The following is a 141866-nucleotide window of genomic DNA, read 5'->3' on the forward strand; positions in this document are numbered from 1 at the left end:
CCAACACCAGCAGCCCGGCAGCCCACGGGCTCTGTCCCACAGCCCACTCAGGGAGCTTGGGGCTCCCCAAAGCAGCGAGAGGCCGATCCCCGCTGGTCCCTCCGAGGCCTCTCCGCCGTGCCAGGCTGAGGGACACGCCCGGTGCCCGAGGGCCCTGACCGGGCTCTGCGCCCGCCCTGCCCTCGGCGCAGCATCTCACCTGTCCCAAGCAGCACAGGCTGTGCCGAGCTGGAACGGACCCACAGGGATCATCGAGTCCCACTCCTGGGCCTGCACAGGACAGTCCCGAGACACACCGTGTGCCTGAAAGCGCTGTCCTAAAGCTTTTGGAACTCTATGAGGCTCGTGCTGTGCCCACCTCCCCGGGGAGCCCGTTCCAGTGCCCAAGCACCTCTGGGTGACCTCCTGGCAGCCAACCTAAACTGCCCTAACGGAGCTCCGGGCCATTCTCTCGGGTCCTGCCACTGGTCACCACAGACAATAGGTCAGTCCTGTCTCTTACTGACTGTGAGGTCCCACATCGCTTCAGCCCCGGGCCCAGGGCGCGCTCCCGCCCGGCCCCCACCCACGCCGGGCCGTGACGGAGCCGCGGCCACAGCGGCGCTGGCGCCACAGCAGCGCCCGCCCGCCCGCACCGCCCGGCGCTTCCTGCGGGGCGGGGGCGGGCAGGAGGAGGAGGAGGAGGAGGCGGAGGAGGAGGGGAGAAGCGGGGAGGGAGCGAGGCGGAGTTGGTGCCGCCGCCGGATGCTGCGAGGAGGCGCCGCGGCCCCCCTGCGCTGCCGGTCGCTCACCTGAGCGGGCAGGAGGGCGGGGGAGGAGGAGGAGCCGGCGGCCGAGCTGCGCGGAGCCCGGCGGCGGCGAGGCGGGCGGAGGGACAGCCAGGCGGTCGGGCGAGGCGATGGCGTCGGGCGCGTAGCGGGCAGGAGGCCCCGCGTCCCGCCGTGTGCGCCCGGCTGCCGGCGGGGGCGGCGGGCGGGCTCCGCCGAGGCCTAGGAGCGGCCTCTCCCCTCGGAGCGCCGGGCGCGGCGCCGCCGCGGCCCGCACCATGTCCACCCGCACGCCGCTGCCCACCGTCAATGAGCGGGACACGGAGAACGTGAGTGCCGCGCCGGGACCCCCCTCCTGCCTCCCTCCGCCTCTCCCCGGTGCCCCAGGGGCGGGCGGGCCGCGGCCGTGCCGAGCGCCGGGCCGGCTCCGCCGTCTGCCCCCGCTCCGGGCTCCTCCATGCGGCGCTGCCGGGGCGGGTCCGGCCCGCCGCGCTCCACGTCGCCCCAGCCCGCCCGCGGCCCCGGGCCTCCCGCGGGGAGCTCTCCCGCAGCCCCTTCCCGCGCTCTTGGGCCGGGCCGGGCTGGGCTGGGCCGGGCCGGGCTGCCCTTATATGTCCTCGGCTGCCGGCGCACACGGGCTGCTGGCTGCGGCCCCCGGCGGCGAGAGGCCTGCGGCCCCTGCGGGCGGCAGCCGGGGTGCCCCGCCTTAGGGCGGCCCCCGCACGGCACCTCCGCGCCTGCCTCGGGAGATCCACTTGTGGGCTGTCGGAGCGGCTGGCGCTTGGCCTTGCCTCACCTTTGGGGGTTCGGCGGTACTTGCTCTTTGTTCGGTTTGCACTTCCAAGACGGTCCCTGGTGTTGTTGTATTCCTCCCTCTGCTTTGCTTTGTGTTGCCTCTGAGAGAGGCTGTGGTCGTGTCCTTGGTTTTTCCCGAGTTCATTGTATCTTCCTTTGTGTTCTGTTTAAATATCTTTGCGGTCTCCTCTGCTCTGCCCCGACTCGGTAGAGTGGGGGGTGGTGGTCTTCCATAGAAAATAGCCAGTCTTGGCTATGATAGACGGTGTACCTGAGGAATGTTGGACCATGTCTGGTCCTGTCCATCAGTGGTGATTATTTACATAGGTGGTAGTGTGGGAGGTGTGAAATTTTCCTCTTAGGTGAGAGGATCAGTGTTAAAAGCAGTATTGTTTGCAATGTGTATCCTTAATTACCTTTGGGAAGGTGGCAGATGGAGGGGGAAAAGGAGTCATAGGAAACGTAATATATGCAGTCATACCCACCTTCTATTTGTGTGGAAAGTGATTGGTAAGAAAGGAAGGAAGATGGCCTAGTGGGCTGAAATGCCTTGAAGAAGGTGTTTGCTTGTAGTACATCAGTCTATTCCATACTCGTTCTGGCTAGTAGCAGGAGCTCCTAAGGTTTGTTACTGTACATGCCCAAGCAGTAGTGCCTTCTGAATAGGTTACTGACTGACATGAAATGAAAAGTGAGTGTAAGAACATGATTTGGAAGACAAAGGTAACAGAAATAGGTGATGCAGCTAGAGAAGTGAAACCCTAGTGTGGTGAATTATTTTGAGCTTTTAGTATCATTCACTCAGTAGTTTAATTGATACAGTGATATCAGACTTATTACTAGTTAAAGGAAATAAATGTGTTTGGTCTGTCCTTACACTTCATGGACTGATGAGTTCTGTGTTACTGTAAGAACAAAAGCAAATCCTTAGGATGAAAATTTAGATTTAATTAAATGATAAAGTCCAAGTTTACATGATGCATGTTACTTATGAGTCTCTATTTCAAATGTATATAGGAATGTAGATGAGAGATAAATGACAGGAAAGGATAAGAAATATTTATGTATATATCCAGTACTACAGCCCATAAGACTTGCACAATTTACACAAGGCAAATGGAAGCATTTTCAAATATTGTTATCTTTATGGAGTGAAAACTTCAGTGTTGGTAATTAATTTAGAAAATATTCTGCTACTTGTGAGTGCTCAATTTTGACACCTAAGGAATAGTAAGTGTTATTTTTTTATTATTGTAATTTCAGAGAGTGCATTGGGTATCTGAAACACCCAGGTTTGTACAGGGTATCAGAATACTCTGAATTCTACATTTGCTTCTGAAAACCTTGGTGTAAGTCTGGAACCTTAACTAATGAATATAATCTTGTAGCCAGAGAAGCACCAAAGATCTGTGCAGTTGCCTGATCTGCACAGAGTTACTCCTTTGGTGTCATTAGTGGGAGTCCACAGGATTTTGGAGCAGAGACTTTGAGCTCTGCCTGTTGGGCAGCCTCAGGAGCCGTCCTTGCTACCCGTGGTGTCTCTTACATCAGACCTTGGGCTAAAGTGGCAGATGTAGGATGGAGGAGGAGTAGGTGGTCTGTTGCTGACTTCCTGATCAGCAGCATTCCATGATTTAAAATGGATTCTGTGAGGGTGAGGTGAGACTCTTAAATTACTTTTAATGTGATTCCTTCTGCTAATAAACACTAATGGACTGGGGGAACTGTTAATGCTTGTGGCTCATGATAGACAAACTCAAGCTAGTAAGATCTGTGTAACCAAGGTGGTGAGAAGTTTTAACTAAAGGGAGAAGTAATTGGAAAGAATGAGAAATTAAGGAGCAGGTTTTGGCCTGGTAAAAAAGTTCCTCTTTGTAGTGCATATTTCCAGTTCTCCAGTATGTATATTAGCAAAGCTCTCCTGAGCAGCTAATGGTGATCTTCAGGAAAGGCTCTTTTCTTCCATCTGGTGCATGTGGCCATCTCCCATCTCGCAGTATGCTCCATTGTGTGACTCCCAAGGGACAAACTGGAGCTCTGTATCCCAGAGAGAGCTGACTGATGCTTTTGATAAAACCCTGCATGTCTGTCCAGCTGTGCTCTGCACGTGGGCTGAGGTTGTTGTATGAAATTGTGGGGAGCTACCCTGCCACCACCACCCCCTGTCTCTTGGCAGCTGATTTCAGTACTTTGAAATAGAAAACAAATAAAATTTTAATGTCTGCTTTTCTCAGTGATTGTGCAAGCATTTGTGTTATCATTTGACAAAAAATTATAATACTGGATATAGCACCTATCATTAGAATATACATTCCTTGAGGAATTACAGGAGTTCCTGATGGGTGAAAAACTTGCTTGTTTCTGTAATGCCTTGTGCCTTTTGTCCCACAGTGCCCTTTGAAAATATTTTAGAAGGGATAAGATCAGGCAGCATATTACTTGATAAAGTCTTATCAGAAAGCTGGAGTGAAAAGAACAGGAACTGGCAGCAAGGGACAGACAACAGGTGGAGGGAGCCAGGGCCTGGGAAGCATCAGTGTGTATGTAACTGATAGGTCTGTCCTGTGGAGCTTCACACTCTTTTTCTTTTCTTTGCCTTTTTGCTATTCCTGACATCTCCCAGGCTATGTTTAGCTTCCCTAGCATATGTCCATAAATACTTTTCACTGGAAATGTTATTTCTTGTTCACGAAAGCTATGTTTGAAGAAGCAAAGTAGATTATGGCTAACACTTATTCTTACTAACAGTTTATTGGGAATCTTGGGGAAATTAATGGGAGGCAGTACTGTATTTTCATATGTATTACTGGATTTATTTTTTCAAGTGAGGAGCAAGAGCAGCATTCAAAATAATAATTTCCCAGTGTTTTGATTTTGTACATGTAACTGTTTGCAGCCTCCTCTTGATACATTTTTCGTTGGCTGTGACAGGTAGTGTATCAGTACATTCAAACAATTGCACTTGGGGTTAGTTTGGGTGAACTGAGCTTTCCATCTGCTGTTGCTGGAAGAAGAGAAGGACAGGAATCAAAAGCTTTGAGCTAGAGTATCTCTTCTGTTTTCATTGAGTTGGTATTAATTGAGGAAAGAGGGGCTTTTATGTTTTTCCCTTCATAATGTGTTGCCTTGTATTGTGTCATTAAATTGAGGCGTAGTTTTCCTGAATTAAGGCAAAAGAGAACAAATACATAGGTAATATATCCTCTTAGATGTTTTTGGGGAGCTCTGTAAGAAAAGGCTGAGATTCAACAGTTGGCTCTATACTGCTTGCTGTATAGTACTTTTAGTAAAGTTAATAAGAATGAGAATGCTGAAAGTAGTCTGCTTTTTCTGACATAAGGACCTCTTAGTCTGGCACAAGAATACATGATTTTTTTCTTCTATAGTTAGTGTAATTTAAACTTTGGAAGGTATTACTATTATCTATGAAGGTTTTGCTGTTTACTTGTGCTATGGTCTCACCTATCTAGCTAAGTTTTAAGGTATTTTTGTGTTTTGTACTTTTCAAATACCTCAGAGTTGTTTAATTCTGCTGGAGCCATCTGACATGTTTACTATGGAAGAAGGAGCAAACAAGGCAGGAGTGCTGGATGGTAACTGGCCAGAGTAGAGGAGGAGTGTGGGAATTGTGGCTTGTCTTACCTAGGCAGTGCTATGTGAGAATGCTTGAGATGTCGTGACCGGGGAAGATTTAAGAAGGATGAACCAGTGACCTGTGGTCATGTGATTTGCTTCATTATCATACAAATAACTGAAACTTTGATACTTGCACACCCATTTGTGGGTTGGCTATGGGATGGTGACATCTGGGCTGCACCTCAAGTGGGTGTGGTTATGGATGCCTTTCTGACAGGGGACCCTATGAGACAGCTGCATTTTAAAGAGGCATGAACTTGAACAGGGTAAGAGATAAGAGGATAGGATGAAGTGGTCAAGTTGGGATGATAATGATTATACCATGTTTAATTTCTTTCTGGGTTGTTTTTTTTTTTTTTAATTTCTTTTTTCCTTCTGGATTTGCTTTTGCACAATAAGAACACATGGTTTTGATTTGGACAGAGGGGGCGTGGGAGAAAGTATCTGACAAGAATTCCTTCCTTCAGTGCCTTAAGCAGAAGAATGGCCTGATTTCCAAACCTTATGGGTTCAAGAGTACAGCTGTATCTTTCTTATCCACAGGAGATGGACTTGAGCAAAGTGAAGAATGCCTGTTTTTTCCTTGCAAGTTTATTTTCCTTGGTCATAAATACACCATTAGGTTCTATGTTTGTTTGAATGGTACAAAGAGGGTATGTGCTCCTAATCTTATTTTGAAGGTTTGTGTTTCCTCTATGCAGACTTTTTATTGTTGTTGTTTTACTTCACATCTGGAGTGAGCTCCTATGTTGTGGAGGGAAAATGTGCTGAGCTAGAGCACTATGCATGGAGAGAGCAAGGTTCATTTTGAAGTTAACCTTCCATGTGGATCAGAGAGAATAATGGGACAGGTGATATGCATATTTAGTTTCATTTTCTTTATGCAGAGAGGAATATTTTAGTACAAAGCACTGAAAATGTTCGTGGTTCAGTGTTCTTTCTGGGCACCACAAATGAGTGTGCAGTGTTAAAGTTCAGAAAGAGTTAATGCAGTTTGCTTGTAGTACTTGTTTCACTTCATACTTCAGGGGTTTTGAGGTTCATAGGTAAACATAAAGTTAGATTGTTTGTGGTTGATGTTCTGAAAACTATACTTACATGGTCAGTGGACTTAAACAGTGAACTAGAACAAGGAGAATATGTTCTAGGAAAACTGACCAGTGGAGTCTTTACTATTGTATATTTCTGATCCTATAAGTTTACTATTTATATTGAGATTTTTCAGCATTTTTTTATCTCTGCTCTTTAAATGTTTCAGTCATCAGTGAAGGCAGGATTTTTCCCCCATGACACCTGATTACACTTACAATCTAATATTTCTACTATAAACGTGTTCGGTTTCTACCATCACAATTGCTGTTGCTCAGCAGAGCAATCTCCTCCCAGCTTCTAATTAATATCAATAGTTTAAACACAGAAAAAATAGTCACTTAATTTTTAAGTGCAGATACTGTGATTTCTCTAAAATTATATTCTCAATCAGTGATTTGTATTTGCTCTTGTGGAGTTTTTCTTCTTGTTCTCAGAATTCAGATAGACCTGACCTTAATATCTTCCTGATGCTTGAGAGAACTTTAAACAGTGTTCCAGTAGAGCAGAATCATTAAGAAGCTATCTTGTAAGGAGATGATTTTACAATTAATGTGGAGCTAGAAAACTATAGTGGCAACTGAAGCCTGAAGACAGGTTTCTTACAGATTGGCTTACTCACAACTTGAGAGCTTATGCAAACTTTTCCTGTGTTGCAATATCGGAGAGAAAGCATTTTATCACTTCTTTTTGGATTTCATCTTTTAGTAACTTTAGCCTGTCCATTATTTTAAAATGCATGTTTACAGTCTGTGCTGCCCTCCAGGTTAAACATACTACTTGTAAGCTGCTGCAGACAGTGACAAGTTTCAAATTTAGCTTATTTATGTTGTGGTCATGACACCATCTATTTTGTTGTTTTTGTTGGAAACACAATGCATGCTTTTTCTGGTTGGATTTGTTGTTGTGTTTTTTTAATCTTTCTGGAATTTCAGAATAGGCAAAAATTTTGTTAGGATTTCACAATTTTTTGGGGTCTTGATTCTTGAATGTTTACTCTACTCTAGATAGTGGTAAATTAGGAAGAAATGTTTTCAACAGTTGACTGTTTATGAAAACAACCATGAAAACAGGAAAGTTTCATCGAAACATTCACATTGTTCAGTATAATGAATATAATGCAACTCAATCTGAGTTTTAATAAGTAGCTTTTTCTCCACATCAGCTACCAAGCCTGATTAATTGTTAGCATTTCTCTTCTTTCATATTGACAATTAGCTTTTCTTTGGTGCTTTCTCTGTGCTCAGTGCTAAACCGAGCTTTAAATTGGACCACTTGTATTTCATGTAAGAATGAATCATCTTTGTTTTTCTGTGAATAACTTAGTAAAATAGCAAAATCAAACGCTTGTTGAGATCTCAAGGTCAGTTTGAGACTTCATAGCTGTATGTGATGATTCAGCTTGGATTGTTTTGGTGAGCATCCTAGTGAATCTAAGGTTTAAAAATTCCAAGATGCTAAAATGGCCCTTGTTTTTAAAGTACATTTCCCTATGAGTGTTTCAACTTTTATTTCTAAAGTGGTGACCAAACATACTGTGCAGCTATTGTGGGAAAATAGTTGAAGGCAAGAGCATTTGAAATCACACTCCATGCTTGTTGTAATCCTGCTTCTTTTTGATCTGAGATGGCAGTTTGAAAAAAAAAAAAAGGTTAGTTGGTTTGTTGGGGTGTTTTGTTTTGTTTTTTTTTTTTTTTTTAAACATAAGCATTTTTTTTTCAGGGATTTCTTTTTGTGTGCTTTCAAAGAAAACAGCAACTTCTGCTGAGAGACATATGCTCACAGTTGTAGTAGGGTGCTTGCACAGTAAAATTCAGCTGGGCTACAATTAACCTTAAAAGCAATGAACCAGACATGCTCACAGAACACTTCCACAGCTTAGTGTCTAATGATTGATCAATAGTTGTATTTATGTGAAACCCCAAAGCACAGGTTTCTTTGGCGTCTCTGTAGAGTGAAAGATCATTATGTTATTCTAAAATTCTCCATCTTATCAGGACAGCTGATGAACTATCACTTCACATTGCTTAAATCCTTGTGGAAAGCAGGCTGTCTTGCTGGAATGAATGTGTGTTTTCAAGCTCTCCTATTCTTCTGTTTGTTGGTGTATGGTTTCAGGAAAAAGTATTTTTCCTTTTTTTAGCTTGCTGTTCCTATGCTTGTGGGACACCTTAGGTATGGGCTGTGATGTCAAAATGAGAAGTGGCCTGCATTCCACTTGTTTGGTTGGCATTAATGTACCTTACAATTAAGATGACTTTTGTATAGAAGCCTTCATGGCTGTTCAAGATTTAAGTGCTCAATGAATTCTGTCCCTTGGTGTGCAAACTATTTCAGTTAGCACTGTTTTATAAAAGTGTATGCTTCTTATAGAGACCTAAATATAAAATACAGCAACACAATGTGTATTGAAGAAAAGGTTTCTTTTTCTTCACACTTGGCTTCTTCAAAAGCCAGACAGTATCTCAGAAGGAGGACTCTTGGTTACAATAAGCTTTAGACGGAGTAATTGTTTTATATTTCCAAGATGTATACCCAATCTAAAAGAGCATTGAATGGCAGCACACTGATATGTGTATTCACAGCACGAGGTTAAGGGTTGTTACATGTAATGGAGTTTTACTGAGGTCACAGTGAATCAGGTTTGTGACTTCGGACCAGCCTCTGCCTTGTTCACTGGGATCCTACTGATGTGCTGGGAAGAAGCAGAATAATTGTCCTGGTTTTTATTTAAACACCTGTAGAATTCACAAAAGTAGAAGAATGTTAATCAAAGCAGAGAATTATGTCCAAACTTATTATGTATTTCAAGTGATCAAACATAAGGAGTTTTGTCCACCTGAGTTGCAGAACCATGTTTTAAATATGCACAGTTGTGTTATGTTGAATAATAAGACAGAACTTTATTTCACCTCTGATGAAAGCACTTGTGTGGTACATTGGTGTATGTAGCTGAACATATAGAGTTGCTGGATAGCCCATGGCAGTCTTTTGCAAGAGCAGATAATGATAATATTACTGGTGACAAAGTCTAATTGCTTCTGTATTATAAAGTAAAGTAGTGCATGATAACTTTTAAAATCTCAAGCAGACATAGAATTAGGCAAGGTTGTTAGAGAGAAATGATATCTTTCATTAGACAGATGTGGTTGAAGAAAATAGATGAGATTTGGATAGTAGCAGGGCTTGCTGAAAAGACTCTTGCCTAAGGTGAGACTCGTGGTAAATCCTGTAGTGCCTCTGCTGTGCTTCTGTAGGAGGGCCCACACCTAACACAGTGCAGTAAAACACACACCTCCTTGTAAGCAGAGGCTCAGCCTTAGTCACTGGGGTAGACTACTATTTTAAGTTCTGGAAGATTTCCTCTTGGATTCCTCCCTTCCTCACTGTTGGTTTTATCTTTTTCATCTTAACCCAATGCTCAAGAAGAAAGTAATAGAAAAATGAAGCTTCTTTTACTGGTCTTCAAGCAGCCCTTTTTTTTCAGAAGGGAAAAGGCCATTTATATATAATCTTAGGGTTGTTGCATAGATAATTTCTCTTATTTAGTCCCTCAAAAATTTGACCAATTTAATTTTAAACCTGGTGCTAGTCTATAACCTGCCATCACATCAGCTTTATCCTTACATACCCAATATCCATCTTTCTGAGATTCCAGTTAACTCTGCTGATTAATTTGCTGGCCATTAAACCCCTGCAATTTGCTATAATCTCCCATTCTGACTCCCCCCACCCCCTTTGTTTTCCTCCCCATTTTGCTTACTAACGTGCTTTTGTGCTGGAGCTTGGCATACTCATTGCCAGCTTCCTTATGTTTCTCACTCTTTCTGGGATCTTTTCCAGTTTTGCTCATTTAATGACATAAGCAAACCCAATACAAAGCTTTATAAAAGCCATGTAGTTGTAGCTCCTGTTTATCCTTCAAGTAATACCCTTCAGTATGAATCCCAAGGAGCATTTTAATGTGGGAATAATCTGAATTGTAAAGCTAAAGGGAGTGAAAAAATTCTTTGCTGTGGGTGGGTTGTAAGACCTGTTTCTGTGTTGGGGGCTCTTTCAAATATTAGCAAAAATTATTATAAATATTTGAAATATTCATCAGTTAGACCATATTTTCCTCATTCTACCTTTCCTTCCTTCCACTCTGCTAAAGTTACTGGGCTTCTTTCTCTCAGATAAGAGCAGAGAGTAACCAAAGCTTCACAGTGATTACTTATAGGTACATACAATTTTATCATGTTCTCTTAGAGATTTTCTCCATATGCTCAGATACGTGAGGAATTTAATGGATGAGAGTTGCAGAGCTGGAGAAGGGGAGGGTAGAGTGTACTGCAGGCTGTGTAGCAGCAGTGTAAATGACTTGTGCTTAAACAGTAAATATCTGAAATTCCTTTTGAGAGTGCATGCTTGGCTTCAGTCATATGTAAGTAACTTTCTACTTCTTAGATGTTTGTCTTCACTTAAAATAAGGAGAGGCATAGCTCAGAAATTCAGAGAATCTTATGTGTTAAGAGGAGTCTTGTTTTTGCCATGGAAATAACCTTAGTCTGTGAAATGCTACATTGAGCTCTTACAGAGGGTATGGTTGTTTTCCACAAATGGATTACATGTGTAATGTATTTACTCATATCTTGTTCCAGATAATATTATTGATTTGAGGTAATATAATTCTTTAAAGCATTTGGGGTTTTATTTAGTAATTTTTTCCAACAGTAATCTGATTTTCTTCCCCCTGCCATTATAATAAGGACAGTCTACTGATGGTTTTAAAAAAAAAAAAATCAAAGAATATATCTTTACTTTTTGGAGGACTAAAATAGTACTTTTTCCTCAAGATCAGCCTTTTTTCTTAAGATCAGACTCACAAAGTAATAGCATTTTTAATCATTCAATACAATGAAATGGATACAGAAAATACTAATAATATTGTTCTGAGTAGTCTTTAGCAGATATACCTCTGTATAATATCTTCTCAAATTTGTTTTTCTTAATTTGATATTGAATGAAAAAGACTGGCTGCTTTTTAGACTTCTTTCTTCCAGTGATAGACATAAGATGCACATGAACAAAGAAAATTTATTAAAGCCCTTCACAGTGTAACTCTTGCTCCATCTACTGCAGACTCCAGTGAAATCTTATCCTCAAACCTGGTATGAGCAATGAGGGTTGAACTAATATAGATGCTGGAATTAGTCAGTGAAAGACATAATTATTATCAGAGAATGTATGCCTCCAGCAATGTTTGTAGTTGGGCTATGGGAAATCTAATCCCACAGCCTGTGCAAAGTAGATTGATAAAATTGCATTTAAAGGTCCTTTTTAAGAAAGCTATTCTTGCTCATCCACTGTTTGCAGAAGTATAGCACTCATATAAAAGTCAAGTTTGATGTTTCCTAAATACTGCAAGATAACATATTATTACTGCTGCTGCTGTTATTATTAGATTTTTATGTGACCTTTTGTAAAACTTTGTGTTTTTGTATTGTGTACAAGCTTTTCCCCCTTTAGTCATTAAATTAATTTTCTAGTGGTGTCTAACATTACATTTCAATAGAATTATTTTCAAGTGAGATGTGTCAAGCCTTCTGGAATGGTGTAGAAGAGACAAAGTAGACTCCTCTAACAATCTGTTTGTTTTCATTACCTTCACAAAATAATTACTAACCTGAAGAAGCTGAATTTAATACAGTACTTGGATATTAGATTGGAGTTATGATCAAGTGAAGTGTTATTGGTGAATCAGCCATTTTCCTAATATTGTCTTGATTTAATTAAAGATGAAATTCTGTGAGTGGCAGACAGAGAAAAAGAAGAAAGACTGGGGGACTGTTAAGTTTATTGCCTGGTAGAACAGTTTGTATATTGGAGTTAGGGTAGGAAGACATCTGGAAATATACTTTAAAACTATACCTGATTTCAGGTCACCTGTTAGATCATGGGAAGGCAGGAGAAAATGAATAGAATCTTTAACTCTTTGATGAAAAGAGAAGGATATTTAACACGATAGTTGTCATCCCCAGAGGTTGGGAGCATTCTAGTTAGTTTGGTAAATTAAGGAAAAGAACAGATTCCCCAGCAAGCCTGTGATAATTCAGGGATTGCAATGCTGCATAAAGGGATATGTGATCATCTCTTCTACCATGCTGTGGCTTTCCTTATCTTTTAGGAGACAAGGAGCATTTTAGCACTGTGGGTGGGAGAAGGACCCTTGGCTCATTGGTGGTGGAAGAGAGAACAAAACATTGCTGGCAGCTCATCCTAAGCCTTGGGAAAATCCAGTTGTGCCGATTTGAAATCTGCTTAGGGATGACTTTCCTTTAAGGTTTGGGGACAAATTCCCAGTTTCCAGTAGGGAGGTTAGTATAATCCCTGTCACCTATGACATTGCCCTCAGGTCCCCGTGTCTTCCTCTGCTTTTATGACTTTCCTTTCCTTTAGACTGAATCAAATTAATTTCTGTTTTAATATGAGAGAGCATCTGATTCATTAAGGCACTTCAGCTGGGGATCTCCAGGCATGCTTCTCTTATATTATCCGAACTGTTTTAATGTCCAGCTCGGGACAGAATCAAGAGTTGCCTCTACTAATGGTGGGCTGGAGGCTCCTGTTGCTGCTAGTGGTTATTTGATGTGTCTCACCATCTAGATAAAGAAGTCTGAAATGCCCGGTTTTTACAGCCTGAAGCTGGGCTGTTGTGTAAAGCCCATACCTGGGGATCTGGGATCCCTCACCCACAGATTGTCAAGGACTCTAGAGAAGGTCATACATCTTCTTTCTTACTGTTGGATTGGCTGCTTATTTTAATGCCTGTATTCATTTTGAATACATACTAGATTTGTTCAAACCTCTAATCACAGATTATCTGGCTTGTCTTATTAAGATTTACCTATATATATGTGAACATTATTTGTTCCACATTTTCCTAGCTTGTTATTTTAATGGTCTGGGTAAATGCAGTATCTGCATTTATTTTTTATATTTATTTTTAATATTTTATTTGCATCCTGGGATTTTTTTTTCTTTTACTTCTTAGCCAAATTACGTTATGTGATCTGTTAAATTAGTTTTGTTCATTCTTCTTCTTGTGCTTGATTTTTACACCTGTTACACTCGTGTGTAATTTCTGTCCATAGTTTGAATTCAGCACATTGACATCTATCTGCTGTATATGTGTGGTTGTCAGTATTCATTATCTACTGTATCACTGTATCTTCCAGTTTAAAACAGCTAAATAAATTTATTCTTTTTTTTTTTTTCCAACTATATTACATACCTCGAAAAATCTTTGAGGAATATTGCTGCAGTTTGCTTTTTTCTATGTATCAATTTAGCTTCCTAGTTGCATGTATTTCTGGAGCACTACATTGCAGTAGTTTGTGATCATGAATAATTGAAGCCCAAAGGTTAAAACAGGGTGGTTGTGTGAGTTTAGGAACAAGGGGCTCTGTGAAAAACTCACTCTTTGATCATAAGATAGGAGCTGGTCCAAGAGCCAGATGCTGTTTGGACAGCTTAAAGTTAAGCATAAATCTGTGCAAGGCTGGGAATATATTTGCTAAGTTGAAATGTGGTCTAGCATTATCCAGATAAAGATAAATAATTACTACCGCCTGACTGAGGACATTTTATTTCATGTGTTAATTAACACTTATGTGAAAAACTAGGTAGAGAGCACTCAGCAGAAGCTCTCTTCATTTTGCTGTTTGAGTTCACCCTGTCCCAGCCAATTGACTTGGATACATTGTCATAATCTTTCTCTACTGTAAAGCCTAGTTGATCTTCTGAAAGCATAAAATAAGTTTAGTGGTGTCCTTATAACTAACTTTGTGTCCCCCACCATCAGGTCACGCTCTGCTAGCCTGTTCTCAGTAGACAAAACTCTTGTAGCTGAATGCTGCTGGAGTGCAGACTTCTTAGTGGAAATGTCCATGCCATCTAAAGTGCTTACTCTAGGAAGGTGTTCTGGTTTTCCTGTGTGAAAATGTTATTCCTCAGAGTCAACCTTATGTTTATGAATGAACCTTATGCTTATGAAAAAAAAAAAAAAAAAAAAAAAAAACAACCAAAAACCTGCAGAATGCTGGGTCTGATAAGATTCTGGCTTAAATATGAAAACAACATGTCCTGGACAGATGATGTCTATTAACGCCCTCTGCAGCTCAGTCTATGGGGCAAGACTTGCTACTGATGCCAGAAGTCCTTGGCTGCAGAGCAGTGGACCAGCACATATTATCAAGCCTTGAACATGGAGAAACTAAACTGATGTGCTGTAGTGCAAGAGGCCATGGAAGAGCTCTTCAGGTCAGAAAGGATTCTCTGCCCTCCCTTGAAGGCCCTGTGGAAGGGCTTGAGGTAGGCCTTGTTAATCTGCTGTAGATCCATGCTTTCTATTCCCCTCTTCTGTCCAGGCAAAAAGTTAATTTTGAGAATTACTTCTAGTTCCATTTATTTTGTATGTACTGTAGTGTACAAAGAGAATTGTTAAGGTGAGTCTCTATACTCTTCAGATTAGACTTCCAAGATCCCTAAAAGGAGAACATCAAAAGACTATGGGAAAATCATTCTGAACATTGGGTAATGGCATTTGAAACAGTGCTTGATGTAATCCTCAGACATTGCAGAGTCCTGCATTGCCCAAGACAATTTCTTTTCTAGGACATGTGTATATCAATTAGTATGTACTGCTATCAGGTTGGATATTTTAATTGGTCATCTCATCACTTTTTAGAAACTGGCTTTACTTCAGAAAGTTAGTAAGACCTTGAGGTAAAATAGTCTTCAGAATGAGATGGTGATCTGTCTTGGTGAATTCATCATTGGATCCACTGGATGAATCTAGTAATGAGGATATAAAGACTTTAGAAATACTGTCCAGCTTGCTGGAGGAGGAACTTTCTCTTTTGTGTAGCAAAGTGTTGAAGTGCTTTGCTCACTCGTGTCATCCCTAAAGGGGAGCTTCTTAAGCTCACTTTGTGTGCTCTTCTGAGGTTAAGCAACACAAGTAAGCAAGCCTGTTGACTTGTTTGTGGGATTGTTTTTGTTGGTTTGGGGATTTTTCTTGTGTTGGTTTTGGTTCTTTTCTGAGTCCTTGTGTGTTTTTACCTTGTTGTGGAATAGGAATAAGTATCTCCTAGCTAAAGTTTCACTACTGGTGTCAATTTGCCTTTGGATTATCAAGAAAAGTAGCGGGATCAGTTTTCTTTTCCATGTTGTTCCCATCCTGATAGCGCAGTTCCACGGGAGTTTAACATAGAGCTGATGTGATCCTGTCTTTCCAGTGCTGGGTGTTGCCTTTTGTCCTTGTGGCTGTGCTGCTACAGGGGAGATATCAGGGGGTGGATGTGCTCAGGGAGCTGAAGGTGACTCTGGCAGCAGAGTTGCAAGGGTCTGTCTGGCTGGCTCGGCTGCCTGTGCTGTCTGTCTGTCCTGTTAGCCCAGCAGTAGTGGGGCTGTAGGTGTGTGTGTGGGTGTGGGAGCAGTGTTGGATCAGCTTCAGCAGTCATCGTGCCACACAGGGACTCATCCAGAGTTGTCATAGGTATGCAGTGGATAAGGAAAAAAGTCCATTTCATAAACTTTAAGAGGAAGAATAAGTTGCAATTCAGAGCCTGGTCCCTATTAGCTGCTGTGTCCTTTCCTTCTGTAGGAAAACCTCAGCTGGCCCAGAAGAGTGGTTGTTTGATCCTGAGTGTCAGACATGCTTCACACTCTAATCTGGTCGCTCTTTTGTGAGTAAACCTTGCCTCCTGCTGCTGTTTTCTTGTCTGGAGGCAAGCCTCAGGTTTCAGGATTGCAGTCTCTAGAATGTAGAAGTAGCCCTTTCCCCTCAGTTTTGAATTTTGACATTAAAACATTTTCTGCTTCTTAAGCCCTGCAGATGCTTGAGAAGGTCCATATGCTTGACATGATCCTGAACTGTAAGTTGTTTCATGTCTCCCTTCTTCTGCCTTTCATGAGGCCGATTAAGAAATGACCTGGCTGCCTCATTTATAAGTGCAATAAAAACTCCTGCCAGTTTCCTTTGCCAGAAGTTTTGTTTCTGGGTGTGTTCCTGTTCTTGTTGGGTTGGTTCAATTAACAACCAGCATTTGCATTTAGTTTTCTTTTTGTTTCACAGGGGATTTTTGAGCAAATTTTGGTCGCTGTGGCATTCAGAATCAGTAGTGCCCTACAGCTGCCTGTTGCCTCCAAGTGCTGGCAGGATGTCCTGGGAGAGATTGGAATGCTCACTGGGAGCTCTGTGCTGGCAGGTTTGAAGATTTCATGAAATAAGGCAAAAAAGACTGGTGAGGTTAAACTGTTTACCTCCTAAGGAAAGAGCAGTGGCTGGCAAGAAATGTTGGAAGAACTCTTGTCTGTGAAAGGCTCTGTTTAGATGTGTACAGGAGGCTACAGAAATAGTCTGATTCCTTCCTTCACTCTCCATAAATACTTTCCTTCAAAAAAGTATTTTGTGTTAGGGTTCATGGATGAGGGACATTTGACTTTTTTTTTTTTGACAAAATAGGAAATGTTTTACCCTTTAGCTTAATAGGGCTGATGGTAGTTTCTAGTACTGTACCAAATGACAAAAGTGAGTAAACAAGAGGATTTTACAAAAACTTTCCTTTTTCTCCCCCCTCATGTTGATTCCACCTGTGGTTTCCTGCAGCAGCTTTTAGCTGGCTTGTCTCAGTTTTACATGGGGCTACAGTTTTGTCCTAGCAATTAATGGAGATGATATGCGCTGACTGTCCTGAATTAGCCTTGGAAAATCTTGTTTGTGTGTTTGGGATGAGTCAGGAAGGAAAGTGCCAGGTTGAAATAACTGTGCCAATTCTGAGTGAAATAGAACAAAGGCAGGAAGGTCCTGTTCTGCTGCACCTGCACGCCTGGCCAGGCTGAGGCCTTCAGGCCCAGGGAGAGGAGGAAACATGTTAGCTGAGTTCAGGTTACAAGACCTGATTTCATGCTATGGTGGTATTTGTTTTTCTGAAATGCTTTGGCTGTCATCTTGGGGGTGGACCAGCACATTTTTAAGGTTTTTTATCCATCAGATGAAAGGATCTGTAATTCCATGTGATAATGAACTCCACCCTTCCATATGACATTACTACAGTGTTTTTTAAAAAAGGGAGTGAACATGCTCTATCATGCACAGGATTAATACAGGTTGGTGTAACCATATGAAAATTAGAATTATTCTAAACATCCTTTAGTATGAATTTCTGAAACTCTTATTAGCTGTATCTAGTTCTGAACTGGCAGATCATGGGATGTTTTCTTTCCTAGATTGCTTCAAGTATGGAGCTGTAAACATTGCATCCTGTGTAGCTTGAGATCAGAGAAACAATCCTTTCTCAAAGCTGGCAAACTTATTTCTGTGTGTCTCACATAGATCTGCATATGTTTAACACTTGAACAACAAAACCCCAAACAAAACAAAACATCCAGCAAAATTTCGATGGGGCTTAGATCCAATAGTAAAGAGCACAGATTAAGATTTACTCAATGCTCAGCATAAGTTTACCTGTCACTTGTGTACATGTCTGCTTTTAGAGAGGGAGCACTATTTGTCTGTTGGCATTGGGAGATTTTATTTCACCCTTAGTAGAAATGTTTTTCTGTTACCATTGAAGTTGTCTTTGTGAGATATATAATAATACAACTGGGAAGAAAAGGGAAGAGATGAGGAAATTATTTTGTTTAGTATCTCTCTTGCTGTATAGTTTGGAGTTTTTAAAGAAGTTTTATAAAGTGCTTTTCAGAGTTGCAGCATCAGTTAATTAAATGCTTGTGTATGCTTGACTCAGGCCAGCTTTATTCAAATTGTTGTGACTTACAGCTGATAGATTCAAGCTATTCTAAAAGAGCATGTCTGGCATTTTTACATATTATATACATGATCTAAAGAGAAGGATGCACGTGTTCAATTATTTTCTTGCACTTCTAGAAAGTGTATATGGGCAGGCACAGGAGATGGGTACATTCTACATTTTATCACAGTTTTGTCTGATTCTTTTCTTTGTCAGCAATTCCCTGATCTCGGTATTTGATTTAAAAACTGTAACTACTTCTTCCTCACTCCATCGTTGTTGCTTTGGTTTTTCTGAGCTTAGTCCTGCGTATTAGCCCCTTTTTCAGTGGGGAAGGTTGGTTGCTTTGCATTTTGGTGTTTTTTTTAATAGCAGAGTTTCTAATCACGTTCACAAACTAGTGTGCATTTAATTGCTGTTAAGAAATTATGAAAAAAATAATGTGTACATGCATTCAGTGTTTTAAATTGCCCCCTCCAAAGCACTTCTTCATATATCTGAGAGGAAAAATTAGGTAGTGCTCTACTAGAGCAGTGGTGCTTTAGAAATTGTAGTATGTGATGTGTGTGGCGGGAGTGAGGTGTGGTTTTGTGAAGATGTGAGGCTTACCTAGAAGAAGAGAGAATCCCCTTCTTCTGCCCCTTAACTGGGGGATCAGGTACTACAATCATGTTTGCATCTTCCCTGTACCACCTGGATGCTCTTGACATGTGATGCAGAACAAGCTCATCTGAACATCTCTGATAGTTTCTATTTCGAGGTTTACCAAGAGCCTTTGAAAAAATCAGATTCTTTCAGTCTGGTTTGATTGTTGCTTTAGCAAAAATCTTGCTTGAGGTGGCTTGCTAGAAGCTCCTAGGTCCTAAGGAATAGTGACTGATAGCAGCTGGATGTCCATGACAGTATTTCCTATCTCTGTCCCCTTTCCTTTCCCAGCATTGTATTTTAAGAAACATGTAATTTTATGTGTTTATTTCTAGAGACTTTATTTTATACTGATACAAACAGTATATCAGGAGTCATGTTTATGGTGTACTAGTAAAGGAATGTTTCCCACTACATTATACATGTATTAAGAGCAAAGCTGTTGCAGATTAGAACTATTTAGAAGACAGTCTTCTCAACCCTTCAGATTCCCTCTGTCTGGGCTCAGTATTTTGAAAAATATTTGCATATTTGCAAAATATGACAGCTGTTACAAATGCTCATGTGTATGGCACGTGCTTGGAAATGGTAGGAGTTATGAATGTAAAAATTGGCTTCAAGATACTTATGTCCAGGGCAGGATAGAAAATACTGAGAGAGAAAAGCCTTTTCTAGAACTGCATTTGCAGACTTTGCTTCCATGGGCTGACTCTACCAAGGCATTTGCCTTGTTATAAATCAAGATGGGGAAAATTCAGGACTAAGAGGTTTATTTAATCAAGTGAGGGGTGTTTGTAGGCAGTTTGATGTGTGGAAATTACCCTCTTACTGTGAAGGACTGTAGAGGCCTTCAGTGTTGTTTGAGAAGGGCATGTGGATTGGTGACTGGATGGGTTTGGGGGAATTTTTAAGACCAAGCTGTAGCAGCAGTTAATATAGGTGATGTAAGTTTGATTACAGTGTGTAATCCCTGAGAGTACCACTCCAGTGGCTAGTAAGTGTCTAAAGGATGCTGAATATGTAAAGCAGTGAAACCCACACGTTGTACCTACTTGTTGGGGTTAGTTCTTCTGCACTTTCTTAAAGATGATGTGTCTGGCCATCGGGTCATCTTGCTTTGGCAAAGTTACCTTGGGTAAACAAAGAAAATGATAGCTTTGAGAAGCAATGGGTCAGATTAACTCTTGTGGTCTTACTGCCCTTGGCTTTCTGTAACAGCCGGTGGAACATGTCAGAAACAGACCTGGTATGGAGCAATGAGTGTTAATCGAGTTCTTCTGTTGCAATTTAAAATTGAATGCTGGAATAACTTTTTTTGAGATTCCTGAAAAGGTGGATTTTGTTTTGCACAAGTTACTTTCTTTTTACTATCTTAAAATACTTGACTAATGTTCAAAATACCTAAATGCTTTAATAAACTGTTTCAGCTCAAACTTGTTACTGCTTCACCCTATTTTTGTTTTAAATTTCATTTTATTTTAAGAAACATTAATTTTATGTGTTTATTTCTAGAGACTTCATTTTGCACTGACATAAATTGAATATATTGTTTCCCACTACATTACATATATATTTATGTGTGTGTGTGTATATATATATAAAAAAATCAAGGTATCTAGTTAAATAACAGAATCTCTAATTAAAATCCTGTTGGGAAATGCAGCTTGTTGGCTGGAGTTTTTAGATGACAGTGAACTTCAAGAAGAGTGTTGGTTTTTATAGCCCCCCTGTTTCCAGCCCCCTGAAAAATTTCTCAGAATTTAGAGATTGTTCTACTGAAATGGCATTTTAGATAGCCACATAGTAGCTGATGCATAATGAATGAAGGTATTGTAATGGACCAGAAGGATCTGAAAACTATGTAGCCTGGCCTTCTAGGCAGTGTGGATGTTGCATACTTCTGTGAAATTCAGCTTTAGTATTCTTTGGAAATAATCTCTGAGATACAGTTGTTTGACCTTAATTTTATTTTTTTTGGTCAGCTTCTTAATCTTTTGTTTCAATTTCACTGAATGTTGATTTCTAGAACTTGATAAGTTTCTACTTTAAATTCCTCTTTACCTTCCAAGAATAGCAAGCTGTTTGTGTGCAGAAAAGAGGCCTATTGCAAGAATATTTTGAATTTCATTCAGTGCTGTTCAAATTCAGAAATTGTATATATTTGTTTATGTGTGGCTCACAAATTAGGAAATTTGACCTTCTTTATTCATGATTTCTGTCATCCTTGGGCATAGCTGGAGAGAATGGTTGGTTGACTCTGAAGAGAATCTGTTTGAGAAGGAATAATTAGGAACCATCCAGAGTGGCTTAGTTTTGCTGTCACAAAAAGATTAAAATCCCGAATCATCATGGCCATGAACCTTGTTACTTTTTTTTCCTCTTCATGTTTGGTGTTGTTATATTGTAATTTTGATTAAATAATGTTTTCCCTGTTCAGTCTTCATTAAAATGATCTATCCTGTGAAGGCATCTTCCTCTTTGCCCATGGCATTGGTTGAGTCTATCCAACTGTTTCTTGAAGAGATCCCTTCAGGTATCTGCTGGGAGCAGGCTAATCCTGTGAAGCATATGAAATTGGCATCTGATTTTAGGATTGTTAATGCTTCTGGTGGGCATTGTATTTCCTGTAATGAAGATCTAATTCAGTGAGTAAAGAGGCTCAAAGACTTCTAAAACTTGTTTGTGTAGCACGGTGCTGTAGCCCTGGAAGGAGTTCGAAGTACAGCTGAAGTATTCATTGTTAGCACCATACAGATACTGATTTTGCAGGGTGTACTTTTAGGGAAGACTTATTTGGGCTGTGATTTATCACATGTAGGACTGGTGTCCAATTCTGAAGGAATGTTTCAAAGACTTTTTTGCCTGGAGTTGCCCTTCTGATCTTCTCTTTCAAAGTCCACAGAAAAGATTTTAATGATGTGCTTCTAAAGAATAAATACTATTACTAGCGTGTTATTTCACAGCTGAATAAATTTGTCTGATATACAGAATCTAAACATGCCTGGCTTGCTTGGTTCTCCAGTAATTTGGAAAACAGTTTAGCAGTGGGAGTACAGTAGTATTTTGTAGGACTCATGCAATGAAAAGACAAACAAAATTATATTTAGGGCTGTTCTCTTGGCTATAGTGAATAATTAATAATGCTGGAGGTGATGTAAGCAGGGTTGTGCTACATTTGGGAAGAACATTCTGGTTGTGGTATACTCGTTGTTTTTTCTGATTGTGTTGCAGCTGTTTGCTACTTTACCCAGTTCCACTACTGCTTATGTCCTGAAATAATCTTGCCTGGTTCAGTGAGACTGCCTGTAAGCCTGAGTGTTCACAGAAGGGGGTTGACTTCAGTCTCTAGCAAATGCACACTGAAGCTGGAAGTACTGCTTTAAATTCTGGTTGTGTGTGAAAACAATTCCATCAAGAATGATGGATGAGATCAGCACAGCCCAGCATTAGGTTGGGTATTGGGAGAAGCAGTAAAACTTCAGCTGCCCTCAAAATCTGCTTTCAGCTTAAGGCCAAGGATCTAGGACCAGACTCGTTAGTGCTCTGTACAAAGATACCCACTTTTTAATTGAGGCAATCAGTAATGGGAAAATATTCAGGTGTCTGTTGGTGCTTTATGCTCAGCTGGGAGTAAGCATGCCTTTCTGCTACAAATCTAAAAGCTGCTTTGGGAAGACACTCTTTCTACCTCCAGTATTTGCCAGCCTTCAAAGTCTGTAACCTAAAAGATTAGAAGCTAAATTTTACCTGTTAAACATTTGTACCCATCTGCCACTCTTAGAAAGTATTTGAAATACTGAAACACTTAGCACTCCTTTGACATTTTTCTGTACTTTGGTTTCTCCTTGGAGCAGTTCCAAGCCCCATCTGTAACTTGCCCCTTCTATACTTGGAAGTTAGAGTACAGAAGCACTGCAGATTTCAGTGACTAACATTTAATGTGGGATGATGTGTTGGCATGCATTAAAAATAACTTCCTTTTAGTTCTTCAGACTTTTGAGATTTAAAATATTTTATGCAATCTCACGGAGTTTTAAAGAATAGTTATTTTAAAATAAAGATGTAGACCATTTGCTGCTTGAATAAAAACTTTAAAAGATGCAAACATGTTTGAGAAACAAAGCTTACTCAAAAAAAAAGGTAATGTCATTTGACTGAAGAAAGTTAACAAAAAAATAGAGTGCAACCTTGTTTCCAAATACGTCAAGGTATATTTTGTACAGTGTATTTTTAAAAGACTGACTTTGATTATGATTAGACAAATTTATCTGCAACATAGTGCCATACTGTGTGTTTTGCCATGTTTAAAAAAGCCTGTAATGGTTTGCAGATTACTGCCTCGGTATCTAGTTTTGCTTTTGGAGCTGGTAAAATCTTTCTGCAGACTTTTTCATGAGACATGTATCAAACTCTGCCCAAAGGCAGCATTTTCTCCTTAGGCTGCCATCCAGAGTTACCAGTTATATTGTGAAAGTTAAATAAATCACTCCCTTTTACATCTTTTTATGCTTGTGGTCTATTCTGTTGCAGTTGTCTAAAATCCAAGTAGCTCAATTCCCAACTATTTTGTCTTGCAGCACACCTCTGTGGATGGATACACGGAACCACACATCCAGCCCATCAAGTCAAGTAGCAGACAAAACATCCCCCGATGCAGGAACTCCATCACATCCACAAATGAAGAGCATCCTCACATTGGAAATTATCGCTTGCTGAAAACAATAGGAAAGGGAAATTTTGCCAAAGTGAAGCTGGCAAGGCATGTGCTTACTGGAAGAGAGGTAAGCCTTGAAAAAAAAAAAAAGAAAAAAAGGCTGACAGTCTGATTTGTTTTCTTTGGTTATCATTGTAATAAGTATTTCTCCTAGAGGCTGTTTCAGGATATACAAGTTATCTACCATGCCTGAGTTTCCACCTAATCACCCACCTTGCCCCCTTTTTAAAATGTAGTTTCTTGGTGAAAGGATCAAAATGTTGTGCATTTGGGGGCTGGGAAGGTGTCTGTTCATTACCAAGCATTTCTAAAACTGATGAGAAATGTATTGATAGGTGGATTTCATTGATATTGGTGACCTGTTAATAGACAAATCTTGTGTTTGGAGGGCCTAAACAAGATAATGTTCAGTCCAAGCACAGACAGGAGTATAAAACTGATTCCTTGGTGGCAAAGTTCCAAGCTCTTGCTGGTAAATCTTTATAGGTTAGAGAATTGTACTTGATGAAATGTATAGAAGTAGACACATATGCCTGTTTTAGAGGTGCATTTATGCTCTTCTCACAGAGCTGCAATATATTTTTGTTCAAACCTTCTTCTGAGTTTAGTAATTCAAAGTTGTTTTTTTCCCAAGGTTGCTGTGAAAATAATAGATAAAACCCAGCTAAATCCTACTAGCCTGCAAAAGGTAAGAATAAACCATAATATCTGAAATTCTGTAAACAGTTGAACTGTGATCCTTTATTTACTTGACAAAAACACTTGATCCCCTTATCTTGCTAAACAACATTTTTGTATGTGACCTTGGGAGAGTGGTCTCTCTGCTATAACATGCACATACATTTGTCTGAGGGCAGTGACTCCATGTGGTTCCTATCTTAGCTTTGTTCTTTTGCTCTTCCTTCCTTCTCTAGCTTTCCTCTTTGCCAGCAGTAACATTTCTTTCCAATTAGGTGTACAAACAGTTTGTCTACATGCTAAACCAAGATATAACACTGTAAAGGATGGTATTTTTCTTGGATTTTTTCTTTAATGTAGTAATTGTTTTTTTGTAGACTTATAATACCAACTTCTCTTGCTTTAATGGGTTTTTCTATATTTGTCTCTATACTCTTTCAACTTTCATAAAATATTTGCTGAGCTCAGGGGACCTGTGGCAATTACTTTTGGTGCACAGACTTGACAAAATGAGTGAATATAATCAAAACAGTGTTGTTTATGCCTGTAGGTAGAAATTCAGAAGTCTTTCATAGTCATTGTGATAAGGGTTTTATCAAGACCCTGGGGATTTTTGTTTGGTTTGGATTTTTACTATTTACTCTGCATATGTTTTATGGTGGCTGAAGCACAGAAATGTTGTATTGTCATACTGGAGGATGCCCATTATAAAAATTTGGGGTATTTTTTTGTTTACAAATACTAGACTGCTGCTTCTGTAGATGTAGAAATGAGAGAAAGAGACCAGGGCTTATTCTGTTCTTTTATTTCTGGCTGCTGTTACAATTTATTTTATTGTGCAGCTTTGGTTATGGGGATATTTGGTTTGGTTATTGCTTTAATTTCCTTTTTTCTTTTATTTCTTTTTTACTTTATTTGCTTTAATGTCTGCTATGTAGTACTTGAGTGTGAGTTCTACTGGATTTTTTTTAATTCAACCTGCTGTGCAGCCCTTGTAGAAGCTTTGCTGTTAAGTCCTATATCCTATATTAAGCAAATCTCCTTGCTAATATTTGAGCTAGAGAAGGGGGACCCACAGAGGCAGTGTGTGACAGAGCATATTGTGGAAATCCTGTGCTGCTCATGTAGCTTACTTCCTACCTAGCTTGGTGTTCACACTTGGAAGAGCTGCATTTGTCTCATTATTGAGCAATGTTAAAACTTACTGGAAAACTAAGCAAGAAAAACTCAGCTTTGGGACAATAGTTTTAATATTAAGTTGTATTTCATACAAAAGTACTCGATAATAATTCAATAATGCATTTCATAAATAAGTTTCATAGCATACAAAAGATGCTGTCACACTGCACAACTAGTACATAAAATACTCATGCAATAGGACATTGCTGCTGTTATTTGGGTTTCTTTGAGTGGGAAGCTGGCAACAAGAGAATCAGTGTTAGGTACTGTTAGAAGCAGCTGATAGTAGAACTAAGGCTAGACGTTTGAATTTAGTGATTTAACTGCAATTTCATTCTTCACTAACTTCTAAATCTGTTGATCCCATGCATCTTCTGCTCACACTAAAAAATGGAGTCATTGTTGGTATCACGTTTTCATTTGTAAAATACTGATTATGGTTTTTAGAAAAAATAATCTTTGTTTTGAAGTTCTGTAAGTCTTCAGCTGTGAGTGAGTGAATGAATATTGATTGCCTGAAAACACTTAAGTAAACATAAGCACAATTTTTGCACAGTCACTGAAGCAACTGTAAATGCAAAGCAAATAATGGTGAGAGGGTGGTTCATTAGCATGCTTAAGATAATTTCTGTTAGTATTTTAATAAGTCATTTGTGAATTGTTAGTAAAATAATAAAAATTTTTGTTCTTTTCTATGAAATCAGTCACTCTTTTTTTCTTTTTGCACTGAACTATTACATTTAGTTTGTGATTTCTCCTTGTACTATTTAGTATCACTGTAATGTGAAGTTTTATAATTTTGTCATCAGGCTTACACTGTACAAAGGGCTGTTAAGTGGTTGGGTTTTTTTCTTCAGGAGGCAGCGTTGGGAATGGGAAGCAGTGATGATAGTATTGGATTGGTAGTTACAAACACTTATCTAATGAAGGTTTATAGAGGACACTGGAATAAGTTACTGGCACAAAAATACCACTCCTGAGTCTGAAACTATCTAAATTCTCATGGTTCAGAGATCTGTCTCTAGAACTTCAAAGCTGAAATTGTATGCACTTCAGCAAAACTTTTAGACTTTTAATCACTGCTGATTATTATTAATCAAACAAGACAAATATCTGGTTATCTTGGGTGTGGGGTCATTCACAAAACCATCCCTTTTCTGTTCACCAAAGTGTGAAGGATACTGAGTGCAAGCCAGTTTTGCTACAGTACTTGCTACTGACCTAATTAAGTGAAATGAGTCATCATGGCTTCACATGCACCATTCTGTTTTGTAAACAGAAATATTTGAGCACATACTTCACTTGCTGAAAGTGTTATACAAGCTGGGTCTGTAGTTAGTCACAGGCATAAAAGTAAAGAGTGTTTCGTTTCTTCCTAGCTGCTCACCAGTGGTTTTCGTGCCCTGTTGTATGCACAGGGTACTTCAGACAGAGTTATTTTAGCTTGTGTCATGGCCTAACATTTGATGGCTTAAGTAAACTGACCTTGTGAGTTTTAATTTTACTTTCTTGTCCATGCAATGTGACATTATTAACTTACATTATATTTCTCACTCCAGGACCTCTACCCCTTTAAATAGAAAACCAATGTTGAATTAAGGGTCCTGCCTTTCTATTTTGTTTTCAGTTGGTTCGGTATATGGTTACCACTGTAGTCAGTGAGCATCTGTTTAGAACAGAGCTGGCTTTATTGTTGACTTGCAGTCTTGATAGTAACATACTGTACTGACTTAGCTTTTCCCACTGTCACTATTGTAATTTGTTCCCAAATGTGAGTATTTGGGTTTTGTCATAACACAAATTTGTGTCAAAATAGGTGGTCTATTTTTTGCATATCTGTTACATTGAAAATTGTCTTCTACTGGCTTCATCAGGGATGTTTCTGAAACAGCATTCTGTTGCTCTTCTGCAAGCTGCTAAAGGAGCAGAAGGTGCTTTTTTTCATTAATAGGTTTAATTAGGAAATGGTATTTCAGATATACCCCTTTTACAGGTCAGCAAGCTTTTTATTCTTTAAATATGTTTGGAGCCTCTAACTTAAGTTCTTTCTGTTGTTGAGAAAAGCAGAACGAAAGTAAAGTAGTGTGGAAAATTTGGAACAATTTCAATATGTTACCTGTTGAAAGCTATGCTTCTTTGCCACATCCCTTCTCAGTAACAATTTAGAAAGTAGAGCAGCTTTCAAGAGCATTTTTCAAAGCAATACAAAGCCTTGGTTAATTGGATATTTTCAGTTTGATTATAGTAACTTAAAATAGTAAATCTTAAACATAGGTGTCAACCTGACAGCAAGTAGAAATGCTATTAATGGTGTGGCAGATCTTTGCTTTCTGCAATTTGTGCCTTGGAAAATTAAGCTGGAAGCACAGGAAACAAATATTCAGGTCTTCTCGCTTTTTCCTAACTACAAATTTTAGGAACCAAGTAAAGTACTGGCTGTCTCTTTACATAAGTGAAGCTTTTGAGGCTATAGCACCTTTCCAACAAGGAGATGTTTGTTCAAGAGCTTTTTTTGAATGGTAGCACTTTCTAAGAATGAGGAGTGGTCCTGTAAATATATGGTGGGGTGAGGGGAGGTAAGTCAAGGAGCACTTACACCGTCTGAGACAAATGACACTGCTCAGGAAAATACAGGTGTGTGTGAGTTCTGAAAATGCTATTTTTTTGTCAGTCAAATAGATCATAATCCTGCAGCAGGTTGCCTTGTCATCAGAGAAGAACAAATATTGCTGTTCTGTCCAGATTTTTATAAATTTAACAGACTTGGCTTTGTAGGAAATAACTGTGGTCTTTTTGCTTAAATACCTCTGTATGCAAAGAGGTGTGCCCTGAATGTTATTGAGGGGTTATTGTGGCCACCATTTTATGGTGTTTGTATTTGTAAATACATGGTTATTGACATTGCAGGTGTTAATGACCAGTGTGCTTCTGCATGGGGAAAGCATGGAGGAGAAGAATTTTCTTGAAGTAGTGCTTCATGGAATGCAGAGTTGCAATGTAAAATAATGTCCTTGAATGCTGTTAAAGCTTTTATTCAGAAATACTAGTGGAACAAAATTTCCTATCACTGTAAAATCAATTTGAATCTTAAACCAATTAAAGTCTTAAGCCAATTAGTAAACTTCTAAATCTTGTGAGAATATTGAGTAATGCACATTTTGTTGTTTTTTTTTCATCCCATGTAGTTTACATTAAATACAAAAATGTGAGGGTTGAAATTTGTTTTCTACAGAAATCTCATATTTTAATCCTGATTATGAAGGTATGAAGATTCACTGCTGTGTATACCTTTTACACCAGTATTAATAGTCTTAATTATGAAATTTTTCCAATCTTTTGGGAAGAACTGATTTTTCACATACCTGCTTAGAAGCTCTTCTGATGCTGTACCATCCATTGGATTAGATTTGTTAGCTTCTGATTAGTTTATATTGATTTAGTTGAGAAATTTATTCTTGTGCAGCAAATTTCACTACTTAGAAAAACAACAAATTAAAAAGAATGTCCTGGTGTGATGTTTTTCCTTCACAATGACTGAGTTCATGAGGAAAAGATATTTGCTGAAGTTAATTCTAGGGCATAATGTTACATACCCTTGTTTTGTGCTTTAGATGTAAGCAAACTGCATCTGTTCATATTTGCTCAGAAAATTGCATTTGTAATTCGCTTCCCTCTGAAATTGTTTTAATGGCAGTTTTAAGGCAAGTGCTTAATAACTAGTGTGAAATACTTAAATAATGCAGGTATAAATCTGTAATATTATTACTTGAGCTTACTTTCATTAAAAGCTGAGTTTCAGTAAGGTGTTGCTCTGTAGTCTTAACTTGTAGAATAAATGCAGGATTTTAGAAACATAAAATGCACTAAAGTGCTACTCTTTGAGGAGCTGTCTGGCCTCTGGCTTGCATCACTTTACCCATTTGCAAGGGTTGCATCTGAACAAATGGGACTAATTTTGAAAATGGAGGGTGAGATGTCTCTGAGACATCAGAGAAACAAAACAGCAACAACACAATGTGTTGAGCCCAGTTTCTTTCTGAGGAGGATTGTACTGTTAAGATGTTTCCAAAATGTCTTAAGCATTACACTGAAGAATGAGCATTTCTTCATTTATTTCAGCATCCTGCATTAGCCCAATAAAGGACCAAAGAGTGTGCAGCACAGTAAACAGGGGCTATGCTGTTCAGTTAAACAGTGCAAGCCTATCAGTATTGCCAGCCTGAAGTACACACCACCAAACTACATAGGCATTTTTGATTTCTTTCATTTGCCTTCTTTTCTTTGAGCCCCTAGGTTAGTCTTGATGCACCTCTAATTAATAAAGTCAAGAATGGTAGAAATTTAATAGCGATAACCTCTTGTTTCTGGTTTAAATAAAAAAAATAATCTGTGTGAAGTATATATACTAAGGGCTTTAAGTTTGTCCAGTTGTTGATAACTGTGATTCAATGTCATACAGCAGACTTTCAGCAATGATAAATCTTCAGGACTTGCAGAGGGAGGGAGGGGGCATTCCTGCTGCTTGTGACCAGTGTAAAATTTGGTAGTTGCAGGAAAAGCAAAGTTGCCTGCTTCACCTCTGTGGAGCAGCAGGACTTGGAGGATGTCAGAATTCCTGGTATCTGATTGCATTTGAACATCTGTGTGTGGCTTTTCTCTAGTGCTTCACCTTGTATTTGCACCTGCAGTTTGAATGTGTTCAGGGTAGTTGCTGACCTTGCCAATCACTAAAGAAATCAGAGAGAGAGTGAGTGAATACCTGTGTGAATAATCTGTGGGGGTTGGTCAGTGTGAAACTCTGGAAAGGGCTGTGCAACTTACTGTGTCTGCATAAAGCTTAAAAATTAGTCTGGTTTTGGTAGGTAATTATTTGTAGTGGTTATATTTATTTAATGCATATGATGTAGATTATGTTTTCTGGAGTTCACTGCACTGTATTCATCTATATTTTATGGTAATGCTGCTCTCTGTGGCCTTTTCTGTCTTCTTTTTGACATTTAAAATTGCATATCTTGTGTAATTTTTCCCTAATAAACACATTCTAAGGAAATTGTCCTGCTTCCTTGACAGTTGTTTCGAGAAGTACGAATAATGAAGATTCTGAATCATCCCAATATTGGTAGGAGCCCTGCATTTCTGCAGACTTTATTTCTGTTATACTGTTTACATTTTACTCTATTTGGCTGTATTTGAATGTACTGCTGTTAAACTTTTTTTGGAGCCAATAGGAGAGTAAGCATCCAGTAAATGCTTCATTGTCTCGCCTCCTTTATTGACTCTGCTTGCATCAACAATTTTGCCTAGAGGAGGTAAACTGCTCAGTCCAGGAAAGCCTTACACAGAGTGGGAGATGTGAGCTCTCTAGTCTGTCAAGTACCCCAACTCCCCTCTTCTATTGAAATTATTCTTGAGACCCAAAAGCATGAGTTTCGTAGGTGAGAGTAGCAGAACTCCATTAGTTCAGTCTAGGAAAGACTCCTGCTGACTGATATTTCCAGAAAATTAGAATTACCAAGTATGTAATTTTCCCTTTCTGCTTTAGTTCTTTCACCTACCCCACAGCTTCAGGGCCCTACTTTGTGATGACAATTCTTCTGGCTGAGGAGGGCTGGACAGTCTTGTTCCAGAGACAGTTAATGGTCCTGAATCGGCCAGAGGGCTTGTTGCATACAAGGTATGGACGAGGTGTACAAGTTATTACATGCTAGGCACTCCCTTCTCATCCCTTAAATTGTTTGTTGCTTTTTCAGCATTCATAGCTTCTGCTGTTTTTTGTTCTCTTGGGGGTGGTGGTGAGGGTGTGTTTGTTTTAAATGAATGGTTATATTGCAATCTGAGGAAAGTCAGACTTAACATTTCTGGTATCCACTTGGTTTTTAGTTGGTCAGAATCTTGGATTTCTGACTGTGAGCAGTTTGCTAGCAGAACAGGGGAGGTTTGTATGATCTTAAATTAAGTCTGTGTCGAATTAAACACTAATTTCAGCATGAACTCGTTTGTACAGTGTGCATAAACTTCTGAGAAAATTGTGAATTAATCTGCTTTATTATCAACTGTGATCTAGAAATTAATTTTTGGTCTTTTTCCCCCTGAAAAGAACGCTAACCTAAAGGATATAAAGTTTCTGTATGATTTAGCATTATCACTGGCCGTAAATTATACTCACTCCATGAGTATAATTGTTTGTTTGTGCTGTGCTTTTACTCCTGGCTGCAATCTCTCTCTCATTCATTTTTCTTGCAGTAAAATTATTTGAAGTTATTGAGACTGAAAAGACGTTGTATTTGGTAATGGAATATGCCAGTGGGGGTAAGTGGATTCTGAAATGTGCGTTAAGGATAAACTGAAATGCCAGTTACATGCCTAGAAACGCTTTAAGGATTTAATTGGTTATTCCAATCTGGCCTTCAGAGCAGTCCCAGCAGACCTCCCAGGGCAGGATTTCTCGATTCTGTTAAGCAGCCTCTTAGGTTTGTGCTCCAGGGTAGTTCCTGTTCTGAGGTTCCTGCTGCAGTATCAGGAGATAATCTGGCACAGATTCTGGCAAAAAGTCTCCACTCTGTATTTATCCACTATATTTAGGCGAGTACTGGTGCCTCATTTTATCTTGGGAATGTGTGCCAAAGCACTTGAAGAGGCAGATCCGGGGATGGGAATCAGTAACACAGGAAAGGGAACCAGCAGGCTCATAGTGAGAGGGATAGTGAGTGCCTGCTTGAGAAGCTGCTTAGCATCTGAATGGGAAATGTTTGAATGTGGGAAGAGAATCCAGCACAGTGGCAGTGACCAGCTAGGAAAGGCTGCTGTCAGACAGTGCAAAGATGAGGATCTGAAAGGCATTTGAGCAGCTTTATTAGGAAAAGAGCAGGAGGGAATAAACAGAAATAATATAAATAATGTTAAGTGAAGCCACTAGAGATGTGCAAAACAAATCTGGTGCATAAGTTGCCTGATTCCCAATGTGTCTTACACACAATATGAATATTTTTCATGGTTGATTATGTTTGTTTCACAGTGGTTAAGTAAATTTATTTTAAAAATTGAGAAGTTCTAGTATGAAGGGTTCCATTTTACTTAGTTATTATTTGTCTGAATGCAATCCTATGCAGAAAGTCAAAAGGAATTTTTCTTGGCTGCTTCTATTTCCTCTCCCTTATAGAAGGGGAACACCATGGGGTGTGTGTTGTTTTCAAGCATGTTTTGATAGTGTGTGATTAGTAAAAAAAATTAATAATGATGTTTTGTCCTTGTCATGATCAGGAGAAGTGTTTGACTACCTAGTTGCACATGGAAGAATGAAAGAGAAGGAGGCTCGTTCAAAATTCAGGCAGGTATGAAATTAGTGTGTTCATTCTTTTTTGATAATGTTTATTAAAGCTGCAGTGGAAAAAAAATCCCACAAGTGAAAAATATCTGCTTCCTACATGCTGTCTAAAAATAGTAAAATTGTTTTACATTTTCTTTTAGTCAGTGTTCCTAAGAGTCACTTTTTTTATTGTGACTCACTTGAGGTTTAAATCTCTTTCTGAATATTTTAGGATTTTGCAGCTCTTCTATCTAGAGATGTTGATATGATGACAGGTTCTGAATATTTTAGAATTTTGCAGCTGTTCTGTCTAGAGATGTTGATATGATGGCAGGTACTGCTGTGTCATGTCACACACATGTTTTGTATGAAGGCTATTCTGTAATAGGCTTTTATATTCTTATTACAGACTCTCAAATTAATCCTTTACTTACTCTGGTTTTAGTGATTGTTTTGGAAAAGCTTTAATCAGATAAATATATCAAGTTTGGTGTTTTTCAGAATTAAGTTATATAATTAGCATTTAAAGAAACTTCTCTTAACTTCATGTTTCAGACTTGGTTTTTGTTGTATATGTGAAAGACATGAAAATGTTGAATGAATTGTTCTGCTAGGGATGCATTGCAAAGATTTGCAGTAGATATTTTAGAAGATAAAATCTGAGATGATGTATCAGGCTATTGGCTTGAAGGGTGGATTAATTTCCTTTCAGTAGTTATTGCTATTGGGTTATTTGCATTTAAAAATATGTTTCTCCATTTATCTTGAGTGGTGTGTATTAAACTTCTTTTTAGTAGGAAAATGAGCTGATTATAGGGACTTTTTAGTTTTATTATTTAAGCTGTAATGAAAGAAACTTAGATGAGTATTTTTAAGATAAACACTTTATTTATTCATTTCTTGCATTCTTGTGAATCAGGAAACAAAATTGCTGCATTATATGCAAAAATCTTACAGTGGAGTTGAAATAAAATATTTCATTTTGGTGTTTCAGATTGTATCTGCTGTACAGTATTGTCATCAAAAATGCATAGTTCATCGTGATCTTAAGGTATGTCTTTACATTTTACTTTTTGCTGCCTATCATACAGACTTAATTTTATTCTATATATTAGTCCTTGCCACTGTCTGTGAATGCCTCAAACATGTGAATGAAGGAACTATCACTTATATTTTGCTCTCAATTTCCTGAAGCACAAAAGTAATGCAGCTTGCCTTTTGGAAGAGGGGAGAGACAAGAATAGAACATGTGTTACTTTCATTCCGGTTTTGGCTTTAAGAAAAAGACATGCTCTCCAAAGAATTTTACCTGCTGTCATGCTGGTATCTACACAGTGAAGCTGCAAAAGATCAGTTGATACCAGTCATCATTACTTAATTAAAATATTTTCGGTTAAAGTATATTGCAAAGATACATAAAACAGTCTTCTTTCCTTGGTTTTTAATCCTCTTGAGTCTCTGGTTTATATTCTAGTGTTTAATTTGGGCAGGAAAAATCAATTAAGAGAAAACAAATCAGTTTAATTTATTTTTTTTATTGTTATTTTTGATCCTTTTTAGTAATCTATCTGTGTAATCCACCAGACTATATTAAGAGTTCAGCAAATGCAGGTACAACCTAAGCTTTGCCTGACATTGTCTTCATGCCAAGTTTAGGCATCATGGGACTTGGACATCATCCTCACTTAAAAGCTGTCTTGTGCTGTTGCTTTGACCATTTACAACGAAAACACTTTCAGGTTCAGGTTCATTCTTACTAGTGTATCTGAATACTTGTGAAAAGCCGAGGTTGAATAATTCCTAAGGGGTTTATTTCCACCAGTATCTTTTGTCTTATCTTATAATGCACTGCAGCATTCTTTCAGCCTCATTCTTACAAGTCTGTTCCCTGATACCTGCCAGTCTGCCAGCTCCTGCTTGTGCACTTGAGGATGGATGATAAATACATCCTTCTCTGCTGAGCTGTCCCTGCCCCAGTAGTGTTGTTATCTGATGGTGGAGGTGCCTGCCCAGCACTCTGAAGTCAGAATGCAAGGGAGGAAAAGGGTTGGATCTCTCTGAAATCTTGATTAAAAAAAATGCCTCCACATCTTGCCTGATGATTTGGAGCCTATGAATGTTTTGTCAAGCTCCCTGGAGCTTACTTCAGCCACTGCTGTTGAGCTTTGCAGAAGGCTGCACCTAGGGACCTCTTGGCCAGCCAGGACGAGCCCTTCACTGGTTCTCTGGGTCCCACACTGGGCTGGGAGTAGGGAGCCAGCCACCTCCTCATGCTTATCTAGCTCTGACTCCTTCAGCCCAGCTATGTGACTGAATCTTGCTGCATTAACCCCTGCAGTTACTCAGCATCCTGCATTTTGCTCTTTCTCCCAGAGCCCCTTAAAGCCTCTACCTTTCTTCCATTTCTTAGTTCCATGGCACACGCACAGCTCACAGGCCATGCTCTCAAGCCTATGCAAAACAGCTTTTCAGCATTTGCACAGGGAACTACCTGCCACGAGGAGTCTGCTGCTGATCTCCTTCCTATTTGCAATACAGCCAGGCAGGCTACAAAATAACTTCTATTTGATTTTTTTTCTCTCTGTCTTCTCTTGGCTGGAGTTATGCTAGACTCATTTGAAAAGTTCAGAGTAAAGTGTGATTGAGAGCCAGTCAGCCTAGCTGATGAAAAATACATTTTCCAAAGGAAAAAAAGCTAAATGTGTGGCTTTGAGGAGGTGTTTTTGCTTCATCTCTTCTTCCTAAGTGATATGACATCTCTGTCTCGTTTAAAACTGTTCTCATGGAGCTGCAGAGAAGGAAAAAGCAACTTTAAAGTGGTGTCTGCATTGTCACCTGCTTTGGTTGACTCTCCGTGGTATCAGCACATTGAGCAATTGATATTGCAGCACAACAAGGCAGAGGTCTAGCACCACTTCGGGTATTTTTGATACGAGGTTTTGGCTTTAATAACAGGGTAAATGCTATTATTTGCAAGTTATTTCAGACTGAACTGGAGAGATCCAGTTCAAGAAAATATGCAAGTTTGTCCAGACTATTCTGGTAGAAGAATTGTCTCCTTTTTGCTTTGTAATTATGAACAACTTGTTTGAAAGGGCTGTAACCAGTTCCAGTTTTGCTCATCCTGTGATGTACAGAGCTTATCTTTTCAGTTCATATTTCTTGCTCTGAACATGTAATCAACAAGAGCATCATTTTTTATTTGGCATATTAGAAAGGTCTTTTGGTGTTTTTGTTTGAAGTAAGGAACCTGAAAGCATGGGGCACTTGGGTAGCAGAGTACTGTTGAACTAGTAGGACTATTGTAATCACAGAGCAGCTGCACTGACAGTACTGTTTTCATGACAAGGAAAATGAAGTCTTTGTGAAGTAGTGTACAAGGCTGTCAGATCTGGAAAACAGCTCTGTGAGTCTGTCTGCAGGCACATCAGCTGGAACCAGCTGGGATTACAGGTCATGAATTGGAAAAATAAAATATTTTCCAGGATAGAGTTTGTAAAAATGGGCTGTATTTTACTCCTGATAAAGGCTACATTCTGTTGTTCAGCTATTGGCTTGATGTACTGGTAGTTCACTGTGTCTAAGTGAAATTATTAAAAATAAACTCAAACCCAGACAAATCATGTTTACCCTTTTAAACAAATCAGCTGACAATTAGATGGCTGCTTCTCTGATTGTGAGCTGAAGCATTTTTACATTTTCTGGGCTCAATTCTGAGCACAGCATCTGATGAGAGATCTCTGCTATAAAACTTGTTTGGCAGTAAGGTGAACCCTCTACTCTGGTTAATGTCTGGCCTCTTGTTGAAAAAGTAGGATTCCTGCACTGCTTGGTGCTGTCTTTTGTTGCTGGCATGCAGATCAGGAGCTGAGACACAGTTAGATAAATAAACATTGCCCAGTTCTGTTGCACTCGGTGCACAGCATCCTTGCATTTTAAGAAATCACTTTATTTCCCCAATAATTAGTATTTCTGTAATTTCCCCTTTTAATCTTCTTACCTATCCATGATACTAAATATGAGATACTGTTTACTGACTCTCCAGGTACCTGTACACTTGCATTTATGTATATATGATTTATTGCATTTACATTATTGCTGCACAGAAGTTCATCTTAGATGTATAGAATACATTCTCTGTGAAAAGAATTAAATACTTGAGTGTTGACATCTTGGTGTTGCTGTTGCTGAAGCAAACACTAATAATAAAAGGAGGAGGGTTTTTTGGTACAGAATGCTAAGGTACAGTGTAAGTCTTCCTTCTAACATTTACTCTGCTATAATGATAGATGATGTCTAGGATTAGATTTACTCTCTTTGGCATCAGAAATTGGCATGAACCTGTCAAAAGCTTCAACTGCTATTCTGAGATGTCTGCATACTTCACTCTAAAGCTGATCTAAGTTATATCTTCCAGAAAATTTTCATAATTGATTCACTAGCTGTTCATAGTTGATTCACTAGCTGACTTTGAAATTTGTTTAGCTCCTTTTCGTAGTTATATTTTCTTCAATGCTGCTGATTTTCAGTCCTTGTAACATACTTGGAGGATTAGTTTATTCTGCAAGAAAGAGGCAGAAAAGACGTATTTATATTTATTGATAAAGGATACCTTGTACTATATATATATATGCTTATTCTGATACAATAATTGTCCTCTTCCTCTTTTATTTTCCTCTTAGGCAGAAAACCTTCTACTTGATTCAGATATGAACATTAAAATTGCAGACTTTGGGTTTAGTAACGAGTTCACGGTTGGTAACAAACTGGACACGTTTTGCGGCAGCCCGCCTTACGCCGCTCCTGAACTTTTCCAAGGGAAGAAATACGATGGCCCTGAAGTGGATGTGTGGAGCCTTGGGGTGATTTTGTACACACTAGTGAGCGGATCTCTGCCATTTGATGGTCAGAATCTAAAGGTACAGTTACAACATGAAAGCTTGGCTTCTGCTGGCTTTCAGTCTTCTGTGTCATCAGAAGCTCATCTTTTTAACTCTTATTTTGCAGGAGCTGAGGGAGCGAGTACTGAGGGGGAAGTACCGCATTCCATTCTATATGTCCACAGACTGTGAAAATCTACTGAAGAAGCTACTAGTACTGAATCCAATCAAACGAGGCAGCTTGGAAGTAAGTCATTTTGTCTTGGAAAAATCGGGGTTCAAATTAAGAAAGAATAAAATACAACCGTTGTTTGAGATTTCTTAATTTTTCAGGATAGATACTTTCTTCCTGTTTTAAGGGCCCAAAAGTCTTGCTAAAAAAAAATAGGAAATGTCCCAGAAACAGTGCAGCTTGAAAATGGAAAGTGTTAATCAATGAAAATCTAACCTTAATTGCAGCTGACTAACAACTAAATTAAGAGCATTTCAAAGTGCAAACTGTTCCCACTTGTCTCAGTTAGATAATGGAGCTAGTTCAAAATCTGTGGAAAGAGGGACAAGATTGTAAATATCTTCCTGGAGTTTTTCAGAAAAACAAGACTAACAGCAGGCAGTACCATAAGCTTTTTTAACTGGCCATTTTCATGACTTCTTAAAAAGGATAGGTGCAAGAAGAGTAGCTAGCTGATGGAAAAATGTGGAGTTTTTTATTTCTTTTAGTGCCATAATATGTGTAAGCACTAAGAACTCTGTGAATGATAAGCTACTAATGGCTAGTTATTTCTGTTCAAGCCTTTCTTCTCCCTCTTCTGGTGCCTTTGTTTCTGCATAGTTGGGAAATCTATGTATAATAATTCCTGCCATGTCTCTCTGGTAAAATCTGTTTTAGGGATTTGTGATGAGTTGTGATTGTTGTTGTTAATAAATTAGATTCTCTTTTCATGGGATGCAGAGAATATCTGTGTACAACTTGTAAGGTGTCTAAAAGTTTCAGTATTTTTTTAGGGGCTGTTTTGTTCAGTCTTGTTTTATTGGATAGTACTTGCTGCACAGCTGATATTTAACAAATAATTGGTGTAGAGTTCACTCTAAAAGCTGCCTGGTTCTATTGTGTGAATTCTTTAAAAGGGAGGGATTTTTTTAAATAACATCTACTTACCATAGAGATAAAAGTAGAGCAGAAGATAAATAGAATACTTTTAAAATAGTATTTGCATGAGTTAATCACTAGGGACTTTTGTTTCATCTTTCTACACATACTTGTGCAGCAGTGGATGTGTTCCAGAGAATAAATCCCATTTAAGCAGCTTTTTGTTTGCAGTGGCATGACTTATGCTTCCTGGCATTGAGGCTACCTGTGCAAGGAAGCATGCACTCACTGAGCTCTGTCTGCATGCAACTCAATCCAAGCTGATCCTGGTTTATGGCTTTTTATAAATAGTTTTAAGTTGAATAAAGTCTGTGCTGAAGAGAATAGTGAATGATGGCTTCTGCTTTACTGACATGTGCTCATTATATTCTGTGATTACTGTCTAAAGGACATAATGATAAGCATGTAGTCACTTCAAAGATCACTGTTTACCTGTGTCATGTATAGGTTTTAGGGAAATAATTTTTTCTTTTACTGAATTTTCCTCTGGAATTTCAGCAGTTTGTCTTCAAATTTAATTTCACTTTCATTCTAGGTATTGTAGTGTTATCCAGTTCTTGTAAAGTTCCTTCCTGTCCCTGGAGAGAGGTGTTGGATAGCAGCCTCGCCGAAAGGACAAGGCAGTCAGATTGTGTGGAAGAGAGTGAGGAGTTCTATGTATGACCAAGGGTCTTGAGCCAGTTCCAAAATACTGATTACAGACATTGTTCAGTGTGCTAACCTGAGGGGGAGAAAGAGAGGCATCACAACATTTTTGTTTAAAGGAATATTCCTGAAATCACATTCGCTGAATTAAAAAGTGTGGTATGTGGTTTGGAAAGAAATTTCTGTCTGAACACTTCTAAAAGTATATGTTTAGAATGAAAGTATAAATTTGTTGGAAGCTTCTAAAAGTGGAAAGATGATATCATCTTAGGTGGGAGGGATTTTTTTGTGCTTTGTCTTTTGATTATTTGCTCAGTCCCAGCCATACACCACCTCAGTTCCCATGCATGTTTTTGGCAGACCATCCAAAAGGATGTTTGTCAGTGACATCAGCATCAAAGCTGAGATCCACACAGGACCAGTACCATATGGGTTAGGTTTAGCACTTGTCCTCTGCTAAGGACCAGGCAAATCTTTATTAGAATGGTTCCTCTAGATTTTTTCTTGTTCCAGCCAAGAAGAAACATTTTAGAAACAAGAAAATTTTGATACAAACCAGTAAATCTTCCCAGGAAGTGATGGGGAAAATGTACTGTTAGAAAATATCTCTTAACTGTCAGGATTTCAACAAATTAATCTTTCCCTCTCTACTAGTCTTTAATTCTTTTGCATAGTGTTGCTCTGGAATTTCTCCAGGGCAGATTCATGCTTACAGAGTATAATAAGGCAAAATAATTTTGACACAGATGAGACTTGAGCCAGACCAGATTTTTATTAGATAGTTTTCCTCAAAATTGAGGAAAAACTCATCAATAATATCTAGTTGATTGAAATTTAGTTTGAGTTGATGTTTAAGAAGTGCAGTTTGGGTCAGATGTCTAAATATTCTGACCAAGGCTGCTGGTTTTTAATCAGCTGACTGAAAGCCCAGCAGAACTTACACAAATGTAGTATTGATCCTGGAATTGGATTGTTTGTGTCGCTTCAAAATGCTTAATTGTAAGAGCCTGTTTAAGAGTTGTACAATAACTCAGTGTGCCTCTGAGATCATGTATTTAAAAGACAGAAGCCAGCAGAAATGTAGATGGGAACAGAGTGGATTACATTGACCTCTAGATCCACCTACTGAAGAGACATGAGCAACTATAAGTGGGAATTTTCAGGCTTGCTGGTTAATTCAAGAAGGGTAAAGAAAGGAAGGTGGAATTTGAGCAGTGATTTGTCATCTATTTCATCGTGCTTGAACTTCAGATTTATTTAACAGTATGTTTAAAAAATTATGATTGCAGAGACTGCATATTACTCTTCAGGGAGACTCTCCTGTTCCTGCAATGCTACAAATACCTAATCCAAGTCTGTTGCCAAGTAGACTCATGCTCTGTGTCAAAATGCAGTATAGCAGTATGTGTTCACAATAAAGAATCCCCTCAGAAGCCAAAAAATCAATTCCATGATAGAACAAATCTTTAAGTGTTATTGTCAGCAAAATGTTAATTGGCACAAAATTCTGTATTGTTCTTGTAAGGGTACAGCTATTGGGGTCTGTAATTTGGCAGCAGCTACTACATACAAGAATTTGGTTATATCAATGGAAAATTGAGTCTTTGGCTCTTTGTGAGAAATATCTTAATTCATTGTTTGCAAGGCATATTTGGAGCCTGTGGGAAACTTGATTTGCTGGCACTTGTTTCATTCTTGCGTCCATGAGTGAGCAGTATTAGCATCTGTCCCTGAAGAGACATGTGTGCCTGTTGCTGTAGGAGGGAAAATTATTTTAGCTGTTTAAAGATGAATATGCCCTTAAGGAAAAATTGTGATGGTTAGGGATTCCAGACAATCAATCTTGAAGGCCTACAAAAAGATCCAGGCCACAACAGACTGAAATTTTCCAAAGAGAGCAGGAGAAATTTTTGAAGTAAACAGTTGCATGGCACAGAGGGAGTTAAGAAGCATTTCTCCCTCCGGCCAAACTTGGAAACATATTTAGGTCAAGTGCAGTGAGAAGATCCATAGGAAAAAATGACCAGTTGGCATGATGATCTTGAAACTAATGACTGTAGGAAGCATCAGCACATTCCTGAATTATTCCTTAGTTTGTAAACACTTCTTTTGCTATTATTTAAAGGCGCTCTTTATCATGATAGAGGTGGTATTGTATTAACATCTTAGGATGTTAACCAGGAGGAGCACCTGAGTGTCAGTCATGGGGCAAAATGAGATAAGGAGCCAGTGGAAGTGAAGGGTACAAAATGAAACATTTTCAGTGGTTTTTCTGATATTTTAGGCAGGATGATTGTATAGGGAATGGTGAATAGGAGGAATGAACTTAAAGGACCATAAGGATGTGAAAGATAAAAGAAAAATAAGATGTGAGGAGAAAAGGTGTAAGGGAAAGAGCAGCATTCAGATTATTATGAACCTTAAATTGCTTTTCAGCAGACAAGCTAGCACAAGTGTAATGGGGTGTGGTAAAGGGCATGTTGGCCTAAAGCTCTTTTCTTTTCTTAGCAAATCATGAAGGATCGGTGGATGAATGTTGGCCATGAAGAAGAAGAACTAAAGCCATATACTGAGCCTGAACCAGATTTCAATGACACCAAAAGAATAGGTGAGACTTTGAGAAAGATATTGCATCTGGTGGGCACAGGCAGGTTGATCTTGGAAGGCAAATGAAAGCTCTTAATGCATTTTACCTACAATCTCATTATACAAGTAAAATGCATTATTTTTATTCAGATGAGAAATTCCATTACAATGGCCTCCTTGTAACTGCTGTTGTGACTCCACTGAGCTGACATCAATCTACAAGCACAGCAAAAGACAAATAAGACAGAATTTAACAGACTGAAGAAGACAGATTTTGTTATGAGGGCAATACTTCTTGCCTGCTGGGGTTAGAGAAAGTTACTGTTTTGGCCCAGTAACTATTCATGGTTTCTATTTGCCAGTGCTTTATTTGTTGTTGAATAACACTGAATGTTGTATAAATTAGTTAAGAGTTGTATAATATAGTTGGGAGTATTCAAGATGAATATAACAATGAAAGAGAGGAGTTTGTAGCATTTTCTATTTTTGCACAGCAAAAAATCCTCCGTGGGTTGAGTTGAATCTTAGTTACTTGTAAATTATAAGGCTGCTTTTTTATTTTCCGTGTTCTTAAGTTGTCAGTAAACCCAAACACTTATTTTGCTGATATATCTGTCTCTTTTTACTTCTAGACATTATGGTCACAATGGGCTTTTCAAGAGAAGAAATCCATGAATCTTTAGTAAACCAAAAGTACGATGAAGTCATGGCTACTTACCTGCTTCTAGGTAGAAAACCACCTGAAGTAAGTGCTGTTTACATTTTCTGGTTTGGCCTTCATATGTTGCTGGGATGAATGATGTTTTTATTAATTTATTTTGTAACTTTTCTTTTTAAATTGTGATTGCTAACTTATAAATGTCTTTCCCTTTTCATATCTTCTTGGGTATCTTGCTAGGTCCCATAAGAAGGAATAAATTAAATCTCCAGTATGTTCAGGTTTTCTTGTAAATGTGTTGAATTGCATCTTTAAAAAGCTGGCTGTTAATCTGAAATGCCATGGCTTCTAAGTGCTGAGTTTTCTTTTTGTTGTGTGTGTTTTCAGTTAAAATCTGAAATAGTTAATAGTAATTCTTTTTCTGGCTACTCAGATGTGACATCCTTTATTTCTCAGAAATGTGCTCATCCTTTTTTACTCATGTACTTTTTTATAGTATATTGAATTATTCAATAAGTTATTGTATTGTAGTAATTCATGAATTTGTGGCAGAAAATCTTGTGATTGTTTTGGAACTAGAAGGATCTGTACATCTTTTGGGACCACGTGGATTTTTCAAGAAAAAATCACTGCATTCCTTTTTGAAGGAATTTTTTCCCTGCTGCTTCGTTGGCCTTCCTTCAATTCCAAGGAAGTGTAGATCTGATATGTGCATCCTTGAGTGCATTTTCTCACATCTGAGCCAGAATTCCCTTGTGATGGCAGAGTATGGAGGGAATCTGTCTAAAATCATTTTGGCTCAAATTGCTTGGAAGAGGATATTTGTCTTTTCCTCTGCTCTTACATAGAACTTAGGCTTCTTAAATACCAACAAATCAGGGGCTGAGTTACAGACCTTATAAAGATGTTTTGAAAGCCATAAAGAATCCTTTAGTCAGTACTTGCTTTTTTAGTTCTTCTGACTCAGTCCAATGCTTTTTAAAATTGTTCTGGAGCTATGAATGCTCTTAGGCTTTAAAATAAAAAAGGCAGGGAAAGCCATTCTGTGGCTTTGGTTTTGTAATAGTACCAGTTTTGTTTCTGTCAAGATTCTTCTAATTTTGTTTTTGCATTCATTAACTATGTAGCTTTAGCTATGTGTTTTTAAAGCACAGATGAAGTGATAAAATGAATCTTGAAGAATATTCAACTCTGGATACAACGTAAAATTTAAAAAAATGCCTTTGATTGGAACTTTCTGCTTTGTAATGCTATAAAAGTATCAGTAGTGTTGAATTTATGTTCTTTATGCTTTGAAAACCCATTTTCCTTGTAGTTTGAAGCAGGTGATTCCCTGTCCAGCAGCAACTTGGGTCAGAGGTCTCGTCCCAGCAGCGACCTCAACAACAGCTCGGTGCAGTCGCCCGCTCACCTGAAGGTGCAGCGGAGCATCTCCACCAACCAGAAACAGCGGCGCTTCAGCGACCACGGTGGGCATGGCACTCCAACAAGGGAACTTCAGGCCTCTTAGGGGGAATGGGCAGGGTTCTGTGAGCCTGGCAGGGCCCCCACTCTGTGCTTTTGCTGTGTAGCCCATGGTGATTTGTCTCTGTGTGAAGGTTTCCATGGTAAATCTGGATCCATGCACCTCGCGGATTTAATTCTTTGGGCTTGTTACTTGGTTGATTCACTGAATGAGACACTGAGGGTGTTTTCTGTTTAGGAACTAATGGCAGCTATTGCTCTGGGTAACCCCAAAGGCAGCAAACCAGTTATTTTATTATTCCATTTGGCTGTGGGGCCAAATTGTTTGCTTCCAAGAGACAACAATTTTACCAAGTATTCAAGAAACATTTTCAGGTGAAAGTGCTTCTATCAAAAAGGAATACATATTTAAAATATTAAATGAAAGATTTTTTTTTTTCCTCACCTGTTAAATTGCAATAAATATTTCTAAGATGTTTGGCCATTTTCTCTGCCTAATTTACATTTTTGTTTTCTGCATTTTTCTTATGATGTGGTTTTATTTCAAAGGGATGTAAAAATCTACTGATAGGAGTTTTCCCAAAACATTTTAAAAAATGATGAGGGGAAAAGAACTATGATATTTTCCAAGTATAAACATGCTTGTAAACAAAGTAGGCCTAGGATTTTCAGGAGGAAATAATCTTTCATTGTAGAGGAAAAGGTATGCAGCAAAAAGTACTTTAAAGAATTTGTTAAATACAATTTAACCTTTTTTTCATAATATTGTACAAATTCCATGGATTTAAAATGAGAATTAAAATGCTCTTCTAGGTTTTACATATTGATGGGGAATGGGAAGTAATTCTGAACTGCAACTTGGAAGTGAAGAGGGAGTGGGCAAAAAGAACACAGGCTGTCACAGCTCGATTTAGTAGGTTGGTCTGTGTACTGAGTTTGCTGTCATAGCTGTTCAAATGCTTTTTTTGGACTTGGGAATTATATTTAGACTACTTTGGCCAAGAAAAATGCAGTGATTATTTTTAGATCTTTATTAATTCTATTTTTATTTGGCAGTTGGCCCCTCAATTCCTCCTGCTGTGTCGTACACAAAAAGGTCTCAGGCAAACAGTGTGGAAAGTGAACAGAAAGAAGACTGGGACAAGGATGTCTCACGTAAACTCGGCAGCACTACAGTGGGATCCAAAGGAGAGATGGCTGCAAGTCCACTTGTGGGTCCAGAAAGAAAGAAGTCAAGTGCAGTTACCAGTGTGAGTTGGGTGTGCTTTTGACTTGTTATTTTTCCCTATTTAAACACAGTGTGCAGCACAAGATTACTATAGACATAATGGGTACTGAATAAGCCACTAAGTCTATTTCTGGTAACTTACTGGCAGACAGAAATAGGCTACGGTAGATGCTTTTTAAAATAAACCTTTCATTTTCCCCCCAGCTGTACTTTTCTAACAGTAACATAACAGTAAACATGAGAATGTCTGCACTTGGGCAAACTTCAGTTTCTGTCAAGAAAAGTACTGGATATTTAAGGCAAGAACATAAGAATGGAGCCAATATAGAGTTCTCTTTTTCTGGTTTCTAATTCTTGTCTATCTACAGGGAAGTCAAGGGACCTCTGATTCAGAGATTTCATCTGATTAATCTTACATAATATCTCTCACGAACTTTCTCTGTAAATTTGACGATTTGGTTCTCTGAAACCACTTCATACAGAAATGGAGTGAGATGAGGGGAAACAGCCCACTCGTTCCCTTGTGTGCGTGCCTGGTGATATGATTTATAACCAGGCTGTTGTATTAAGGAACTGAACTAGCAAATTAATAATTTCTTAATGCTTCTGTTATGATATTCACAGTTCTGTAAGCTGTCATATTACTGCCTCAAACACCTTTTATGTTTCTTCTAATGTGAAAGCATCTGTTTTGCCTTTTGGTAGTTCCTATGCAGTAAAATTGGGGTTTAGGATTCACAGTGAAAAAATACTTCATGGTGTTTCAACAGCTACTTAGGAGCAAGAGGTCATGTGGGGAGAAAAAAAAATGCATGAATCATGATCTAAGATTCAAGTATACTTTGTGCTTTTTAGGAGACATGGTCTATTTAACACAAAGACTCTTGCCATCTTTTAGTACAGTAGACTGGCAGCAGGAATTCTCATTGTCCTTTGGGATTCTGTGTGCTCCCATCTTGGATATTCTGGAAAGATGATGTGCATTTCTGTTAGAATTTTCTGACAGCAGAATAAAAGCTGAAGTTCATCTATCTCCTAATGTTTTGCAGTCTGTCCACAATACATCTGTGCATGCTCTAATTTATTTTTTTTAAATTTTAAGTAGAGTTGTTGTCTCTCCACCCCTGCAGATGTCTTTGAAATTATAGCTGTGTGGATTGCATGTAGGAACTTTGAGTTTCTAAGGTTAGATTTCATATCTGAGCTTTCCCAAAACTACATTGCCCCAAAGCTGGTTTGAATCGTGTGTGGTACAAGCTGATATGTCACAAAGCATCTCTCTGCTTTGTAAGGACTGATTAAATGGAGTATCTTTACTATGAAGAATGAGAAATTGATTTACTTGCTAATGGCTTCAATACTTGTGCATTTTTAGCTCTGTTACTATTTTGGGGACTTAGGCTTTGTGATGGGCATGATTAGGGAATATTAGTGTCTGATATTACAATAGTAGTTGAAGGTTGAACAGCTTACACAGTGAATATTTTTGTTTAAAACAGAAACATTTAAAGTGAAAAATGCTAATTTATTGTGGATAATTTTAAAATATTCTTGTGTAACTTTGGAAGTAACATGATGTCCAGAATGGCAGACTTACTTGAAAAAATATTTATCACCTTCAGTCATATTTTTGTAACTCAGGAGAGTTTTAATTTCAGAAACAATTATTGCAGTTTTTAATCTTCCTTACAGTTAGGCCTTAAAACAGTTTATTGAGTGGTCTCTTTGGGGTCATATTAATGCTGAAAAACTGTAGATGAGGGAGACCTAAACATAGTAAATCTTACAGAGTTCATGATGTCCTACAGTACCTAAGTCTAGGGTATTTGAAATCTTTTGCCACCAGGCATCAGAATGTAATGTTAGCACAGTGCAACCTCTACCACCCCAAACACAGTATGTAGTGTATTCAAAAGTGAGAATTGTATGTCATGTACTAAAGCTAAGCCTTCAGCAGCTAACCTGTACTTGGTAGGGAAGGAGAGTATGTTTGTGCTTATTTTATTGAAGTCTATCCAAACTGAAATTAGTAACAAAGAAATACCATCAGTATTTTTGCAACAAGATGTATTTGCCATGTTATCTGCATCGTAATTACTGGGTTGACTGACATAGATTTATAGTATTTCCATTTTCCTCTTGAAAGCTCTTTTGACAGGGCAGCAAACTGGAGCCCTCGTTGGAATATTATACTGTGCAGGAAAGCCTTTCAGCCAATCATAGGTGTGTTCTCTGGGATCCCAGTTTGATCCCAGGGACAAATAATACAGGAATTGTATAATAATACTTAGTAAAGTGTGTCAGCAAAATTAAACTTCCTTGTGCTCTCTCAGTGTATTCTCAATGGTGCAGTAATGAGATAGTGAATGAGCTACTGGAAAAAACAGCTGATGATATAAATGATTTGTGTTGACAGGCTGACTTAGTACATTTGAAAGCATTAACAATGTACATAAGTGGCTGAAGCACTGTTCTGATTTTGCTTCTTCCAATGCTTAGATTTTTGTACAACATGATATACAGGAAGAAAGCATTTCATTTAACTTTAGTCTTAATTCTCTTCTAGAATAATGTGTTTTCTGGTAGTGGAATGACAAGGAGGAACACTTACGTTTGTGAACGCTCTTCAGATCGCTATTCTGCAATACAGAATGGGAAGGACAACAGGTATTGTTCAACTTTCCTTGTTTATTAGTTTGGGTACAAGAACTGAAGCACAGAAGAAGCAGGTTATGCAGACTACCATTATGAATCACACTTTGAAATGCATAAAGTCCAGGTGTATGTTTTCATCTTCCACTGCTGCTTCTTTGTGACGGTATTTTAAGCTAAATGTGTCAGTCAGCCTTTGCTTTTTTTCATGGGATCACATTGATTGCTGACGGTTGTCTTCCAACACAGGATGAAGTAACTGTGCTAACATCTAATTGCTTAGTGGGCATTTGTGCTGTGGAGACCTTCAGATGGATTACTCTGACAGTGTAGCCTGATCCTTTTTCATTTCCCCCCAGCCACTCAAAAAGCTGAAATGGTTAAAATTTATCGATTGTTTTCAATATAAGATTTTGGCTGAAGCAGTATTTTCATAGTGATGGTAACCAGCTTGTGTCTGTTTGTGGGATGACAATGAAGTTCAGTTTAGTATGTTTTGTTAAGTAGTATTGTGTTTAACACTGACAATCTTTCTAAAAATCTTTTCTTCATCCCTGGTATTATTTAACCCCTGTACTTGACTGAAAAATAAATACTGGCTTTAATGGAGAGTAATAAAAACTGGATTTTATTTTTTTTTTCCCAAGAATCAAGTAACAGTTCTTACTCTGATGCTTTTCAAGCTATTCAAATACAGCAGTTACTGTAAAATGAACAAAAAATTAGTGGCACAAAATAGCATAGTCTAGTAAACTAGTTTTCTTTTGTTTTCTGTTATAATGTTTGAATTTTTAAATTATGCATAAAACTTATACATCATTAAAATGAGAAATAAGAGAATACGGGGTTGTTCATTTACAGTAAAATGATGAGCTGTGGAACATGTAAAAGACAACTGTTTAATTAAACATTTTAAATTAGTTTTCTGCTTTTTAATGTACTTCCTTAATTTCATTTTAATTTCAAATTATTGGATGGGTGCTTTCAAAAGTGTTCTCCCAAATTTTTGTGTGTACTTTCAAATATTTGAACAAAGGTAGTAACAATCCTTTTTTGAAAAAAAAAAGCAGATAACAACATGTTTTTTAGATAGAGGTTTATTATATATATTACCATGTTTTTTTGGGTCTGACAAAGATACTTTTCTTTCAAGAGATTTAATACATAAAACACTGTAAAGAAAAGGGATTCTTTTCAATGTTTTCTGTTTTACAGCTGATTTTCTCTTCATATTGAAAGTTCTTAGTTCCTGTTTCTTTCATGAGTGCAGTGAAAACTGTGCTCATTTCTTTGAGCATATTCTGAAAAATCAGAAATAATTTTCTTTTGCGCTGTAGTATTTGCCTTTCCTGCAAGATATTGTGTTGCAGTTGAATTTGGATTTGGTACAGCTGAATGTCTTGTGTCATCAAATTATTCATCTGAAGTCTTTACCTCTTTGCTACAGATATTATTTAGCTGTGGGACTCCAGTTGCTAATACATTATTAATGCAATTTCACTTATGCTTGTAGAGGCAAAGCTGTATTTTGCCTTAATTTGGCTTTTGTTTTAAAAATTAATGGCACAATAGTTTTGCCACAACTTCCATCTTTCTTGCCACTTAAAGAAGGAGAAATAAAAGTACTGATAGAAGGAACTGTACTTTGAAATGGTTGACTCAGCCCAGCAGTGTCTGGAGGACAAATTGGTCCTCTAAAAACCAGTCACTTCCAAGTGATAATGTGACAGCGGTTCCAAATGTTTCATGTTTTAGATCTTTGTTTTAGCTGCAAATAAGGGTATTCATGAAAGGAGAGTCTATTTAATCAGTCTATTTAACTATTTGTGAATTTCTGTTTCAGTATTTTTTATGTCCTTGTATTCGTTGTAGTCTTTCTTCATTACTTTGAATAATGTGTGTGTAAGCTTTAATCTTGGGAGGAATGAAAAGGCCTAACTTAACATATTTGGAGAATTCATTTATGGATGAACATAATTTTCTTAGAATTCTGTATTCTGTACTTTAGCTGTCTAAGGTGGCCTGGTCATTCAGTCTTCTGTTTATTTAAGCAGCATTGCTGAGTTCTAAAAGAATAAATTAGTTAATTTTCTCTCTTTTTTTTTATAAGGGGTTTTACACTAACCTTTCTTTTCCCTTGTCATTTGTCCATCCCTGCTGCCTTGCTCCCATGGAAAAGCCTGACAGAAATGTCTGCGAGCAGCACATCCTCTGCAGGCTCTGCAGTGGCCTCTGTCTCCACACGCCCTCGGCATCAAAAGTCTATGTCTGCCTCTGGTCACCCTATCAAAGTCACACTGCCAACCATCAAAGATGGTACTGAAGCTTACAGACCAAGGTAACAGATTGATGGGCACGTCTTTATTGCTGTGCACTTCAGTTTGTGACAGACCTCAAAGTGCCACGTTGTGTTCTGGTTTCACACAGGAGCTTGCTCAAGTATTGTGGGTATTACAGATGATTTAAAGCTGATTTTGTTCATAGCACACGTTTGCATAAAGAAATTCCTTGACTGCCTCCCTCTGGAAACTTCTAGAAAACTTAAGTAGTTAAAAGTTTGACTGCGTTAAATGGGACTGTACAACGTGGGCCGCCGTAAATTGAAATGAAATACCGGAATGTTAACCCTTCTGATTTGTAGGATGCTAAGCTCGCTGGTGTCTAAAAGCACCATGGTATAGTTATTCTTACTATCAACTGCCTGAATAGCTTTATACACTTCTTTCTGTCAGGTTATGACTTAAGAAATATCCATAGAGTTTTTTGGGAGTGCTTGTGTTAAGGATATTAATGAACACATTTCTCCAGAAGAAGAGAGCTGGGGACGCTTTCAGATCGTGCTACAGACTTTTCTACCTTTTTCCTTTTGTCCTTTTATCTATGTATACTTTTTTTTAACAGCTCTAATACATGAGATAGAAATAATCTAGAGATATTTTCATTGTAAAATCAAACTGAGTATGAATCCTAAAAGCAAACCAGTAGCACATTCAGATTTTCAAAAGAATAAAGAGCGGTGTTTCTCTCCCATCTTCAAGAAACAGTTGTCATGTAGGAGGGCTTTTAGCCTGGTGTTTCTCGTTATTTACGCTTGTGTTTTCCCAGCAGTGCAACTCCAAGAGTGCCTGCTGCCTCCCCATCTGCTCACAGCATTAGCACCAGCACTCCAGACCGGACCCGCTTTCCCCGGGGCAGCTCCAGCCGCAGCACGTTCCACGGGGAGCAGCTGCGGGAGCGGCGCAACGCCACCTACAACGGCCCGCCCGCCTCGCCCTCCCACGAGAGCGGCGCCTTCGCGCACGCCAGGAGGGGCACCTCCACCGGCATCATCAGCAAGATCACCTCCAAGTTCGTTCGCAGGTTGGTACCTCCAGGGTCAAGGGAAAAAGGGACTGCAAAAGCCCAGCCTTCATTGAATTTTCCAGCTTAGAGGAAATATAAATTTAGTTAGAACGCTGCTTGGTTGGTGTGTTCCTTCCAGAATCTGCCTTGTTTCACTTTTGTGGATATATTGTAACCATTGTTTGATCAGGTATTCTGCTTCTTTATCTTAAAGGAGCAAGAGAGCGCTGCTCAAAAGGGGCTTTTGCTCCTCTTTCACAGCTGTGATACAATTAAATTAGAATAAATTCATTTAAATACTGAAAAGAGTGTCTTCAAAATGAGTCATTTAGTGTTAACAATATTCTACTCTTTAAATTGGATGCAGTTTGTTGCAAGGGCTATATTTGTAATAATTTTATTGCTGTGCTTGAAAGGAGTAGGTATTCACAAGTTATTTCAGGTAATTCTAAAATCTGAATAAATGAGAAGTCAGAAGCAGGCAGAAGTCTGGAAGTGTGGAAATAATAGTATTTCAGTATGATACAGCCTGTTTTATTATGTCACCAGCTTCTTCAAATATAAGTTCAGATTTCTGAAAGAAGAAAACCCACACATCCTGGATCTGCATTCATTCCTGGGATGATGCTATCAGCAATAATGTGAAGACAGGTGCTGAGAGAGATTTTTCAAATACACATCTCAAGATTAAGTGACTGTTGGCATAGCAGTCACAAGAGCTTTCCCAAAAGGGGACTTAATTTTTCAGTTTGCCTCTTTCTACCAGTGATTTGTCTATTAATTCTCAAGCCTGTTTATGGATGTGTCCATAATGCATTATTCCTAGTTTTACAACACAATTACATCCTGGAAATCTCTTTCCCTTGCTGAATCAGGCTGTTGCACACTGAATTCTATCATTTGTGTGCAGGGGGAAAAAAGATAAATCAAAAGTTTGGTTACGCTCGTAGTTGCAAATTTGTGAGTAAAATATCATGAATTGCCTAAGGTGATACAACAAGGGAAGAGAAGAGAGAAAGATGGAAATGTAGTGATATTCCTCACAAAATTGATTATACCTGGTGAGCTGGTAGTGCATCTGTATGTGTCTAAGTAATAGCTCCTCCTATAAAGACTTAAAAAGAAAAAAGTGTATTAATTATTTTCTTTTTCCAGAAATTTGAACATACAGGACAGTGATCCTCCATTACTGGTATCTCCAGCAATTATATAGTTGCAAGGAGAGAATTGTTCTCTGATTTTAAAAAGAAAAAAATATTACAGCAGAGCTAGTCAACTGTTGTCAGTGTAGATTTCTAAATGGGAAGAAAGGTATTTTCTGTTGAGTAATTAATCAATTTCAAGAGTACAGGCTGGTTTTTTGTGTAATCATCTCCATGTTTTTTTGGAAGGAATGGTATCTTGACTTTGTTTTTAAGAGTTAGATCAAAGAGATAATATTTTCATTTTCTTAAAATATTAAAATAATATTTAAACTGTTTAGAATTAAGATATCCTAAATTGATATATTTTAAATATATCTTTATTATAGAAGATTTTATGCAATTTCCTAGTATGTTTTATAGTGTTAAAAGTATATTTTGTCACAGCCCTGTAAGGTGTGTGTTTGTTCTGTTACTGGTGATGGTGTGGTGTTTTATTGTATTTTTAGTTCTTTTTTTTTTTAATTTGGGTTGTTTAAGACTTAATGGCTGTAATTACATGTGTGGAGGTCCAGGAGGTTATTTTTTGCTGTTCTTTGAATTGGATCACATAAGTTTTAACTTCTGTACTGTTCAGGAAATAATGGTTTAAGGCATATTTTGACTAGAAGGTGTCATGAAAGACTTTTTATACTAACTTTTGACAAGGGTAAATGCCTTTTCTGGTAAGTATATAAAATAAATGCATAATGAGAATGCTTAGTGAATAGGATATTGAAATATTTTGAATCGATAGTTTATGTCAAGTGATACTTCCTTGGTGTTAGTAACTAAAATATTAGTGTTTTGAAGGTGTTACATTAATCAGGTAATTGAAATTGGGTGCTAAATATTGGTACAGCAGCACTAGGAACATACCTAGGTGGCTTACACAATCTGGGGATATATTCCAAGTTGCTTCAGACTAAAGAGACATAATATAAAACAATTCCTTGCAAAGCACAGCTCTAATGCAACAAGTTAAAGATACATTTAATCTCCAGTTCTCTGGTAATCTCACTGAAGTCAGTGTAACACCTGATTTGTTTAAACTTAAGATGTTGAAGCAACCTTCCTGAACTGGGCTTCAAACATTTGGTCTCACGAACTCTTAGGCACATCTTCTTGTTAATTGCTTGAGTGTGCTTAAGCATGGGCTTGTCTCAAAGTGCTTTCAGGGATACACAAAGGCCTGAACCACAAGGATGCAGAGTGGAGCCCCCCTGGACAACTGTGACCAGCTGCTCCTCTGTGCTTGCTGGAATACATGTGGCCATTGCTCTTTCTGCAGTAGGCTCAGAACAACATGGTAATTCTGCCATCAATTGGGGAAAAAATTAAACAGTTACATGTCAGAGCTGGAAAAAACTAAGGTGTCATAAAGAGAAACTAAAATTACAGCTGTGAAGAAATTCTATTAAACAGTATCAGGCTTGACATTATTATACTGATTTTTTTTTTTTGTCAGTAGCTATTTAACGTTGTTGTAGGTGTAGGTTTTCTTAACTTTTATTTTTCACCTTTATCATTGAATCTCAACCTTAACTTTGTTTTGAGGGATCCAAGTGAAGGCGAAGCCAGTGGCAGAACTGACACCTCAAGGTGAGGAGTCACTATTAATACTTCGCTCCTAGGTCTTTCGAATCAAGTCATTTCTTAAAACCTTTTAAATCAGAATGTAAAAGAGAATAGTGCTTAAGTATTCTGTATTTCAAAAATGTTTTCTATTTGGGGGGAGGGGGTCTTGGTGAGGTCTTTCATATCCCTCATTTCTGCTTTCTTGCGAAGTATTTAATACAAAACTTGACGTAAGCGTATTCCTTTCGGTAATAAAGCCCCTGTAGGAGTTAACCAATACTTTAGGCACTTAAAATCATGTTTTGACTTACAAATATCTAAGGGTGTTTACTTTTGGTTTCAGTGGACATTGTAAATGCTTCATGTGTCTGTGTGTATATATGTATCTATTAAATTTTTACTTTAGTTACATACTGTGCTCATTACTAAAGCTGCTGCTTGCCATAAGTAAACACCTTATAGTCCCTGAGAAATGAATGCCACTTCCTCTGAGAAATAAAGCAAGTGACATTCAGACAGAAGGGGTGGTGACTGCCAAATATTGAATTTCTGTGGCAACCACTGTACACAAATCTATAGATGCTTTGTTAGCAATGAAACATTCCTTCATATGCTCATTTTCCAGTATATCTGCTCTTTTGCCATGTTTCAGCTTTTGGTGTGCTTAAGCACAGTGCATACCTCTGTATTTTTCTGCTCTCTAATGAACAGGCATTATAGTTCTCATTCATTCTAAACTGGTCACTTACAGAAAGTATTGATTTAGTTTTCAAAACAGAAAGCCTCTATTTAAAAAAAACAAAACAAAAACAAAAACAGCAGCACATTCTTACCCAGATACACTGTATCTAATACACAATGCATTTATCTACGTTAGCCCTTTTCAATTCAGAGTCTCTTAGCTGTCAAATTCTTGGATGTGGAAAGGGAAAAGAGACTAAGTGTTCAAATGAAGTGTAAAGTTGCTTTCAGCTCTTGCTTTCATTCTTTAGCTTTCTTTGCTTTTTGTCATCCTACAGTGTCTGTTTTGGGCTAAAAAATTCATTTGAGATCTTACCCCTGCTCTATCCCTTAATATCGATGTGGTTCTCTGGGGGTCACAAAAAGTTGAATTAAAAGTGTGTGTTTTGACTCCTCTCTGAATAATAATGGCAGTTTATGGACTTGAAATGAGAGCAGCACCTTTCCCAGTGATGGATGGGGAGGCGTCAGCATCAGGAGTACCTTGGGCAAGAACAGATACAGCTGACTGTGGAATTACTTTAAAATAATTAGTGCTGGTTCTCAAAATGTTTTCTGCAATGGAACAAGTAATCTATTTGATAAGGAAGCATCAGACTAAGAACATCAATTGGAAATTACTCCCTTGTAATTTTGTCCTTTATCAAATAAAATAGTTTGTGTCTGTATCTGTATTTGTAAAGCACACATTGCTGTTTCTTACTTGTAAAAGCTGCTGGCCATGTACTCAAATGGTGACCAACAGGCTGTTCAGAACCAAATTACTATCCAAAATTCTGCCTCATCAGTTAAAATAAAACACATTATTATAAGGTCTTTTGACACAGAGAGAGGTCAAAAATCTACACAAATACAAAAAGGGGGGGAAGGTGGAAAAGAGGGGAGGGAATTCACTGAAGAGTTGTGAATTGCAGGGTGGGATTTCTTCCTCTGCTGCTTTTACAGTATGATTTTTGCTTCAGGACTGTGTCCCTCAACTTCAGTTTTGTTGCTATATGGCATGCTCCAGATCATGAAATCAGCAGAACTTCAGTCATGCTTTTACATAGATTCCACTTTCTTTGGAGCAGTATGGAGTAACGTGTGTCTGCTGCAGTTCCCATTGCACATGTTGTCATCAGAACATTGTAGAGCAGGGGTTTCCAAACTTGCTTTGCTGTGTGCCACTACTGTGGCACGGTGCTGTGCTGAGCACACGTGTGCAGCACGTGGGGCAGGGCTGTTCCAGCAGTGTCTGTCCCACTCCTGAATTAGCTTACCTGTGACTGGTGCTGTCTCAATGGCAGTTTAGAAACCCCTGTTCAAGAACTGTATTTCTCTTCTCTCTCTTTGTTACACTGCTCTGGTTTGACTTTGCTGTGTGTCACTTGTTCCAGGAGTGTTTCTGGGGAGCCTAAAGACAGAGAGAAGGAGGATAGCAAAGATTCGAAGCCACGCTCCCTGCGGTTCACGTGGAGCATGAAGACCACGAGTTCTATGGACCCAAACGATATGATGAGAGAGATTCGGAAAGTGTTAGATGCCAATAACTGTGATTACGAACAAAAAGAGAGGTTTTTGCTCTTCTGTGTCCACGGTGATGCACGACAGGACAGCCTTGTTCAGTGGGAGATGGAAGTCTGCAAACTGCCACGATTGTCGCTCAACGGCGTTCGCTTCAAGAGAATATCTGGGACTTCTATTGCATTTAAGAACATTGCATCCAAGATAGCAAACGAGCTTAAGCTGTAAAGAGAACCTAAATTCTTTGGGATCAGGGAAGATTCATACATGATCTACACTTTGAATGTACTGGTTTCGCCTAATGTGATTGGCCTGTGAAATTCCCCATGTAGAAATTGCCCTTATTGCAATAAGGTTATACATAGTTATTCAGAATTGTAAAGTTAAATCCAGTATGACCTATATTAAATAACTGTAGCTAAAGAAGTTATGTTCACATGTACAGGTAAGTATATAGAGCATTCTGTTCATTTTATGTTCATAGAGTTGTATAATAAAAAGATGACTGCTTAAATTCAGATCTTGTATAGTTGTCTAGATTTCTGCACAGAAATGTATGTTTGATGCTTTGAGTTGGAAAAGTTCTTCCCTATCATTTACATTTTTGGTGGGTTTTATAAGTCTTACCTCTACCATGTGTTTTTTAAAAAACTTGTGTCCTGAGTCAAATGCACAAACCAGTTTTCACAACTGTAGCATGACCATTTTTAATTATTTAAAAATTGTTCATGAGTTGAACCAAAAGTCAATGAGTAATTGGCTTTTGTTCTACATGAGACTGTTCCTGCTTATCTTTGGCTCTTATCCTTGTTATTGGACAGTGTTTAGTTGAAAAAAAGAGACAAATATGTTTACAGTGTTGGCACTTACAGTTTAGAAACTTTGTTCTGCCTTTGGCCAGCTCAGAGCTGTGGGGGAACAGAAACCAGGCATAAGTGATTTCTGTCTGCAAATTCCAGTGCTTATTCCCGTGGCTCATTAACAAATGTAGCACCAAAACGGAGAACCAGAATTATTTCATTTGAATATCTTGGTGTAAAATATCACTTATTTGCTGCCTTCAGAATACTACAAATTCCATTTTATGGAAACTATTAACATTGGGACTGTTTAATAGCACAAGATAATCTGAAGTGTTGACCAATTGTGTAAGTTAATAATACCACCTCAGGAATTAGCTTGGCTTTAGGAACATGTGCCCCCAAAGAGTACATGCAATTCCACGTAATATTTTACAGCTAAACATACATTGTTTATAATGATAAATTGTTGATTTATGCTTTTGTGGTTGTACAGTTTGTTCCCATGTAACCTGTTTGTGTTTAATATTTTACCAGATTTCTTGTATTTATTCCACATCATTATGCCTGTAATGTGCAGCTTTGTAATTAGGCACTTGCCTACAGAAAAGAAAAAAAAAACAGCCCCACTTTTTTTTTCCTTCATAATTAATGACTATAAACTATGTAAAACCACTAGTACTGGTACATTTTAATACTTGTTCTTTTGTACTGAATTAACCATAGAGGTTGGTTGTGCAATGTTATTTAATGTCGTAATTACTGTAATATCAACATATGGGCCCCATCTGCACACTCTTGTGAAGAATAGAAAGTTCATTAAGAAATTGTCACTTTAAAAAATAAAAATTAAAAAAAAAAGCTGTGGTAAACTCTGTAACCCTAAGTTAGAAAGCTGTAAGTGTAGTAAATGTGCCATTCTCTAATGGCTTCTTGACCGAGATGGACTTTACATACTGTACTGTGATGTAGCTTTCCTATGTAACAGTTATGTTCGGAAATGGACGTGTATTGTTGCCTTAGAAAAAGGGTGGTGTTTGGAAAGAAAGAACTGTAGCCCCTTTTCTTTTTTTTATTTTATCTGATGTTCATTGAACCAAATCTGATGCAAGTCATCTTGATTCACTGGTGCACTCTATTAAAACTTACTTGAACAGTTCTCATACTAAAATACTTGTTGTTTGCCCTTTATAAAAGCACAGTCATTACTGCAGGTAGCAAAACAGATTAAAGGTGCACAGGCTCCATCTTCAGCATGGTCTGAATTCAGGATTAGCACTGCATGGGTTCAGTGGTCCTGCTCTGTTCAGAAACTATCAGTGGTTTAGCATTCCTTAGAAATGGATGTCCAGGAACTTTTACAGGAATTCACCAGAAATCAGTCTGGGGAGGAGGGGATTGTGTGTCTGCTCAATTTACCCATAAATGTCCATAAGTGCTCAATTAGTCTTAAAAATAAACAACTGGAATGCAACAGTGATGCTAATCTAAGGTCATGTATGAACTTGGTCATGAAACAAAATCCTTTGCCTTTTCAGAAGGTTCAGTGGAAAAAATATAGGTCATGCTGTGAGACAGTAGATTAAGTACTTAGGAGAGCTTCCCGCTTTACAGGCTGTTTTTCCATGGCTAACTTTGCCCTAGATTGCTGCTGGTTTTCACCACTCTGTAACCAGAGATGTAGCACTGTTCCATAAAACACACATAGCTTCTCCAGAGGACAGAGCTGATGAATTTTAGTTCAACTTTCCTATGAAACATGGCACTGCCAGTTTAATGTTTATATATCAGGGCAGCTTGCAAATGGTGTTTTGTCCAGTGGCTGCCAGCAGTGTGAAACTGCTCTGATTCCTAAACCCTGTGCCCTCCTCCTTTTGCCTTGCTGGTGTGACATTTTATCAGCACAGCTTTAACTTTGGAAATACAAAAGTGTTTTAAATGCCACATCATATTTCCCAGCTCCAGGTAGGAATAGGGATGCCTTGAATCTTCAGAGGCCACATGAATTCAACTATAATTTGTTGGCAGCATTGCTGGGGGCTCTTTGGGATGGGTGCAGGGTGGGCAGTGCGGTGACTGCATGGTTCAGCTGGTCTGGGTTGGGGGCGTTTTTTGTATTATTTCTTTCTTTGAGGTATACCAACATTTCCAAAACTAGTGCATCCCTTTTCACACAGTCCAGTTTAAAAACATTAAAGTGTATATGAGTCAGTGAAAATACAATAAACAGTCATTCCTGGTTAACTGGATGAATGACACTGCTGGGGAACCAAGTGGGGTTATTATGCCATATGCTAATGGATGATGCTAAAACTCCATGAGCTGTTTAGACATGAGGTTTTGGTATCTGGTGTTAAGGGTATCTTGGACCTATTTGTTTCAGGACATGTGATTCCCCAGCCACCATGCAAGTGGAAGCACTAAATCTCAGCTGAGAGATGTATTCTGTGAGGGTTTTGATAGTTGAATTCTGAAAAAGGAAGCAAACTTGTGAGGTACAAACCAAGTCTGTGGGGAAAGGCCTGCCTGTCTTGGGAAGATGGGGAACAATTACCTACCTCAGAGCTTCTCATTTATGGGATAGAGCACTTCTGCTGTAGTGATAGTCCTGAGACTTAGCTCACACCTTTCACCCTTCAGGGACATGGCCCCCTGTTCTTTACACAGCTTTCTGGAGCTGTGAAGGTGGTGAATCACCATCCTTGGGCAGATAAGAATGTGACGTGCAGGATTTACTTTCCAAATGTTACACACACATCTTGGCGTGCAGGTTCAAGGCTTTGTTCATTTGTACCTTTTTCAGGGGAATTAGTCTGTCCCCGTGTTGTATCTGCAAAGCGTTCACACGCATATCAAACGATAAATACACCAACTGGTTTAATATATTGTACCTATCCTCCCTGTACAATTTTACCTTTCTGCATGCACCCCAGCTGAGGAACACCGCTTAGGAGAGGCAGCTGTTAGACTGCAGCACCCCAGCCGCGGAGGTGGTGCTATCACAGCATCTGGGCAAAAACCGCTGAGAAACTTCTTCGCCACGTCCCACTTGGCCCAGGACGCAGAAGAGGCTGTTCACCCGTGGCTTTAGTAGAACACCGATGACTGAGGGACGTCCCAGGAGCTTGGCCTTTTTCGCTGGCGGGGAAAGAGCGTGACGTCCCGGAGCGGTGCTACGGCAGGATCTCCCAAGGCTGCGGCGGTGCCGAGGCCGGAGCGGCGCGGGGCTGGGCAGCGCTCACCTGTCCCCGCTGAGCTGCCGGGCTCCAATCCCGGCTTCCCGCACCAGAGCGGGGTCCGGAGCCGGGGCGCCTCTTCCCGCAGCCGTCCCGCCCCGGGGAGGGGGCAGCGGCCGCCTCCGGCCACACCTGTGGCGCAGCGGCGGAGGCAGCGCCCGCGGCCGGCGCGGACGGGTCGGCACCATGACGGTGGGTGCGCGGCTGGGCGCCAAGGTGAGGGGCAGGTTCTCCCGCCGCGGGCACGGCGACGACCAGGTGTCCATCCTGCCCGGCGAGGAGGAGGAGGCGGCGGCGGGAGCCGGGGGCAGCGCGGGGGCCCCGCGGGCGGCGGTGCTGCAGGAGCAGGAGGAGGAGGAGGGAGCCGGGGGCAGGAAGGTGCGCTTCGCCGTGCTGCCCGGCCCCTACGAGCCGCTGCGGCCGCCGCGGGCCCCCGGCAAGCGGCCCTATGGGAAGCGCCTCAAGAAGTACGGAAAGGTGAGCGCACAGCGCGGCCGGCGCGGGGACCCGCGGTATGGGGACCCGGGCATGGAGACCCTCGGTATGGGGACCTGGGCATGGGGACCCGGGCATGGGAACCCTCGGTATGGGGACCCTCGGTATGGGGACACCCAGCACGGGGTCTGCGGAGCCGAGAGGGCAGCGGGGTCTCGGCTCCGACAGCTCCGAGGGGCTCTCGGAACGTCCCTTATCCCGCAGGCATTTCCGAGGTGGGATCGGGGCTTGCTCCGCTCCTGCCCGGGAAGGAGCCGGTGCTGCTGGACACCAACCCTCGGCTGGATCAAAGAGCACAAAATCTGTCTATTCCGAGTGAAAATGACACTAAGCTGATCCATGTGACGGGTGCTTTGCCTCGCTTGGTTCTGTGTTTTCCTCGGCGTCCTAATTTTAAAACTGTTCCTTAAAACTTCCAGTTAATTGGCCTGCATTTTTTCCCCTTCCACTGAAATGCCTGAAAGAAACGATAAACAGCCCTGCAGGACATTCCTTGGCCAAGGTGACCCTTAGAAATCACTGCTGTGAGTTACAGGAAAAAAAATGCAGCTTGTTCTTCATCTGTAACAACAATTTTGGATCAAAATTGTTCTTTTGCTTTCCTGTGTGGGAAGTCACAAGTCCTACAGCCTGGTGGTTTGGTTTTCCTCCCACCGGAAGATGAGTGCCTGTGGTTGCAGAGTTGCCAGGTGGAAGAATTCTGTTGTTTTTCTCTTGTTCATGTCACTTAAGTAGGTAGTCAGGTATGTCTTGGGTGTTTGTAGCAAAAAGTAGTTTTTGTGTTAGTAGGACAAACCTGTCTGTTGTCAGGAATCCTTTCCTGCTGCTGAGATTACAAATGTCAGCATGAGACATGACTTTCTACTGCATTCTATTAAAAAAAAGTGATTTTGGTAAAGATATGCTTGCTATGTCTGACATGCAGAAAATGCCATTAGCTTGGCAAAGTTACTTTTGAAATTGAGTTTACAGATGTCAGCACTATCAGGAGCTGCCTCTCAAATCCTACTGTTTCATAAAGAAATGACAAGAATATTTCATTCTTTCATGATGGATTTGATTCTTTGAGTTTCCAGCACTGTTTTCCAGGTCCCATGCTGTAGGGAGCTGTCTCAAGCCTGTAGGCCTGATCTGTAAGGTTCAGTTTTGTGAGAATGGTTGCAGGAGGTCACCACTTTGCTGGTGGTGCTGCTGGTCTAAGGATGCTTTTAATGGTTTTTGGAGCACAGGCCAGTTCTTGGGCACTGTGTATTCCCTTTTGTGTTGGTCAGATGACATTCCCACGGGGAAGGATTGCCAGTTTGGCTCTGGCATAAAGAACAGCTCATGAAAGAACAGGTGAGGTGTGGGTAGGTAAGTGAAGGGCAGGAAGGGGAAAAGAAGACTCCAGTGTGGCATAGTGGGAAGGGAGATGTGGGAAGGGAGGGCCCTGCATCTCCTCTTCCAGCCTCAGGATCTGCCCCCAGGCTCGAGCTGCCTTTTTATTTTGGCATCTTAACTCCTTTTGAGCAAGTTTCCATAGGAGTAAAACCATCAAAGTTCAGCTGTTTAGTAGCATCATGACAGCTGAAGGTTTTTATGTGCCAGAACCTCTTGAAGTAAAGTAATCCAGCTTTAAGATATCATAAGAATATAATAGATATTGACTGGATTTCACTGGTTTAAAAGCATTTACTCAGATTCAATGTTTTCCATATTACAAGAGGTCATTTTAATCTAGTCCCACAGAACCATAGAGTTACTGACAATTAATTCTGATACTCCTCTAAATCTGACCACATTGTATTAATTCCCCAGTCGTGAGCAGCCACATGAGCAAAAACTATCAAAAATGAAATTAAAATTAAATTAAGATTTTCAGTTAAATAATTCATGGCAAGTTTATCTCTAGTGCAGTAAATAGATGAGTTCCTGACTATGTACTGATGTGGATCAAAACTTTTTTATTTTGACCAAAAAAAGGTCATATTTTGACAAAAAGCAATGAAATTTCTATAAAAATATTCTCAGTGATTACTGCCTTCTTGTTCAGCTCCCAGTTTTAGCACCTTACAAACTTCTAGGAATTACTAACATAGAACATGTAATGTGGGAATGATGTACTTCCACAAACTGGGGTGAATTTAAACTAATTTTATTCTTGAATAGAATCACGTGTAAAAGCCTGGCTTCCTGTGGAGGCTGCATCCGTTCAGTTTAACTATACCCTGTGGGTGTGTATGCCTATGTAAAAATAGATGGCAAAATGTTTTTCCACTCTCCAGCCCTTGTTAGCTGTGGGAGAATTTCATTTTCTGGGGCCGTGACATTGGCTGTCGGAATGATTTTATGTGAAGGTATTTTTTATCACCTTGTCTTTTTTTGAATCCCTTTTTCTCATCTCTCTCCCCAGAATGTCGGGAAGGTTCTGCAGAAGGGTTGTCACTACTTGGTGGTCGGCCTGCAAGGATTAGCAGCAGCCTATTCTGCTCCCTTTGGAGTGTCAGCACATGTGGCGTCCTTCGTCCGCTAGCGCAGCTCCCTGTGCCCCACGGGAAAGGACACCGCTGCTTTCTCAGGATTAAATTGGAGACCTGGATCTGAAAAACCTCCTGGACCAACAGCCCTGAGCCCCTGTGCCAGGCCCTTTCCAAGACTGAGTGCTCCTCTTTGAAAAATTTCCAGTGCTTTGCAAAATCAGATCGGGTCAAAGAAGCACAAGAATGAGAAAATAATCTTTGATTAATTGAAGTTTGGTTTTGGGCATGAGTTGGTTTTCCAGAGCTTTGGGCTGTGTGGAAGGGAGCCAAGGATGGATGAAAAAGCAAGTAGATGAGGGAGAGAGAAATGAAGGAAGACAGAGGATGGGAGAGCAGCTGGGGAGGTGGAGATGAGTTTGGGTAGTGAGAGGAATTGTCAAAGCAGTGGAGGAAACAGATAACAGAGGATTAGGAAAAGATAGTCTTTGGTTTTCTGAGATTCTGAGTTTGGTGGTGTTTTTTTACTGAGAGGGTTAAGATTTTGAGTGTACGTAAAAATATACTTGGACATAAATGGAATGTGGCCTGAGACATGGAGAGCTTTGCTGCATCATGGTTGTTCATTTCAAACTCTGGACATAATGAGCCTTTAAATAATCATGAGAAAGACGTAAAAATCCAGAAAGAAAATGAGGTGTGTATTTGTGATTTTGGGGCATTGAAGGCTCACTGTTATTAACATTTTAAACTTTTTCTCTGCTACTATGAAATGTGTATACATTTTTGTACTTAGATATCCCTGATTCTGGAAGCTGGGGCTTTTTATGAACACCTGGTGGTGTTCACCAGGGGAAAAACGATTGCCAGCTGCATCTGAGAAAAAAATATACATGCAGCTTTTGGTATAAGAATGTACAGGTGTGGTGTGTGAAAACAGGGCCAAATAACCTGCCAGCTCCATCTTCATTTCTGCACCTGGAAGCTGTAAGCAGAGGATGTCAATATGAAATGGCTCAGCTCAGAGGTGCAGGTGTAGCAGCTCCCATGTCACACCTCCAGGGACATAAATCATATATTGATGACACAGGAACAAGGTGGGCCTTAAAAGTTTTGTGGGGTTTGTTTGTTTGTTTGTTTGTTTCTGTCAGTCTTTCATAGTAGTTGTAAATGAATTCCCTTTCTCTGTATTATATATCCTTCTAGTTTTGATGGTGTTTTTGTAATCAAGGAGTTGACTTAACTGGAAAAAAATGTTGTTCACTTGCTTTCTTTGCCTTTTCTGAACAAAGGAGTTTGTATGTCTTGGCAAACCACACTGTATTTTCTTTTAAATGTAGCAAATGAATCGGATGGGGGCGTGGGGCGGGTGTTACGCTCTTTTCTAACTGGACTGTAAATAAAAGCCACAAGACCCATGTCTGTTTTTACCTACACACGTAAGTAAGTGCACAAAGGAGGAGTTTCTCAGCAGCCCCCAGGCAGCTAGGGGAAGCTGCAGTGTAAACTTCCCTACGTTGTTTTGCCTGTGGCCTCAGTGCCCTGGTAGGACATGACTGTAGTCTAGGCTACAGTGTGTGGAAATGCTCAGGAACAGCAAGGTGTGGACACGAGGCTGCAGAGGACTAAGGTTGCAAAAGCTGGGGTAGGAATAGCCACAAAGGGATTTTGCTCATTGATACAATGCCTTCAGTTGTCTCTCTTCAGCTTTTTGGTGGGGACAGACCTGTCCCTCTTATCTGCCCCACCAGCATGCTGTAGGGCTGTTGATAATGCAGCAAGGACAGGGCTGTCCTAACACCCACAAGCCACACCAGCCTGTAGAGTTTGGGATTAACTTCAGATTTTGTTACACCACTCCATATTTCACAGAGCTCTTACAGCATAAATCATTAGACCTTTTCTTTCACATTTCAAATTGCTAAAGCCAGATGGAGAGGTGTCTCCATCTTTCTGTGTGGAGTGAGTGTCCCATCTATTTGTCTGTGTGTCCTCTGATTAGTCAGGCTGTTCCCTCATTGCAACACACAAGGTCCAGCCCATTCTGACCTTCCACAAAGGTAAACATGAACCTTAGCTCCTGAACTCCTGAACTTCTCAGCACAGTGGACTTTTGCCTGCTGACATCCAGCCTCTGCTCACCTGTGCAACTTTAAGGGAATAACCTGGTTGCTATCTATACAAAACCTGAATGACGTGTACATGGTGCTTCTGTGTGAGCCTGAGAAAAGAAAAGCCTCAGGCATATTGGTGAGTCAGTTTTGGCTGGCCAATGTTTCTAAAATAGACCAAAAACAAAGAAAGAGGAGAGAGAAAGAAAAATAACCTGAGCTGTTGCAATAAACCAGCTAATGATTCATTTTCCTCCCTCAAAATGAACTAATGGTTCTCATTGAGGTTACCAATTAGTGCTGCTTATCAGTTCTCCTGGAGCAGTGATTCACTCCTCAGCTCCTGAAGAGAACTTATGAGGCCAAGCCTTGGACTGAGGGTTTGCTACACTCTTCATCAGCCTAGCTCAGGAAGCAGTGTCTAGAAAATCTGAATCCAGAGGGTGAGGTTCATTTTTCAGCTGGGTGGATGGCAGAGGGCTGTACTTCCTGCCAGTCATGGCAGGATCTCTGTTGGGCCAGCTCTGGCTTAACTATGATGCAAACAGGTAGAATGGGGCAGGTCCTGCAGCTCTGCTGAAATGTTGTCTCGCTGACATAAGAGATGAGGAAATGTTCCTTGAGCACCTCAGCATGGCTGGCAGGCCATCTGCTCAGCCAACAAAACAGGCAGCCTCCATCTGAAGCAGAACTGGAAGTCTGTACATGAGATGAGGGAGAGCAAGACTGTGGTGGTGGGGATGAGGCTGGGATTGGTGAGGAGCTTGTGTTCCCATCCCTGGCAGGTGCCAAGCCATGAGGGCAGTCTGGCACTGGATCTTGGCTTGTATTCTTGGCAAGGTTGTCCTTGGAGGAGCCACCCCAGCAGGGACAGCTCTCAACCCACAGGTGCACACAGGCTCTTTTTGTCTGCAGCTGAACTCCCAGTGCCTCTGAGGAACAAAACAGATGTTTGACTCGCTCATAAACAACGTGGGATGCAGTGGATACCATGGTGGGTACATGGGGACAATTTGATTTGAGATGTTTGAGTTGGACAAAATACAGTCCTCCCCTCAGTCCCTTGCATGAAACCTCTACCCATTGCTTCACCTGCCAGGTTTTGTCTTCAGTGGTGTGCTACTGTCCTATCTGGTTCCCTTCAGATTTCTATGCACCTTGCACTGGCCTTTATATTAAATGGCAGGGTAGGTTTGGGAAGCTGAGTACATGGAGGAGTGTCAAGAAGTAGACAGTCAGCTTGTCCATGCTTCTCCCAGCAATAAACTGCTAACAAGACAGCCTGGCAAGTCACTTTTACTTTAAATTCTTGGCTATTCCTGGTGACTGCTCAATGAGTCACAGAGCAGATTAAAGCATATTTCTCCTGGTTTTGCCAGAGTATTTAATTACTCCTCTGGCTTACGGTAGGCTCTGGGGAAATGGCAGAGGACTCAGCCATTGTCCTTTGTCCTGCAACAGTAGCAGCAAGGAACCACTCTTGCACAGCTTGCTCTGGAAGTGCAGTGACTGAGGAGAGCTGTACCACACCACAGCACTTTGGCACTTCCAGATCTTTGCCACTCCCAGGTCACGGATCACTTCAGGGATGAATGTCCTTTCTGAACTCTGCCTTTCTGTAAGACAGGGATAGGGGCCGGTTTTGTGGTGGGGTGCAGTAAAACCAGCTGTCTCTTTTTCTGTACCCCTTGTTAGCTGAACACTGGCCTCTTCTGAGAAAAAACTGATCCTAAAATATGCACAGTTGCTGCAGATACCTGTACAGAGTGTGCTTTGGAAATCCTTTTTTCTTCAAGGAAGAGTAGAGAGCCTAAAGAACTTGTAGATTAATGGAGATAATTTAATTAAGACAAAGTAAAGGAATAAAATCCTTCCCTTCCATCTCATTTCAGGAAGTAGTATTAGGCTGCCAGGCCTGTTTTGGGTTGAAGTCTAGACTGGGCTCAGAGAGGGTGGTGCACTTTCCTGAATCCTGCAATGTGCATGAGGAGAGATGCAGGGCTCTGGACTTGTTCAGCTGGAGGAGGAAAGACTTAGGAGAAACTTGACAACAGCTTTTCAATACATAAGAAAGGGTTTCCAACAAGATGGAGCCAGGCTCTTTACTGAAGTCTGCAGCCAGACAGCAAGAGGTGACGGTCCTAAGTCCAAACTGGGGAGTTTTCAGCCAGAAACAAGTGAGGGAAAGCAGTAATATGATCATTAAGCACGAGAAGAGGATACTTCAGGAGGCTGAAGCCTGTCTGTGGAGTGTCTCAAGGCACGACTGTGGGAATGCAACAACGTGGGAAGCAACTCAGTCTGAATGCAGCGTTTACCCTGCTGTGAGCAGGAGGCTGGAGGAGACACCTCCTGGGCTTCTTCCAGTCTGGATGAGGCTGTGAGTGGGATCCTGCCACGGTAAGCAGAAAGCTTTTAATTTACCTGCTGTATGGAAATGTAGAAGACTGAGCTCCTCACCCTTGCTAGAAGCACTGACGCGAAGAATAAAGCTTTGCTCCTGGTGACAAGGAGCGACGGCGAGGGTGGCAGCGCTGCCTGAGGAGCAGCTCGGCTCCCACCGCTGCTTCCACTTCCCTGCGCTCCGCTGGCTGAAAGGCGACTGTCCTTTACTGCCATCTCCTGGGAAAAAAACTCACGGTTTCCAGCCTCGTCAGCCTGTCCCGTTGTTCTGCCTCATCTCCTGCAGGGATTTCCTGCCTTCCCCTAGGCTGGCCTCCCTGTTTTTCCAGATCCATCCTCAGGATGTGGGGTCTCAGCAGTGCAATGTGCATCTCTGTAAACTCGTGTTTCCCACCCAGTGGAATCCTGAACCCCCTCTGTCCAAGTGTTTCAAATGTAAAACCATAGGAACATTGTTTTTGTGTTGGGGTTTTTTTTCCTTCCACACCTAAAAATGCATTGCACTTTGCCCTGAAGTTCTTGCCGTGCCTCAAAAGCACTCCTTAAGGAAGATTTACTGGAGGTGAGGGGATAAACCACGGGCACTTCTTGTTTCTAAAGCTCACCTTTTGCTGGAGAGATGACAGCTGCCTATGAGAGGATGAATAATTTTGAGCTGGAGATTGGTAGACTGGAATCACAGCCCCCCACTTCCAGGAATGCCTTGGACCCCAGCTCCAGAAACCACACATACTTGCCTCCTCCTGCTTTCTGTATTCCCGTTTCTGCTGCCCGTAAAGGAATCCTTGCTCCTTCCTTTCCTGGGACACTGAACTAGCATCAGATTGTTTTTTCAGCTGTGCCTGAATTCGGGTGGGGATTTTCCTGTCCTTGGTGAATCCCATCCTGCCTGACAGACCGGAGCTGCAGTATGTTAATGTTTGTGCTGCAGGGCAAATGCCCTGCTGCCCTACAAAGCCTCTCCTTTGGTCCTCACCTGCTCTCCCAGGTGACACACAGCTCTGCCCTGACCCTTTAGAGTCCTGAAACTGCCGATGGATGTTATATTCACCTGGAAAATAGCATTTGCAGAACACTGGGAGAACTAATAATGTCAACAGACTCTGTTAGATAATACTGGGCCAAAAGTTTGCCTGGAACAACAATTTCTGTGCTGTCCTGGTGCATTTAGAGAGACTGAAGTTTAGCTTTTGACTGGAAGAAAAAGATAACTTTCAATTCATCTTCCTACATGTCTGGAATCACAGCTGATAGCTACCAAAGTAGCTGACCAACGTGCCCGGGTTTAATGGTATAAATAATTCTCTTCATAGGAAAAACCTCACCAAAAAAGAGACATCCTTTAATTTCTTTGCTCTGGCTCCATGAAAAGGTATCTGTCATTAATAACTCTATTTGTAACTCTATCATCACCAATTTTGCACTCATAAAATTTCACTGAGCTCACTTCTAGTGCATGACTCACTGAACTCTGATTTCCTTCAAGATTTTAAAAGGAAACAGCAATGCTTTTATCCTCCCCTCCTCTGTGTGAAGGAATTATTTGAATTTATTGTTTGTTTTAACTTTGGAAAAAGGACATAATTTGTGTATGTGTAAGTATAATATGATTTATAATATCTCATTGAAATCTGCATACCTGGCCACATTTTTCTCTCATCCTTGCCTTTTGCTGCATTATCAGATAGTCACTGAAAAAATAATTGCCATATCCCTGCTGTGTGCATTTAATTCCTTCACTGAGACAAGCTCAGTCTACATTTAGCTCCATCCCAACACACTGACACCTAACTGATGTCAGCATTTTGCTTTCTTTATCACTGTTTTTTTCATAATGTCCATCCAAACCTCTCCCCTTAATGTGGTAATTTATACCTTTCCAAAGTACAGCACTGTGTACATATGTGGTAATTTATACCTTTCCAAAGTACAGCACTGTGTACATATTGAATACTTAGAAGATCCCCAGCTGCTTGTCTTTTTTTTAGTAGAAACAAGTAAAATTGTTCAACTATTTCCTCTTCATTTATCTTAGGCTTCTGATCGAGCTGCTGCTACAAGAGAGCCTAGGTTTGCCTCTAGAATTATCTCAAATTCTCCACTACATCTGAAGGCAGATATGCCTTTTACATTCTCCATATTTTTTTTTCTACCTGAAAATGTGTCTTGTGCTACTGAGTTTATGCCATGCTTTTCAAAGATATGTCAGCATCATCCACTTTCATGACTGAGGGAGCTCAGCCCCAGTTTGCTGCAAGATTGACACAAGTGATCAGATACATTTTAAGGATATCTGAAACAAGACCATGGTGCAGAGAATTTCAGCACAACTGTCCTAAGCTTTGATGAAGTTATCAGCAATTGAAAATATGGTCATTTGCTTTTAAGTGCAGGAATACTGTGCCTGCTCTGGCTACAACAAACACGGTTCTGTCACACAAGAGGCTGTGTTTGGATTGCAAGAAAACCAATTTTTTCTGAGTGGCTCTATTCACATTGCTTAATAGTACAAGGAGCTGGTGGCCCTTAGGTAAGCACCAGTGTGCCTGGGATGGAGGATTAAACAAACTTGCTGGTCAGGCTGTTTACTGGAGGCTGTTTGAGAGATACCTGGTGCATGGGTGAAGAGGGCTTTCCTCAAAGCCTGCACACTCAGACCTGAAACATTTAGCCACAACTGTGCTCTCTGCAGCTATTTCTGATTTTATGTTCCTTGTTTCATAGCAGGACAGGAAAGATTATACAGATGCTGCTGCCTTCTGTTATTTCTTTAAGGTTCTTCTCACCATATTCTTCAAGAAGAGTTAGGGCTGAATGTAACAGAAGGGCTGGTCTGAATAAAATCTCCTTAGGCTCCTTAGGTTAGTAGATCTAGAGAATGAAAGCTTAAGGTCCTTCTTAGATTTTAAAGTATTTTTTTCTCTAAATTCATAACCAGTTGTTAGCCAGAGATATTTCTGAATTCAGTTAACAAATCCTTTAAACTAAAAGAATCTGGTTCTGTACATAATGTGCAGCTAGGAAGGAGCTGTAGCTTCTCACAACCATCTAGGTCTCTACTCCTCCAAATTCTCAGGCTGGTAAAGTATATATGTGCTCCAGACCTATTTTCTCTGGCACCCAGAAGAAGCAAGCAAGCTGTAAATCTCCCAATTTTTTTTCATCTTATCTCAAATTCTGTTATTTTGATGCCTCATAGACAGAAGTCAGGAGAGCAAAATCATTGTGCACATTGCAGTTTGCACAGTGGAGAACACTGTGCTCAAGAAACCACAGGAGTTGGTTACTCATTTTTCCCTTAAGCTTGTGAAAATAAGCATTAATATTTGTCAGGAATGGCCAGCATAAATAGTAGTTTGGTTTTTTAAATTTATTTCATGTGATGCATCGCTTTCCTTGTTAGATTTTCAAACCAGATTGTTGTTTTGTTTGTATCTCTTTAGTACTTGTGTTAATATATTTTGATTCCTGCTTGAAAGCACTGCTTATCAGATATTAGACAGTTGCTGCAGTTTTGTTGAACATTTGTTAACACATAAGATGCCTGCTTCCCCTTACAGCATTTTTCTACTGCCATGGGTGCAGATGCAGGTGCAGATTAAAAACCTTTGTGTGAATTCAATTAAATTCAACAAAATATAGACTCCATGTTAAATTAGAAGATTAATGGTTACCAAAGAGTGTGCAAGGGCTCTCAGTCTGCTCAGCAAGGTTGGCTCCCCTCTTGTGTCTGTGGAGGAGTCATAAAAGCAATCACAAGTAATTATTTTTGACTCAGTGGGTCAATGATTTGAAGGTGGGGGGGCAGGTCTGGTCAAACCAGACCAAGAAGTTTAGCACCTATGATTTACCTGGAGCAATGTGGAGATCCCAGGGATATGGAGGACAGGGTGCCCCAGTAAAGTGACATAAGAAGGGGTTTTAAGTGGTATGGAAGGTGAGCAGGCAGCAGGCTCACAATTCTGCTGAGCAATAGTTAATCTCCAAAACTGTTCTGGGCTTTCTCAGGGGGCAAATTCAAAATAAACACAAGTTCTGGTTGTCTTTCAAGTTGTGGTGTACTTGTAGAAGGAGAAAGGTCCCAGAACTTGTCATGGAACAGGAATCAGGGTATGGTTTAAACAGCAAAGTGGTGAACAAGAGGGCAAAGGCACTGCCCTCTCTATTGCCTTTTCACAAAGCTAATGTTACCAGGGACCTTTATCTCAATATCAGTTAGTAAAACGTGAATAACAAGGAGCAACTACCCGAAGTGGCTGGGAGACCACAACAGTAATACAGAGCATCCTGATGAGGAATGTACACATTACATACTCCCTTCTGTACCACACCTGCTCAGGTGCACTGTTGGTGTCCCAGCACTGCTGCCTGCCCAACACCTTCATCTGAAAGAAGACATCTGCAACAAAACCAGGTTTAATTCCCTTCTCTGTGCTCGGGCAGCTGTCTGTCTCTTTGGCACTGTTTGTGCCATGCTTTCATGCTCACAGCCATATCCTGGTCTTCTTAATTACGGATTCCTCTGTGGACTCCATTCTTGCCCAGGAGGAAGATCAGGGGTTTGGGGGTCATGCCACTAGGGATAGATCTGCTGTCACTGCCTTTGCTTTTGACATCCATCTCGTTGTCTTCATCCACCAGCAGGTTTTCACAAATCCCACCACACTTTTTACAATTTATGGCGATTCCCACTAACAGGAATATTTTCTGATCCTGGTCTGAGATCAAATGATTCTTGAGGTGAATGTGAGGAACTCTCCTCTCTTGATTGCCCACACACATCCATTATCAAAAAGACCCACAACAGCCTCATTTTCAATGTCCCTCTCCACCAGCATGCTGATGATGGACTATATCCAGAAATCCATGGTGGCTGGGCTGTCTGAATCTCCCAGAAATGCCCAACACTGAACTACCCCATTTTCTACCTTCTGAGACTTTGCTCTCAGCACACTGATCATGAAAATTTCAGCTTGTGAGTTCGGCCATCAGATCCCAAAGCTCTTGCTTTGCCTGTGAGGACGGACCTGTGGCATCAGCGTTATTTGCCACTCCGGCTTATATTTGACTTCGTATTTGCCTTGCAGCTGCGTACCCACAAAGTGACTTCCCTGAGACCCTGCCAACAAACAGGGAACTCTCGGAAGGGATCCCAGGAGTTCAGCTGTCCCGAGGCGGCCGAACAGCACTGGGCACCCCGTTTGCTGCCTGCCCTCCACGCCTCCATCCACCAAACCCAACGCATGGATTTGACGCGCTCGCGTATTCCCACCCAGCCCACACTTCCTCTAGCGCTGCTTTCACTAAACCCCGGATATCGGACGGAACACATCATCCGCGGGAGCTTTGCCAAGCCGGACGCTCGGCCGTGCATTTACCCCGCTGCACCGCCCTCTTTCTCGGGGCAGCTGCGGAGGGCCGGGCGGTGTGAGGGGCCGGGCGGAGTGAGGGGCGGTGTGAGGCGAGGGGCGGTGTGAGGGGCCGGACGGAGTGAGGGGCGGTGTGAGGGGCCGGACGGTGTGAGGGCCGGTGTGAGGCGAGGGGCGGTGTGAGGGGCGGTGTGAGGCGAGGGGCGGTGTGAGGGGCCGCTCCGCCCCTGCCCAGGCCGCACCGTCCCCGCCCAGGCCGCTCCGCTCTGCCCCCGCCCAGGCCGCACCGTCCCCGCCCAGGCCGCTCCGCTCTGCCCCCGCCCAGGCCGCACCGTCCCCGCCTAGGCCGCTCCGCCCCCGCCCAGGCCGCTCGGCTCCGTCCCCGTCCAGGCCGCTCCGGGCGCAGCGGGAGCAGTCGCCATGAGCGGCCCGTGGGGCGCGGCGGGCCCGGCGCGGCAGGCCTGGCTGTGGGGGGCGGCGGCGCTGCTGGCGCTGGGCGCCCTGCTCGGGGCCTGGCGCTGGGCCGGCCCGCGCCGCCGCCGCCGCCTGCAGCGGGTCGGGACGGTGCTCAGGCTCTTCGTGTACCCGGTGAAGTCGTGCCGGGGGGTGTCGGTGCGGCGGGCGCAGGTGACGCCGATGGGGCTGCGCAGCGGGGAGCTGCGGGACAGGTAGGCGGGCCGGGCCCCGCGCGGCTCCGCGGCTCTCGGGTGTTGGTTTTCCTGAGGGGAAGGAGCCCGGCATTAACGCGCTTTGGGCCCCGTCCCGCCGCAGGTTCTGGCTCGTGGTCAGGGAGGACGGGCACATGGTGACAGCTCGCCAGGAGCCGCGGCTCGTCCTTATTTCTACCAGCTGTGATGACGGGCACCTGGTCTTGGAGGCCGGGGACATGGAGAGGATAAGCGTGCCTGTACAGCTCCCCAAGAAAAACCCCGTCCGCAACTGCAGGTACTGAAGTAGGCTTTTTCTTTTCCCCTTCCCTCTCTCTCAATACTGTATTTCTCATGTGCTTTTCTTTTCAAGATTGTGCGAGGCTTTTAATTTTCTTATGCAGAAATTGGAGTGTAAAAGTTCAATACCTCTGTCTCTTTTCTCTGCGGGTATTTCTCACCATCTGCTTGAGGGAGATAGACTTTGAACCAGAGCCTGTACTGGCAAGACAAGGCATAGTGGTGTAAGTAGGTTTAGATTGGCCATTAGGAGGAAATTCTTCACTGTGCAGGTGGTGAGGCACTGGCACAGGTTGTCCAGAGGAGATGTGCATGCCCCATCCCTAGAAGTGTTCAAGGTCAGGCTGGATGTGGTTCTGAGCACCTTGGTCTAGTGGAGGGTATGCAGCTTGTGCTAGGGGAGTTGTCCTAGGTGTTCTTTAAGGTTGTTTCTAATCCAGACTGTTCTGTAATTCTGTGAGATCCTCTGCCATGTGTTACACAGGGGGCCAGGAATGGTTGTCATAACAGAAGCTCTGCTTTTTAGATGACACAAGTATCAAAGACCATCTGCCAAATGAGCTGTGATCTTCTGTCTTCACAGAATGTCATGTTTGCTTATTTCTTTTTACTTCTAGTTTTTGTTCTTGCTTCGGTGAGCAGCTCAGAGCCTCGGTCATGCACTTTGATATTTCTTGATCACAACTACTGTGTGCATCAGCATTTTTGCATGCATGCTGGCCGTTCACAGCTGGTGAGATGCTGGAGTTTAGAGTCCCTGAGCCCTGTCTTTAGCCATTTAACTGAGGTGCCTCAGTTAAAAACTTGATAGTCCAAGGCTCACTCTTAGGTCACAAGGGTAAGAGTGGCATTCCCTGAAGGTGCTACCCTGAAGGAGTTTCAGATGAATGGGTTACAAACAGTGATTTAGCTGTGTGCTTAGAATTTTGCTGTATGACTGCAGGCCTAGTTATTTTATGTATGTATAGAAATCCATGCTGGAAAACTGCCAGCAGGAAGAGGAAAACATTTTCTCTGCTAAAATGTCAATTAATACGTGTTTAGAAACTGTAAGTGGTGTAAGGCCCTACAAAGATACTGTAAGTGTTTGTTCTTTGGATAGCAGAGATGGTTAATGCACCAGCTGCTGTAATTGTAACTAAAAGAATGCTGGCAAGGAACTGCCTTTGCTTGCTTGTAGCATAAGTGTTGCTGTGGAAACCCTTGATCAGCATAGCTCAGTATCTCAGTTTATACAGGGCAGGTGCAAGTTCCCAATGGTAGCATTTCTCCAGGGGAAGTGGAGCAGACTTTTACAAACCTGTGCATAATGCCTGTGTGTTAGCCAATGGCACACACAGTTTGTGAGGTATCATTTTCCTAAAATTTGTTGTATCACTGGAAGAATGTTTAAATAGCCTAATATGTTGTAGTAAGGAAAAATTAGTTTGGATTTCTTAGATTTTCCAGTTTTGGAGCTCAGTGATGTGTTCTTCTGGTTTGTGTTTTTTTTTTTTCTTTCTTTGCCCTTAATAAATTTGCCTTCAGATGGGTGCTCATGGGAGCTAATGCCCTGTAAGCAGGAGCTAAAGCAGTGCCTTAGTGACTTTGGCTGCATTTGGGTGTGCATGTGCTGATCTTGAAAACTGCTAAGTCCACTTGCAGATTTTCTGTAGGTATTTAAAAATCCTGTTCTTGGGAGAGTCAAATATAGGACCAAGGCTATTTTTTAGGTGCATTTTCAGCTTCTGCAAATGGTAGAGTGTTTCCCTCTTGCTTAGAAACCTCGTGCTTTTCATCTGTGCCCTTTGTCAATGTGTGTTGTAATGCTTAAATTGTGTGATTTATTCCCATGGGTCCCTACAGCATGGAGTGCTTAGGATAAATCTGCTTCCTGAGTGGGAAGATGTAAGAGCCTTGCCTCTGTTGTCCTGCCAGTCAAAATACATGCAGGAACTGTGGGATGGAGGGAGGAGAAAGGTAGGCAAATGCTGGAGCAATGACATTTTAAGTCCAGCCTGTGTCAAAGGGTAGACATGGGAATCCCAGCAGAAGGAGCAGGGATATTGATGCCAGCACCCTAATGATCACTCCCCCAGATGAGTAAAGAAGGCTTCTAGGAGCTGGGCTCACTCTAGATGAGCTGCATGGGCATCTCGATGCTTCAAGCTTCCCAGGATTTGATTGCAGATACGAAACTGCAGTGCATTAGGGTCAAAATGGCTACTTTGAAAAGTGTAGCAAAACTGCTCATGACTGGTGTTGAAGTCTGTTGAAAGGTTGAGTCAAGTTAGCTTTTCTTGGCAGGAAAATGTTCCTTGCATAAACTTGTTTGTATTCTACTGGCAGTGGCTTTTGGTGCCCCATGGACTTTGTTTCCAGTACAAAACTTTAACCTCTCTTAAGATACTGAGCTATTTTGTATGTGAAGTCTGAGCTGAAGAGTCTCACTCATTTCCGGCTAAAGTTTGACACCACTAAAATCTGAAGAAAGTTTCCTTAACAGTTAGGGACACTTTTAATTAATAACATTTGTACATATCAGTTGTGGTAACTAACCACATCATTTCAAACTCTCATTCATTTCCTGAGATTAGTTACCTTCCAGTTGATTTCTCAGTAGAAATCATTTGTTGTAGCAGTCCTGCAAATGCAAGAACTGGCCCTTTTTTTCCCTCTAAGTAGGGCAAGCAGGTTGGTTTGTTACTGTCGCTGATGGGGCAGTTAGCTCTGGGCACATTAACACCATTTCAGAGCTCATTCTTTCACCAGCTGGTATTGTCTGGTCATGTCTGTGTTCCTTAGCTTTAAAAACACAGTGGCCACAAGGACGTTGCCCTTTGGGAATGATTAGCTTTCTGTGTATTGCTGCCACTGTTAAAACATGTTTTTTACCTTTGAATAAGGAGCTTCCTTGAACCTTCATGTTCCCAGCTAACTCACTGATGTGTTGTGATCCTCCAGGGTGTTTGGACAGGATATCCAAGGCAGGGACTGTGGTGATGAAGTGGCTCAGTGGATCACCACCTTCCTGAACTCAGAGCCCTGTCGACTGGTGCACTTTGAGCCCTCCATGGTGCCGAGAAAGTCAAAGGACACAATAGCCCTTTTCCGAAACACAGATGAGGTAAATGATTCCTCTTTTTCTCAGAAGTGTGTCCTTTAACCATTCCCACCCACCCACCAGAACCTGCCCCTTCCATCTTTGGTGAATGAGCCCAGTTTAGCAAGGTGTGTAGTTATGTACTGAAGCCATGTGAGTATTCTTTTCTGTAAAGAGGTGACTTGCTTAATTTTTACTTCAAATTGGTTTTAAGCTATTGACCATTCACAGCTAAAGAGTCTGAAACTGATACTTGAGGGGGAACTGTTTCATTGCAGAATACAATACCATTTTGTGTCTCAGTGAATAGAAAAAAGTTATACCTTTAATGATGTTTTGATGGTGTAATCTGTGTTGCACAGAAAGATTTCACTCCCTATCCCTTGTTAGGTCTGGGAGTGTACTGATACAAGTTGTGTTATTTTGTATTTTGTTTAAAGGAATGATGTTTAAACAAGTTGTAGTTATGAGCCTAGGAATTAAAATTCAAAGGGAGTTTCTGAGGTTTTATTTCTTTCTGTGGAAGTGGCTAGAAGATATGACATTAGAGAAATATCATGGAAAGGCACGGGAAGGAGATGCTGTGCTCAGATATCCTCATATCATTTTAGCTTCTGCTGCCCTTCTCTTTTTTCTGGAAAATTCTCTCAGGTGAAGATGCTGTGATGAATTGTATCAAATGTAAGGTTTTTAAACAAATTAAAATTGAGTTCCTTGCTTTAGTGATGTTATTATCTATAGAGCATCAGTGTCTTACTTCTTGTTGTGCAAAGAGAAGAAGGCATGTTAACTTATAGACTTTTATAGATACATATTTGTTATGTAGGGGCACTGAGACCAATACAAACACAATGTTTCAGCAAAAAGGACATCAGATTAGGAGGGGTGATGTTCTGGAATCATAGCAAGAAAGAAAAGGCAGAATTTTTTTGATAGTTATTTCAATGCTCACAATCTTGTGGTTGAAAGGTATGTACAAGGATGGATTAAGAACAATGTAAGAGAAAGGCAGCAAGGTTATACACTAAAAATTCTTACCAAAATGTCTCTCCCCCCCGCCCCACCTCTGTGGAATTCCACTTCTTGGAGGTCTAGAGGTTTTTGAACATGCTTCATTGGCCTCCTTTGCTAATATGGCCCTCCCACTGCCCAGGCATCCCAAACTGACAAATTGAGTAATTGAGTATGGGCTGTTCTGGATGTGGAACTCCCTCTGGTGTTGTGATGAGGCAATTTGAGCACACAGAAACTGCCATGGTGACTGAAATAGAGAAGATCGTGTTGTTTTCATTGTCAACCTACTTTCAGGAAAATCAAAACTTGAATGGAGTAGCCTAAAGGCCACTGGTTCCAAGGCCTGTCTTTTGCCATGCAGTGACTTTCCTCCCATGCTCTTGCAGCAACCTTAGGATTTGGTGGTGTTTGTTTCTGTAGGTTGCCTATCCTGACTGCAGCCCAGTCTTGATGATCTCTGAAGCTTCAATGGACGATTTAAATACCAGGCTGGAAAAGAAAGCTAAGATACAGAACTTCAGGCCAAATATTTATGTAACAGACTGCAGTGCTTTTGAGGAGGTAAAATAACTGTCTTAAATGTCTTTTTGAAGGCTTGGTTGTGTTTCTTTATAACTTGGTTGTCTTATGTGATGGTGCCAACACGGGTGAGGAAAGCTGCTATTGTGTGGTTTTACAACTCAGTTCCAGAGAGATAAAGCTTCAGCTTACATCAATGCATGTGGAACACTGATGAAGGACACAGGTCTATGAATTATTATTTCTCAAATTGCGGAAGTTCCTAAAGCAGGAATAGATTTTTATCTCCCAGGAGGGTTTGCAATAGAAAGCTTGCGTAGATGACAAGCAAAAACTTACTTGCCCTAAAAATTTGCTTTCTGCAAAATTGTAGATTTACCAGAGGTGACAGATCAGATCACCTATACACTGAGAATAAATTGCTTTAGGTTCAGTGCTTCGGACAAAAATGTGTTGCAGAACAGAACTCATTACTTGTGTGTCTCTCTTTTCAGATAGAATTATTAGTGTGTCCTGGATTGGATAAGTGCAGTGACAGTAGGGTTTTCATTATGGTACTGTAGTGTAACTATGCATATTTTGAAGGTGCTAGTAAAAGTGATCATCTGGAATGGTGTACCTTTTTGTGAATGACTGTGCAACTTCTGGAAAACTAATTGCATGTGCTTGTGTTTAATATGTGCCTAATGTTTACTTTCCTCAGGACACCTGGGAGGATGTTCTTATTGGTGATGTGGAGATGAAAGGGACCGTGTGTTGTGGCAGGTAAACATTGGAGACCTTTATTTTACATAGGAACAAAGAGGTTTATGATAAGAAGCCCTGACTGATTTGGCACTTCTGTCATTGCAGGTGTATTTTAACCACCGTTAATCCAGACACTGGGATCATCGACAGGAAGGAGCCCTTGGAAACATTGAAAAGGTTATAAAAATACCACTGTTTCTTAGACTGTGGGAGAGGATTTAGCCTAGACCCCAACAGATGTTAGACTAGTGTTTTAAAAGTGGCTTGAAGTGTATGTGGACATAATAATGCAGTGTGAAGGTCTGTGTATGTTGACTTCAAGTCTACTTCTTGCAATTCTGTGTGGTAAGAAAATTCAGGAAGTTCTCTTCTTTCTTGCAAACTTCACATTCCCTGTCTCTTTCATATCTGCTGCAGTGAAAGCTTGGGGTAACAGGTATTTAAGGTGTCTAAAGGTCTAACTTTGCTTCTTTGACTTTTCTTTGTATAAAGATTTTTGTATATATTAAACATGAATGAGTGAATACAGTCAGGCTTTTTTCCCTCCTTTTGAACTACTTGGTTCTCTTAACTACAGTATTTATTTAGTTTTTAGCCTAGTATGATGACCAAAGCCAGGCATCATTATTTGCATATTATCTCTTTCATCACTGATATTTTGATGTGTTGGTTTTGCTATCACTTATTCTAAAGAAGGCCTTTCTCTCTGCAGCTACCGCTTATGTGACCCGTCCGAGAGACACATTTACAAAACCAGCCCTCTCTTTGGGAAATACTTTGCTGTTAACAAAACTGGAACGATTCAAGTTGGAGACCCTGTGTACAAGATGGTCTGGGAATGAAGGAGACTTTGATCAGAAGATGTTTTTTTACTTTGATATGCAGATTGTTTTTCCGTGTGCACAGTCACCAGCATAACTTTTTCTTCTTCCTTGCAATATTTTTTGTGCTTTTTAAGGTGCAGGAGGTTCTTTGAGCCTGTGAAGTGCCAGTCATTTCAGATCATGTAATCTGCTGGCTCACCTGTATTAACCACATCTTTAGTTTTCCTGGAGGCTATTGTAGAAGAAACTGATCCAAGACGGACTTTACAGCGCTACTGTGAGCATAACTCCTCCTAAAATTTCCTGTCAACTCCAATATCAGAATCCAAAATCATGTACAAGGATTTACATAATGTCTTAGATACATTTAGTGCCTATAAGGAACCACAAAAACATTCATGCCAAGCACAAAGTATGTTTGTCACAGAGCTGCCTTCAGAAGTCAGGGCTCTGCTTCCTGCCTTTGGTCCCAATCCTTAGGGTTGGATTCTACCCTCCTCTGGTCCTAATTATCTTGCCCTGTCTATGTCCGGAGGTAGTTTTTAGAAGTTGTTTCCTGAAGATTTCTACTGTCTCTTTAGATTGGAGCAATATTAGAAGGAGGATTGTGAGCTGACTAAATGATAGTCAGGTCTGGATGTAGGGGTGCCAGGTAATCATGTATAAGGCTGGGGGCTTGTTTATTTTGTGACCTCTGCTTGACAGTTAGAACTGTCAATTTTTTATCCTGTGAACAATAGCATAACACTGAGGCTGTAGACTAGTGATGCATTTGCTTACATAGCAGTAGAATTTCCAGTTTGACTAAAAGAACTGGATGTTCACTGTGTTAGAGACTTCATGCACATTGAAGGGGAAGAAAAGCCGTAGGGAGTGATCTGATATTGAGCCTGCCCTGTTCAAGCTGCTGTCCAGGCCAGTATTGTAGAGGTCATGCATAGCTCCTCTCTGGCTCAGTGAATCCCTTTGTGTAGAAAGTTAGGCTGCTAAGCAGATGTTTGGGAAGCTGCAGTTAGAGCATGTTAGCATCCTTACTGTTTCTGCATTTACATCTCTGATTGTCCCCCATCCTGCTCAAATCTAACCAAAATGTCAGCTGTTTGTAGGAAGCTGATCATTATATTTCCTACTGCATAAAACAAGTAAGGGAAAAAACTAGTTGAATTAGAGCAGTGTTATCTTTTCTTTAAATGTTACATGATGTTTTAAAGTGGCCTCCAGGACAAAAGCTTGCCATCTCTTGAATGCTTGTCTGCTTGTTTCTTTTATGGATACTAAATTTGAAAAGAGTGTTGCCCTAGCCTAAAAGAGGAATCAAATTAAATGTGAAGAATGACAAATATGATCCAATCTAATGTTTAGATTCTTGATTTTCTATTTTAAGTATGAAAAGGGAATTTTGATGTATGTTCACAACTCAGACATGAAAAATGAAGGGTCACTGAGCTTTGAGTAAGTGCAGGTGGATGTATGTGCCAAGCCTGAAGCAATCATGTTGGAGAGGTACTTTTATATTATTTGTGAACTCAGAGTTGCTCTGAATGCTATTTTGTCAGCAGGGTGCTTTGTAAGTATTAAGTTTTCCTGGGACAGACAAGTGCCCAATTTGAAGTGCATGTTGCATGTTTGTGTATTATGCCTGAAGCAGCAACTAGTGGGAAGAAGTGAGGGAAAAAGCATCTTTTGGAAAGAAAAAGAATTGAGGTTCACTCTTAAAAAAGCGCATGTTGGAAGTTCTTAGTGTTAGAAGCTGGAAGCTTGTGGAATTCCTTAAGCACAAGCAGCCTGCTGGCCTGCCAAAGCAATTAGTTAAGAGTGTGTCTCTTCATTAAGTCGAAGAAGTGGAAGGAAAAAGCTGATTTTTTGGCTTCTGGCCAAACTTATTTTTTCCATTGTTCTAGCAGCACATCAGCATTTACGTAACACAAATTGTGCGGTATAGATCTCATTAGGCTGCTGTCGATGGGGCTGATTTGGAAATGGGGCTGTCTTTGCAAGGAGAAACTGCCATTTGCATCCCTGCTTGGGAGAGGCCATACATCTAAACCCCTGATTTACTCCTGTAAAGCCTCTTAGCAGAATGTGGCTGGAATCCTAGAACAGGTGTGCATCTGAGTGCAACATGGTTCACAGATGACACTTAAATCAATTATGTGGCCATTTTGTTGAGACCATGAGTTAGAACATTGCACTGTAAATATCTTCTGATGACTGTTGATTTGCTGTAACTGTAGGAATTGTTTGATTTTGTTTAAGTAATTTAGAAAATTGACTGAAAAGTGTCAATCATAAGCCACTGTTTTTAAAATTGTGTACTTAAACAGTTGTTAATTATTTTTAACTCTAGAGGAAGAAAACAAAAGTATAAACTTCTAATGAATCCAACTTTCTTAAGGTGTAACGTTTGTGAATTTTTTTTGTTTCCTGTTTCAGCATTGAATTTTGACTACTGTTTCCAGGATGTCGTATATAGTTAATACTGATGATTGTATTTTTCAATCCTACCTCTGAGCTCAGAAATACATGCAGTTAACCAGAAGATATGTGTGAGAGAGCTGAAATATCAGATATAAGTGGTCATCAGACTCAGTTTTGCAACCCTTATGATTTAGATAATGAAAAAGGCGTTTACAGACTTAACTTTTTTTTCCCAGAGATGTATGAGAATAGGGGAAAATGGGTTTAAAAATATGAGAGTTTACTCAAGTCAATCCACATCATGTCTCAGAGTATAATACCAAAGGTTTTTTTAACAGCACTTATTATACCAATAGTTCTTGCAGAAGACTGTGTACAGGAATGACAGTTGTTAAAAGCAGAAATTTTTGGGTTGCTTAAGATTAGTGATGAGTACATTTTCACCCAAGCCTGCTCTCCCTTCAAAAAACCCAAGAAAGAACTGCTTCTGCATCCTAAGGAGAAAAACAGCCTTCCAAAGGCATCACTCTGCTGCTCTGTAAGAAGACATAATTCACAGATCTTGCCTCTACAAATGGCAAGTTTCAAAAAGGGCTGCCACCGGGTGTTCTTTTTTGGTCTGTCCTAGCACCTTATATTTCCTTTTTGTCATTCAAGATCCACAAGAAATTCCTTGTGCTAGATAGCTTCAGGGCTGAGGAGTACACTTGCAAAGTCTGTTTCACTTGGACAGAAGATTCTGAAAAGTGATGTGGGCATAAAGCCCATGTGTGTATCAGCTGGAAGAGAGGCAGTATTCATACCTCATAAATATTTATATTTTACATAATTTTCATTGTGTTAATATTAACAATCTCAACTTAGAATGTCACTGTTACTAGTAATTCTTTGCATTTTGTCTGAAGAAATTGGTGGACTCAGGGTTTCACACACTGGGCCTTTTTGGTAACAAATTTACTTACTGATCATGACCAGGGAGCAGGAATGGTTGGATGGGGAAAGGAGATGAGCAAGGGTTGGGTGTGTAGAGGCTGTGTGTGCTGAGGGCTGGAGCTGCACGAGATGGGACTGTCAATGAAGGCAAGGTACTGGGTGGTTCCATATTCTCCAGTTGTTTCTGTGCAGATGGACTGAGAATGAGCCCTGTTTGTGGAATAGCATCAATTCCCAGTATTCAACAATAACCTGGATTGAGGAATGCCACTCTCCCTAGTGGACCAGAGCTCATCACATCGACTTCAGGAAATCACAGAGTGGGTCAGGTTGGAAGGGACCTCACTGGGCCACTGGTCCGACCTCCTGCTCAAGCAGAGTCATTCCAGAGCACATGGCACAGGATTGTGTCCAGATGGTTCTTGAATGTCCTCAGTGAGGGAGACTTCACACCCTCTCTGGGCAGTCTGTTCCAGTGCATGGTCCCCTGCACAGTAAAGAAGTTCTTCATATTCAGGTGGAACTTATGTGCACCATTTGTTGCCCACTGCCTCTGTGCTATTCCTTGGCACCACTGAGAAGAGCCTGGATCCTTCCTCTTGATACCCACTTACAGGTACTTAGAGACACTGATAAAAGCAAACCACAAGTAACTGTAGCCTGAGCTAAACATCAGGCAGAGACTACCTTCCAGCTGTGCAGAGCAAGGACATGGAGCAGTCTGTGGTACATTACAGTGAAGAGTTTGGGTGGGAACTTCTCATTTTTCTGACACTACATAAAGTTAAAGCACCTCCCCTTTGTCCTTGGACAGTTATGCATGTGACACCTAGGCTGGCTGAAATTCCCCTTTCCTCCAAGAGCGGTATTGTAGAGAACTGTATCTTCTCTAGTGCATAAAATTGCTCTGACAGCTTATCACTGCTTGTTTAACAGCTGACTGTTCTTTCTTTCTTTAGGCACTAGATAATAAGCATAGTGAAACAATTACTTCACTGATGTGCTAACCCTCATAGCTTCTTTATTGTTGAGTTCCAAAAAGAGCTTCATTCACTGTTAATTGAGGTTTGTCTTCAAAAGATTATGTAGGATGTCAATTCCTCAGTCAGGAGCCACAATTACTTTTAGTAAGTCATGGACAGTTATTTTTAGCAGACCTATCAACATCCCTTTGGCATAAGTTAAAAGTGGCAGCTAAATCTCTTCATTTTTTTGGAGATTTCACACATAGACATGTAGGATTAAAATAGATGGGTAAGAGTGCAGTCTTCTCTGGCTGCAGAAAATAAAGCAATAGACGTTTAGTTCAGACTTGGAAAATACTTGCTTCATCTCTTCACACAGCATGGGCCACAGGGCCAACTTCCTGCATCCTTTGAAAACTTCAGATTTTTGAAAAAAGATCAAAAGCCACAGTGATAGTTGGGCTGCAAGAATATTCATGGTAGAGATCAAGAGTACCAACAATGTCCTAGATTCTTTCAAATGTAAAGACTTCACTCATTAAAAAATTATGTTCCACTGTATTTACAGTTGTGCAGTTTGGGGGGTCCATATTCACTCTCCATTCCTTGGATTTATTCAAGGTAAAGCAGAATATTGTCCTTGCAGTTACCTCAAGGAACAGCTAACATTCAGTTGTCGTTTATTTCTGTTTAATAAACCTAAAGCTGTCCAATGGTAGTTTTCCACATCCTGGGCTGCATGACTTTTAGCAGAACTAAATATCTTCCAGTTCATATTCATGTGCTCAGAAATGTGAGTCACAAACATCGTAATTAGGGGTGCAGGTTACTGTGTTGTTAATCTTGAAGAGAACCAGCAAGCCAAATAGAACCATCATTCTGAACTTAGTTGCAAAAAGTCTGGAAAAATAGATCATTTTTTTCCATGAAATTCTGAAAGCATCTTCTCAGCCCTGGAAGTGATTTTAATAAGCTCAACCTTACTTGACATGCAAAGGCACAGACTGGAGTCCTTCAAAAGCTGATTCAAATAAGAGCAGCTCTTGGGCACTGGGTCTGATGGAGCAGAAGTCTGTGCTGCATCTTGCTTGCAGACAACCCTGTGTGCTGCTACTCTCTGGTTGGAGAAACTGTACTGAGCTATGCTACCCAAACATCTGTCCAAGTGGTCAGCTGGGATCTCCATCAGAGCAAGACTCTTCTTTTTTAAGCTGAGTGGCAGTGTTGGCTGTGTGCTCTCAGAGGGCCTATTCTGGGAGCAGCTGTGCTCCAGGAAGCTACTGAGCCTTTTCAGCCCCTGGGAGGATGCTGAGAGCAGATAAAATTTAAACAGCTTGCTGGGAGTTCTGTGGCACTGCTGATAACCTGGCACAGTTTATCACCTGGGCTCAGGATGGCCTTGTGGAATCTCTCGGAAAGTGGTGGCAGCAGTGCTGGTGTCAGTGGTGTGCTGCCATGAGGGGGTAAGTGACATACATACCTATTTTAAGATTGCCAAGAGCAGAATCTATCTGATTTCTTTAGTTTGAATGTGCAGCTGGAGCTGAGGGAAGTCAGGCAGTGAAGCAGATAACGGAAAGCTGCTAAAATTAAAAAAAAAATAATTGTGTGCTTTCCCCATTTTTTATTCTTTATGGAACACAGAATAAATTAGGTTGGAAGAGGTGATCTTGTTCCAACCCCCTGCCATGGACAGCGACACCTTCCTTTCACTAGACCAGTTTACTCAGAGCCATTCAACCTGGCCTTGAATACTTCCAGGATTGTGACTTCCACAGCTTCTCTGGGCAGCCTGTGTCAGTGCTTCACCACCCTCACAGTAAATATTGCACTTACCAGCTGTAGAGAAAGTGGAGCTATGGATGGCTTGGCTGGATAGTCTCCTTGTGTGGGAAGCAGAAGAGATTAGCTCCTGCACCTATGGAATTTAGAGTGTGTCTGCAGCCTTAGTTACTTTGCTTGACTACAAAAGCTCTTTTTTGGTCTGCTTCTCAAAAGAAAACTATATCCTTATTTTCCCAGATAGGTTATAATATTATGTCATTTAATTTAAAACAAACCCAAAAATACTCGCCCCCTAAAAAGAATCTCCAAACCCTAAAACTAAAAATCCCTTTTTTCTGTTAGTTGTTATGAAAAAAATCCCAATAGCACAGCTCCAAGCATTAGAAAAGACACATTACTGACCAAAAAATGAGTCCTTCACTTAATGCATTTAATCATTATAAAGTCCTCTGCCAGAATCTCTTTAGTACAAATACATTTTCCTAAAAAGCCGTGTCAAGTTTAGCATCCTTACAAGAGCCTTGAAACACCAGTGTTTGTCTTGTGTTCTGCTGACCTTCCTTCAACCCTAAAATAGCTCTTCCTACCCCACTGAACTTTCTGTGTACAGAAAGACATTTGATGCCAGCTACATTTGAAGAAAATAAACTGTATTTAAACTATTGGTCAGATAGTTCTTGCCCTCTTCCCTTTCCCTGGGATTGTTTGCCCATTTTAAATGGAGTGGGTTTGGATAGCATATGTGTGTCTTGCATGCCTGTTCTGAAATGTCCTCCCACAGATGCTATTTAACATACCCTTTCTTAATTAAAGGAGAGGTCAGTGTACTTTATCTGTCCATCAAGGTGGAGCTGTCAAAGTCGATTTGGAGCTGGATTTGAAGACCATTTCAAATTTGTCAGTTTGGTGGATGCATGCCTGCAGGTGAGTCTGAAAGCAACTACACTTAAACTAACCTCATTTATCCTTTAAAAAATAAAATTTCATTGCCCATTATTTAAAATAGACTTCATATAATGCTTTTGGTTTTATTTAGGGTTTATTTGTGGAGATTCAGTGTTTAGTCTGCATGTTCTCCCAAAAATTGAAAAACCTTGAAATTCACCACAAAAAGTCATACAACACAAAGGTGGTTTTGAAAAGCAATCCAATTAAATTCCTTCTGTCCTCTCATTTTTTTTATTGTGTATTGCAATATGGATATTTTTCTTTCCATCTTAAACCCAAAAAGTAGTCAGCTGTTTGTGTATGTGTCTAAGTATATATATATGCAGGTTGTCCCAAATGTCTGAAGGCATCTCAGAGGTAGCAACGTAATCAGTTCTAATCAGTTTGTTTCCATTCCTGATTGCTTACTTTTTCCCATGAGAAAAATCTTTTTGGGATAGCGTGTTTAACTTGTGGAAGGGAATGGAAGTTCCATTCCTGCAAAATCTGAAGGTTCCCTGACTTGCTATTCTTGTTTCATGCTCACCACAACCTATTATAGATGCATGCATGGATTTTTCTGTTTTCTTTCCTGGCAGGTTTCCACTACAAAAATGGAGGCATTGCTTTTGGTACATCCTCTGAACTAAAAGTCTCCTGGCCTCAGTGAAATAAAGCAGGAAGGTACACAGTGTCCCAGCCCTAGATGAAGTTGTGATAATTAGCTTTTGAAGCTGTACAAGTTGATTGATTTTTTGTTGGTTTTTTTTTTTTGTTTTGTTTTTTTGCTTTTTTTTTTCTTTCCATTATTTTTCTTGGCTTAGTTTTCTTTCTCCTTTCCTCATCTGTGTTTAATGACTGGAAAATGACCTGGATGTTGCTTCTAAATGTCCAGCCTCAGTGCTTCCTGTTTCACTTTAAGTCCCTGTCGTACAGATGGTGCATCCCATAGTGCGTTTGAGTGCTCAGTCTCCTTTTCTGAGGCTGAATATCTTTCCCAGAGCTACAGTGGCTCTTAGTCCATTTGCCCATGTAGCCATTCAGAGTGTAGTGCAGCCAGGTGGGAAGGGGGTGTTGGGATTGGATTGGGACTTTTGGCTCACCTTAATGTGCGGTGAGGTCAGGGAGAGGAAAGGGAGAAGAACAGCTATCATAGTTCATTAAAATGGAAAATAGTTTGGATTTTTTGTTTGCCAAAAACACCTGTGACCAGTGAAAAATGGGTTTCCTCTGGATAAGGCCAAGTTCTATTGAGAGCGTAGAACCCTCACTGTTCCTCCTGGGGTTCTGTTTTACCCCAGTATGTCAGGCAGGTTTCTGGAGAGTGCATGGTCATAAATGGGGTCCCCTCTTGAAAATGCCAGCCCCTCGTGTCTGGTGGGCTGTACTGCATCAAAGGGTTATGCCCCAGTGAGGTGTCCCAGTGGGACTTGTGGGGATACTGTGCACAGAGGTGACCAGCTGGCCCAGCAGCCTGCCCCTGCTCCAATGTGTGCACATCTCTGCAGCCTGGTAAAAGAGGCCTCCACATGCTGGGTGGTGCCAGGTGGCATCCCCAGAGGAACCCAGTGGAACTGGAGATCAGCCTTGTGTGTGCCATTGACCAACTGCAGCCTGCTTTAGCTTTTGCTGTGACCCTTCTGCTGAGAGCTGGCTGCTGGCCTTCTCTGGAAAATAATGTTGCTTATTTTGGTTTTGAAACTCCAGTAAATCTTTTGCTGTCTTTTGCACTGTACTGGGACATGGGGGTTTTGCAGTGTGATGGGCTTTCCTACAATGTTGTTTGTGCCTGTACTGTCATAGAAGCTTTTGATAAATGCATCACTTGCATGCCAAATATCTACCTCTTGAAGATGATATACTGAGAAAGAAAGGAAGAAAGATGCAAAATCAATTTGGGATATAGTATGTTCCAGGCTGATTTAGTTAGAGTGAATTTATTTATGTCTAATCTCATTGGTGTCAGAAGTTCTTCTAGCAATCTTCATCCCATAAGGAAAATAAGGAAATAAATAACTGACCAAGATTCTCTCTTCAGACCTGTCCCAAGTGAAGTTTTATGCATCTTTTTTGTTTGTTTGTTTCATTTGCGTATGTGACTTTAACCAGTCCCTGCCAGTGGTGTTGGTGAATAGCAGGGAGCCTTCCATAAATTGCATGGAACAAGTTCAAACCAGGCAGGGACACAAGGGTGACATGAAGGTTTGACATAGATCAGCTTCTTGAAAATGGTGTGTGTGCTATCAGTCAGAGAGAAGGAATAACTGTGCTGAACAAAACCTGTCAAGCTGCTCTTCCCTGCTTTAAGATGCCCTGGCAAATTCTACAACAGGGACTAAACGAGTGGGAAAATGATCACCTGGAAAGGAAATCTCTGAGAAGCTTTTGAGGTGATGTTGTGGTTTAGGAATGGTACTCCTTAGTTCAGTGCCCCCATTCCAAAACCAGACACTGCTCTCTCTCACTCCCCCGTTTTCCCTTTCGTTTTGGCCAAAATTGGGTATTTTTAACAATATTCTTTTAATATCCTTTTGATGGATCAGAACAAATGGAAGAAAACACTCTTTGTGTATTACAAGAAAACCAGGGGCATTTCCAGTACATTTTGGAAGAACACTGGGGAAATCCCTCCTCAGAGCACTGGGCTGCTATGGTTCAGGCCCAGGTACCAGCCTGCTTCAGGTTGCTGCTCAAAAAGTGCTGCACCAGCTCTGTGCAAAGGAAGTGGCACCCATGAGTGGTGGAGGGCACCAAGAATCTCCAAAACTTCTTTCACAAGTTTGTGAAAACATGGTTGAATATTGCTTCTGCAGCCAACAGGAGGAGCAGGAATCCACTTCTGAATTAGAGCCAGGAGTTGCTTGTAAAATACTCCTTTGGTCACCTCCTGAAGGGATTGCAGCACTTCAGGTGTGTTAATTCACCTGGTTCCTTACAAACCCCAAGGGGAATAGATAATCATCCTTTCCTTCTCAGAGAAGAGCAGAGTGAAACATGAGAGGTAAAATGGTTTGATAATGACAGTCAGGCCCTGCCAGCATTTTGCAGTCAGAAAGTGGTGGCTCCTGGAGGGCTGCCAGGCATTTCTCAGAGGCAGGCAGGAGCCTGTGTGTGCTGTGCAGGGCATGGGCAGTGAGCTGGCAGCATCCAGGAGCCTTTGGCATGCCAGCAGGCAGACTGCACGTTAGCTGGGTCTGGAAGCCCATGGTGCTGCAGGCCAAGGAACTTTGGCCAGATTGAATCCAGAATGGAGGTAACACATGAATTCTGTTGAGGGCTATCTCTGCTTGATCCTCCACTGTGCTGTGAGGAGCAAGCAACCACTGGTGCTTGCAGGGGTGATTGTTTGTCCTTGGCTTTTTGGGTACAGACCCTTTAGCTCCTCTTCCCTTGCAGTAGAGGTTGCTCCTGGAGCAAACCTGGTGATAATCACCTGCTACCACCACAGGTAGTCAGTGCTGATCCACAGCTGCAGTGGTGGCAAAACTGCATTTCATTCCTATGAGGGGGAGGGCAAAAGGCTCATTCAGGATTTAATGTTGCCTGCTGGAACAGAAACCATGGCTTCTCTGCAGGGCATCCTATCTCCCTAACTTTACTGCAGCCCAAACAGTCTGCCCTCATAAACATAGGATTTGAAACATGAATGTATGGTAGCCCTTCATTTGAGTATAGCTGAGCAGCAGGCTCGTCCAGGTTAGGCATTAGGAAAACCTTTCTGAGTTTTATTCAAGGGGGAATGATAAAATCTTCTATGTTAGAAAAAATCTCTGAGATTGAGTCCAACCTGTGACCAGGCATCACCTTGTCAAGTAGACCATGGTATCAAGTGCTATGTCCAGGTGTTTCATGAACATCTCCAGGGATAGTGACTCCACTACTTCCCTGGATGATCCATTCCAGTGTTTACCAACCCTTTCTGTGAAGAAATCCTTCCTAATGTCCACCCTGAACCTCCCCTGGCACAGCTTGAGGTCATTTCCTCACCTCTTGTCACTTGTTACCTGGGAGAAGAGACCAGCCCCACTTGGCTAGAACCTTCTTTCAGGGAGTTGTAGAGAGCAATGAGGTCACCCCTGAGCCTCCTTTTCCAGAGAAAGAGAAGGTGAACAAGGCTGTGCAGGTATCTGGAGAGGTTTTACTGGTGGAGATTTTTAAGGACAAGTTGGACAAACCTTGTATAATACAGTAGTGGATTCTGCCTTAGAGCAGGGATTAAAGTTGAATGATTAGTCAGTCTTTTCCACCCCCTTGTTGTGTTGTTTTGGTATTTTTGTTGGTTCATGGGGGGTGGGGGTTTTTTTTGTTTTTGTTTTTTGTATTGCTACTTTACTCTAAATTTTTTCTAGAAATATAAGTGCAGAGAGGTGTTCAAAACATTTTAGCCCATGGGTTCAGGCACTTGCATAATAGATCTGGCATTTTAAATCATTAACAACAAATGCTGACTTCTGCCTGTTGTGCAATAGATAACTTGGGATAGAAAAAGTAGGCAGGCTAAAAGAGATTTAGATTGCTCTTGAAGCCTCCCTGCACCTTCTGGGAAAAACAAAACAAACAAAGTAAACAAAATCTAGATTGTATGCAATCTATGGGCACATTGACAAGCTGAATTTGCCTCACATATCCAGTGAGCACAATAAACCTGTGTGGCTTCTTTTCAGTTATTATTTATTTACTTAAAGTATTATTTATACTTGTCAAAGCTCACAGTGTAATATGGTGTCTTTTCGCCCTCAGTTTCTGCTGGAAATTGCTTTTAGGGTGACTTATTTGTTCCTTTTTTTGATTACTGACATCTTCTATATTTCAGTAGCTCTTGTTTGAATACACATAGCCTTAATCACTGGCCTTTTTCTACTTAACTTTAACTTAACTGTAAAAGTTAAGGGTTTGTAAGCCCTAAAAAATCCATATTTTCAGCATTTCCAAGACCTAGAGCTGAAACTGAAAAATCATTTCACCTCAGTAAGATGAGTAGGATTTGACTTGAGTGTGCTACAGATGATCTTTGTCTTTCCTTTTCTTCAAGATGTTTTTGTGGAACTGCAGGGGTATGTCTTGCATCCTTCAGACCTTTGCTTTTTTTCTTTTTGTCTGAGCCTGACAAATTTGCCACACAGGAGCATCCCTGTTTGTGTTACCATGTTGTTTACATACAAAAATGCAGCAGTGGAAACAGCACTTCTGCTGTGAAATCTGTAGATCTGTTCCAGCTGAAGTCCACATCCAAGGAGCCCTGATGTGGTCTGCTGCCATGTACCTGCTCACTGGGATGTCTGTAAGGCTAAATGACAACTCTGTCTATTACAGGCTTCAAAGCAAATAAACCAAACTCTCTGGTTTTGGTCATCTTACAAAACTCATAAACTTCTTCCAAATAAAAGAATTCAGCATGACCTCTCTAGCCTGTCCTAGGACTGTGCATGATCTTAAGGCTCCCATAGTTACAACAAACTGTAGGTTTCCAGGAAAGGGAATCGTTAATTTGCGAGACTGACATCCTTTGTATCCCGAAGGATAGATCCAGCTGAGGATCCTTCACTCATGCCTGAAGGAGCTTTGCATTTGGCAACACAGTATCCTAAATCTGTGCTAGCTCTACAGTTGTCAGCAAACTCTTCTACTCCTATCCTTTTCCAGATGTTCAAGAAGTAAAGCTGTATTTTACTCTTACTGTCAGCTGTTTGACAGTGCTGCTGCTTTTTAAATAAATACAAAACTTCGGATCTTAAATCATAGATAAAGTATAAATACACTTTAAACCCACATTTGAATAGAGTTGCTGTTGCTCACCTGTCAGGGCTCTGTTGCTGGAGCTCAGATCACCCCTGGCTGAATGTTTCAGGGAACTTTGCACCCCTTGCTGTTTAGGTGGTTTGGTAATACTAGAAAAAGCAACTCTTTTGTCTGGGATCTTGAGAAAGATTCTCTCTGAGAGATCCCTTCTGAGTTGTGTTTTGCATCATATTGACCTCTGGAAGAATATTACTCATGCACAGATCCTGGGACAGCCAAACGTTATTTATTCTTTCCTCTTTTGCCACCAAATGATATAGTGATGTTTGGTCTTCAGGTTTTCTTTACAACATATGTTTACTCTTTCTAATAGAACAAAAGTCCTGAAATTAATATGACTTATATTTTAGACCATATATTTTATCTGGTTGGCAGAGTAAGGAAACACAAGGAATATGACAGGGAAGGCTGTTCTTGTTTACTGTACTTTCTCTTGCTGACCAATGTAACTGGAACTCAGGTTAGATGAGAGGGATGGGATGATTTTGCTTTCTTCTCTGTGCAATTATAGCTTGGACAGTGACCTGGAAAACTTTTATCAAGCAGAAGGAATGCTGTAAAACAGCTGTTGCAAGTCACTTAGTCGTGAGCACCATTATCTGCATTGTGATAGTCTTTATTCATTTGCTTTCCTCACCACCTGCCTGCTCTCCCTTTGCTAATCTCTCCTTGTGAGCTTATTTTGTCTTTACTCAGCAGTGTTCATGAGGTGGTTCCTTGCCCTGGCTCTCTTTCCTAATAACACTCATTATTTGCTTTTTGCTTTCTTAACTTATTAGAGTTGTATAGAAATAATATTTTCCTGTCATTTTTATAGTTGAAAACTAATTAATATATGGGATCAATTTTCCAAATAACTTCATAAAATTATGTACTATTTGAAAATAGGACTGTAACTCAGATGTTCAAATTTTCATTTTTCAATCTCACTTTCTACATTTTTTAAACTTTTCAATGTCAGTTTCATTCTTTGATCTTTGAATAAGCAGCTCAGACCTTGTTCAAATGGTGTTTCCACTAAGTGTGTGTATTTGCAATGTATTTAATGTATAAGAGCTTCAGCCAGCTGAAATGCTGAGAAGTTTATTTAAATCAGATTTTTTAAAAATTGTGTCTAGTTATACATGACTTCAGGTTATGAGCTTTCATTTTGATCATATATAATTCCATCCCTCATTTCATGTGCAGCCACAAAAATAAAAACCCCAAACAAAGCAAACCACAATTCTGAGACAGGAGTAGCCCACTTAAAAGAAAATATGATTAAAGGTATGTCTATCAAAGTCAACAACTACCAAATTCCTTTGATGCAGGTTTTTGTATTAGATGGTTAACTATCTTGAGAAGAAGCCCATAATAATAGAGATAATTGTATTGGAAGGGTGGTGATGCAAATTTTATCCATCTATTTTCTTGCTGTAGCTGCATGATGGGAATTAGAATTTCCCTAAATTCTCCCGAATTTCCTCTCTGCAGTGTCTAACACAGAAAAGCCAATTCTCTCATTTGCTTTTTGTTTTGGTAATGGTTATCTCTTCATTTATCTGTTAGTGAAAGTAGACAGGGAGTATTTTATGTGCAGGCACCTATAGCTCACAGGACTAGCATAATCATTTAGAGGAGAGTGGTGGAGTGAAATGGATGAGACTTTTGTTTAGACAGGGATTCTGTTCCTAGCTCTGCCTAACGTGACCCTGCGCAGCCTTTCTGTGCCTCCTGTATTTTATCTCTGACATGGGTGGACTGATACTTGCTTTCCTCATAAAGCAGGAAGATGGAGCTGTGCTTAGTAATTATCTATATGAAGTGTCAGCATCATTAGGCATGATCAGGGGAAGATGCAAAACCAGGACTCCTGGGGCTCCTCCAATCTTTCCCTGGCTGGTGAGGCACTCCAGCAATCCCAGCTATCCTTCCTGTATGTGCCAGCTTCACTCAGTTGTTTTTATAAAAAATGGGGGAAGGATAGTGGGTTCAAGAAAAATGCATAGGATGGGTAGGTAAAGTCTCTAGAAATGCTAAAAAAGACATGAAAAGTAAGACCCTTCTTTCTTCAGTAAGCAGATCTCACAACAGTGCCACACCACCTCTTAAATCCTTATGGACTCTCTTCATGCCAAAATTTGAATTGTTTCTACAAACCCCAGAAATATTGCAGGCTTTTAAAAGAATCATAGAATCATTTAGGTTGGAAAAGGTTTTTAAGATCATCGAGTCCAGCAATAAGTTATATTTTTAAAACACTGTTTTTACTGCCCTTGTTTCTAGAAGTAGATGCAGGCCAATGCAAAGGGTGATATGCCTCCTAAAATGTACACACATTTTTTTCATTTATTCTGGAAAAGAACAGGGAATTAAATGGACGCTGACTGGTCAAGGTAAATACCAAAAGGTCAAGGTAGGAGTTTTTTTTATTTACTGGCAATTTTGAAAAAACCAAATCTCCAATTCCATAGTTGCTTTTTTTTTTTTTTTTTTTGGTACCACAGATAGCATCTTGAGAATTCAGCCTGAAAACAATGGGAATGTCAGCATGGAAGATATTACTATTTCAGGTTTGGTTTAATCTAAAGTATTCACAGAGTTCAGATGTAATTTGGTGGAGTCCTATGTATAAACATTTTTTGCTGTCTGCAGAAATGCAGTTCTGCATTTATCCTAAGCTTTAGTGTTCCTCATTGGTTTTAGCATGTAGAGGAAACTGTAAAAAAACCCAACAAATGAGCAAACCCAAACAACTTTTTAGTTCCCCTCAGATTACCTCATTTTGTGAGCTTGCTTTGAATTTCATTGCACTGTGTTTCTGTCCAAATTTTCTCAATTCCTTTTGTGTGGCGGTTTTCCCTGGTTTGGATGGGTCATACCAAAAAAGGCAAAAAGAACATAGATTAAAGAGAGTTGGAGGTGTGACGTTTAAACCTCTTTAAATCATGCTCATTTGTTTTTGAAATTTTTTCAGTCTAACAGCTTTGTTAGGGTCTAGGATAAACAACCACTAAGAAATAAGGAAAATGTAACTCAATCAGAGCAGATTAATTGCATGCATCATTACCACAAAGATGTGTGTATGTATCTTCAATGTGCTATGCTCAGGAAAGCTTACTTGGGATTTCATGTACTGCATTTGGAGCAAGAGCTCAATTTTGGTTGCTTGCAGATCCTCTTCCCTGCCCTGGCCTTCCATTTTATCATTAACCCAGCCTTGGGTCTCTGATATTTTGACACCTGCTGGGTCTCAGGTTGAACCCAGTTAATTAACCCCTATGTTGTTGTTTATTTCAATAAAAATACCAGATTACTTACAAAGAAATTAAGCAATCTTTCCAACCTCTGAGCGCAGCCTCGTGGGACAGCCAAGGACAGCTGTAAAGTTCTTCTTTTTAAGAAGTTCTGGATAATGTCAGCTGAGAAAGCTCTTAGTAAACAAATGAATAATTGATTGCTCAGCTTTCACATAGCTACTGCGTTTCTGGGCTCACATGACTCATTTGTGAACCATTCCTGTCGTCCTAATGCCATAACATTGGAGAAATGATGATTGTTTCTTGGAGGATTCTTCTGTGGACATAGTTGCCAAGACCAAAGCTGTAATGGTTTGTTATTATGACCTTTGTTATTCCATTAGGCTCAATAGCTTTAAAAAAATGATGTGTGCATACTTTAGGAAAGTTTTTACCCTTTACATTGACCTGACATCATAGTTTATGCTACAAAATGTATTAATGACAAAGTAGTGTTTTCATGTCAGGAGGACAAATTTTAACAACTATAATCTGCCCTTAGTCATCATAAATACAAATGTATTGGTAAAACAGACCTTGTTAATGCAGCCAAGACAAATGCTAGGCTATATTTCAAATGAATCTGAAGCACTAGTCTATACACTCCACGATTTTTTCGTGTAGCTTCAAATACATTATTGTCAAAGCACTGTTAACATGGTTTTCCAGTGGGTATTGTAGAGCAGTAATGGCCCATCAGATGCAAACAATCTAGGCTGTTTTTTCTTGATTACTTGAAGATGTGTAAATGTCTTTGACAATATGGAAAGGCATAGGGAGCATTCAATTAATGTTGTTTTGATGTTTTTTCAATACTTGAAAAATCAGCTGTAAAAAAACCTTGTCAGCCTAATAGTACTTGCAAATTGCCTTGTACAGTAAAGAGTTTAATTTATAATAAATTATGTACATTATAGTTAACTGAAGTACACCCTATCCTGTACCACTGCTCACTGAAATGATGATAAAAAGTAGATTTGCTATTTTCAATTGCTCTAGGACTTCGAGGCCAATACAATGATCACAAGGTCTCTGTTCTGGTTTTGCTTCCATAAATTAATTAACTGTATGCAAAAAAGTTGGTTTTGTTCCTTGACTTACACCCTTCTGGGACACACAGGTCTCACAGGACAGAATGGGACTCTAGAAGAAGCTGGGAAGCAGAAAGGCTCCCTGCTTCCCTCCAGCTCCCTTTCATATTTCCTAGCTGGTGTTTGAAGAGCTGTTACCTGCACAGCTGCCCTGAGAGATCCCGAGGAAATGTGTAAGAAACTCTTGGCTTTTGTTTTTCCAGTGCCTTAGTGGAGGAGAACTGCCTGTCACTGTACTCTGACACCAGCATGCTACCAACATCATGGAATCTTCCCTAGTGGAGACTTTGCTGTCAGGCTTTTGTGTAGAGAAAGGACATAGTGAACTTTCAAAACTCTTCCATAGATTTGCAAGGAAGCAGAATTGAGTCAAATTTTGTTATGTGTGGGTTCAGGCAAAGGGAAATTTCTCCACACTGCTTGTGTTTACAGGAGAAATGCACTAGGAGGTCTCCCCCCTTGTTAACTCATGTTAACAGTGGTACTGGAGAAATGTTTCTTTCACTCAAAATAACACTGCACTAAGGCAAGTTTGCAAATATCTGTCCTATCCACATTTTAAGCTGAGGAACAGGTATTTACTGCTACAAAAAGTGATGAGGAATTCTTGATGTCAGGGAGAAAGAAGAGACTTAGCACAGCATCTCTCTACAAGATGGAAACATCCATTGCATATTATCCCATGCATATGGATAAGTACATATTTAATGATTCATCTCTCTGGTTTCAGACCTAAATCCTTGTGGAAAACAGTATGTGTCTTAGGAATCCTGGATGCAAAATTATCATGCTTTTGTTCAGTGATGTTTAACTGCTGAATTAATCAAGTACAATTGCTTAAGGCCCTAGAGGGAAGGATGTAATAAATCTTGGGAGTATTTGTTCTGGTTTATGGCTGGGAGAAACTGCGTAACATTAAATCAGATGTTATAAACATTTGCAATGACACATTTTCCTTACTCGGGGCATTGTGGCATGAGTCTTGAGAAACTAAAGAGGGCATGTCCTAGGGACTGGAGGCATTTATTCTAATTTTTTATAGCTGACAGCGTTGCTTTGCACGGGGTGGGAAGGGGCCGGCTGCCGAGGAGCTGCAGGCTGTGCATCCCACGCTTTCAGGTAGAGGGCAGTCGGGTACCGCACACAGCGCTGGCAGCATCCCCCAGCCCCGGATAAACTTCCCTGAGGTGGAGAAAAAGAGAGATGGATTCATTGTACCCAGACTCTGATATTGTTCTGGAGCAGGACGATTTGCTGACAGTACATGGAGCTTCTCTGCACTGCGAGCAGGAGCAGCAGACACTGGCAGCAACCAGTTGAAAAAATTATCCTGGCCGAAATGGGAATCTTCCTGAGTTTAAAATGGAGCTGCCTTGAGCTGTCTTTCTCCCTGCAGTGGGGGACAGTCCCAGTGCACTGAGCAGTGTGTGCTGTTCTCATGCACAGCATGTCCTACCCCTGGGACATCGATCACTGGAAGCACAGCAAAGAGGCCTCTTTCCCTGGAAAAGACACATGCCTGCCATTCCAGCAAAAAGAGCTTTGTCTCACTTTAGGGAATGATGTCCTGAGGCATTTGTGGGTTTTTTCCCCTTCTAATTTACAAGTACCTGAACAGGGTGGTTGCACCATGCTTGTTCACTGCATGCTTTGCTCTGAACCCTTCAGAGCTGCTTAGATCATTTGAAAGGTCTAAATGACGGATAAGGTGCCAAAGCTGGACTCCTCTTGTGCCAGGGAGGGAAGGCTGAGCTGAAGTTTCTGGATTGAGCCCTGAAGAAGAGCCAGCCCTGCTCCTTGTTCTGGCTTGGGATGGGTGAGAAGCTGCTGCTTCTGGGCCTGGTGCCCCAGCCTTCTTCTACAAGAGCTGTTTGCTGATTTGCTGGGTGAAGCAGTCAGAGGGGCTGTGATTATTGCATTGTCCCAGTAGTTTGTGGCCCTAGACTGGGGACAAGAGCTGGGCTGTTCCATGGGGAATAATGAGCCCCTGTGGTAGCAGGTCTTTTTGCTCAGGTATTTGAGAGCCTCTGAGTGATGGGAGCTGCTTGAATAGCTGGAAGGGGTCTCTTGGCAAATTACTCCAGAAGCTGCATGACATAATTGAACCTTTTGTTGTTCAACTGGTTCAAAGGAAGGCAGAAGACAAAAGGCAACCCAGGGGCAAATGTGTGCTGCCAAGGCTGAGCATGTAGTATTCACTCATCCCCTTGGACTGTAAAAGCCAAGCAGGGGTCCAGTGGGACCATCTTGCTTGGACCAATATTAAATCTGGTCCCAGTGCCCCTGCACCATATCACTCATCTTCTGTGGCCTTCTCAGACCTTCCCAGTAGAACCTGCAGAGCTGCTGGGCAGCCCTGCTTTAAGAATGCAGCTGAAAGCATAAAGGATTCTGGATGAAACTGTGTCTGCAGAGGGGGCTGAGGGTCTTCTGCTTTGCATCTTGCAGTGGCTGCACTGTAAAGCACATCCCCAGAGCTGCACAGGGCAGGAGCCACCTGCCACAGCAGCCTTGCAGACACCCCAACCAGCTGGCTGCTTCCCAGCTGGTGTTGGGAGTCTCATTAGGAAAGTGCTCCCTGCTGAGGGGCTTTTAGTCATCCCAGGGATATTTTTGTCGTTTCTCATTGGGTTGATGAAAGCACGACTCGTGAGAATCAGAACAGGCTTGGGCAGTGAGAGACCTTCCCCTCTGTGGGACCAGTGTCTGGCTGGGAGCTGCAATGGTAAAATGCTTCAGGATTTGCCTATCACAGCCTCAAATCCAAGCAAATTCCCAGCTGTGAAGCTGACAGTGCTGGGATGCTTCTTGTGTTGGTGCTATGAGCACAGTGCATCCATTTCTCTGCTCCCTGGCTCCTGCCCTTCCCATGCCAGTGCACCACACCTGTGCCTCTGTCCCACAGCTCAACGTCACACTGGCTTTGTTTGCAGCAGCTGTAGAGAGCAGCAAGGCCACACCATAAGATATGAGCATTTTTTTTAGAACAGTTTCCTGGGAATCTTTTTTCTTTCCGTTTCTTTTTGTTTTTCTCCTTCCGTAACGTAACTTTAAGTTTTAAGAGGAGACGGAAAATAATAAATAGTCTAGAGAAAATAGATTAGTGAGAAAGTGTCTTAGGACACTGGAACAAAGGGCATTCAATGAAATTAGAAGGTGGTAAATTCAGATCAGGGGAAGTTTTTTTTATATGAGGTGGTTCCAGGTGAGGATCTCATCACCTCCGGAAATAACAAAGGCCAGAAATGTGGTGGGTTTTGAAAGGGCTGAATTTGGATGGGCAGCAGGAATGATGAGAGTTACCAAAGTCAAGAGAGGGTGCATGCAGAAGGTAAAAATACTCAGCTTTCAGGCAAAAGATGACCTCTGTTTATTGCAAGCTAGGATCTGCAGTGGGACAGATTATTTCAGTGCTTGGTGGGACTCCAGAAGCAGACCTGAACATCCCCAGCACAAAACAGTGATGCAGAGAAACTCATTCAGGGAGCCTGCAGCAGCACCAGAATAGGAGCACAGAATATGCCACAGGGCCACCCTTCCTCTCACAGGCTTGGGCTTTCAGACCTTCTCCTCACATGAGCAGGGCTTGGATAGAGACACTCTAGACTTGCCTCTAGTGAGAAATTGTGAGTGTCAAGAAACTTGGGTTTTATTCTTCTGCTTCAATGCTGTTATAAAAATAAATGTCTTTAGAGATATTAATAAAAGGTAATGGAAGTCTTGAGTAGAGCTTTTTTTCCCCTCCTACCAACCTAATAAAATGTATTGCTTTTTCTCCCAAGTATTTTTATATTAGCAGGCAGCGGCTGCTGCTGGAGAACTGTTCTAGTGCCATAAAATGACTCCAGATGGGGACCCTCTTGCTGTTCACTGACTTTAGGCTCAAGCAAAGCTGAAACATAATGCTTGTCCTGATGGTCACCATCCTCAGCCAGGAAATATGGGAATGTGTTTGGCTCAGGGAACAGTGGTGATCTCCCCATACAATGTCTGATTTATCGAATGCCTGCTAAAACAATAGTTTTGGAATAATCTTTAGATTTTCTTTAAGAGAAGGGAGAAAATGAAGGTGAAGGAAATGGGATTGGTGCTCTGGGCTTGACAGGCATAGCACAGAAATCAGTCCCTGCAGCTTTGGTGTTAACAGTCATATGGAATATCTGCATCCAGTGCTCATGGCAGATCATTCTTCCATCTGCTTGGGAAAGTCACGGCTGCTCTTTCCCAACAGCTGACACAGAGGCAGCCAGAGCTTCCTCCTGGCAGGCTGAGCAGCAAGGGCTGAGGGTGCCCACTACCATCAAGACCAAATGCTATAAAAGAAATAAAAATAGAATACACTTGTGTGGTGCTCACTGTGCAGGCAAGGAAAAAAACCTGCTTTTTCTAGTGTGCAGAGGTACATCACTGCTGTGGCGGCAGTGAGGTGAGGGGGCTGAGCAAATCCAGGGTGAGCTTGGTCCTGCTCAGGACATCTCTGCAGAGCACCTGGTATCCAGACATGCTGCTGCAGCAGCAGGAGGGCATCCAGTCTGGAAAGATTGTACCACTGCTAGGATATGCAGCAACAGTAGTGGAGTAAGGATTTTCTGTGCCTTAGTGCTGAAATGCCTCAGGATTTATCTATCAAGCTCTGAAATCCAAGCAGAGAAAATCCTGGCTCTGATGAAGCACTGAACAGATGCTCCCTCTTGTTCTTTCTTGTTTGGAAGAGGCAAAGGAAATTATCTATTAGCTCATCGAAGCTAAGCCGTATAGTAAGAGTCTTTGCATCATCCGCCTATTTTGTTCTTGCAGAGAACCCACCCCTTCTCACCTGTGAGACAATTTGTGCACGTTTCATATTTTCTTTGGAAGTGACTTGCACTAAGCTAAACTTTTATTCCCTTTCCCTGTAGTCTGCCAGGTTTTCTGCCCTTTTCTAAGCGACCCACGCTCTAACAGCTTGTCCTGGCTGCTGTGCTATTGTTCGGCACACATGTGCTATCACCGCTATTGCTGCCGGGCTGTTTGATTGTGGCTGGAGGATTAGGCGTCAATGAGCCCCGTTACTTTCTCATGGGTTTTCCTCTCCTCCAGCAGCTCAGCCTGGCAGGTGACTTTGCCATTGTTGTGCCGTCTGGGGCTGCGTACGCACGTAGGAAGTTCACAGGGGAGATTTTCTACGTTTTCCTTTCCTGCCAAGGGATCTGTAAACACTCTGTCGAAGCCCAGCATTTGATTTTGCTGTTGTCCTCACGGCAGCACGCTGAGGGTCAGCTGTGCGCCATGGTTTTCCCCAAGAAAACTTAGAGATTTCAAGGAGGGGAATTGTGATCCATTGTTGGATACCGGTTCAGTCGGGTTTCCTTCTCCACTGAAAACAGCCGACAGGAAAGCAATTACAGGAGCAGATGTGACTTGTGACGTAAATGTTACTTCTGGCCCTTTTGTGCCTTTTTTTTTTTTTTTTTTTTTTTTTTTTTTTTTTTTTTTTTTTTTTTTTTTTTTTTGACTAATCCAATAGGGTGATTCCGAAGCAAGTCAGCTGGTATTTGAAATACATGGCTTACTATGGTGATCATTTCAAGCTTTTCCTTGGCTCAGTCAGATCCAGGGACAATTTACAATACCTTACCAACCATTTTTAAAAATAAAATTAGCAAGTAAGAGGAATTCTTGGAGCAACTTCAATATGTGCATCCCTATGTAATTGCCTGCATGAATCCCACTGCTCTGTCCACTGACTGATGTCTCTGTTGTGAGCAAGATATTGAAGTGTTGCTTGTAATCCCTCTGTAGTAATAAATCTATAAGTGCTTTCCAGCTCATGTTTCTTTTCAAGACAAGTTAAATCCATAGCCTGAAGTCTGGAAATAAAGCTGGTTTTAACTATTTAGGTCTTTTAAATCACCTCATTTTTAAGGACATCGTGTAATTTCTGCTGTATCAGATGGAGCTGTTACAGAGTAAGTGTTTGTAATCTTTGTAGATGCTGACTCCTCTGGGTGTTTTGTGAGGATAACCCCAGTGGGCTGTCAAGTTTGATATCCCTCTGGGTCCGTGTTGAGGCCAGCAGTCTGGCCAACCACTGGTTCCTTGGGAACCCGAGCCCCTTTCCTGAGCAGCCTGGTGTCCAAGTCATCCTAGGGCTGTGAATTATCCCCCAGACAGCCCAAGAATTTGTGTCTCCCTTCACCAAAAGCTGGATGTGTTCTTGAGCTTCCTTGATGCCAGTGCAGCAGTGCCTTGGTGCTGTCCTTGAGCTACATGGAGTCCCAGAGTGAGTGGTAACTACTGGAGCCCCAGGAGTCAGACCCTGAGGTTGCTCATTTCTTTATGCTCAGGACATTAATTCTTCCCAAACTCGCCTGGCATTGTCTGCCCAAAGCTCACGTGTCAGCTGGAAACTGGGCACACAGGCTGTTAGTGTCTGGTGGCAGAGCCAGGCACACATCTGGTGCACATCTGGGGCAGAGGAGCTGCCTGCTGCTCACCTTGCTGCTGCCCAGCACTGCAGGGACTCATCTCCCTGCCCACAGCCCCGAGTGCTGCAGCTGTGCAGAGACAGCACAAGAGTGGGGGACATTATCCCTGCTCATGGAGTAGGGCACTGTAAAGCTGAACTTACCCCATACCCTTCACTGGAAAAGGTTTTGCTTTCATGTTCTGGGGGGATGGCTGAGGGAAGGAAGTTGGCAGCCTCAGCTGGCAGGAGTGGCCACCAGCAGGCTGCAGCTCCAAGTGGCACCTGTTAATGCGAGGGCTGACTCTGTCTACTGAAATTATTAATAGCTCTTATTTCTGGCCACAGAAGACTTTATTCCAAAAAGTGTCCTGCCTCATTAGCAGTCCCCACCCAGGGACCTCCTTTCAACTTCTCCAAGCTTCCCAGCACCTCGCCACAGGGACCAGTCAGGGGCACAATAGCTCCAGCCTGTTTATTTCATTTCACTTTTCCTCTCCTCTTGGCCAGCAGCCAGCAGAGATGTTCTTTGCAAAGATAATAGCTCCAACTTAATCATTCACCTCTTATGTGTCTAAAAGGAGTTAAGGAGACTGGAAGTTTCCAAGAAAAATAAATGAACTGAACTCTTTCTAGGGGGCCTCTTTAAGGCTGTTTTATTGATTAAAAAAAAAAAAAAAAAAAAAAAAAGCAAAGCAGCAAGCTATTCCTGCACATCACCCCTGCCCTATTTATTTTCTAAATGCATGTTTAAATTTGGAGGGACAGTCATGAATAGAAGGATTATGAAGTGTTTCTCTTTGTGAAGGGATTTGTGTTTAGAGGGATGTTTCCAGCATGATATTCCAGTTGTGTTCTTTCTGGGAGTTGTAAAGCTGGATATGGGTCTCAGGAGACTCCTTCCTTAGCCTGCATGTGGATGACAGGCAAAAACTCACCCATTTATTTGGTTTTGGTTGGTTGGTTTTTTAAGAGGATTGTGATTCTGTGTGGTTCATTCTGGAGTTGTTATTTTTGTCATGCCCTAAAGCTCTGATGTTTCAGAAAGTTGAAGGACCCAGTCCCTTGATGATGGATCTCTTTAGGCTGCCTCTAGGTGAGCAGCCACTATCACCACCTCATTTTGGAAATAAAGCTTTTATTTAAGCCACAGAAAACACATCTTCCTTCCACCTTGCTGAGGGACAGTGATTAAAACCCGTATCTTTCCCACTGGCATATCCTGTCCATGAAGCTGTTGAGAAAATGCATGTCCTTGGGAACTGTTGATAAAAATAAAAGGTTTTCCTTTCAGCAATATTTAACAAAGGCTTTTTTTTTTTTTTTTTTTTTTTTTTTTTTTTTTTTTTTTTTTTCCTGAAAACCTGAGAAATTGGATGGTTTTGGTAAAGAAGCTCACTTGTAGTTGGGGGTGGATTAAGACACCAGCAGTAATCTGAAGCTGAGGAATGAGCTCCTAAATCATACAGCTTCGGGGAAACCTGTATTTTAATGTAACCCTCAAACCAAAAGCTACACTATGGTGGACCCTAAACCATAGGAAGAGCCAAATGCCATCTGGAAAGTCTGGAAGGCCCAACAGGCTGCCCTGATCTCAGTTTGCTTTCTCTTGGCTCTCCAGGATGGGGGCTGTGGATTGTGACTCTGTGGTTTTCCTTCCTTCAAAGAAACCTCTTTCCAGAAAAGAGTGAAGGATCTGAATCCATTCCTCCTCTCCCATGGTTCTGGTTCCATCCTCGGTGCAAAGTTACTGTGTGGTGCTCTGAGCTCTCTGTTGTGGTGCTGCCTTTTGCTCATGCTGGAGTAAATGCATGTATATGTACTTAGCAACCTCTCCCTGCAGTTACAGAGGATCTCTGCCTGATCCCACCTTTGGAAAACTGGTTTCCTTGTGGGTACAGATTGTAGGAATCATGTAAGTGTCCATAAAATAGTGGGAAAGGGATTAAGGTTTTAACTGTCATTCACTATTCATAAAAATTCCTACAGTCCAGACATCCATTTTCCAGACTTTGACGACTATGGGGAAAAATCATCCTGCCAGGTGGAGTGGGATTTCTAGTTCTTCTTTTCAGCAAATGAAGGGCTGAATTTAGCAAGCTTGGAGTGAGATAGAAGCAAAAGAAATGTCCATTCTTCTCCTCCCCCTCCTTTTCCTTTTCCCCCTGGGCATGCAGCACCCTCCTCCTTAGAGAACACAGACATGTTAATTTTCATGGGGCTGTGATGAGGCTCTGGGCTGGCCCTTCCCCCTCACTGAGCACTCCAGTAACCACACATTACCCAAGCCCAGCGTTTTCTGCATGACTCAGATATTTTTTTTAAGAACTAGAATCCAATGGACATTTTCTCCACTGATACCTCTGGGACTAGAGGTCTTTTTTTTCCCACCAGCCTTAAAAACATGCTGATATACTGCAATTTATTTTTTTCCTTTCCAATATTTTGTTGTTATTAAAACAGCACCAAGTCCCACAGCACCAAAGGATGGGATATCTCTTGCTCTTTTCTCCCTTCTTCAACAGCTAATGAGAAAACAAAAAAAAAGGTTAAATAGACATAAAATACTTGGACCATCCTTGATGGCTGGGCTGAGCTAGGGCCACTGGCACTGCAGGATGGAGACATGACAAAGGTTGCAGCACCCTGGGGTGCAAATGAGAGAAGAGGAAACAGCTGCCATTCTGAAAATGGATCATGCTGGAATAAACTGCACTTTTCTTAGACCTGAGGCATCCAGCTGAGGCTGGGCATGCATCAACCAGTGCCAGGTGAAGAGCAGAAAATGCTTCTGTGAAGGCAAAGGTAGAGACCTGCAGTCCCTGTGTCACCCAGGGCCTGGGTCCCAAATACAAACCAAAGTGCTGGGTGCATGATTAGGTTGAACACTAAGGCAGTGAGCTCCCTTCAAAGCTCTCTGAAGACAAGGAAAGAGGTTTTGGAAGGGCTGGCACCAGCTTTGGTTACAACATAAGGTGGCACACGTGATCTGCGTGCTCCCCCGTGCTGGAATTGTAGATTTGTGGTGGGTGTCTGGGTGAATCCGAGCTCCTGCTGGCTCAGCACAGGGAAGGCCAGCACTGAGCTTCCCCAGGAAGCACAAGCAACATGTGGAGCCAATGTGTGAGCCCTCATGTGGGTCCCAAGGAGTTCAAATGGACAGGTTTGGGGCCACAGTTCCCATCTGACGTTGCCTGCCTGATGTGATTATTCAAGCCTGAATTCCTTCAATTGACAGCCGTGCTATTTCCAGTCTCTTAGTCAGCATATACCACTCTGCTTCCCAGTCTGATGAGACCTGGATTTTCCCACACTCCTCCTTAAATGGAAACACATTGTTCATCTTCATTTTATTTATTTATTTGGTACAAAAAAACAAGATACTGCTATAACTTTGAAGTGCTGGCTTCTACAATGGTTGGTTCCTTTTTGGAGCAATGGGTTTTCCTAAAAGCCACTCTCAGCAAGATCCTTATCAAACTTTCCTTAGCAGGAGACAATGAACATTTCACAGCATGAAGAGAAAAAAAAATAAAAAAAAAGATTAGTGAGAAGACAAATGTGCTAAGTGAAAAGATAGCCAGGGTGAAGATGAGATCCCCCAGCCTTGTAAACACAGATTATTTTCTGTCTAACCTACAGTTTCCAGACATTTTACTCATTTAGTCAGTTCCAGAGTTAATTGAGGGATGCAAATGGGCAATGTCTGGACACTTCCATTTGGAACCCATAAACTTCACACTCATGTGCCCATATAACAAGAACCTCACTGCCAGTAGTTGCCAGGGGTGGTAATTATGAAGGGATCTGGCAGGGAAAGGTGTCTCTGCAACAGGTCACACTGGACCAGTTTGTTTCCTACTGGGCTGCAAAACCAGTGGCTGACCTGTGTGGTGGCACCTGGAGCTGTAGGGATAAAAACCTCCTGCAGGAGCCCATCTTCCAAGCCTTGTGAGGAGGGGCAACATCTCCCACAGCCTGCCCAAACCCACTCCTGTGTCAGATCCATGCCAAAGGATGCTCTGGGCAGGGACAACCTGGGGTCAGCTTCTAACCTCTCCCAAAAATGCCAGTGCTGCTCTATACAGCTGGTGTGGGAGATGAGGAAGCACAGGAATGGATCATCCTAGCCCAGCATCTGCCAAATCTGAGCAGCACCTGCCAGCTCAGCTCCATGAGGGGCAAGGCTTGTGGGTGGCCAGTGCCCTGGCTCAAGGCAGGGGCTGGGAGCTGCTTCTGCTGGGGACAATCACAGCTCCATGCAGGCAGGTGGCAGCTCTGCGTGGAGGAAATGTGTCTGCTGGCATCTGCGTGGTTTTTTTGGTTTTTAATTTTTTTTTTTAGCCTAATTGTATATTTTTAATTATTTGTCAGATGATTTCCAGCCAAGACTATGCAATCAATGTTTGTTGGTTAAAACAGAAGTAAACACTAGGTTATATAAACAAAGGAGTGCTCTGGGTTATTGCCCAGGGATAACGCCGGCATTTGTTGTGTGGATCCTCATCTGAAGGCTTTGAAGATTGCTTGCTCTATTTATAAAGATGGATAGCTTTGTTCTATTTGCTCAGCTTCTTAAGGGCTTGAATGGACAAGGGCTAAAGTGAGCAAAGGTGGGTCTGGCTCTGGAAGGGCCCGGTGAGAAAATGTGTTTTTGGATTCTGATCTCATCCCAAAAAAGTCTTGCATTTCAATACCTTTAGATAGCTTACACACTGGAAATGCCAAGGAACCGGAAACCTTCGCTCCAAAGTCAACTCTGCTTTCATTAATAATTATTTTAAGACAGCACTGAGAGAACAAAACAGTACTATGTGTAGCAGAGAGAAGCCTGTGAGGAATTCAGGGCTGAGCCAGAGTTCAGCCCCCATCCCCACTGTCATGCTGGATGTCAAGGAGCAGCATCCTGAGATGCAGGGGAGGCGTTTGCAGGAGTGGTGATGAGGGGTGTGACACAGGGGAGTAAAAAGAGCCGCGCTCCAAGCAATAGCAGAGCAGCAGAGCCCGGCCACAGCCGGGGAGAGGCAGGAGGTGGGATGTGCCCCTGGGGCTGGGGAGGGGCTGAGCCTGGCTCAGATCACCTCCAGCACCACAAAGGCCACATCCAGGGAGCACGTGCCCTCCTAATTTCTCATGTGGGAGAGATGCTGACCCCACTTTACAGATGGGAAAACCAAGCAGCAGAACACGAGGATGTTTTCTTGCCTAACGTGGGACTTGACTTCTTCCTTTGGGCTTGACCTGGTATCATCCCTCACCTTGTTTTCTTGTCATAAATTTGCTGCCTGTGCCTGTGATCTGCTTCTACATGTCCTGGAGATCATTACAAATAATATTAAATTTATCACTTCTCTGTGTAATGTGCCAATCCTGGCAGCACGTTGTGGAAGCACAACAGCAGCAAGAAGCATATGTTCTGCAAGTCAAGTTAGTGGTATTTTTTTTTTTTTCACTGCCAAGGACAATAATTTTTTTCCTTTTTTTTTTTTTTTTTTTTTCTTTTTCAAAATAAACATCATGTTGGAATGTGCTGCAGCAAATGGCTTGGGCTCTATTATATTTCATGCAGCTTTCTAAACAATTTTCAACCCTGCTGGCCCAGTGTCAAACAGAAGGCAACCAACAATAGCAAAATCCCATTAAAGCTGAGAAGGTTCCTTCCTGAGGTGAACACGGCCAGAAATAGTAATCTTGGCTCTCTTTTCAATTTGGCATTGGGGACTAATAATGCCTGTTCTCCTAATGGAAATTATCTAATTTCATCCAAGTGCAGCTCCAGAGAGAGCTGGGCTGACGCACAAACAGTCAATATAACAACATTCTTCTTGAAGAGCTGAACAATGGGGCTTTGGTGGGACCGTGATTAACAACGTCAAACTAAGAACAAACAGAAGGTGTAAAAATAGGCATCTGAGGAGTTGACACAACGGACTATTTTTCATCTGTAAGGCCAGAGGAGAATAGCTTGTTAAATTGTATGCTTGGAGCACTTCATCAGATGTTGTGTGGAATGATGAAAAAAAAAATCCATTTCCCATCTGGGTCTGAATGTACTAAGGAACTGCACATGCCTTACTAATATAAATCACGCTAGGAGTATAATTCCCATTAGCATTAAGGAACCATTTTTCAATGAAATACTCTTGCACCAGGAACACCTAATGGGAAATAATGATGTTTGCTTCATTTGGAGAGAATAGTAAAATACAGTGTGGAGACAGAGAAGGTAGAGAAGCGTTTCTTCTCTCCAGTCTGCTGTAAGATATCCCCTTCCCAGCCTAGCAGAGTTCTATCCAGGCTCTGTGCAGAAGCCCCCAGAGGTGGTAGGGAATGGTGATGAGGGGAAGAGCTGCTCCAGAAACTGGAGCAGTGCTATGGCCCAGGGTCAAAGCACTGCTGTCCTGTTTCCCTCAGGCCCCCACCCAGGCTGGGTGAGAGAAGGGGTCCAGCCTCCCTCCCTCCACCCCTGCTTCCTCCCCAGGGCAGCCTCACATTTGGAGAGAGCTGAGATGGCTTCAGGCCACCTCCACCCCCTTACCCACATGGTTCAACCTCACCCTGTGGAACTCCTTGTTGTCAGCCTAAAAATAGCCCTCCCCTAAACCAAATCACCACTTCAGACATTATTTCTCATGTCTTGATAAAAAGCAGCAGTTCCTACATTTCCCTTTAACACTGAAGCCACAGCTGGTAGCGTGCCTGGTACATTTAAAAAGCAGAAGCATTAGAACTGGGTGAAACCACCACACAAGCCATTAGCTCTGTGCCTTGCCTTTTTTCCCCTGGCATTTGCTCTGCAGGGGTGAACGCCAGCCCCTGTGTTTGTGCAGCACACAGTGGCTCCCAAACCTCAGCATCACCTTGCTTTGACACTGAGGGATTTACTCTCCTTCCCTGCCTTGAGCACTGCAGCTTCCTTCTAGCTCCTAATGAAAGTGTAGCCTTGAAAGGTGAACAAAATTCCCACCTCGGGGTTAAGCAGATATGGTTTCTTTTCATTTTTACAAAATCTCAAGTAGCCATTTACCCAGTGCTGTTTTTAGAGCGTGGGAGGGGAGGTGTGTGTTTTCACAAAGCCCCAGGCTTGCGCCTGGGCGGTGGGATTTGGGATTTTGTGCGGGACACGACACGGTTAACTCGGCTCTGTGCCTGGCCGATGGCATGCAGGAGTGACCCCGCTCCCCCTCGCTCACCCCACGGGTCACCCCCTGCTCCGGCTCTGCCAAAATCGTGTCGTTTTCTTGCTCTCCTTCCTCCTAACAACAATAAAACTGATGAAACGTATGGAAATCGCTGGTAATGAAAGCAAATTGCACCAGAAGTAATACAACACCATGCTGCCCTCAGCCTCAGCTCTCACACCTGGTTAGTCCCCGGAGCTCCCGGAAACCAGTGCCTTTCTCCATGTGAAAGTCCCAGTCCCCCTTCCACAGGCAGCCCTGCTTCCTGCAGCCCAGCCCTCAGCTCAGCCCCCTCCCTGCACCAGCCGACCCCTCTTCACCTCCCCTTTGGCCTCCGGTCCTTTCAAACCAGGTAGGACACCTCTTACATGTCTCAAAACACCCAAGATGGGAGACAGACTCCTCACAAGTAATATTTCTCTACTTACAGATTTTGGTGGGTAGCAGTATCCCACAGAAATGAAAGCAGCTTGGCACAATAGCCAAGCCATGCAATGCTGCTGCCTGGATCTGCCAGAGCCCTGGGGAACATTCAACATCCAACGAGTGCCCAGAGCACCCACGGGGGTCCTAGGGAGGAAATCTGAGAAGGTTTCAGGGAGAAGAGTAAACCTTGTGGCTGAGCTCACTGCTAGCAGTTCCAGTGCACCCAGACCGAATGTGACCCAGGAGGGTTGCTGTGGCTGAGGATTTTATTGTCAGCTTGCACTAGAGGGTGCTGCTTCGTTAGGGTTTGGGAAGGATCACAGTAATGGGACAGTCTCCGATGTCTTTATTCCTTGCAAAGTTAGGCTGAGACCTGCAATGTGTTGAGATTCTTATTACCATTCAGCGTGGCCCCAAAATGGAATGAATTGCTTAGCTGGGAAAATGAGAATATCTTGGCTTGGAAAGGAGTTTATACATCTGGGGGTCAAGGGTAAACATTTGGATTAGACGCTGTGACAAATGAAAGGAAAAACTGGTCAGCCTTGCCTTTTTTCTCTCCATTTCACAATTTTGAGATGAATGGATGCCTCAAGGAGCTGAGAAATCAGGAAAAAGAGTTAAGGACAGGACAGTGAAGGCAGACGTGGGAGATAAAGAGACTTTGGAATTCACTGCTACAGGACAGATAATCAAAATCTCATGATAAATTTTTTTTACAAGAAATAAAAGCAAAATACCTTTTATGACCGCTGCAGTCTTTTGGCTAAGATAAAGGTAACCAGATCCCAGGCAGTGAGATATAAAATGATGTGTTAGAGGTATCAGTAGGAAATGACTTCCCCTGTGTGCTGCATTGCTGTGTTGACTGTGCCTCCTCTGTTTTTGTTTCCATTTGCTGAGGGCGTGGAGGAATGGCTATTGCTGTAGGCAGCATCCCAGACCCGCAGCTGGGAAAGGGATACCTTACACCACCCTGCTTGGCTCTCAGAGCATCTGCCCACCCTCCTGGGTGTCTCAGGGAGCTGACCTGGGCCTTCCAAGACCTGGTGGAGCCTGGCACAGGGAATCTGTGAGCTGTCCAAGCAATGGCTGGGCTTTATGTAGAGCAGATTGGGTTCCAGTGAGGGAAGAGCTCTGGAGGGTGCTGTATTCATGCTGTATAGTCTGGCACGCCTATTTATGGGCCCATAAAACTCCTCTGGCTGGCACTCCCACTTGGCATCCACCAGGAGGCATCTCCCTTGGGCAAAAAAAGGTTAAAATGGGACTCTTTGTAAGGGCCTTGATGACATTATTTTCCTGGTGTTTTATACAGCTAGTAGCAAGGAAAGAGCTGGATTTAGAGTTGGGCTGATACGTACCTACTGCATTTAAATCCACTTTGAACATGAAAGAAGGGTTAGAAGAAAAACAATAACAGTTCTCAAATCCATGTGAGTTTTACAGAGTAATTTTCTTCTAGAAACTTGACTTCCTTATGGGGTTGATTTTGTCTTTTATGCGTCTGCATTCTGGTATCTTTATTTCCAGCTTCCCCACATTTTTGACCACTGTTGGCAAGAAGGAGGAAACTGTTTCTTACTAAGACTTTTATTAGGCAGTTATTAGTATTTCCTTCTTTAATATTGAACAGCTTTTCTGTGCAGTAACTTTAATGTACTGCTGCTGGAGAAGCAAAGGGTGGAAGGAATCAGCCAGGTTTTGTGGAAATAAACTGGGATTGTTCTGGCAAAATCACAGAGATGATGATCCACTATGGGAATTTAAAAAACTATTTAGTTTTCATCTGTTCTTGCATCTAATATGCAGATTAAACTGAGGTACCCTGAGCCTGTCCTCAACAGAAGTAGTTTGTCTCAGTTAAGGTGCTGCCCATCTGGGTCACAGCTGAAAACAGGTGTAGTTACACTCTCCTCTCAGATTCAGGAAATACCTGTGGATGGCCTTTTCTCACTGAGAGTCAAATCACCTTCATTTTATTCAGAGGTGGTTTTTTTTTTCCAGTTGCTGTGTGCTGTGCCAACTAAATCCAGCGTGTGCAAGCAAATGTTTCCCTGGTTGGCCGTTGCACATGAGAGCAGGGGGTCAGCACTTCTGCACGTCCTGTCACCTTCAATCAGCCACCAGAGGGTTAATTGCACACCAGCTCTCTGCAAATCTCTCTGTTGGTGAGGCCTGGAAAATCGCAACTAGCCCGTGGTAAGTCCCCCTGCAAGCTGATTGTGATCTGAGTTCAGCGTGAAGGTGGAGTGAGCTAAGAAATCAGGATGATTGGATGGTATATATGATAGGCTGCTGATGGAAAGGAAAACAAACTCAGGTGCTCTCCATGTGTGAAGGACTCATTGCAGAAAACAATTACGAGAAGCAGCGCTTAAATTAATGGGTGACCTGATGAGATATTACAGCAGACTAGAAGATGGTCAGAGCAGTCTTGCAGGCCTGTCCCCCAAATGCATGTGTCCCCAGCACCCTCACCCTGGCTGGCCCCATGATAAAGCTAGTTTGGGGTACTATGGCAGTATAAATCTTTTCTTGCTGGCAGAGTTAATTTGACATCCCCAAGGACAGGAACAGGCAGGCTGGAATGCAGGGAGAAGGGCAGACTGCCACTTGTAACCTCAAGCAGCTTAAACCATCATGGCATTGCATCTTCACAGTGCCCATCTCCCAGCTCAGCATCAGGTGCCTAAAAATGGGATTCACAAAAGCCAGCACAGTGAGAACCTCCCGGCTCTAACCCATAGGAAACCACAGGGAAGGGACATTCTGATCCTGCTAGGTTTCAGAATGCAGCCTTATTTCCTGGGGGCTGTGAGGAGGCACTTCTCTCCACCTGATATTTCTTAACATGGCCCTTCTGTGAGATTGATAGATCTGCAGCTTTTCACACACACACACACGCCCACTCAAAGAAAGGAAGAAAAATAAAGGAAATATTATTTCTTTGTTTTGTATGCATGGCTGTGGAAAGATGCAGTGCCCTCCCACATCCCAGATCTCTGAGCCAGGCACTCAAGAGCAGAGGTGAATCCGTGTTTTCAGGTCTCCCCTCTGTCTGAAGGGACTTGAGGGACTACACAGTATTTGGGAGACTACGAAAAGTCTCTCCCTGTGAAACCCCTCAGCTTCCCATGCTCTAATGTGTTTCCTCAGAAAACAGCAGCTTCAGCAGTTGAAAGAAAGCCATGTTGGAGGCAAGCATGCAAACGTGCAAGTGTGAGAACAAGTCTCCAGCTCAGTGGCTGGTGTGCTGTCCCTGGAGCTGAGAGCTTCAGGCTTTGATCCGCTCTCACATATGGACCCGTTCAAGGGGACTCTGCTGGAACATATGGACAGTTCTCATGCTCACATGCAGAAAACCCCATGGAGTTTTCAGACGACTATAATGCAGACATTTCAGAGGAATTTTGTTTCAGAGCAATTTTAGCGTGCCCTGTGGGACTCAATTCCCATCTAGGATTCTTGGGTGTGCACCCCAACACCTCTCCTTGTTAGAAAGCTGCAGGTGAGGAGGATCAGGCGCTTCCCTCCAAAACCACACTCCGACCCGAATTCCAACAGCAGTTAAAATACACCCGCAGGAGGCTTGAAATCCTGCCCTGCTGCACGGAAACCCAGATCCCGCCTGCTTTCCGACGCCTTCCACGGCTGCTCAGCAGATGACATAACACTAGTTGTGACTTACTGACACAGGTATTCTACTAAATAACGCGTGAAACAATGGAAAGGAAACGCCGAGGGGTCGACCAGCTTAGTCACTGGGTTCGCTTGCGGTTCTGGGCAGTTCTGGCAGTTCTGTTGAGCCTTTCAGATAACGAGCTTAGCTGGGGGAAGCCCCTCCAGCCCCAGCGGTGGATCCGGGCCCGCGGTCAGGGGGTGCAGCGCTCCCCGCATCCCGCGGCTCCCGCACCGCGCCCCTGCGGGAGCGGCTCCCCAAATGTGCTCCCCCGCCGGTTTTTTGGAAGTGGGAGGTTTTTGGAGGGTGGGGAAGCCCAGGGACTCGGCAGGTGGCGACAGAGCACGGGCTTCGGGGGGTGCGCGGCGCTGCGCAGCGCGGGCGGGGCGGGGGGTGCAGGGGTGCAGAGGTCCCAGTAACGCCACCCGAGCGAACCTTCTTCCTGGAGGGCTGCCCGTGCGGATGAAATATTTATTTTTACAAGTATTCTTCCAGAGAGATGTAATAGTAGGTTAACTCGTTAAAAATTTTTGCACATCTCTCACATGTACGTTTCTGGATACAAATATAGGAATAATCAGAGCTCTTTCAGAAGCCTAAAATCCAACGGGCAAGGCGCAGGCTGCTGCGGAAAAGGGGGGCTGGAGCATCCTGAGCCAGCTTGGAGGGGCAAACCTGGCTCCCCATCCCCCCGCGGTGACGGGGAGCCCCGAATGGGCTGCTTCGGGCTCGGTTATCCTTCGGGGCTGGGGCTGCCAGCATCCCGGAGGGATTCGTGGGATCGACCAGCACGCAGCTCGCCGGGGAGCTGGCCGGGACAGGCATTTGACTGGGGCTGTCCGTCCTTCCCCGCTGGCAGCGCCCAGCCCTTTCCGGGATGCTCCCGGTCCCGTGCCCTCGAGTAGCGACGGGGGAGCTGCAGAGCCTCTGGCTCAGTCTTTCTATTTTCCCCTCGTAAGAGTTCGAATAACTTTTTTCCACCTCCTTTGCCTGCCTCGAGGAAGAAGAAAAAAAAAAAAGAGTCCTTCGAGACTCCATTCCTTAAAAAAAAAAAAAAAAAAAAAGCAGAAGCAGCAGCATCGCTTCTGCAGCACAGTTCATTCGCCTCCTTCTCGAGTCCCTCGGAAAGCAAGATTAAAGGGGAAAGTCGCAGCTGTATATTTATGTTTTCATTGCTAGAAGGGAATTGATTTCCTTGCATTTATTTTTGTAGTTGCAATACACAAGGGCGGATTTGCGTCACCAAAGCAACTTGCTGGTCGAGATAAAGTTGCACAAATATTGAAAAGGGAAGTGCTCGCGCTCATTATGAAGTTTTTCTCCGGAAGAAATAAGGATTTCTGCTGTATCCTAAAATACTAAAGCCGCTTCTATTTTGGGACAAATCTCGCAGGCACATCCGCTCATTTAGTCCGAGTTGGAACCTCTCAAAAAACAGGAGATGACCTGGACTGCAGCGAGCCCCGGGTTTCCTGCAGCCTTCTCCTTCCTTGCGCGGGGAGGAGGGGCCGCGCCTCCCCCGGCACCGCGGCCGCGCAGCCCTGCGCGCCCCCGAGCAGGCAGGAGGCCTTCGGAGGCCCCTTGGGAGAAAGGACACCCTTGTCCCCAGGGCGAGGGAGAGGCCGGGGGCTGAGGCAGGTGCTCCTGGTTTCATGGAGGATGCGCGGGGAGCAGCGCACCGAGCCCCGGGAAAGCACCTGCCCCGCTGCCCGCACCCCCCGGCTCCCTCGCCCTCCCGAGGCCCAGCCCGAGGGTGAAGGGCTTTAGTGCGAGGGGTTCTGTGTTTCCTTTTGGATTATTTTAGTTCCCGCGGGATGATAGCGGGGTCCCGGCCACGGCGGCACCGAGGGAGCAGTGCCCGGGTCGGGTCCGCCCGGGGCCGCAAACGGGCCCGTCCCTCCGGGGCTGCTCATCCTCGGGCCCTGCACGGCAGCGAGGAGAAGAGTTTCGAAACCAGCCCCTAAAAGAAAAAAAACCCAAAACCAACAACAACAACAAAACCACAAAACCAAAAAACCCACCGTGTTTGTTTGTTTGTTAGTTTGTTTGTTGTGTTGGGGTTTTTTTGCTTTGTTTTGTTTTTTTGCCATGTGAGCAGCCCCGGGCTGGTCCAGCGCTCCGGGGTGGCGGTGGTAATTGCAGCAATGATTTCACGAGGCGCTTTGCGGCCGGCATGCAGCGCCCAGCGCACACATTTCGTTGCCCGTCCCTCGGGCGGGCTGGCGGGATGGCTCTGCCAGGCGGTGGGAAGGCGAGTGGAACCGGAGTCGTTCGATCCGGTTTGAGAGCAGGAGGACGGCGATGGGGTCAGCTGGCAGGAGGGAGAACGGGGGAGAGATGCAAGGAAAAGGGGCTTTCCGATGTCGAGGCAGGAAAAGTTGAGACATAATCAACCTTTTCTTTCCCCGCCTTCGAATTTCGGACACATCTTGGCAAAGCCAGCCCGTCTTCATTTTTCGGTTTTGCCTCGTTAATAAGAACCAAGCCAAAGCAAAGAGGTGCCTGGCTTTTCCTGGGGAACCAGCCTCACCTTCATCCGTTGTAGCACACGGTTATGGCTAAGGTACGCGTTCGCTCTCGCTCGCAGGTGGTTTCAATATTCCCGCAGAAGCTACATCTTCATACCTGGCGAAAGAAAAATAGTTCGCCTTTCTGGCGGTTCCCCGAAAACCGTCAGAATTTGGGAAACGCTTTGGGAAAATATAATATGATAGTTTTGAAACAAAATCAAAGCAAACTTGTAATCGTCTGTCACAGCAGGCTGCTCAAAACGACAACGACTGCTTTACTTGTACGAAAACTAAATTTAAAGAAATAGTTGATTTTCAGAGTCAGGTCAGGACAAATGTGATATTAGAGAGGAGGGGGGAAAAAGCGCCAAAGACTTTCATAAATAGCGCTTTCATAAATTTGTCCCTAAATCATTGCGGTGAATGTAGCATATCATTCTAGTGTACTGGAAAAAATGAGGATAGTTTTGTCGCCAAAGGTTTGAGAAATTATGAAGTAGTTTTTAAGGTGCATTTGGTGTGCAAGCAGATGTAGCCACAGGGATTGAGAACGTGACAGAAATCTATTGTAAAATTACACTGTCGTCAAAATAATACTAGGTAATTAACCGCTGCTAATGAGGGATCCAGCGTGTCCTGGGCCCAGAATATTTGGGAGCTCTCACAAATACATATGAGTATTTGCGTGCATCAGCATGGACTCCTTCTCTTCCAGACTATCCCAGGCTTATTTATCCGGGAAGGAAATACATTTTCTAAAGAATCGTTTCCAAGAGGACAGACCTGCTTCCAATGGCCAAGAATTTCCCTGCGCGTTTCTTTCAAACGTTTGGAAATTGCGGCGGCAGCAAGGGCGGCGACTTTGCGCTGTAGTTTTTTTGGGGGGGTAGAAGGGAAGTGTTTTTTCGAAGTGGAGAGCACAATTTAAGTGGGGGCTAGGTGTGTGTTGGGGTGTACTTTGTGGGGAAAATCGCGGGCCGGGGCCGCGCAGTTTCTCCGGGCGCGGTGCCGGCCCAGCGTGGGCGTGTCGGCGGGCGGTGCTGCCCGGCCCCGCGCATCGCGGATTGGGCGTGGGGAGGGAGCGAGGGCTGCTCGCTGCCAGAGAAAGTTTTGGGGAGGGGTGGATATTTTTTTCTTCCCCCAGTGCGAGGAAAGGGGGTTTGGTTTTGGGTTTGTTTTGTTTGCGCCGCTCCGCTCCTCGCCCGCTCGCTTTCTTCGCCTGGCCGTGGGTTCTGAGGACTTTTTAATTTTCGGGGCTATTTTTTTTTCTCTTTTTATTTCGTCATTTTTTGGTGGTTGGCTCTCCCTCCTCGCCCCTCCGGGAAGTGCTCCACCAGCCGCCTCTCGCCCCGCCATCCCTCCCCATGCGCCCGGGGCCGCAGGAAGCTCCGCGGAGCGCACCCGGGAGCTGAGCTGCGGAGCGGCGCGTCCCTTCCTCGGGCAGGATGTACACGGCCGGGCTGGCTCCTTTCTACGCCTCCAACTTCAGCTTGTGGTCAGCGGCGTATTGCTCCGCATCGGGGCCGGCGGCCGGCGGCTGCTTCCCGCTGGACGCGGCGGCGGCCAAGAAGCCGTCCTTCTGCATCGCCGACATCCTCCACGCCGGCGGCGAGGCGGCGGCAGGAGCTGCCGACAGCCTGCCCGGAGGGCCGGGCGGCGCGGTGCCGGCCGCGCTGGGAGCCGTGCACCACGGCGCTCCCTTCCACGCCGCGGCCTCTCCGCTCCGGCCCACGCCCGTCGTGGCCCCCGACGCCCCCGCCGCCGCCTTCCCGCCGCGCCTCTCGCCGCTCTCGGCCGCCTTCCACCCGCAGCACCACCGCGCCCCGCAGCACCGCTCCCCCGCGGCCGCGGGAGGCGGAGGAGCCCCGGCCCCCGCCCGGCACGGCTCGGCGCCGGCGCCCGCCAGCAAGGACCTGAAATTCGGCATCGACCGCATTTTATCGGCGGAGTTTGACCCCAAAGTCAAGGAAGGCAACACGCTGAGAGGTAGAGAAATTGGCTTGTCCGCTTTCGCTGCTAGCGCTCTCGGTGCTCTGTTGCTTGTGCTGCGATAAGCGACTACACCCGCGATTTGAAAACTTCTCAATCTAGCCGAGAATATTTTTTTTTTTTTAAAAGGTTATAAATCGGAGTCTCTAACAGCTTTCACTGAGCCACCCTCCCCCCTCCCTGCCCTGGCGCTTCGCACGGCGCAGGGCTTGCGCCCCTGGGAAAATAGCGATAGAGTGAAAATAGCGAGCGGAGCGCTCCGCACTTCCCGGAGCGGCCGGGGATTTCTGCCTCCCAGGGCACAGCCCGTTTGAAAGGCTTTCGCTGCAATCCATCTCCCCTCGCGGCCTGTAAACATCCTGACCAAGGGAATAAATATGCCGGAGGATATCTGACTGCCACGGCACGGCAGCCTCAGAGCCCCCGGGGGTGGGAGACGGCTGCTCGGTGGCCCCCCGAGCCCCTCCGACCGGGCACCCGCTCCGAATCATGCCGGGTTGTCGGTCCCGACCGCGGTATAACAGAGCTCTCCTTGTTCCTGTGCTCGCAGATCTGACCTCCTTATTAACTACGAGCCGCCAAACTGGGGTTCATCTCCCCAACTTGCAGCCTTCCACCGGCCAGTTCTTCGCGTCTCTAGACCCCATTAACGAGGCCTCTGCCATCCTGGGTCCCTTAAACACAAACCCAAGGAGCTCAGTGCAGCACCAGTTTCAAGACACTTTTCCAGGTACATCTCGTCCCTCCTCGACCCTCCCGTGGCGCAGGGCCCTCCGTCCTGGAGCAGCCCCCTTCCTCCCGGAGGGACTCGCCAGGCAGTTTTGCAAGGCCGGGGTGTGTGTAGCGAGGATCAGATTTTGGGCGAAAGCCGGGCTGCTTGGGGGGGAGGAAAAGCCGACTAGGGCCTGATCTAGAGGACCGTCCCATCGAGTACAGGAGTAATAACCTGGGGAAGAAGCGGGGAGGGGGGAGAGGAAGAAATTTGGGTTCTAGACATCTCCACCCGCGCCAGAGGCAGCACAAGCTGACAGGACACGTACCCATGGGGAAGGCAGGGCCACGCTGGCCCGGGCCCTCCCTGCATATCGCACTCCAGTTCTTATTCGGATCGATTTCAGACTCCCTTTCAGGCTGCGATATTAATAACGCCGTCTCCCCCTCTCTTCCTCCGCTTTTCTCTTCCCCTCCCCAGGTCCGTACGCAGTTCTAACCAAGGACACGCTGCCTCAGACGTACAAGAGGAAACGCTCCTGGTCCAGGGCTGTTTTTTCCAACCTGCAGAGGAAAGGTTTAGAAAAACGGTTCGAAATCCAGAAGTATGTCACCAAACCGGACAGGAAGCAACTGGCGGCGATGCTGGGGCTGACAGATGCTCAAGTAAGAACGGCTTCGGTTTTATTTCAAACCTTACATCCACTTTAGGTGGATACCAGAGGGCAGTGAGGTTTCAAAGTGTTTTCCCTTTATCGTAAGCCGGGCTGTCTGAGGGGCTGCACCTCCCCCCGAGCATCTCTTGCGCCCAGGTTCCGTGGCATACCGCGGCCCGGTGCGGAGTTTTCGCCTGTATTTTGGCCACCGAGGAGCAGGCCGGGCGGAGAGATGAGCGGGGCCAGGGCAGACCATCAGCGTGAGCTTTACTGGAGTGCAATTTGCTGTAGGAGGCAGTTTAGGGCAAAGGAAGTAGAAGCGAAAACAGTATTCTTAATGTCCCCTTTTCTTTTTTCCTTTTTGTTTTTAATTTTGTTTTTTTGTTCTAAATCTTTCCTCGCGTTGTGAAATCCCTCGTTCTGAGGAAGTGAAAACACTTCTTCAAACGGAATCATTAAACGCCACTCTGTAATGATTCCACTATTGAGGGCCCGCAGTGTGCAGAATTGTATAACGCTGTGGTTTCTTGAGCAAGATTTGGTTTCCTGGAAGAAGAAGTAGAAGGAGAGAGGAAAAAACCCATCCAAACAAACAAATAAACAAACACGGGGTGGAGTGTGTGCGGTATTTAAATACACAAAGTAGAAGGAGGAAAAAACAAAAGAAAGCCCTTCAGTGGTGTAAGGAATGTGGGCAGAGGAGGAGAGGACGGCGCTTCTTTCTCTGCCCGCGTTGCCGGTGCCGGTGGAAGGGGCAGGGCCGGGTGCGGTGCGGGATGCGGGATGCGGGATGCGGTGCGGGATGCGGGATGTGGTGCAGGGCGCGATGGGGCCGTGCCGCCCGTCTAAGGGCGGCTCGGCCGCAGGTGAAGGTGTGGTTCCAGAACCGGCGGATGAAGTGGCGGCACTCCAAGGAAGCTCAGGCCCAGAAGGACAAGGAGCCGCCGCCGGAGCCGGAGCCGGCGGCCCAGCGAGCCGGCGCACCGCCCGCAGCCCCCGGGGAGCCCCAGCGCAGCCCCAGCGGCTCCGACGGCGACAGCGACAGCAGCGACGCCGAGTCCCTGGACATGGCCCCCAGCGACACGGAACGGACTGAGGGCGCCGAGCGGAGCCTGCCCGCGGCCGGGCTGGACAAATCCCCCGGCAGCCCCGGCCTGCCCTCCCCGCCGCCCGCCGCCGCCAGCCCCGAGCCGCGGGGCGGCCTATAGTGGGGACGGCCCGGGACTGTGCGCTAATTTATCTCCCTTCCCTGCCCGGGAGCGCGGCAAGGCCGGCCCGGCACCGGCACCGGCACCGGGGCGAGCGGCCGAGGACTCAGGCGGAGCGAGGAGCCCCGGTCCGGGGCGGCCGAGCCTTTCCCTCAGAGCTGCTCGCAGGAGACCGGGGGATTTATTTTTTTTCTTTTTCTTTTTCCTTTTTAATTTTATTTTTTATTTTAATTCTCCGTTTCCCGCCCCTCGTTCTCTCCGAGGAAAATCCGAGCAAGGGACTGCGAGGATGCTCTCTGAAATCCCCACCTTTCCCCGCCCTCCCCCCCAACCAATTTACAATGTGAAGTATTTTGCCAACGTCCTCATTGGTTGCAACTTGTTGCTTCGAATAATCCGGCCAAGAAATACTGCACTGACAAAATATATAAATATATATATATATATAACTCCTGTAAATAAAATGTTTGCTATGGTTTGTAGCCACGTCAGTCTGTTGAGCAGGGGCAAGGCCTGGCGTGGCTGCCCCAGCTTCCTTCACCCCGCTCGAAGGCAGCAGCTGCCTCTCCTCGCCTCGGAGCCTCCTCAGGCAGCCTCGTCTTTTTATTTTTATTTTTTTCTTTTTATTTTTTTTTTTTTTTTTTTTTTTCTTTTCCCCAGTGGAGGCAGTGACAAGGACTGGATTTGACGACACAAAGTCGTGTCCCCGATGAGAAAGTGACCAGTGACACTCGCAGCCCCGCTTGCGGCTGTGCCGTGTGCGCTGATTTTTGGTGCCGGGCGGGGCTGAGCCGTCTGACCGCCCGCGGGTCCCAGCGCCTCTGCCGAGAGCCGGCGCGGCAGTTTTGGGGCGCGGGGGGGACACCACGCGTGGGATTTGTTTTGCTTCGCTTTGCTGCGCTTTGCTGTCTCTCCGGTTTGCCGCGCACCTCTCCGCAAGCCCCCGTGACGTCACAGCGCGGCTGTGACGTCATACAGGCGCTGTGCGCGGTGGAGAGGCCGATGGCGGGGTGGGGACAGGGTGAGCACCGCGGTGAGGGGGACACGGGGCGGATTCTCCCTCTCTCCCGGTGGGTGCTGCTGGGGCGGCTCCACCGGGACTCCCCGGGGCTCCAGGCCGGGATCCGACGGCTTCGCTCGGGTTCAGAGTCAGCTTCGCCCTCGGAAAAACACAAAGCGCCCCGCTACGCCGTGCTCCGCTCTTCCCGGGCCACGAGGGAGGACGGCTTCGGAGGCAGCCTGCTTCCCCTTCCTCCCTGGCCGAGCAGCACGGATTAGAGCGAAAGCCGCGGCAGCCAGCAGCCCCCGTGCTTCCCGAATCTGGGGAGAGAGTTATTTATCTCGGCATAGAAATCCGCGGGGACCGGGATCCTGCTCTCGGAGGCAGGGCAAGGGCAGGAAAGCCGAGCCGCCCTCCCTCTGCCCCACAAGCTCGTCCGATGGGCACTGAGCCTGGGACATCGCTAGAAAGAAAGGGGAGATAGAGGAATAAAGCGAAAGACCGGGAAAATGCCGGTGTCCTCCAGCGATGTGGAGGCGGGTGCACGCCTGGCCTCCGCCTGCTGCTTCTCGGAAGGCTCAGGCGAGAAATCCTTCACCTCCGGGGGGGGGTTTCCGGGGACGACAGTCTCCTCCGGGCCACCCTTGTTAGCGAAGGCAAAAGCCCGAGGGAAGGGAAAGAGCACCCACAGAACTCCCCCACCAGAATTCCTGGGAAGAGGGAGCTGGGGAGTACAGCAGGCCAAGAGATGTCTTGCCGGATGAAAAAGGAGCGGGTAAATTGGTAAAAAATGTGGAACTGAGAGGGCAGAGGCTCCGTCAGAGGCACGGCAGGCAGGGTGATCTCCGAGGGGGGCGCGCACAAAGCTCTGATGCATTCCTGGATGCCCGGGGCGCTGTCCCTGACCGACCCCTCCTGGGACAGACAAGTGGGACCGGGGAAGAAATTATCTGTGAGCGCCTTGTAAATTGATTTTCTGCCTTTAAAACCTTGCCAGGGAGGAAACGAGGGGGTGTCAGGGCTTATCGAGGCACGGTGTGGGCCCCGCAGTTCGCTTTCAGCGGCTGCGCCCATCAGCGCGGGATTTGCCATAATGTTGGAGCCCCTCTAAATGCAAGGGGAGCCGCGGGACAGATGCCCAGCGAAACACGACTGTTTCTCCTCCGATAAACCACCGTGGCTCACGGAGCCGCAGGAATCTGTTTGCCTCTCGAGTTTGCTTCCTGAAGACTGTGCAGGAGAGAGGGTTTTGGAGTGGTTCTTTTCAGATGAGAAAGGAAAAGAGAGTCGGGAAAGAGTTTCTCTTCTCTTGGGTGAAAGGAGTCTGCGTCTCCTTTACCGCAGGGCTGGCTGAACAGGGCCAGGCTCTCTCCTCCTCAACCTCCCCAAATAACGGGAGCAATGCTAACCTGGACTTGGGGCCAGGGGTAGAGCGAGGCAATGCCTTTATGACATCATTTTAAGATAACACGGCAAAAAAAAAAAAAAAAAAAAAAAGGGGGGGAAATAATGCTGTTGGGACTCGAGATTTGGGTAAAGATGCTCTGGTCGGAATGGAAGAGACGGTACAAAATTCCTTTGTCCTGCTCCCGCTTTTTGTACTCCGTACACCTCGGGTGCTGTCCGGGCCAAGGGGCCAAGTGGCAGAGCGAGAGGATTGGTTTCCTCCTCTCCCCGGCTTCGGGGAAAATGAATTCTATCTCTCTCCAGTTTGCTCCTTCTGTGCACTGCAGGTAGAGCAAAGCCACGAAAACGAGTTCGGGGAAAGACGCGCCCCTGGAGGGATTTGTGTCCGTCTCTACAGGGAAGGGAGTTTTTCCCCGTCCCGCGAGGCTGCAGCTGCTGCTCGATTTCTGCGGGAAAAAATCGGGACCATCGATTGTCGTGACTTTGGGCAGCTCCTTGGCTGGCGAAGGCAACTTGTCCGCCGTGCAATGAAACACCCCCGCTTCCAGAACACGTCAAAGAAAGCTTGAGGGAGCCCCTATTTTGTTGGCTTGTTATGGCCTGGTAACACGAAAGACTTTTGGTGCTGGTTTTCTCTGAGCCAGAGATGCCCGAGCCCCCCGTTTTACTGCCGACCCGAAAACCCTCGACGGTGTTTCAATCGGGGGCAGCGGCTTTCCGGGCGGTCTCTTCACCTCCCCTAAATCCGCTCTGACTCTTCCCAGATCTGTGCCGGGCACCGCAGCCCCCTCGGGCTGTCCCCGCCGGCCGCAGCGCGCTGAGTGACAGCGGGGTGTCGCGGCTGGGTGACAGCGGGGTGTCGCGGCTGGGTGACAGTGGGGTGTCGCGGCTGGGTGACAGCGGGGTGGCGCGGCTGGGTGACAGCGGGGTGTCGCGGCTGGGTGACAGTGGGTGTCGCGGCTGGGTGACAATGGGGTGTCGCGGCTGGGTGACAGGGGGTGTCGCGGCTGGGTGACAGTGGGGTGGCGCGGCTGGGTGACAGCGGGGTGGCGCGGCTGGGTGACAGCGGGGTGGCGCGGCTGGGTGACAGCTGGGTGTCGCGGCTGGGTGACAGCGGGGTGGCGCGGCTGGGTGACAGCGGGGTGGCGCGGCCGGGGTCCCCGCGGAGGGGCCGGCAGGAGCTTCCCCGTCCCCACGGTCCCGGCCAGGGCAGGCTCTCCGCACAAACTCGCTTAGTTGCTTCTCTTCCCCACCCGGACTCCCGGCAGAGATTTTTCTGGCTGATTGCAGATGAAAAGCCGTACCAGAGACCAAGAAGCGGGAGCGATACACGCTGCCGCGCGGAGGACAGAGGTTTTCCTGCCTCCTCCTGCCTGGCATGTACGGGAAATCGGATTAGTACAGAAGCGGGAGGCTTCGCCTCTCCGCTCCGATATCCCAGCCCTGTCTGGGGGCATCCACACTCGCAGAGATGCTCAGCCGGGCTGATCAGAGCCAGGTCCAGCCGGCCTTCTTCCCGGGGAGCAGCTTAACAATAACCCCACCTTTCCCGGGCGCTGTGTTGGGAAGTCCAACGAGAAACTTTTCGCCCGATTTCTTACCAGAGACCTCCCATCTCCAGAGACCCGTGTCAACCTCAGAAGTAACTGCCACATTAGAAGATAAAACAAAACAAAACAAAACAAAACAAAACAAAACAAAACAAAACAAAACAAAACTCAATAATACAACAAAACAGAAGCAATATTTTAATCAAGCAATACACGGTGCAAAACGGCTGAGCGAGGAGCTGGCATCGGGGTCCGCCTCTGTCGTGCCCGGCGAGGACGGGGTGTCCGTGGGGGTCCCCCCGCCTCGGGGCTGCTCCCCCCAGAGCCCCGTGGGCGCGGAGCCGGCGGCAGCGAAACCTGAGTTCGCCTCCCTCGTTAGCAGAGCAAGACCGACCTCGCTCCTTAGGAAAATATTTTTATTTTATTTTAATGTCGGGCTTAAGCTGATGTCTTAAAAAATAATTGTTTTCAGACCCCAGTTCGCTCGGCATCGCAGTTTCACACTCGTAGGCACACACAGCTTTCCCTGCAGTTCATGCCTCGGGACTGCCTGGCGTCGGCAAGACAAACTGCAATCTCCAAAATGTCAACTTTTGCCACAATCTCGACTAAAAAAACCACCCCCTTCTTATTGCTGTTGAGCGCTCATCAGAAATAATGGCTGTTTACACAAAACCTTTATTCACTTTCTTAAATAAACACCAGTGAATTCAAATAAAGCAAAGCCTCAACTATAATTCAAGCACAACGTTTGCTGTGTGTATTCTCGGCTGCGGACCTGGAGAGACTCCTCGGAGAGAAATATGAGGTCTCTTTTCATAGTCCACCTCCATTAGCTAAATATCCTAGCTCACCTCGGCCAGGTTTATACTACTTCGGTTTTGCTTTTTTTCCCCCTCATTTTTTATGTTTTCCCCCAGCTGAAGCGGAAATATTTCCTCCCTTTTCCCCAGTCTCTTCTTACAGAGGTGTGGTCCGGACGCTTTTCTTTTTAAATCAATTTGCAGAAGCCCCTTCCCGTCCTCTTTCCCAGCCCCAGCTCGGTGCGAGCTGCGGGGGCACCGCCGCGGATGCTCGGCGGGCAGAGGTGGCTCTGGTTATAAGGGGAGGTGTGTGGCTAGTGGGCTGGCCAGCACAGTGGTGCCAAGGTCTCGGTTATCTCGGAAAGAGCCGCCTGTAAACGCAGCTGGTGCAGACCCCCGAGCTCGGCCGGGCAGAGGGGAGAGGCGGGGACCAGCCGAGGGAGCGGGGACCCTCGAGGAACCGCGACCGTGCCCTCCTGCTCCCCTCATCCCGCCGCTCCCAGACCGGCCCTAGCCCTAATGAGATCCATTAAGCGCATTATTAATGTGGAGGTTTGCTGTGAGGTCCCGGCTGGAGGGAAGCGGGGCTCTGCTGCAGATACAGGCGCTCTGATCTGCACCACCTGGCTGAAACCAGAGAGCAGCCACTTCATTAATGGGTTTAGCCTTTGCTAATTGGTGTCTTTAGGAGCCTTGCCAAATTCTGCTCGGCGATCTTTGGAGGCAGCTTTTGTTTTTCCTTCTGCCGGTGACATTCGTTGACGGCAATCAGAGCCGATCCCGCAGCAGCGCCGGCGGCTCGCCAGGAATCCCGACGGGCCAGGCCGGGCCGGGCCGGGCCGGGCTGGGCTGGGCTGGGCTGGGCGGCCCCTCCGGGCACCTTCTGCCCGCTGCTGCCTCCACCATCACCACCCACCAGCAAAAGTGGAAACGCCGCAGGTGAACGCCGCGGCGAGCAGCGCCAAACGCTGTCTCTCGACTCGGTGACGGCTGCGGCAGGTGACACGAGTGCAAAGGGGCTCTGTGACACACGCTCCTTGAGGAAAGCAAGCACAGGCACAGGGGCTGTCCGTGTCTCCCGGGAAAAGCGGGACGGGGCCGATTGCGGGTAAAATGGGAGCGGCAGGAGTCGTGCCCACCCCGCTCCCGCAGCCCGGAGCCGCCGCTCTCCCCGGCCCGGAGAACCGAGCCCCTGTCGGGGTCAGCTTCATTCCCGGCCCCGCGGCTCTGAGCAGCTTTCCCGGGACTCAAACGGCCGTAGCTAATGAAATCCGCTCACCGCAAATCACAGAGCTCTGCCGTACGCTATAATCAAATTTCTGCTTGCCTTAAAAAACCCGGGCCACCCTCCTCCACCCCTGTTCTCCGGGCAAACCCCAAATCAAAGGTTTCTAGCCATCACACCCCTCCAGTTATGCCTGGTCCCAGGCCATCTCTCCCGGCCTTGGTGCCATCGCCTGCTCTTCCCGTCTCCTCGCGATGACCAGTTCCTTTCCTCGGCCGCGAAAAGAGGAGGTTGCCCGGGACCACCCCTGTCTGCTTCATCGGTCATCTGCACGGTGATGAAAGGATGGGGATGCTGGAGAGAACAGAGAGGCTGGAGGGTTTCTTGCCCGGCATCCCAAAAGAGGGGTCGGTGGGGAAGAGACGCACTCTCACAGACACAGATACAAATCACGCCAGCCTCATTTCCCGGGTAATATGTCACCAGCCGTGTAAGTCAAGTATTCAGGGGTCAGACACGGCTGATAAATCACACCGAGCACGGATTTTATCCTCCTCACGCCACCGTGGTCCCCGGGCTTTGCTGAGCTGCTCCGCGGGCTGTGCCCTGCTGCCGGCCCCGAGGGAAGGGTCAGAACCCACACGGAATGAAGAGGCACCGCAGTCCTCCCCTCGCCCCCTAACCCGGAACCCGCCCGGCCTTGGCCCACTTAAGCCGGGCTACAAAGGGCTCTGACCCTTTGTGCGGGGCCGGGACAGACCCCCAGCCCCACCAGGCCCCCGAGCCCCTGCCTGAACTTAGCCCTGGAAAGCAAGAAGAAGCAGGATGGGACGCGGCATGGAGCCGGTTTGTCTCCCCGAAAACATCCCAGCAGAATTCTAAAATGCATGAGCTCCCAAGCTGGCCCGTGTCGCTAGAGCGCTCCACGCTCCCACGGACGAGCCCAAGACCTGGCCCTAAACCTCGCCATTGTCCTCTGACACCACATAAACAAAACATGTAGTTGCAGATGAAAAATAACTCGAGGGAATTACAGCCTGTGTTTTACAAGCAATCCATTTGAGCTTTTCTATTATCATCATTCTTTTAACGACAGTAAAAGTATGCCGGAATTCTCTTTTTCGGCGCATTCATACAGATGCCCGTACATATGTATTGGAGTGTGGACTTGCCCATACATACACAGATATTTATATGTAAAGGCAGTCCATTGCAATTACCTGTCTGTATAAATGACTAGACTGTGCGAGGGTATCGAAGTCTTTAAAAGACCTTTTCGGCAAAAATACCTAGATTACAGGTGTGTTTAATTCCTGGCCGTAACGAGACCTGCCTGGATCTTTACAGAGGTGTCCAGGACAGTGACTATGAAATGACTTGATGAAACAACAAGTTTAGTCTACAAATATGGGCTGTTGATGAGGAGAAAAAGTGTTAGATTGCAGCTGATACAACAGCCCCTTCTTAAGGGTACAGTCCTTCAGCACGGCTCGAGAGGGAGTTTTTTTATCAGTGGTGTAACACGGAGGATGTGGAGCTTGGTTTTGTCTAGGGCTTAACTTTTTACTGTGGTTCTTCACTTCTCTAGTACTTAATACATCCAGTACCGTTCACAACACTGTATTTCTAAGGACAAATCTTACTGTGGATCGTCTGGGTCAAGAGGCCCTCCTCTCCGGCCCCCACCCACCAGTGTCTGTGACGGCAGCCGTGGCGGGTTAGCCGCCGGTGGGCGAGGAGGAGGAGTTCTCTACTTCATCCTCAAACCTTTGGGAATGTTGTCCAGGGTGGGGTGGAGGTGGAAAAGGTCCTGACTCCCTCCCCGGAGCCGTGGATTGCTCCGACCGCCGCCTCCCTCCCCCCACAACCCACCCCGGCCGGATCGGGCTCCTCTCTCCAGCTACAGTAGACGTGTTTATTTGTGCGTGCACCCCTCCTCATAAATCCCACCATCTATAATCATTATCTACATGGAAACTTTTGCCCCCTGCAGCCCCCAGGACTCCACACCCCCCCCCCCTCCAAAAGCCCTAGTTAGCGGTGATGATTTTAAAAGCATGCGATGATCTAAGCCCTAATACTAATATTATGCATCATTTGGACAGGATAACCATGCCACCTTGTCAAACGCTGCCTCTTTACACAACCCATTTGCTGCATCGCGGAGTCATAAGGGCGGTGATGGATGGGCCGGGGACCCCCCCGGCGCCCCCCCGGCGCGGGCAGGAATGCGGGCTGGCCGAACCCCCCGCCCGCACCCCGCCGGCGACAATTTATGGTCTGTATATGTTTGCTGGCTCCAGATATCGGCAACGTAATGCATGGTTATATTTTATGAATCCGAGGCTCGGATCTAGGGACTCGGGAGTCCCTTCCATGTATGGTGCACTCCTGTCTCGCCCTTAATCCACCCGGCAGGCAATAAAATTCCCCGCTAAATGCGCCGGGAGATAACAGACAACTTTTATTGATTACAAGAAAATGCTCGAAACTAAATAAAGGGTTTTTATGAGGATCCCTGCGAAGACCCTTTTCCCCGCAACCATTAAGCGCAATATCGGCGTTTTATGTGTGTAAACTGTGAACTTGTTTGGCCGTAAAGGTTGGGAGGAGGATGAGGAGCGCGATGAGAAGCTGGCACAGCTCGGAGGAGCCGGGCTCGGAGATGGCCCGGGCTGCCAACCCGGAGGGTGCCCGCTGATCCTCCAGATCCCTCTCTCCTCTCCCTTGCTGTAGGTGCGGGAATCTCTCCCAAACCTGGAAACAGGGAGCGCTGGGGCGCAGCACCGGAGATGCTGAGCCGGGAAAAAGAGAAAAGCACCTCAGGGCAGAGTTCAGAGCGGGATCGGGGGTGTTATGACCAGGGCGGACACCGAGGGGAGGATGCGGGGAACCCACTCGCATTTTGCAGTGGATGATCATGGGAGGTTACCCCACCTTCCCTCTCTTCCCGCAGGCTCGGGTGGAGGAGGTGCGAGAAAAGAGGCGACTGTATGTGTTTTATTTTATTCCGACCGTCTTCTTTATATCCTCAGAGGTGTAAGGGGCGTTGAAGTCCCCGCCTGGAAGAGGGATGATATCGGGGCAGGGAGGGGCTGCATCAGGCAGCCGGGACAAGGCAGAGACTTACCCGTGGGGGCTTCGCTCTCCCCCGGGGTCTGCAGCTCTGGTCCCCGCCCCGCCGAGGGCACGGACCGCTTCGGGGAAAACAGAATAATTCTTCCACAACACACTGCAGCAGCACACGGGACGGGCGGGCGCTGCCAAAGGCACCACGAAAATATAAACCCCACCCGCGGCCCCGACTTTGAAACAGCGGTGGTCGCATAATTTTTTAAAAGATTTTTTTTTATGGCGCTCATACTTTTGAGCCAAATCCTCTAATAAATTGCTTAAAATGTCCCGTGGCTTCATTACCGCTGGTATTTCTGTCCACAGGCAGTCGGCTCGGAAGTCACGACGTTATTTTCTCATGCAACCTCATTGCCAGACTTCCAACAACAAGAGGCAAACGGGGTTGAGGTTTTTTCCCTTTGTTGTTGTTCTGTTTGCCGCACTTGGAAAGGTAACTGTGAAATCACTCAGTGTCTGCGAGTTGTATCGCATTTTACTGGAAAGCCATAAAGCTGTCTCATTCCCTGATGTTTCACGATTTACTTACGAGCATAAAGGAAATGCTTAAGCAGTGTTCCCTCTGCAGTTTTCCTTCGGCGAGGGGAAGCCAAGGGAAGATGCTAATATTGCCATCTCATTTTACAATTTATCCCGTCCACCCAAACGGGGAGTGTACACAAACCCAGGTGCCGCGGGGTTCAGTTTCTGAGACTCAGCCCGTAATCTCAGGGGTCACACTCGCCAGCCCAGTGAATCATTTAGCCCGCCCTTTATTGCTGTTAAAACGTCGGCTATCGTCTAAACAAACAAAGCGATCCAGAGCCGTTTATCAGCTCCGCAGAAACCGGGTGAGCAGGATGTCCCGGCAGCGATGTCGTGTGTGCTCGTCACCAGCAGCCCCTCTGCTCACGCCGAGCAGGACTGTCCCTTCACCAGTGACCTGTTTGCCTTCCCCGTGTAAACACCCTCCCTCCAGCCCACCATGTGCTTACACTAATACATGTGCTTCTCTATCCACACACATTTAATATCCTGCAGGACTTGTTTTTAATTAGTCAATTTAAATTTTTTTTTTTTTTTCAGATGCAGCTTCATGAGGAATATTTATCCCATTAGCTAAACTAGCTGGCTAGAACCAAACCCAAACAGAAGGGACGTGGGCATCAGTATGTGCAGAGCTGGAAAACATTTGGGAGGTTGTTATATACACTTCAAGTCATGAATTAATAGTCAGTTTATTCTTCAATCAGGAAAAAGCCATTAAGGTTTGTTCAGCTCTGGTCTGTGGGAAAATAATTTCTTTGATTGAGTTCCCCCTGAAGACGCCCAGAAGTTTTGTCTCCTCTGTCATGAGCAGTCTGCTCTTTCCTGTCTTCCGGATGGAGGGAAGAGTAGGACCTCTGGAGAAAAGCAGCTTTTCAGCATCTTGAATTTCACTTTGCATCTGTCTTCCTACCTGCTGATTTAATTTCTCATTGCATTCGGGACCTTTCTAAATCTGCCTAGAGAAAACTGTGGAATAATGAGAGTTGTGTATCATCTTTTATCAGCCTTTTCTTCCTTGTGGTGGCCAATATTGCAGCTCTGAAAGAAACAGGCATTTGAAGGTGGGGGGCTGAGGAGTGGGAAAGCACAGCACGGAAAGAAATTCAAGTTGAGGAATGAGAGGAATGGATAAAAAAAGGCAGGGCTGATGACTTTTTCATTGCATGGATTTCCTACAGGAGCAGCGGTTACCGATCCTGGGTCCGCTTATTTATTTAGTGTGTTTCTGAACTGCACGAGCTCCTGAGCTGGCCCACGTCACATGAGTGAGCCCCAGGCTTGGCCCACAGCCTTGGCACTAGAAAGGGGCCATTCCCCAGCCCATGCACCCCTGGCAGCACTCCTGGGCCACTGTGCACCGTTTAGTGGCTCGCTCCCCACCCACTCTGGGGGCACACAGCCCCAGAGACCAGCAGGCTGCTGCCACGAGCTTGGGAATTTGGTATCAAAGGGCCCTGAAGGGAATCAGACTTTCCCTTTCCCCCTTCCCACCCAAATTTGCAAGGTGCAGGGCCAGGCCAGAAGGCCCTGGAAGTGCATGGATCCCAGCATGGTGGCTGTCCATCCCTGTGAATGGTGGGGTAGGTGTGACTGGGGGGGTCTCCATGCCAGGAGCTGGTGGGCTGCTGAAGCCTTGAGCACTGCCTAGCTCTCCTTTGGTCAGTGCCCCTTCAAACTAAACCCTCACTGTCCCTCCTGGGCCAAATTCCAGTACAGCCCCTGCTCTTTTTAGTCCAGGACTGGTGGTGGTTGATAGCACAACCTGGTTGAGTGGGAACTGATCCAGCCAGCAGTGCAACCTCACAAAGATCCCATGGTTCAAACTGGGCACATCAAGACCTGTCCTAATTAACACTGAGAACATTTTTCCTTCCCTTTGTAAATGAGGCAAACCTGCTGTGGGGATCTGTGCTTTGTGAGGACCTCTGCCCTGGTAGCAAGACTCATCCAAGCTACCAACACAGGAGCTGGCAGTGATGGAAAACTATGCCAAGATCCATCCTGTGAAAGGCAGTAATTAAAATTAGGGGTTTTCTGCTGGGGAAGTCTTAATCCCAGGCCTAAGTTTCACTGATCTGGTGCATCATGAACAAGATTTACTTAGGCTTAAATTTTTCCCCATGTTTTTCCCAATTCAACTATCTCTATAGCTACAAGGCAGAAAAAGAACCAGGGCAAAAAGAAAAAGCAATTGCACTAAGCCTGCTGGTAGAAAAAAAAGACTGAGTTTGTTTAATCAATTTTTTGACCTTTCAAAAATAAATTTTAGATAAAGTATTTTAAAGGCAGTTTATACAAAGCACAGCAGGTAAGATTCCTTGAATGATATTGTTTAAAAAGGGTGGTGTGGAATAGTAATCAGAAAAATGAGTCAAATGAAAGCCTAGGCTGCTCCTTGTAGGAAAGAAATACTAAATGGGTATTTTTCATCCATAGTTGTCTTTCTTTAAAGGCAGTTGACTAAAATATTCCTAAAATGTTCCTGTGTACCAATAATGGGCCTTGCACACATTTTCTTGAGCAATTATTTAATCTGATATTGCAGTGGAATGTTGAATTTTTTTCAGCTTTGGCTTTTCTAAGCTCATCTCTAGTGCAGTGAAATCTTTTGCCTTGGTACTAACTAGCTGTGAGCAAGAAGTGATTCAGAGGTGTTTGGTGCCCAATGTTATTTTCTTGGATTCAGCTAAGGCAGAGTTAATGAACTGGAGATTTACAGGATGCTGAATGCTCCCCTCAAAAAAGCTTTGCTAAAAGGCAGGAGGTACCTTCTGTAAATGAGCATTTCTGGGAACAGGTTTTTTTCCTTTTGGATTTGTTTTGTCCCTTGAAGAGTGAAATTAATCTGAAATACCTAAGAGGATACTGAAGAATGTTCATCTGGGGCAATAACCCTATTCTTGTAACCCCCAGTGAGACAGTGTTACCTGAGAGAGGAAGTGATGATGAAGTGATACACACTTTTTATTATAAATCTCGTGATTAATTTAATTTTCTCCTACTACCTGGGAATGATATATGAAAATGCATAGGCAAAATCCCATGCTTGACTGAGGTAAAATGTTCCCATCCATGGCAGAGTGTGGAGTTCCTGAGAGGCAATTCCTCATAACTGCCCTTTGCTGACTGACAGATTCAGTTTGTTCTTACTCAGGCATGTGAAACAAATCCAACTTTCAGCTGCTGTATTTGGCTTTTGTTTCCAGTGTGGATCCATTTGCTTGGCACTGTTTTTCCAGAAAAACGTTTTGACTTTTGGATTGCACTGTCAACATGACTGTGTGAGAGCTGAGCTTGCTTTGCTCGTGGAGGTGCCTGACTGCAGGAGCACAACACAGACCTGCCTGTGCAGCACATGGAGCACACTGCAGTGAGAAACCACCTGCTGAAACAGCAGAGATCATGCCACTTTTTACACATTCACAGCAAAAAAAAAGTGGAGAGATGGGCTATTTGAGATATTTCCAAAGCCAGAGGTTGTTGAAATATTGATGGAAGTAGACACTCCTTCACTTCTATGCTTCTGAAATACAAAATATCCATTAAAAGTGACAGACTTGAAGCCAAGGCAAACAATTTCGTAAGCTAAACTTGAACACTTTTACTTGCAAGTACTGATCTTGTGCTGACAGATTCATTTTTCCAGCTCTGGCAAATTTGTTTCTACTGTAGCCTTGCTGGAAATTACCCTGCAAGTGTTTATAATCCTGTCCTACTGTGAAGGACTCCTTGTGGGATGCATAATTTAGATGAAGGGAGGACCTCGTGGCTATGGCAAGGCGGGTCTCTGTAAGTATCATAAAATGGTTTGGGTTGAAAGGGTCCTTAAAGAGAGAGGTTCCCTGATTCTGACCTTCCTGCCATGAATAGAGACACCTCCCCTGAGAGCTGGTAGCCCAAAGCCTCACCAAACCTGGCCTTGAGCACCTCTAGTAGAAGGACATCCACAATTTCCCAACAAGTAGTTTTGGATTTTGCCTCTTGCACTGTAAAGCCCTGGTAGTCTTAAATCATGCTACACATATAACTGTATTTTGACTCACTTTTAAACTAGAATAAAAAATATCCAGACAGTGCTTTGCACAGAAGTTTAACAACTGTTAAATATATAAATAGACATCACATACTAAAATACTGTGTTGATATGAGCCATATAAACACAAGAGAGCAGAAATACAGTAGTCTTCTTAACCCAATCTAATTTTGTGTCTAGACAAGCTTTACTCAGCACCATGGTCTGCCTCAGTGCTGCTTTCTGGTACTCAGGGTAGGTACAACACTGTCCTGCTCCTCAACGTTATTAATTTTCCTAGTGGGCTGATGTCTCTAAGAAAAATGGCAAAAACATTTCCAAGACTGGAATCACAGAATGTTTAGCCTGTGAATCCAGGAGTCCTCCCTACCAGCAAGAGGCTTGCAGTGCTTTTAGCATTATTAATATTATGGTTCTGATCACAGCTGATGGGGGAAGGAAGGAAAGAGTAAAAGGTCAGAGCATTTTCTCTTTTATCTCATTTTTCTGTGCAAAAAAAGTAGGACTTCTGCCAAGGCATTTATTTATTCGTTGCTATGAAAATAGCTTTGTGTCCTTGTTTCAGCAAAGTTAATGTATTTTTCTTCAATAAGTGATTATCTTTTATGACCAGTTTAGACTTATATGGAGGTGCAGGAATACACCATAAAACTCTACACCATAAGCTGTGTACAGGATGTATCAACCACTCTTAAAGTGATTACATTAATGAGAGAAGAGCCAATCCTTCCTAGGAATTTCATGTTATAGCAGATGAGCTCAGTGCTGCTGAGGAAGACATTAAATCACGTTTGTGTAGAAGGTAGAGAGATCCACTGTGTGACTACTGTTTCAAGAAAATATGATGCAGATTCAGACCTGGATCCAAGTATGGAAATTGGCTGGTGGGCCCCTCAGGCTTTCTGGCAACCACAAGTTATGGAGGAAGAAGAGGCAGCTGCTGCAGCTATCCCCGGAAAAGATGACAGTGAAAGGATCTAAGCCTCACAGAGGGGTCCAGGTCTCTGTGAAGGAGCCTTGAAGCATCAGGCTGGTGCTGTCATGGAAAGCTGTGGCATCACCAAATGTGGCAGCAGGCCAAGCTCCTGGTCAGCATGCACTGGAGCAGAGGAGAGGATAACTGGGGCAAGGGACATGCACAATGTGTCCCAGGCACGTGAATGCACACATACCCACACACAGACACATCCCTGTGCCCTCCCCGTGCCTGGCATTCCATGGTCAGGGCATGAGATAGCAGCATTTATGTTCTGGCTGGCTGTGACAAACATGTATTGATACAATAAATAAATGTGACTGAAGTTTACAGTTCAAACAAGCTCTGAGGAGCCACCACAAATCAGCTTGTCATGTTGCCACCAGTTTTACAATCAATCTCCCATAAAGGGCTTAGGCTCTGACTCCTTTCTCCAGTTTGCTTATTTTTGTGGGAAAACTGGCTGCAAGAGAGTCACTAAAAGATGACTGGAGTCAGACCTTTCTGTTTTTAAATGAGCAAAGCACTCTTAGAGTTTAGCAGTAGAGCCACTTGGTGAAAAAATAGGATCAGGAGAAAAGCAAACAAAAGGCATCCACCTCTGTGCTAATGGCTTGGGTCTGGCCCTGGCTGCTGAAACAGGGGGAGCTGGAGCAGTTGTGTCATGCTATAAGAAATGAAGCCCTGGTTTGTGCCCTTTGAATACTGTGCAGATAATCCCCATCACACAGTTAAGATCAACTTTTGGATTCCCTCTCTGTTAGCTCCCTCCTGTCCAGCTTCAGCCCTGTGTCCTGCTGTCCTGCCTTGGCTGCTTTGCCTTTCCCAGAGTGCTGGAGACAGGAGGGCTTCCTTCCTCTGGCTTTGGATGGCCAAGAGGGCCCTGTGCCCACAGTGGGACAACCAGGTATTCCTCTTGGAGTACTTCTAGCATTTTTCTACCCTAAATGCCTTGGAGCAGAGACTCTCCTTTTGGGTACAGGGACACCTTGCCCAGCTGAAGGGGACCTGCTTTTGTGGTCAGTGTGAACACATCCACAGCACAAGGAGAGCTCAGAAACAGGGCACCCAACCAGAGCATTGTGCAGGAACAGCACAGCCTCTCTTGCTTTTACCCTTTCTGCTATTCTGAGCTGGGCTAATGGTTTCCATGTTTTTTCCACAATGACTCCCAAATGTTTTTTCCTGACCAGCATGCTGAATGGCTGTTTCATTTAGCACATAATCATTAGCTTTCCTCCTTGCTACCAGACACATTATTTTGCCTTTGCCTTCACTGCAAGGTATTTGCCATCTGCTGATTTGTTCATAATATCAGTATTGTAATATTGCTTTTAATAATAACAATTATTGTACACTCGACTCCCTCCTGGTGCTTTTCATCAGATCTCATAGAGCTCAGAAACCCAAGTTGCTCTCAATCCTGTTAAAAAACTCATTGTCACTAACTTTATCCCCAAGTGCTGCAGTCCAAGTTCAGCTATCCAGTTTCAGGCTGTTTACCAGATGCCCCTGGCACTTCCTGTGTGAGACACTTTTATTCCAAATCAGTATCTTTGATTTTGTAAAGCAGTTTTCTACCTATCTAATTCCAGCCTGCTCCTATACTGTTAAATGAAATGTAGCTGTTTTGTCCTGCACTTTGTCAGCTTTTCTGTGTGGCCCTGCTGCAACACACACTCCCAGGTATGTGCCAAGGCACTGAATATCCCAACCACTTATATTTAGACTCATGTTTACTACAAATGTCTCAAAGGGAATCTAACCACATCTCAGAAGGTAGCTTTCATGCTGATAAAGTCAGAAATTAGGGTAAATGGTACTGATGCTCCTTTTCTAATTTCTTTCCCATGCAATAATGTCCCTTAAGATTTTGGCAAGATCCACTGAGGTGAGTTCTTGATGTTTTACAAATGAAGCTCTCCTGTTGCCTATTAAATATTTTTTCACACCTTTCCTTCCCAGAATGCTTGTCCATTTTTAATTTTTTTTTTATAATTTTAGTAAAAGTATTAAAGTAATTGCTCCTGAGGGATTTTTTGGTTGTCAACTCTTTCACACCATTTTAGTCATTGCAGTTCTTATATTGCTTGCCTTAGCCTGGAGAGCCCAAATTAGGAGAGGTAGTGCTGTGTGTATGCAGAACAAAGCAAAAAGTGAAGAGAATGAGAGAAGTGATACAAAGGGATTTTCCAGCTCTGTCAATAAAATTACCACAATAATAACTTCCTTCAACATGTTTGTTACTAATGGACCTGCATACAGAACTACTGACAGCATAATACTTTCAGAGATTAGAGTTCCTTTTTCTGTTTGCAGGATAAGTGTGCACGAAGCCAAATGCCTGCAATTCTCTTACTTAGAGGTGATTCTTCAGGCAGCTGTGAGCTCACAGCTTGTGGGGCACAAACACAGGGCTCACTGGTCTCCCATGGTGTAGCTGCCATCCCCTCCCTTCCCATTTGTGCCTCTGGGAAGGCTTGAAGATCATCTGAGCCTGACTAAAACTACACTTCAGTGCTACCACTCAAGTACAGAAATGAGAAAGGACTCTGAGAGACAGACACACATTTCTGTGCACAACCAAGGGGCCTCCAAATGGAGATAACAGGAGCCAGGGTGAAGGCCAGCAAAAGGGGAAGCCTTCCCAAGGCTTTAGTGAATGCCAGAAGGCAACAAAACTCAAGGGGGAACAATAAATTCGTGTCAGAAATTCACACAGGCACACCAAGGATGTGAACACACCAGGCATGGGAAGACTCAGCAGTTGTTAGAGGCAGGACAGGGTGAGGCAGGGGTTGTTTAATAACTCACCCTGCTTTTATACCCCCCTCCCTGGCAGCCTGCAGCCATCCCTCTGGAAGGCATGACTCTGGGTCAGGGTTTTGGTCCTCTTAAGAAAGGTCTAAGAAAATTTTGGAGTGTGGATGTTATGGGGTGAATGGTACTCCAGCTGGCATACAAAGAATACAAAAAAAAAAAAAAAAAAAGCAAAAAAGCTCTTTTCCCTCCTGTTAGTGTCAGCAGACTGGTGCTTCCATCAAGACTGGAATGGAGAAGAAGCCATAGAAAGGAAATGTCACTGAGCATAAGAACTTCACTGGGGCAATGATCCTAGGACACTTTTCTATCTGTTTATCCAATGCTCACAGCTTAATTTCATTATTGCAGAAATAAAAAGAACAGATACTTCCCACAGGAACTGGAAAAGCCTCTGTTATTTGCCAGATTATGAGATCATTAAAACAGAAACCCCTTCACCCTCCCCATAAGAAAATGAAAGTGCAACAGCTTACTGTGATTATCAAGGAAAATAGGACCAAGGAATTGTCCCAGGCTGGAGGCAGGCTCATTCTGCTCATCCTTTCCTTTTCTTTTTGTTTTATTTTATTATTTTTACTGGCAGATACTCCTGGAGAGGCATTATAGCTGTAGATCAGGGATCTGTTACTTGTTATTGCAGATGGTACTGAGGTGAAGATGAATGCCAGACACATTAGGCTTAGCAGGATGGGTTTTTAGCAACTTGAACATGTTGATGAAAACAGGAAAGTTAATAAATCAGCCACCTAGGCCCAGACTGTAAAAGGCTGTCTTTTTTTTCTTAATGTGTGAAGTTTCTGGGGCACAAACAAATATTGTAGACACATTTTTGTTGTTTAAACCCAGCCACATTTGCACTAGGTTGGGACATTTGACTGGCTTTAAACACTTCTTGGTGTAAATCCAGACCAGGAATCAAAACTAACAGACAGATTAACCCAGGCTGGTGCTGAGAAGCAGGCACTTCACCTCCTCTGGTTGACCTGGCTTGTGCATGAAAAAGACACCTCCCTTTCACCTCTCTGGCCATCATTTTTTAAAGCCTGAAATTAGGGCAGGGGATTAAACAGTGCCTTTTTCTGTACCTGTGCAATGGAATTTATCATTTCCTTTTGCGGTGTATTGTGAATTAGCTCTGGGTTCAAACAGGGCTGCAGCCTTCAGTAGGTTACAGTGAAGGCTCAGGAAGCAGATAGGAGTGTAGGGACCCTTTCCCAGCCCCTGCAGGCACAAATCAACCCAGTCACCAGCATTAATATAGTTGTCTGTGTGTCTTAAGATATGCATGCAAGCACCTTTGCCAAACTCACTTTTTCCTAGGGCTTTCTTTTGAACACAAAAACAAGAGAAGAGGGGAGAGGTTGAACCAAATCCTGTCTAAATCTGTGTGGACCTGGCTGGGACTGTGTGTGAGCTACTCATGAAAAGATAGTTTTTCTTCCTAAGAAAATATGAGGGGGAACTTGAACCATGTCTTCCCGTCTTTGCTGCTTCTGCTTCCAAGTTGCTTCTTGCTCCATTACAGTGGTTCTCCATTAAGGTGAATGATGTTTTCCTGAACTGTCATTTAAGGAGGCATTTTTGGAGGAGCTCAATAGCTATTTTAATTTCTGGAGCTATATTTAATAGCTGTTTAATTTACTAAAACATGGCTTTGCAGAATGCTGACTCAGAAATACTTATATATGAGATTGAAAAAGTAGAATGACCAGAACAGGGAGAGGAGGGGTGAAAAGTACAGCTTTTTTTTCTCTGTTATTTGGAAATATCTTCCCCTCCTCCCCCATCATCTTGCATGTCTGTCCTACTTGATTCCATAAAAATATCCAGTTTTCCAGTAGTTTCAGATGTTTTAGAAAGGATTGGTATACCTGATGACTCCTATATAATCATGGGGATTAATAATTTCCATCAGTACCTCACTCATTTATGGATCCAAGTCTTTAGTCCTTAAAAGTAAATTTCAATGGAATTGATGGTTGGAGATGATCTATTTAAGCACCTGGAGGTTGGGAATACCTCTGGGTACTTTGAATAAGATTTGGTGCTGCAAATAAATATATTTAGGGTCACATGTGAGTAACTGTGGCTCATTTGTCACGGGTGAAATTGATATTGGGAAATAAATGGATCTGTTAACTTGCCATGTCTGTTGGCATGCAATCCA

At 43.4% G+C, this 141866-nt stretch overlaps 4 protein-coding genes and 1 long non-coding RNA gene across 10 annotated transcripts; all 5 read left to right on the top strand.

Annotated features, from left to right (window-relative positions):
- The first annotated feature begins 725 nt into the window (after positions 1-725).
- Positions 726-58183, top strand: MARK1 (microtubule affinity regulating kinase 1). Of its 5 annotated transcripts, none has more exons than XM_056486243.1 (18): positions 744-1096; positions 23305-23508; positions 24076-24129; positions 30369-30417; positions 31542-31607; positions 32559-32629; positions 33599-33655; positions 37287-37523; positions 37612-37731; positions 41788-41887; positions 42498-42610; positions 43839-43992; positions 45044-45237; positions 47782-47882; positions 50047-50205; positions 50973-51227; positions 53948-53992; positions 56086-58183. In XM_056486243.1, the coding sequence occupies exons 1-18, from the start codon at positions 1046-1048 to the stop codon at positions 56438-56440; spliced, it is 2385 nt and encodes a 794-aa protein (XP_056342218.1). In that variant the 5' UTR covers positions 744-1045; the 3' UTR covers positions 56441-58183. The 5 variants fall into 5 exon arrangements, with proteins under 5 accessions (XP_056342222.1, XP_056342218.1, XP_056342220.1 ...); XM_056486245.1 differs by having other exon boundaries at positions 746-1096; positions 50976-51227; XM_056486248.1 differs by lacking the exon at positions 744-1096 and adding an exon at positions 14399-14588.
- Positions 58184-60276: 2093 nt separating this feature from the next.
- C3H1orf115 (chromosome 3 C1orf115 homolog) lies at positions 60277-64617 on the top strand. The gene is made up of 2 exons (XM_056488296.1): positions 60277-60725; positions 63136-64617. Exons 1-2 carry the CDS (start codon positions 60435-60437, stop codon positions 63253-63255), a joined length of 411 nt encoding a protein of 136 aa, XP_056344271.1. The 5' UTR covers positions 60277-60434; the 3' UTR covers positions 63256-64617.
- An 8828-nt stretch (positions 64618-73445) lies between these two features.
- Positions 73446-82600, top strand: LOC130251533 (mitochondrial amidoxime reducing component 2-like). The gene is made up of 7 exons (XM_056488236.1): positions 73446-73750; positions 73854-74027; positions 76973-77135; positions 78546-78686; positions 79348-79409; positions 79497-79568; positions 80104-82600. The coding sequence occupies exons 1-7, from the start codon at positions 73503-73505 to the stop codon at positions 80231-80233; spliced, it is 990 nt and encodes a 329-aa protein (XP_056344211.1). The 5' UTR covers positions 73446-73502; the 3' UTR covers positions 80234-82600.
- Positions 82601-85206: 2606 nt separating this feature from the next.
- Positions 85207-88024, top strand: LOC130251537 (uncharacterized). Its single transcript, XR_008840179.1, has 3 exons — positions 85207-85994; positions 87130-87240; positions 87843-88024. It is a non-coding gene; the product is annotated as an uncharacterized LOC130251537 (long non-coding RNA).
- Positions 88025-118748: 30724 nt separating this feature from the next.
- Positions 118749-122704, top strand: HLX (H2.0 like homeobox). 2 transcript variants are annotated; one of them, XM_056488234.1, is made up of 4 exons: positions 118753-119644; positions 120198-120377; positions 120840-121024; positions 121881-122704. In XM_056488234.1, exons 1-4 carry the CDS (start codon positions 119104-119106, stop codon positions 122220-122222), a joined length of 1248 nt encoding a protein of 415 aa, XP_056344209.1. In that variant the 5' UTR covers positions 118753-119103; the 3' UTR covers positions 122223-122704. The 2 variants fall into 2 exon arrangements, with proteins under 2 accessions (XP_056344210.1, XP_056344209.1); XM_056488235.1 differs by lacking the exon at positions 120198-120377 and having other exon boundaries at positions 118749-119644.
- Positions 122705-141866: the final 19162 nt, after the last annotated feature.

The sequence above is a fragment of the Oenanthe melanoleuca genome, chromosome 3 (assembly GCF_029582105.1).
Source record: "Oenanthe melanoleuca isolate GR-GAL-2019-014 chromosome 3, OMel1.0, whole genome shotgun sequence".
NCBI classification, from domain to species: domain Eukaryota; kingdom Metazoa; phylum Chordata; class Aves; order Passeriformes; family Muscicapidae; genus Oenanthe; species Oenanthe melanoleuca.

What these genes read in the sequence shown, in the direction of transcription:
- MARK1 (XM_056486248.1), top strand. Translation starts at nt 14,454, where the DNA reads ATGGGGCAAGACTTGCTACTGATGCCAGAAGTCCTTGGCTGCAGAGCA. An exon ending in AATGGAATATGCCAGTGGGG is followed by an intron (nt 31,608 to 32,558) that starts GTAAGTGGATTC and finishes TGTCATGATCAG; the next exon opens with GAGAAGTGTTTGACTACCTA. An exon ending in ACTGAAGCTTACAGACCAAG is followed by an intron (nt 50,206 to 50,972) that starts GTAACAGATTGA and finishes GTGTTTTCCCAG; the next exon opens with CAGTGCAACTCCAAGAGTGC.
- C3H1orf115 (XM_056488296.1), top strand. Translation starts at nt 60,435, where the DNA reads ATGACGGTGGGTGCGCGGCTGGGCGCCAAGGTGAGGGGCAGGTTCTCC. An exon ending in GCCTCAAGAAGTACGGAAAG is followed by an intron (nt 60,726 to 63,135) that starts GTGAGCGCACAG and finishes CTCTCTCCCCAG; the next exon opens with AATGTCGGGAAGGTTCTGCA.
- LOC130251533 (XM_056488236.1), top strand. Translation starts at nt 73,503, where the DNA reads ATGAGCGGCCCGTGGGGCGCGGCGGGCCCGGCGCGGCAGGCCTGGCTG. An exon ending in ACTGCAGTGCTTTTGAGGAG is followed by an intron (nt 78,687 to 79,347) that starts GTAAAATAACTG and finishes TACTTTCCTCAG; the next exon opens with GACACCTGGGAGGATGTTCT. An exon ending in CCCTTGGAAACATTGAAAAG is followed by an intron (nt 79,569 to 80,103) that starts GTTATAAAAATA and finishes TTCTCTCTGCAG; the next exon opens with CTACCGCTTATGTGACCCGT.
- HLX (XM_056488234.1), top strand. Translation starts at nt 119,104, where the DNA reads ATGTACACGGCCGGGCTGGCTCCTTTCTACGCCTCCAACTTCAGCTTG. An exon ending in GTTTCAAGACACTTTTCCAG is followed by an intron (nt 120,378 to 120,839) that starts GTACATCTCGTC and finishes TCCCCTCCCCAG; the next exon opens with GTCCGTACGCAGTTCTAACC. An exon ending in TGGGGCTGACAGATGCTCAA is followed by an intron (nt 121,025 to 121,880) that starts GTAAGAACGGCT and finishes GCTCGGCCGCAG; the next exon opens with GTGAAGGTGTGGTTCCAGAA.